The sequence below is a fragment of the Balaenoptera ricei genome, chromosome 17 (assembly GCF_028023285.1).
Source record: "Balaenoptera ricei isolate mBalRic1 chromosome 17, mBalRic1.hap2, whole genome shotgun sequence".
Lineage (NCBI taxonomy): Eukaryota > Metazoa > Chordata > Mammalia > Artiodactyla > Balaenopteridae > Balaenoptera > Balaenoptera ricei.
This window is the reverse complement of record NC_082655.1, coordinates 63377199-63521377: the sequence shown is the minus strand read 5'-3', so window position 1 is coordinate 63521377 and position 144179 is coordinate 63377199. Positions and strand designations below refer to the sequence as shown.

The 144179-nt window shown below is 35.7% G+C and overlaps 1 protein-coding gene across 2 annotated transcripts; it reads left to right on the top strand.

Annotated features, from left to right (window-relative positions):
• The first annotated feature begins 30985 nt into the window (after nucleotides 1-30985).
• On the top strand, nucleotides 30986-76176 carry CRISPLD1 (cysteine rich secretory protein LCCL domain containing 1). Of its 2 annotated transcripts, XM_059901341.1 has the most exons (15): nucleotides 30986-31375; nucleotides 32640-32959; nucleotides 58028-58146; nucleotides 58497-58629; nucleotides 59662-59777; nucleotides 60568-60668; nucleotides 62350-62490; nucleotides 62664-62724; nucleotides 62834-62900; nucleotides 63098-63228; nucleotides 64923-64966; nucleotides 65060-65132; nucleotides 68192-68267; nucleotides 72251-72381; nucleotides 75117-76176. In XM_059901341.1, the coding sequence occupies exons 2-15, from the start codon at nucleotides 32702-32704 to the stop codon at nucleotides 75166-75168; spliced, it is 1503 nt and encodes a 500-aa protein (XP_059757324.1). In that variant the 5' UTR covers nucleotides 30986-31375; nucleotides 32640-32701; the 3' UTR covers nucleotides 75169-76176. The 2 variants fall into 2 exon arrangements, with proteins under 2 accessions (XP_059757324.1, XP_059757325.1); XM_059901342.1 differs by lacking the exons at nucleotides 30986-31375; nucleotides 32640-32959; nucleotides 58028-58146; nucleotides 59662-59777 and having other exon boundaries at nucleotides 58562-58629.
• The last annotated feature ends 68003 nt before the right edge of the window (nucleotides 76177-144179 follow it).

Sequence of the window (144179 nt, the reverse complement as noted above, 5' to 3'; positions counted from 1 at the left end):
TAAAAACCTGAATTCTTCATTTCTCTATCTTATTCAAAGTCTACAAAGCTCTCAGGCTGATGCTGGAATCCCAAAAGCATTGACCTAGGGTTGTGTTATATGATCTTTAAATGGTAGAATTCCTCTGGCCCTCATCCTTTCTCATTTTATAAACACACTGTATTTCCCACACATTAAGGTCTTTATCCTTGAACAATGCCACCTATTTCTGAAACTTCTGTTCTGTCTATATATGCTCATAACTGGGAACAAATCTGGTGAGAATACTTTGAGTTCCAGATTTTTCATCTAACATTCTACTAATTATCTTTAATTAGAAGTTTCATAGGCTTCTTAAACTCAAATGTTCAAAGTTCCTGACCTTCCCTTAACTTCAATAAATGTCTCCTCCAGAGTATCCTATCTCAGGAGATGAACCCTCAAGACATACTTTGTTCCTATCAGAAGTCTAGGAGTCATCTTTTACATTTCCCTCTCTTCCCCATCATGTTATTCATTACTATGCCTAGTGAATTCTTCCTCTAAAATATATAATGAATCCAATACTCTCTCCATCTCTCCAGCTACCACTAGTTACTATTCAAGGTGAGTTCAAACCCTCATCTTTCACCTAGACATCTTCCCTCTTCTCCTTATGTGTCTCTTGAATTCAGTCTATACTCTGCAGCCAAAATAATCTCTTAAAAATCCAAACCTGTTTACCTCAAATCCTTCTCAGGACTTCCCCCAGTTCTTAAGATAAAGGGGAAAAAACTTTAAATATGGAAAATCAGTATTACTTTATTTGTGTCTACCTCAATTATATATTTGTTATATTAATCATCTCCCTTCCATTGTCAGACCAAATTCTACCTATCTTTTGATCCAAGTTTTGATGTCACTTCCTCAGGCAACCACTACTTTACACTCCAAAGTAGGTTTGTTTCCCATGTTATATATTCTCATATCTTCCTATAATTATCCTTTATATTGGTCTTCACACCTGCACTAAATATTTATGTAATGATTTAGCTGGTAAGAACATGGAAAATAATTTATTACTGATCAGTAGTGCTTAACATGTGTTAGGCACTCAGGGAAATTTGTAGAATTTAAAAAAAAAAAGAATCATTAGATGGATTCTACCTTTGGCATTGTCTTTAAAAGTAATTTCCCCAGTATGAAATATTAAGTATTATTTTTACTGCCTTTATGATCCCTTTAACTAATTTGGAATATGTTTTGATATGTCATGTAAAGTTAGGAATTGACCTTATTAATTTACTTTTTGCAAATGAATACCTTTTATTGAAAAACTAGAACTTTCTCCTCTGATTTACCCTGCTGTTTTCATCACAAAACTAAAAGAGGCATCATTCTCAGACTTTACAATTACTTTAGTGTTGGGGTTTAAAATATATTTTTGCTCTGTTCTTTGGTTGTTTAGAATATTGTAGCTCTGTATATATCCTAACATCTGATATAGCAACTTTTAAAAAATTTTCTAACATATTTATTCTTTCAGGTGACATCTAGAATAATATCACAAAATTTAAATTATCACAAGATTTTTCTGAAAATTACATTAAATTTATAGTTTAATTTAGGTGAAGTAGATCTAGTGACTATACTGTTTATGCATGAATAGAAAAACGTTTCTCCATTCATTCAAGCTTTCATGCTTTTTTTTTTCTTGAATGATTTTGATGGTTTATTCCTATAAGCATCATGGATTTTTAATTTTTTCTTTTTATGTGTATTACTAAATGTTTTCCCTTGTATACTTTTACTGATTATTACTGTTGTATAAGAAAAATTTGGATTTTGTGTAATCATTTTACAACTGGTAGTTTTACTGAACTCCTATAATTTCTAATAACTTTTCAATAGATTCTTTTACTCTTTTTATATGAGGTAGTCAGTAAATAGTTATAACTTTTCCTACCTTTTAACAATAATTTTACCATTTCTGAAATGATGGCTCAAAAAAGTGATAGAAAGCAGTCTTGGTTTGTTTTTTCATAAAGGCAGAGACTGCTATGCATTTATCAAACCTCATTTCCTTATCCTCTTCAGTACACAACTAGCTGTATTTTCCATCCTCCTTTGTGGTCAGGTAGTACCATATTATTGAATGGGATGTGTGCAGAAGTAATGTACATCACTCCCAAGCCTGCTTCCTAAAAATTTTCTAAGTGATCTTCCTTACCTTTTCTCTTTTCCCATCTGAGGTTAGAGGCCAAAAGTTCCCATTCCTTAGTGGATGTTGAAGCCAAAAAAAGGAGGAGTCTGATTCTTGAGTCATCACTTAGAAGACAGCTGCCCAGCAGAGCTGCCAGACTGAGAAGTCTCATATTGAAAAGTTACATGAGAAACTTTATTGGGTAAGTCACTAAATTTGGGGCTTGTTTGTTACAGTAATTACCTTATCCTGGTTATGACACTTATTTTTAATAGGAATGACACTAATCCAAACTCCTAAACAATCATGGCGGTTCTAAATCATCCTTTAATTTGTATTATATTAATAACTCTATAAATCTAAAATCATTCTAAACATCTATGAAATAACTTTTGAAATGTATCAAGATTATCATACAATTTTTTTCAACTGTCTTTTTGTAATGAATTATATTCATAGAGTAAACAATGTTCGATCAAAGTGGGTTCTTAAAGTAAAACTTTCCTGGCCATACTGAACAATTATGTTAATTTGTGAATTCGATTTGCTAAATTTCACTTTTGATTTTGAGTCTCAAAAAATCACTTGTTAATCTATTGCTTTAATTTTTCCATTTTTCCTTTCTTTCCTTTCTTTTCCTTTCTTTCCTTTCTTTTCCTTTATATATATTTTTAGGTATTTTTATAATGTTTTCTCAAGGTTATATTAGCTTTGTACACAGCTTCAGAAATTCTTCTTCTATTTTCTGAGGATAATTTTAAATAGAATATTAGTATTTATTGCGTGGACGTTTGAAAGAATTTTACATTAAAGTCATCCTGACCCAGTGTTTCTTGTGAATGTGGAGTGGTAGTATTTGGCAACTATCTCAGTTTTTCTCATGATCACTTTACTATTCAAATATTTTACCTCTGGTCAATTTTAGACACTCATGATTCCTCTGAAAATTATCTGTTTTTGTAACTAAGATATTTATTTATCAATTCTACTGTTTTTTCTTCAATTTGTGGATTTATGACTTGAAATCAAAGCAATTCCTTTGCCAGGTCTCCATGACATGCACAAAATCATTAAAAACAACATATTCAAACTAAACCTGTTTAGACTTCTTTTTCCTAAATGAGGCAATCATTAAGTAGTATTCACTTGGACATTTCTCATAACAAGCTGACTCCTACTCTCTTTTTCTCATCCCTCAAGGTGAGGCAATAATAAACAGAACTTGAAAAATTTCCTCATCACTGTTGCAGCAAAAAAACAACTAGAATTACATTTTGCATCAAGATGAGAGAATTGGTGCCCACAGAACAGAACCAAATCTGAAAATCAAACACTCACCAGCTGAGTAGTTGTTCAATAAATGTTTGCTGAATAAATGAATGAATGGGGTCCTCAATCACTATTGCCCATACCTCCTTGGATATTTCTGTAGGCTGGTTAAAAATTTAAAAAGAAAGTAGTCTCCATTTGGTAAATTTCAAATTATGTTTAAAAATGACAAAACATGGTTGTTAAAGAATATGCAAGTTCTATAACTGAAGGTCAGCTCAGATGGCAAGGGTCCACTCTTTAATTCTGTCCTAAATTTAGGAATTATTAAATAATAATCTATTTACTTAATTTTTTTCCAATTATTAAATGTGGTCTACATATATTTATTGATAATATTTTGTTGTTTTAAAATATAGCTTTTCAAAATATCTCCATCCTAATAAATATACCCTATTCTAAGAAGTTGAGAATAGGCCAGTGGCTTAAGGGAGGAAAATGCTCTAAAATTTTAAACTAGTAATCCCTTTTTACATGTTGGAACTGTGTTATTTAAACATAGTTTGGAAAATTAAGTGATTAGAGATATCAGCTTGAAGAATGAAGCACAAGTCTTCAAAGTTTTTAGGAACACACTTTTCAAGAACACACTTTTCATTCACACAATTCCATCATTTAACACCTGTGAGGTAAGCAGAGGGTGGCAATTTAATGTAAGGAAATGTAATATTTGTAGCACAAAGAAATCTATTGTCTCAACCTTTCTTGCCAAGGGCATGCCTTTGTAATACTTCAAACACGCCTACCGATTCTAATTGGGATCACAGTGGTGAAGAGATTGTGATTCCATGGGTGCCAGTTGACTTACCATGTGTCCCCATTCCAATTCTTCTCATTACTATCACTTAGCCTAGAACATGCAAGTGTGCCTTTTATTGACAAAACAGAGTGCGCCAAGACTAACTTTCTCTCCATGCACTGAAATAAAGTTGGGCTACCTTAGGGTCTGTGTAGAGGGGAGCAGCTCTCAATGTAACAGGGTCAAAATGTTACAGAAAGTACGATCTGGCTGAGTGCCACTCAAAAGCCAATGAAGAGACAAGGTTGGTGGAAAGTTTGCTTTATTTCAGATGCTGGCAACCAGAGGGGAGGGTGGACTCCTGTCCAAAGGCCGACTTCCCCCTACTCACAATCAGTGGGCAAGAGCTTTTATAGATGGAGAGAGGGGGTTACATGCAGAAACAGCACAGTCAGCTCTTACCGTCATCTTGAAATTAGTCCTGCAGTGGTCTGATCAGCGTCATCCTGATTGTTTTAAGTACAGTTAGTCTTTAGTTCCAGGGTCAGTTTGTTCCCATTTCTTTGAGGCCAGTTCTCAGAATTGTGGCAGCTTATGTTATGGCTACAGTCTGGTCATCATTAGTTAACTTTTTCTACCTGGTGAGGGTTTCAGTATCTATAAGACAGCTCACAGGATATGGCTCAGAATATTATGTATAGCCCTTGAGGAGGAACTAAAGGGCCTTGACTTTGCTCAGTGACTCAGCTATTATTATTTGGTCTCATTTGACTGTTTTCCTCTGTTTCTGCATTTTCTCCCTTCTCTGATTAAACTTATTCTTTGGCTAAAGTTTTTCTACAGACAAAAGGCAGGCTGAGGACGTGGGGGGCAAGGACCAGAGGATCCTGCTCTATTTCAAAAGTGTTCTTGCTCTTTTCTTTCCTCACAAAGAGAAAGAAAGAGAGCGAGAGAGAGAATATTCCATACATGTACGTAAATTAATGTCCAATTTTAATATATGGCTTGGCAATGGCGAGATAGAACCCGGTCCCTGTGCTTCTGAAAAAAAAAGTACTCAGCCTATCTCCTACTGTAAATTTCATGCTTCTTAAAGGTAAAGCATTACTCTAGTGACTGCCTGTAAATCTGTGGGTCTAATTCCATAGTTCAAAATGCTTAAGTTTTACTTAAATGAAAACGTTCTCGGGCTTCCCTGGTGGTGCAGTGGTTGAGAATCTGCCTGCCAATGCAGGGCACACGGGTTCGAGGCCTGATCTGGGAAGATCCCACATGCCGCAGAGCAACTGGGCCCATGAGCTACAATTACTGAGCCTGCGCGTCTGGAGCCTGTGCTCCGCAACAAGAGAGGCCGCGACAGTGAGAGGCCCGCGCACCGCGATGAAGAGTGGCCCCCGCTCGCCGCAACTAAAGAAAGCTCTCGAACAGAAACGAAGACCCAACACAGCCAAAAATAAATTAATTAATTAATTAAAAAAAAAAAAAACATGCAGCCAAAAATAAATAAATAAATTTATTTTTTAAAAAAAATGTACATGTTCTCAAAATACATTCCCTAAAAGTGACAATTACTTTAAGAAAGGACAACAAATCAGCTTTGGAAATATGTGTACTTTGAAGAGCAAGGATGAGACAACTATGGATGAGAGCATATGATCTTGGCTTGAAGCTGAGTACAGTGTACGCAATGATTTGAACAGTGAGTAAAAGATATTACCGTCTGTATTTATACTGATCATGAATGAAAGGGAACTCTTCCAGATTCTTTGCTAGTTAAATGATGAATAAGTACATCTAAGTGCAGGATTCATTTGTTTACTTAAAAATTAAAACTATAACAGTTTTTTTGAGGTTAATGATGTATAAACAGTTCTAGAAATTATTTATACTCTATCTCCTTTTATTTGGTCCTTCTAAGGAATTGAAATAAATTTCGACAGAAGTTTTCCTTTAGGGGCTTCATGCCAGATAAAGCTACATTTTAAAAATCTCGTGAAAAAAGTTGAGCTCATAGAAGCAGAGGGTAGAAAGGTGGTTACCAGGAGCTGAGGGAATGGGGGTTGGGGTAAAGGGAAATGAGAAAATGTTGGTCAAAGGGTACAAAGTCGCAATTATGCAGGACAAGTCTACAGGTCTAATGTACAGGCATGATGATACTTAATATACTTAATAATGCTACACTGAACACTGGATATATGCTAAGAGAGTAGATTTCAGATGCACTCATCACACAAAAATGGTAACTAATATGAGGAGATGATATTTTAATTAGCTTGGCCATGGTAATCATTTCACCATGTATAGGTATACCAAATCATCATATTGTACACTTTATATATACAATTTTTATTAAAAATATACAAAGAAATTTTTAAAAACACGCAATTAAAAAAATAATAAAATCCCTTGAGAATTGACTGGCTAAAATATATTTCAAGTCTACACCAGCAGCTAAATTTTTGTCTTGTTCTAAGTAAACATTGGAACTCTTAATTTCACCCATTAACTACAAAACAACCTGTTTGGAAAATCATTGTGTCTAGTACCTCTTTATCTGCTTTTCTAAGATTTTTGATATCATTTCAAAATGCAGGTCTCATTTGGGGCACTTTCTTTTCTGTCATTAGACAGCTTTGAGACAGGAAGCCACTGTACCTCTCTTTTTGTTGATTTCCTCATGTCTGAATTCAAAATGTTAATAGCTTCACTAACTCATTGCTATTTAAAAAAGACAGTTATTATGGAATAGTTTTAGATTTACAGAAAAGTTACAAAGATAGTAGATAGAATACCCATATACCCTTCACTCAGCTTCCCATAATGGTGACAATTTTACATAACCATGGCACATTTCTCAAAAATTAGAAATTATCATTGGTATAATACTACTAAGTAAACTACAGCCCTTATTTTCATTTCACCAGTTTTTTCTCTAATATACTTTTCCTGTTCCAGGATCTTATTGAGGATACTACAGTACATTTACTTAAGATATCTCCTTACTCTCCTCTGATCTGTGACAATTTCAGCCTTTTCTTCTTTTTTTTATGATTTTGAGAGTTTTGAAGAGTACTGGTCAGGTATTTTGTAGGTTATCTCCAGGTTTGTGTTTGTCTGACGTTTTCTCACAATTAAGTGGTATTATAGGTTTGGGGGGAAAATACTACAGGGAGGAAGTGTCCTTCTCCTTATGTCTTATCAGGGGTACATGGTATCAACATGATGTATCTTTGGTGGTGTTACTTTTGATCACTTGGTTAAAGTGATGTCTGCCAGGTTTCTCCACCAAGTTACTATTTTTCCCTTTACATACTGAATTCTTTAGAATAAAGTCACTAATTCCAACTCACACTCAAGATGAGAGGAGTTGAGTTCCACCTCCTGGTGAGAATTCTCTCCTGGAGTTGTGACTATCTAAATATTTTATTTGGAATTCTTCTGTAAGGCAAATTTTCTCTTCCTTCACCATTTATTTATTTATTCAGTGATTTGTTTATAGCATTGCAGGATTGTGGATATTTACTTTATTCTTTGGGCTGTAACTCAATAGTATCATTATTTATGTTTTTGCTCAAATCAACTCATCTTTGATAATTGGGATCTTTTCCACATTGGCTTCTGTGTCCTCCTGACATGCTCCCATATGTATTTTGTTGCTGTTGTTCTGAAGTTCTTTGAGGCGAATGCTTTCTTACTTTCTGGTAAAACAAATGCTCCAAGTTCATCTTACATTTACCATATATCAGTCTTTGATTCACCATTTCTCTAAGAAGCCCTGGTTCTTTTCATTGGACTATGTGATTTAGAAAAAAGATCTATGATTTAAGACATTTCTTAAAAATTTGATTTAAGAACAGGTTTCCATTTTTCTTTAATGTACACCTGTAACTTATATAATACTGTACATCAACTATATCTCAATAAAAAAATTGTGGTTAAAAAAAACAAAAACAAAAAGAAAACAAAAAAACAAACAAAAAAAAATTGTGGTGACAGTACAAAAATTCCCTATATTCCTCATTTAATTTCTCATATTAACATCTTATATTAGTATGGTGCGTTTGTTACAATCAATGAACAAATATTGATACATTATTAATAATTAAAACCTATACTTAAGTCTGATTTTCTGCGTTTTAACCTAATCTTCTTCTTCTATTCCTAAATCCCATTATATTTAGCATCCTGTCTTCTTAGGTTCCTACTTAGGCTGTGACTCTCAAACTGTCCTTAATTTCAATGCCATCGACAGATTTTAGGAGTACTGAGACATTGACAGATTTGAGGAGTACTGGTCAGGTTTTTTGTAGAATATCCTTATTTAAGATTTGCCTGATGTTTTTCTCATGATTAGACAGGGGGTATGTGATTTGGGGGAGGGGGGGAAGACCACAGAGGTAAAGTGTCATTTGCATCACATCTTATCAAGGGTACATACACTCGACATGATTTATCATTGCCGAGGTTGACCTTGATCACGTGACTGAAGTAGTGTTCGTCAGGTTCCTCCACTGCAAAGTTACTCTTTTTATACTTCATTCTGTATGGTACAATTTGAAAGACAGTTACTACGCACAAGTTCATATTCAAGGAATGGGGAGTTATGTTCCACCTTTTTGAGGGTAGATTATCACGGAAAGTATTTGTAATTCTTCTGCAAGAGACATTGTCTATTTTCCCCTATTGATTTATTTATTCAAGTATTTACATCAGTGTGGACTCATGGATACTTATTTATATGTTCAGTTATATCAAGAGCTATGTTATTTTCTTGCTCAAATTGCTCTAAATTTGGGCAAGAAAAAAAAAGATTTCACTATATTCCAGTGAATAATAACAAACACATTCAGAATTTAAAAGTAAGTCCCCTTAAATGAACTATCCTCAATAATAATTAGCTACTATTGGTTGTGTCTTTCTATAAGTCAGGCACTGTAGTAAATACTTGAAGCATTATTTTAATCCTAAAAACACTACTAGGCGTCTTCATGATGAGTTAATAAGGGCCAGCTTACTCATCTCTCATTATGTACATGTTCAGATTCACTAGCTAAGTGAGACATGTTTCAAAGCTTGTTGTGAAAAGAAAAATCATTTAGTTAGGTTTTATAGATTTCTTTGTATGAAACCAAATTGATAGCTGGGGAATTTCACATCAAGGTTTTTGCTAATATTGTCCTTTTTTTAGTTTTGAGGTTAACAACTAAAACTTTATGACAGTTGCTGCGTCATGATCATATCAAATATAGGTATTAAAATTTACACAAAATGGGGATAAAATTACTTTAACAAGTGGAAAAGAAATTTCATATAATCTAGCAGTTCACTAGCCCAATTTTCAGGACAATCTTCCACTTAAAAGATTTTTTTTCAGATTATGTGTATCTTTCAAATGTCTTGCTAGATTTTCACATAGGTGAAAAATCTGTTTATAATTATCTGAACTAGAACCTTTCTTTTTAGTAAAACACAGAATATTCTTGTACCGTTTTAGTATACACTGAATTTTCCAGGGATGTGATTACTATATAAAATGAGGGAAGGTTTTGATCAGAACTTAATGAAGACTTATTTTTTTACCATGTTTTTGTGTGAATTGATAGCTTGTTTCCTTTTATTGCCAGTGAGTATCCCATATCATTCAAGAGTAACTTGAAAATTTAATGATTAAAAAATAAATGTGATATTCTCATTATAACAGCAATGAGAAATAAAAGGAAAATAATTTATAATGAAATTATGCCTTTCTATCCATAAAAGTTCTTGAGTTGAATACACTGGGAGACAAAATGAAGTAATCTAATGATTGTTGAACATATTTATAATAAAACACTTGGAATGAAAAGAATAAAGACAGTCAGAAGAAATAGGAAAGTGTTAGGACAAATAGTAACAAATCAGTGAGTAATTTGTATGTAATAAGAGAAAGATGGAAATAACCTTAATTGAAGTAAGAATATTGTGCCAAGAAAAGTTATTGACTGTTGAATGAGAGACATAAGGAAGCATGATTGATATTCCTGTAAATAAGCTGAACTTTATTTTTAAATGTAGCATCAAACTAACTCTTGATATGATGTTAGAAATGCTTGCCATTTCAAAAGAAGTGTTTGGGGCTTCCCTGGTGGCGCAGTGGTTGAGAATCTGCCTGCCAATGCAGGGGACACGGGTTCGAGCCCTGGTCTGGGAAGATCCCACATGCCGCAGAGCAACTGGGCCCATGAGCCACAACTGCTGAGCCTGCGCGTCTGGAGCCTGTGCTCCACAACGGGAGAGGCCGCGATAGTGAGAGGCCCGCGCACCGCGATGAAGAGTGGCCCCCGCTTGCCACAACTAGAGAAAGCCCTCGCACAGAAATGAAGACCCAACACAGCCAAAAATAAATAAATAAATAAATAAACAAAGTAAACAATGCATTTAAAAAAAAAAAAAAGAAGTGTTTGTCATACAAACAGGCTTTTGATAAGTAAAATAGAAAATGTTTTTTTCCTATCTAAAATTACATCATATGTCAAGGCAACCATTAAGTCTCTAGTTCTCAAAAATAACCTGAAAACATTACCTTCAGTATTTGATAGGAAACAGATATCAGGTTGTAACAAGGACAAAACAATAAAAGATTCTATATCCAAGTGGTATCTCAATCCTCTGCAGACTATATCAGAAGATGATTTAAAAACAATAGATAAGACAAAAATAAATTCAAGTTTTAAATATGAAATTTCAACAAAATAAGTTACTTACCATTGTGCTATAATAAATGTAAAATATTTAGTATAACAATGTTATGATATTTTTAAATATTTATTAACTTCATTAATAAAATTTCATGAAATCTTTGCATTTTCCATGCCTCTGATAATTTAAGATTTCATTCACATAAAGAAAGGAGTCTACGCAATGAAGAGTGGCCCCTGCTCGCCACAGTTGGAGGAAGCCCTTGCACCCAACACAGCCAAAAATAAATTAATTAATTAAAAAAAAAATTAAAAAAAAAAAAAGGAGTCTGAAATCACCTCTATAGTACATACTTAGTTTCATTACTTTTGCTGTAACTGCACTATCCAGTGAAAGACTCTTCAGCTACTGTTCAATTGAAAAAGCCATAATAATTATTCTTCTCTCCAAAAACCGTGTGCACGAACGCCTTCACTAGACTCAAATGTTTGGTAATTCAACTTTGCTCTCAAGGTCATCTTTTAATTTTCAATTAATTCTTTCTTCAAAAGTTGGCTAGTGCATTCCATCTTTATTTCAAATTAATTAATATACCAATCTCCAATATTAAATTCATAAGAATTTTTAAGTCCAAGCAGCATATCTATTTAATAGCCTCCAAATAAGTACAAGTTATTTATATATTTATATATATATATATATATATATATATATATATATATATATATATAATCTATCTCAAAAGACAAACATTATGAAAGCTCTAGGTCAGCAAGGAAACTTTTAAAGTAACTTTAATTTGTTGATAAACCAGATAATTCTATTCACTTTAATGAAATCTAGTGCACATCATTACAGATTTAGAGGAAACTGAACTTTTTAAATGCATAAAAACCTTTGTCATACCATTTAATATTTTAATTCTGATGTTTAATTTTTATGGAATCAAAAATTAACAATAATATCAAATATTTAACAAAACACTATAAAAGAAACATAGAAATTATACCACTGGTGCTTCTCTCCAACATGGTATAATAACTTCGCTTACAATTGTAATATTAAATTTTCTCCAGTAGTGCATGGCTCCTGACAGCGTTATCATCTGTGCTATTCTGTAATTGTCAACCAGAACTTTATTCTTTTAATGAGTTTCTTTTTAATACTCCAGTTACTGTGTTTACAATTTTCAAACTTTTCCTTAAAATCTTAGAAGTGTGATATATTTTTACCAACTTTAAAACTGTTTCTTTGTAGAATGTTTATTTAATTTTGACGGTTTTCTTCGTTTCATTAGGAAAAAAAAAATGTATTGACAGAGTAGGTACACTGTGAACGGTTCATTTGTGAGCTAATTTTACTCTCAAGTATTCAATTGAGTGTTTTCTTTACCACAGTTTTATATTTGACATTTGAAAATAATGGCTAAAGACATACATATGTATATATACGCATACATACACGCAAACACATATATATATTTGAAATTCATATTCCTTTCTTCTTGTCTTTCCTCCCTTCCCCTTTCGCCTCGCTCTTCTGCCCTCTTTCTCCTCCCCCTCCCTCTTCTCCTCCCCCTCACCCTTCTCCTCCTCCTTCTCCGTGGTTGTCTAGTATCACTGGCCACGGGCCACACCAGGCCACAAACATCTTCCCCACTCCCCAAACAAACCTTGAAAACTAAATAATTCCCCAAACGCAAAACTCTTAACAAATTTCAAGAATGGTCCTCTAGAGGGCGCCAGGCTTCTCATTACTTTAGAACAAGATTGGAGAGGACAACGGGGTTTTACAAAATAAGACTTCGCTTTCTCAGAAGTTCTTCATTCTGCTTACTCTGGGATGGGCACTTTGATCACCTTTCCCCAAGGTTCTGGTCTTCTGCCGTGCTGTCTGGGCTTTCTTTTATTATTCTCTCAGTTTCCTTATTTCTCAGCATACAGCACACTTCCAATCTGGTGCTTCCTTGCAAACTAAATCCTCGGGGCTACAGCTTTTCCTCCTTCAAAGGAGTCTCTCAAGGTATGCCCTGAATGACTCTTCCCTCTTTATACTAGGTGGTAAAGTGATAATTTATCTTTTCTCCTACATTACACGTTTTTTAGACTTTTTAATAACTAGGAAAGGGACTAACAACCATTGACAGCCTTGATTCTCTGGAAAAAAAAAAAAAAAAACTTACAAATTCCAAATCAATGATTTACAAATTGACTTTAGACACAATCCATTCATAAATAAATGACTCTCAGTAATGACCAAGTGGAATAAGACAGAGGAAGAAGAAAATAACAAAATTTTATTTTCATCATTTGTACCAAAGTGCCTGGTTTGCTTTCCTTTGATGGTAACATGTTCTGTCACCTGATCCCCACTCCCTAATCTGCCCTGCTGAGCAAGAGGCAAAATTAAATAAACAAAACCTCAGAGGAAAGTGAATCTCCATATAGTACCTTCTTTTGGACCTCTTTATAAATGAGCCGAAAAGCATATTTCTGCTTCAGTGGGTTCCTCCCTCCACCCCAATACAGTGCTTACCAGACATCTCAAATTTCAATCTGAATAGTAATTATACACAAGAGTAGTGGTCAGGGAATACTTGAAGTGTTTTTAGGGTAAAAAAATTTCACTACTTACCAAAGGCAAAAAAATACAAAAAACAAAAAACTTAACTTTAGCCCTCAGAGATCCTATTTTAAATCTATCTAATCATCTAAGGTCTTAGCTTGGGAACTCTTCTAATTAATCGTAATCTATTTTAAATAGTTTATAGTAACATTTATTTCTCTCAAAGATTAAAACTACCCTAAACCAAATGCCACATGTTCAACATTTTATGTTTGAAATATACTGACTTACCAGAAGAGGGAGCAATCTATCTAGTCTCTAAATGCTTCATCTGTCTACCTTTCTAGAATTTGTATAAACATGAAAGCCTTGAAAACTCACTACAGTTTTACGTGAATGTGTTTGGTATTTTAAATTTTATTCCGTATTTAAATAAAAGGTAAGAAAAATTAGAGTTTCTAAATTGTATTAAGAAACTGCAATACATTTTGAGAACAAATCACTTTTCAATTACCTCCCTTTTGTGAAGAAACTAAATAAGTTATTGTTAAAATTAAGATGGAACCATAGAAGAAAGAGAATGCCAAAAGATAGTTTAATGACCTTAAAGTAGTTGTTGCTAGTCATTTCTTTTTTCCACTGCCCAGATGCAATTTTTATTATTTAACCATTAACAGATTAAGCAATGTTGGACCATGTTTTTGCTATTTACTTCTTGTTTTTTACAGTATCTTAAAAGTATAACAAAAATATAATGGATTAATGGCTGATATAAACTTATTTTGGACTAGCCACTCAAAGATTAGAAGAAAGGGATGATATCAGATATAAGTTTTCCCTTATTTTTTCACTTTTCATTGCCAATTATAATAGTCAACATTTTGTCTTAGATGACCTTGTCCAAAAATGTGTCAATAATTATTTTTCAACTTAAATGATGAGGAAAATGTTTATTTCAGATGGTTTGCTTCATACCTAGACTGTTGTCCCTGGTAGATAAGATGCTTTTGAGATTAAATTTCTCTGTTTATGTCCTTAAAATAAGGAATTGCCTGACTATGTTACGTATTAGAATTACAGAAAACATATGAAATATAGAATCATGAATATACAAGAGTAACATAAACTGCACCTGTTATATTTAAATACAGAACTGAGTTTTTCAGAGGCTCTACTCTACTGAGGAAAGGTGAATTTTGGTGACTCGATAACATGGATAAACTATCAACCTAAGGCCTGTGAACCAGGAAGAACTAATCTCCCCTTTATAGCTGTTCACGGGGCTCCTCTGTTCACAGGAATATGCTTTGCCATATTGCTGAATCTGTTCTTCAGTGTCTCTTTTGAGCAAAAAGGCTCTCCTCCACTCATTCAGTCTTGGGAGAGAGCCTTGGGAAGTATGGATGCGATCCAAGGGTGTTACTGGAATTAGAGCTCCACAGGGCCAGGTTAATGTGAGCATGGCTGTGGTTTGGTTTTAAGGGTTTTTTTATTTTATTTTTTTAGTTGCCTTTTGAAGCTGTCCCCATCTGAACCTCCAGTTCCCTCTTCCTTGTGGCCTAGATGGAAAGGCAATAAGTTGAATTTCACATTAAGCCCTGTTTTCTTCTATGCCAAATATGCCCTCTGGTTAAACAGCCTATATGTTATGTCACTCCAGGAGGGTAACCTAGGCAGGCAATGATTCTTTGAACTGCCAGGGTTCCATGTAGCACATGGAAAGAAATATTAATGGTGACCCAACAGTCAATCGAATGTAACACCTGTTACATTCATAGCTCCCCTTCAGCGTGCAGTTTAGTAACACAGAGCTTTCATAGTGCCAGTCAGATCTTTCTAGTCTCAATGTTGAAACATCTTCCCAATACATTATTGTGGAGTAATGAAATTCTCTCCAAAGATAATAAAAGCCGTTTCTGTCAGACTAAGTTACTTTAAACATCAATGAAATGCCATTTGGAGTTTAATTTCTTTAACAGTGGAAGAGCATGAGCTTTGGCGGGAAGGTGGAGTTCTTTTCTACAATTTCCACTGGCGAGGAAACTTGAAATTCTGGCCAGTTTTCAGGGAGGCTTGACAACTAAGATTATTACAATGCCAATAGGAACTCACAGGACAGGGAGGGAAGCTCCTCCTCTCCCCAGCCCTTTATTACCAACTTCCTGACTTTGAACTCCCTTGGCATGTCTTAGTGGGCGGAGGGTAAACTGAGTAGAGGCAGATTAGCTGAAGCGGATGAAGATCAAGCTTCAGGGTCCATCATCTGCACGGGCCTTTGCCGTACCTCAGAAAAGTCACTAGCAATATGTTCACAGGGTATTGTGTTTTTGTAAAATTTACAAAATCTTGTATTTTGGTGAGTTAAGAACTCACCTCGATCACACCTTACCTCCTGCAGGGTGATGTTCACCTGCATCATTTATTTTTAATATTCCACACATAAGCAACATCACGTGATACTTGTCTTTCTCTGCCGGACCCACCCCACTCAGCATGGTAATCTCCACGTCTACCCATGCTGCCGCAAATGGCATCATTCCATTCTTCCTAATGGCTGAGCAATATTCTGTTGTATATATGCACCACATCTCCTCCATCCATTCATCTGTTGATGGACATCTAGGTTGTTCATCATCTAGGGTGATGTTGAAATGGCCCCAGGGAGTGTTGGGTAAGGACAACTTGAGTTGAGCAGTTATCCATCTAGTTTAGTATAGACAGGGTAGATTTATGTAGCTCAGGATCTCTTCTAGATATAGTTGTTATTGCTAGCTGTCTGTATTAGAAATGGCTTCTTTGCTCAACCATGCTGGAGGAAAGACTAAACATTTTTCTATTATATCTTAAGGAAATATTGAAAGATTGCTGTCATATGAAGAGACAATCAAAGACTATGCATCCAGTGGCTAAAAGATTATGTATTGAAGGGTTTCATGTAGTAATTGATAAATACATCATGATGTTTTCCTAGATTTTGCGATATTAGTGTTTGTTAGCTTTTTTTAAGTTGCACTTTGCTGTCTTCTACTTTATTTTCTCATTTTAAAGAAAATATGCAACATTGAATTATTTTCTTTCATAATTTTGTTTTCCTTTTCTTAAAGAGGGTCTTGATATTTGTCTAAGCCGATACCTTTGTCACAAAAGCTGACTCGGGCCCTGACTCAGAGTACAGGTGGACTCCTGACTATAGCTGGTGAACCAGCTGCTTCCTGTCAGAACCTGGACATCTTTTACCAAACGTCTTTTCATAACTAAGTCATTTTTTCCTGCCCACAACTTTATGGACTGCATTTTCTCCAATCAGGAGTAGGCAAGAAGTAAAGCAAATAAGTGCCTGATATGCATATTCTTCTGGTCTTGTTTTTGCTCCTCTCTCTGGGACTCTAAGAGGCTCCCTGCAAGACATCCTAGTGTGCTTCTACTTCCTTTCCATTACAGTGACTATTAATAACAAACCCATATATATGTCAGCCTGGGATCCTCTACTCCTTTGTAGGGTAACACATTCACAGGAACTTCCATAGAGAGCTGTCAGGTCTGGCTGGCTTCTAGGTTCCTGTGTGGACCAGTCAACATCCCCATCAACAAGCATTTATTGAATGCCTAGCAAGTGCGTACACTGTGCTAGGCCATGGGGATGTGGGGATTGCTAATTCCTAATCAGAAATTGTTCCTTATTCTAAAGGACATTGTCCATCTCTTAGTACTGATAAAGTTCATTGTATTTAGCATCACATTTGACTCTCACAACTCTTTGCAATAGGTGGATCTTTTTTTAGAGATGGATAAACTAAGATTCAGAGAGCCTCAGAGAGCTTCTGAGACCCTTCTGAGTTCATGCTGCTCAAAAATGGCAGTGCTTGGACTGGACTTCTTTGCCTGGACTCCACACCACACCTTTCCGCTGTGCCACAGATGTTGCCCACAAGTGTGTCCCCTGGCTCCCTGTTAGTTGGCAGAACACCTTGCCAAAAAAAGTTTGGAACATATCAGATCTGGGTTCTAATTATGGCTCCCCCCAATTGCTAGCTATGAGTCAGTTAACATCTCCTAGTTTCTGTTGTATTGTACGTTAAGTCAAATAATAATTATCTCAACTTGCTGAGAGCACTTATAGAGATACTAAGAACATGAGTTCTGGGCTATGACTGCTAAAGGACAGAGGTGAGGAGGCTGCAGAAAGCACACAATCTACCAGCTACCCTCTTGACTCATATCTCTATCTCTCTCTGTTTCTCTCTCTGTCTTTCCTTCTCTCTGTCTCTCTCTTTCAATTTAAAAGGTAACAGACAGATGCAAACAAACCTTCTTTGGAACTGTATTCCCTGATTACATTCTCCTAACATCATTCCTAAAGGCAACCTCTATTCTAAGCTGGTATATGTCATTCCCATGCATGTTTTATAATTTCTTTATCCATATTTAAATTTGTATCAGTAATGGTATGTGCTCAGCAGAGTTTCTGGCATACAGTAAGTCCCAATAGTGTCAGTATAACAGTCCCTCTTTTTCTGCATCCTGGTCAAATATTAATATTGTCAATATGATGGTTTAAAACTGGTATTTATTATTTTAATTTGCATTTTCCTCATTACTAATGAGGTAATAAAATTCATAAGTTTATTATCCACTCAATTTTTAAATTCTGTTCCTTGGTCATTTTCTCTGGTTGGGTGGTTTGTGTTTTTATTAATAATTTTTGAGTTTCTTTGCTTATTCTGAATACAAATCTGTCAGGTATATAAGTTACAATTACCTTCTTTGAATCTGTGGTTTGTTTATAAATTTTTTAATTGTTCTTTTATCATACCAAAGCTATTAGTTATTATCGTAATTAAATACATCAAGTTTTCTTTTGGGTATTGTGGTTTTTCTATTTCGTTTAAGAAATTCTTTCCTCACCTGGTATTAAAAAGCTATTTCACTTATATTTATTCTACGAGTTTCAAGACCCCCTCATGTCTTTAATAAAACTGATACTGTTTTTTGTTTGTGATATGAAATAAGTATAGAATTTCATTTTTTCACAATGAAAATGATTTTTCACAGTGCAATTTATTGAATGATCCAGTCCCACTTCTTTATAATACCACACTTGCTGTATACCAAGTTTCCAAATAGGTGTGGTTTTATTGTGTTCTAACCCATTGGTCAAACAGTCAATCCCTGAACCAGAAAGCATCTTTAATGACAGGTAGAAAGGACTTTGTTAATAGCATGTAACTAACAAGAGGCTCTGTAGCCAACCACGTGGTGGACAGCATTTGCTACTTTTCCTTTAGGCCACACTTAGAGATCTTTAGCTTCCTCACTTCCATTGTGCATAAATCATCATGGGTTGCTATTTATAAAGATTGGCTCCTTGTCAACTTAGTGAATGACTTCTTGACTTACTGACCACTCTAATGGGTATTTAAATCCTTTAAAAAGACACATGACAAGGATCCAGCTGAGCTTCCACATTATTAATCCTGGTGCGCACTTATGGATGGGATCCCTGAAAAAAAAAACGATGAACTTGGAGAGATAGAATCGTAGAAAATCTACTGGAAGTGTTCCTTTTTAAAACAAATTCCACCAAGCTTTGCCAACCATGTTGCTCCAACATGTGGTAGTAAGCACTGCTTTTTCTAATACCTCATCTTTTTGTGTCTTGACCAGAAGAGAAAAGCTCACTCAAGTTATCTCCTTTGGGTCATGACTAGAATTGTTTGCTACTTTTTCCAAGATCCAAAATTCCAAAATCTTTTGAATTTGCAGCTAGAATCATTTCATTTCTTCAAGGTTTGTTAGAGAGTTAGTTTGGGAGAGGTAGTGTCTGTGTAGATGTACTTTATCATGCTTTGGGCTCAGAAATTAAAAAGAATATGGTTTTGTTATATGGAAAGAATTGAAATCCTCATACATTCATGAAATTGTTACCCTCATAAACTAGGCTCAGTAAAAAAAGTTAAAATATATCTGAAAACCTTCCACCTAGATAGAGTAATAAAGTGGAACCCATTGGCTCCAGTTTTATAGTCAGACAGTTCAACCATCAATCTCATTAAAAACTGTATTTCCCAGTGATGTTTCCCTGCCTTCTCTTTATACTATGAGCACCTGTGACAGGTGAGTTGTCTGGTTTTGATAATCGTCAAAAGGCCATCACTGTCAAGGCATGCCTGAGAACCTCATCTGATGCAGCTTTGAGGACCAATACTTAGATTTCATCCAATTAGTGTAATAATTCCATTAGAAGCTCAATCAAGTGGAAGGTGCACTGGTTAGAGTTCTAACCATTCAACTTTTACACAGAATGAAAACAATGTTGACTGACTGGATTTTATTTGTAAACGTATTCCCCTTTTAGAAAAGGGATACTTCATCTGTAAAAAATGGCAAGGTATAGAAAATGTCCATGTGTGCTGAGTCCTCCATTCTTTTGAACTCATTCTTATACATCAGTTAAACTATGACTCTATCAGACTTGAATCCAGAAGAAAAGATTATTTCTTGTACTAGTAATCTGGAAATAGCTATGAACTAAAAAGAAAATAGTCTTAGTAAAGTTGACAAAATAGGTGGAAATATTATCTCAGAGTACGGAACCAATGCTGTTAGTTGTCCTTAGCAGGCATGATGGCCTTTGAATTTGCCATAGTTAAGTAAATGAGTATAATAATGAAATGAAATCTTGAACCCTTTTGTCTTCTGAGATATTATCTCCAGTGGTTAAACCTCAAGCCTAGACTGACCTTCGGCTTCCAGTCTTTTCTCATAGTCATGAAAGACATGATTCTTACATTTGAGAACAGACCAAATTATGGCATTTTCCTGGCAGAAAACTCTTTTAAGTTAGTGAATTTTAATTTTTAAAAATTGACAAAGATTTGCCAATAATTTGGCTTAGTAAATGTATATGCATAAACAATAGTGAATGGTTATTTTTTTTTACTTTTCAATAAACACAAGTAAAGAAAATTCTTTCAATATGCTTTTTAATATATCATTAGGGCAGTAATAATTTGAATTACTCATTTTTATAATCACCCAAAGGCATTTACCATTGTATAATAAAACACATGGGTAGGTGAAAACTAAACTAATGAATAAAATACATTTCAGAGGTTTGTTGACACTCTCTCTAGGTATTTTCATGATGTTGATTACCAATGGAAAGCAACCAAAGTCATGTAGACTTATGAATCAGTAAGTCATAATTACTGAGTATTCATGAAATGCCAAGACAGAGCTACTTCTGTTTAAGGATATTATATTCTCCCTTAGACAGCCACAGTAGTACAGTGACGCCAGGGTTATGCCACAAACTGAAGATCAATAGCAAGGTATATTTTACCTAGTTAAATAGCTAAAAAAAGTCCCCCCAAAATGATTCTTAACTAAATGCATGTTTAAAATATAAACACATTAATATTAAAAGTAAAATGGAACTTCACAAAAAGAAGTTGTCTTTTAAAAGACATATTAAAAAAGGGAATAGTGGATAGAATCGTAAAAAGGCAAACAGTGAAAGAAAGGGTATATTGTATAAGTTTGAATTATTTTTCTTCGTGATTGCATCCCTTTAATTCTGTTCCTATCCTTTGGTTTAACAAAGCAGGCCAAAGGCAGACTTAAAACAAATTGTGAGAAGCCAAAAGTGGAACAGGAAACCTGGTCTGATAAAGCAAAGGCAATTTGTTCAACATGTGGGAGCAGTGCTTCATCTTATTAATAGATGGTCTGTGAGCTAAATTGTTACTAACAGATAAGCTATTAATTTAAAATAGAAATTGAATCCGTCTTATGGGATTTGCAGAAGTAATGTTTTTTTCTTACATATTCCTTTCCAGGTGTTCTTCTTGTAACTACAGGCAATCTTAATTTTCAAATATTCCAAATGTATAATTAAAGTTACAGTTTCAGCTCACATTTAAAGTATTAAATCTTGAATAAACTTGGAGAGACTGCTACTTTGGCACAACGAGAAACGTGTCTTGAATTCTTCTGATTCTTTCTTCAGCCGCCCTGCCTGCCATCTGGACAACAGCCGTTCTTCACATCTCAAGACATGCACACCTACTTCTTCCTTCCTGGCACAAACATGACCCTGCTTTTCAGGACATAACTTCCTTTATATAATACTGTTGAGGGCAGAAAGCCTTTGTACTTCACTTTCCCTTTTCCAGTATCAAGAAATATGGCTTACCTTGTATTTGAGCCTATACACTTCCTATTGTTCATTTCTTCATTCAAGTGAATATACTTTTTTCCACCATCAATTCCTTCCAAACTCAAGAATCCCACTCAGGATTGAAACAGTCTTTCAAGGCTGTTTTTCTATCATGGACAAAACTATGATATTTAAAATATATATAACATTATTATTTCTTAAAATATAAGATTATCTTGGAGTTGACTGAAACAGAAATTTACCTAGCAAATATTTAAGTCAAGAAATTATTTAGAGAAGTGATATGATTTTTCAAAGGAAGAGCAATCTCTCACTCTAGATAATTATGGAATATCATGATACAACATTTCATCCTTATTTACTCCTATTGGTTAGATCATGTAGACACCACTACTTATGTGTATTTGTTATTTTGTTAAGACACATCAATCAGCATTTTGCCAAGGCTCACAAAAATGTTCTCAAATGTTAAAAGTCACAGATGAGGGTATTTAGCCATGAACAAAATTTAGAAACTTCAAAACAAAATGCTTGGCACACATGTTTTCTATTAGTTTGCTACTCCTTAACTCCTTGTTCCCTACTTCCAATTTTTGCATTTTCTAAAGATTCTTTACTTGCACTGGAAAGAGAAAGAAGCAGTGGGGTGGGGCAGGAGTGGTGGCAGAGAAAGAGATGTCATGGTAAGCACATTAGCTCTGAGGAAAAGATTTACCATCAGATGCTGCGCAGGTCACTTCATCTTTCTGAACATCAGTAATATGTGTTTCACAGGGTCGTTATAATGTTGATATGTTAAATATAAAAGTATGTATCAGTCAGTCTTTTGTTGTGATAGTTTTGTGAAGCACTCAACGTTAAAATCTTGGGGGTTATAGAAATATTTATTGAGTGTTTAGGGATCTGACAGCTTGGCTCTGGGCTCAGCTGGATCCCAGGGTTTAGATTGGCTTAGTCCTACCTAAACTAAAGGATCAATGGCCACCTGGACATGCTCTCCTCATGACAGAAGGCAGAAACTCCAAGAAGATGCCTCCAAAAGTCTTAGCTTTTACTCATAAAAGTATGAGTCTGTTGAGCAAAGCAAGTCACATGGCCAAGGTCAAAGTCAATGGTAAGAGAAAGATTGGTAGGCAAATACAGCTGACCCTTGAACAACCTGGGGCTTAAGGCCCCCCAACCCCACTTCACACAGTCAAAAATCCTTGTGTAACTTTCCAGTCGGCCCTTCCAATCCACAATTCAACCAACCCCGATTGTGTGGTATGTAATACTTATTTATTGAAAAAAGCTGTGTATAAGTAGACTGGCACTTATTGTTTAGGGTCAACTGTAATTCAATACAACACCAGCTGGAATATGTGTGTTTTCAATGAATGTTTAAAACATAATGAAAACCCACTTCCATTTTTATAACTAAAATGTCACACTTTTATACTTAAACTCTTGAAAGTATATATGATATTAAGTTCTCCCTGTTATAAGCTTCGTCTGAATATAGTTTGCTATGTATTTCTTTTATACAAAAGAGTTTATATTTTAAAAGATCCAAATATCTGGATCATCAGTGTAATTAACCCTTCCACTTTAAGAATAGCGTCTTCTCAAGTCTAAAAAACACGTTCTTACTCTCAACCTTGGTTTTCTTTCCATGTTTTAGGGTCTATGGAAATCTAAGAGTAGAGCTAGAACACTTCTATATAAGGACAATTAGGACAATTTCTTGAAAGAGTTAGGATTTGTGATGAAAACTTGAAAGGAAGGGGCAGAGAGGTGCATGCAGCAATTGAAGATGATGTTATAATTTGGGGAAGAATTTGGGCAAAGAGCACAAGGACAGGAATATTCAGGAGGCAGTGAAATGCCAAGAGTTAGTACCCCAGTTAAGGGAACAGCATGAAGCAAGACAGGACCAGAATACCTTCTGCGAACAGTGCAGTTACACAGTATTGAGGTTATGAATGTTTCAGATCTGTTTGTGAACGCTGTTTATTTAAGTATATTTCCTATTTGTCCATGTGCTCTGTTTATTATTTATAAAGTTATTATTTACAAAAACCAGCATTTGGTAGTTATTTCATTTTCTTTTAATTCCAAAGCATTTCGAAAATCTCTGTTAATTCTTGTGCTTATTCTAGCAGAATACCTAAAGGTAACATATAGCAAGTAAACAGTAGCACATTTTCTCCCATACTTGCAGTGTGTTTCCTTACAACTTACCTAACTAAAATTAATTTTTTTTTTAATCCTTGGAATTTTTTTTAAAGGAATTCCTTTATTTTTATTTTATTTTTTAAAATTTATTTATTTATTTATTTTGGCTGTGTTGGGTCTTCGTTTCTGTGCGAGGGCCTTCTCTAACTGCAGCAAGCGGGGGCCACTCTTCATCGTGGTGCGCGGGCCTCTCACTATCGCGGCCTCTCCTGTTGCGGAGCACAGGCTCCAGACGCGCAGGCTCAGTAGTTGTGGCTCACGGGCCCAGTTGCTCCGCGGCATGTGGGATCTTCCCAGACCAGGGCTCGAACCCATGTCCCCTGCATTGGCAGGCAGATTCTCAACCACTGCGCCACCAGGGAAGCCCCCTAAAATTAAATTTTCTTAATCTCTCTCGTTATCTAGTGAAATAATGCTTAACATTCAATTACTATCTACACATTTACATATATATAATTTTTATATTTTATAATTATATAAAAATCATTTAATTGTGGATGGTGTATTTGCAGAAAAACATCAGGGATTTTCATTTTTCCACTTTTGTTAAATATGGTTCTTTAAAATTGCCATTAAAAGTGGGCCGCAGGGTTTTTGCCAACTATTTCTTCATGGGTTAGCTAATGGTAGTTGAGAAAGTTTTTATTCTCCTTTTATTAGGATGAAAAGCCTGTCTCTGACATTAATGCTGTAGATGAAAGGGTAGATACTTTTCCTTTTATCATGCCTGACTTTCAACAGCCCTTCCCAGTAAACCTGAAAGGCAACCTCTAACCCAGGCACATTGTGAAGCACTTCTGCAGATCTAGAAAGAGAAGTGATCATCAAAAGATGAAGCTGCAGCCAGAGTCCTCATGCCACCCTGAATGTACTTCAGAGACACTTCTTCAATTTAAAACGTTCCTAGCATTGCCTACTGTTGTGGATATTCTGATTTAAAGAAATTAAAATATAATATTTCAACCGGGATGGAGTTCTTTATATCAATGAACAGCTCTTTTCAGTTTTGCATCTACAGCTCCTGCTGTAATCTGCAATGCTGCAGATGTTAACAATACACGTGTCAGATCTTCATAAAGAGACATGCAATATAAGCCTTCAATAGATAAAACAGACATAGTAGAACATCAATCAAGTAGAGCAATGTTCTGAAATATACTTTTTTAAAAAATGTTTTTTTATTGTGGTAAAAGTCACATAATATAAAACATACTATTTTAACCATATTTAACTGTACAGTTCAGTGGCACTAAATACATTCACATTGTTGTGCAACTCTCACCATCATCCATCTCCAGAATTTTTCACCTTCCTAAACTCACCCTCTGTCCCCATTAAACACTAGCTCCCCATTCCCCCTCCAGACCTCCCCCACGCCCTGGCCCCTGGCACCTACCAATGTACTTTCTGACTCTATGAATTTGACTATTCTAGGTATCCTGTATAAGTGGAATCAGTTATATTTTTAATAAATATTTGACATCTCTTTACTTTAGGAAACATCATTTTCCTATGAATTTAGAAATGATAAATTGAAAAGAATAAATGGTTTAGAAGTGGATTGCATTCTTTTTTAAAAAAGAAAAGTTTACACACATAAACTTTGTCAATAAATGGCATAGGGCTGTACTCCTCAAACTTTTCCACTGAAGAACCACTAATGGTAGTGGGTCTAGAGATTTTGTAGAGAACAGTTATGCCATGCTTAGTTTTCATTTTAAAATTAATCTGAATTGCCTGTCTGTTTTACAGATCATTTATGACATAAACGTCAAATGTTTGTTTCAATATAAGATAATTTCTCTCAGAAAAATCTCTGGGTGAAAGTCATCTCCAGCATGATGTGGAGCTTTGTTTGCATTGTGGATTCTTGTGCTCCTGACCACAAGCTTGTACATCCAGGGACATGTGTGTACTTTTCTGGTCAATAAGAATATACCAAAAATCCAAATTCAGTTGTTCATTTAACATATATTGTAAGTAATACAGAGGTCACATAAACATGATCTCTTTTCTCAAGGAGGTTTTAGCATTGTTGGAGAGCTAAGAAAATATAAGACTAGCCATAATTTATATAATAGAAATTGATAAGATTTAGAGGAAAATAAAATAGAGAAAATGGTTGACTGGATCAGTGATTTTCTTTGTGGAGGATGGTTAGAGTGTGAATATTCAGAAGAGAATGAATGGAAGAAACTTCAACCAGTGAGAACTTTACCAAGAAAGGCACAGAAGCATGCACAGAAATTACTGAACATGTTTTTTTCAAATGTGTAGAAGCAGTATTGGTGGTAGTAGATAACTTAAAAATGAATCATTGCATTTAGTGATTGCAGATCAGTCAAACTTCAAATGGATGACAAAATAGGTCCTCTGCACATCTAAAAAGAAGCTTAAAATAATTACTTTCCTTTACATCAGGAGACAGATTAAGGATTTTTTAGGTTATGGCATCAACATGGATCTCAGCACTTGCATTTCTAAATAATCTGTTTAAAGCATCGTAACTCTAGATTAAAGAACAAAGACATTTTTCTACCCCTTAATTCTGAAATGTACCTCTTTTCCAGAACAAATTCACAAAGAGTTTTATAGTGATGCTTATAAGATATGCAGGCTTTTAATATAATCTCTGAAATCTTTCTATAAAAACTCAATTACTCCCTTGTCATAATATAAAAACCCATTCCAGATGGATCAAAGACCTTACTGTAAAATGTAAAATAATAAAGCTAGAAGATAACATAGGAGATTTTTCTTCATGACTTTGGGATAGGCAAATATTTATCCAACAGGTCTTACACATCACTAACCATAAAGGAAAAGACTGAAAAATTGAACTTCATTAAAATTAGGACATTCTGTTCATCAAGAGACATGATTAACAGAGTGAAAAGGCAAAAAAATGAAAGGAATAAGAAATTTATAATGTACTTTACATTTAAAAAGGACATGTTCACAACACTTACAAAAGATTCTTACAATTCAATAAGAAAAAGGTATACAACTCAGTTTACCTACTTAAATTGTACATAAGTATATGTTAGTACCCAGAAGTTCTACTCCAAGGTATACAGACAATAAAAAAGGTGTGAATATGTGTACAAAAAGGCATGTACAGGAATGTCCTTAGCAGCATTAAGTCCTAAACAGGACTATTAAAATTCAACAACAGAATAGGTAGAAAAATTGTAGAAGGCTCATAAAAAATAAATAAAAGAACAAAGTATTGCTACGTACAACAACATGGATGAATCTTGCGGACATATTTAATGCAAGAAACAAGACACAAAAGAAGCCAGACAATGAAATTGCCTACTGTATGATTCCATGCACATAAAGATTAAAACTAATTTTCGATAAGAAATTAGAATATTACTTACCTTTGGGGAGAATGCACCAAGAAGGAGGCACAAAGGAAACTTCTAGGAGATGGTTATGTTCTCTATCTGGATCCGAGTGGCTTTCACACAGTGTATTAACTTTGTAAAATTTCATTGAGCTGTACACTTAAGATTTTTGCACTTTAATGCATGTATGTTACATTTCAAAAATAAGGTTTTAATAATTGTTTGCACACTTGTAGTTAGAGTAGAAAGACTTACGTGTGACTATCTTGAGGCAGAGACAAATGGCTGCTTTGGAGAAAAATGGAAACTGTGTTCTACTGTAAACAGAACTGGATACTTTATCAGCTGTGAGAGGAAAATTCACTAAGCACTGCCAGAAACATTATAGATTGTTTTTATCACGTGTATGGCCAGTTATTTCTATCTTCTACTTAAAAATTAAACTCTTATACTGCTCAATACTTTGATTAAAGCCCATTGAGTTTATAAAACAGCAACTATAAATCCTCTACTTTAGTTCTCACAATAATAATATTTAACTCTTATTGGGTACTTTCTGTTTATCTGTTTTAAGTGCTTCCATGTATTAACTAAGCTTAATACACAAAGTGAAAAGTGAGATAGCTACTGTTATTATATTCTTTAAAGGGAAAAGGATCCAGGGCTGGTAGAGACCAAGTAGCATAATCAAGGTCCAAGGACTAGTGACACATCATGAAACTAACTCGGGCATCTTAATTTAAAATTACATTCTTTAAAACATTGTACTACACTGATTCCACCTCACGAAACATAACACAAATTCTATTCTTACATCCTCCAATGGAGGATGGACTTACTAACAATAAGGTGATAGAACAGTCAGTGTGCCTCAGTTTGAGATTGAGGTTTGGGGTCATGAAACTATACAGTGGGTGAAATACCCAGAGATGAATATATACCCAATTTTGCAATCATGGGGATAGAAAAAACACATAAGAATATACTTAAAGATAATTCCTAAGTATGCACATGAGCAGAACATAATAGCAGCAGCAGCATGGAGAAAACAGGACATTGCCAGAGGAAGGTATCTTCTTTGTAGAAATGTATCTATTAGAATGCTTTGAGCTGCAAGTAAGTGAATTCCCAAGTCAGTGTGGCTTAAACAATACATTTACTGCTTGTTATGGCTAGAAAAATGGAGGCTAGGTGTTCAGTGATTGTTCAGTGTCAGGGAAACTCAGGCACTATCTGCCTTTCTGCTCAGCCAAGATGATAAGTCTGTCTTCAGGCTTGTCCCTCTTTACACAACAACAGGTGCATCTTTCAATTTCACAAACTGATACATCAGTGCCTGAAGGGACATTTCCTCTTTTTGCATCTGTTTCTATCACAAAAGAAAACCCTTGCCAACCCTCTCTTCACCCCCAAGCAGATTTCTTCCTTTCTGTCAGTAGCCAAGGTTGCAAGGCAAGCCCATGCTAAGTCAATTACTGGTAGCAGGGATGGAGTGTGATGATTGCCTTTGACCAATCAACATTCACCTCCGAAGGATGCCAGTTTGACAGGATGTGAGAGGGCGAACACCTCCAGTAAACTGGAGGCTATGGGCTTGGAAGAAAGGGGGTCGGAGGCTGGTTTGGGGTTAGGCAACCAACAGTGTCTGCCACAAGAAAGTAGTAATGCTAAAAACGACTGTGGCTTTACAAGTAACAGCCTTAGCCACAAACCAAAGTGCCCCTTTTACATGAATTCTGTGACATTTTCTTCTGTCTACACACAGATCTCTCAACAACACATTAAAAAGTGAACAGTATCATCTTTGAGTATTCCAGAACATTGTGTTTGATTACTCTTGAAAATGACATTTTCAGCATAGATATTAAATCAGACATGACACAATGTATTATTGAAGTGTTAATACTTAATATTGTGAATGTTTAATTATTTTATATAAAAATATGACCTGCAGTACCAAATTGGAAGCCGATAGAAACACTGAGACAAAGGATACAAACTTTTTTTTTTCCTTACCTGGAGAAAGTTTTGGAATTAAAACCTTAAAACCAAATCTAATTTTCTTTAATGTAAGCCTTTAGGTGTCTGATTTGTATATTGTGCGGAAAGGTTTATAATAGAAACATTCAAGAGTCAGTGCATTTAACTTCATTTCTTAGCATCTTAATTCCCTTCTTCCCAACTTAAATTCTCTTTGAAAATGTTTCAAGTAATGTTATTACTTTTAACTGTTTTTTTATTTGATACTCAGTATACTTTTCAATACCACATTAAAATTGCAGTATATAAACGTGTTCTTCATCCGATGTGACAAATGATAGTTCTTTTACCACATACTTTGGGGTCTTCCATCAGCTTCCAGGAAGGAAAACCAATGCATGAGAGTTATAAGTAACTATCTGAAAAGTGCAAATGTCAGTCTTTTTTCGTGCTTAAGCTGCTACAAAATTGCAAAATTACACCTTCTATGAAAGTGGTACGTGCACCAAAACTTTTCACTTTCTGCGCCCTTCTGATAGGTCATGTTTCCCTTTTGTCTCTTTTCTATATTGTGAGAGGAAGGAAGGTCTCATGTTCACCAGGGGCTTAGATTTGAATTTTTTGATCTGATAAAGCGTAATTGGGTGGTGTGGAAAGAGGTAGCAATTTGGGATGATTTGGGAATTACTATCAGAATGTTTTACTTTATTTGACCATAGGCCATAGACACTAGCATTTAGAGAAAAAAAATTGAGTTCATGGCTCACTACAGAAGGGAAGCAAAGGTAAGTAAATTAAATAAATGCTTAATAAAAAACATACCTGTAGAAAAGCACCACATTAATTAGGGTGAGGCTTTGTGAATTTAAAATTAGTAATTTTCTTACTTCCAATTATAGCGTGAACAACAGCGAAACTGACTCAGTTCACTATCAATTCTAGGTTTGGATTTTGAATTCCTGTCAAGGTAGCGCTGATAAATTAACTGAGGCTACCCTTCATATCAACTCCATAAATGATTACATCATTAGGAAAAAAAAAAGTTCTGTGGTCACCTTAGGACCCGAATGCAACGCATTTTATGCATGAAGTGGAGCTCTCAACTGTCAGGTAATCCTGAGTCACAGATCACCCACCATTCTATGAAACCTCTTCCCCATTTGGTCATCCTCATCAAGGTTTTAACGGAGCCAAAAAGAACAACTTCCCAATTCTAGACAATGGGTCTTGACAATGGAAGTGATGCCCTGGAGAAAATAAAAGGAAAAGACTTCTGCTTCCCAGCCTACCTTCTCCCCAGTCCCCTCTTCCCGCCCCAGTTCTCCTTCTAAGTCTCCAAAACCCAACTTGTTAACCCCACCTCCACCCTCTCCGCAGGCCCTCTGGGGCAGCTCCTTTCCTGTAAGGGTTGTTAGAGCCATTTTAAAATCGAGTCAGGAAGGAACTAGGGGAAGGATCTCTGGAAGCAGGGGAGCTGTGAGGGGCGGGAGGGTTTGGGGACCTCCTTGCATACGCCTCCCACAGGGTCCAGGCCTTCCACGCCCGGGTCCCTGAAGCCCAAAGCACACGCACAAAGGCCAAGTGTCCAGGCTTCGCTGTGCCGGGGGGTGAAGGGCGTGGGGAGAAGCAGGGCGGCCTCTCGTCGCTCCCGCCGCGGGCCCCCGTCCAGGGCCGGGCAGAGGTGGGGTGGGCGAGGAGGGGGAGCTCACGTCACGTGCGCGCGCGCTGGGACCGCAATAAATGCCCGGGAGCTCGAGGAAGCGGCGGAAGCGCTCGGCGCCTGGCTCTGCGCGGGGCGGCTGCACCGAGCGGGGGAGCGAGGTCGCCTCCAGCCTTCTCCGCCCAGCCCGGCCCGGGTCCCCGCCCCTCGCGCCGACTGATAAGGCTCCGAGAAGCTCGGGCGCCCACCCTGGCGAGCTAACCGGGCAGCCGCCGTTCCGCCCCAGCCTCAGGCTCTTAACTTTGGAGCACTTTTTGCCTGCTCCTTCTTCCAGGTCCAGGGAGGAGCCGCGGAGGCCGGGGCCCACGTCGCCCTGCAGTCAGCGCCGTCGTCGCCCGAGGACGCGCCGTGCCCGGGTCCTGCCCGAACCGGGCTGTCTATGTGCAGTCGTGCGTGCGGGCTGCGGGAAGCCGGCCGTCTCGCTCGGCTCAGCTCTCGTAGGGAACCTCACGCTGGAGAGGTAAGGGCATTTCTGAAACCGCAGCGCCGAGTCGTCAGGCTCCCGCCTTCTCCTATCTACTTTTGGCTTCTTAAACTCTACTTAAAAAAAAAAAAAAAAAATACGGGGAGGGGGAAGGGTAAGCTGTGACAAAGTGAGAGAGTGGCATGGACATAACATACACTACCAAACGTAAAATAGATAGCTAGTGGGAAGCAGCCGCATAGCACAGGGAGATCAGCTCGGTGTTTTGTGACCACTTAGAGGGGTGGGATAGCGAGGGTGGGAGGGAGGGAGACGCAAGAGGGAGGAGATACGGGAACATATGTATATGTAAAACTGATTCACTTTGTTATAAAGCAGAAACTAGCACACCATTGTAAAGCAATTATACTCCAATAAAGATGTTAAAAAAAAAATCAACGTGCAGAGAATGGTCGGCACGGAGGGTGGGTGGGCTGCTCGGAAAGCAGCCGCGATGCAGATTTGTGGGAGCTCCTTCTTCTGAGTCTGTGAGTTTCACCTCCTCCCGTCGCGCCCTTTCGTTTGGGTTAAGTGAACAGTGGGCGCCTGCGGCGGGTGGGAGGAGAGGCTCTGAAACTGCCCGCGTACTGTTGGCTTTATCGGGTGCGGGCCACAGGTTAGGCACACACTTTCTAGGAAATAATGATTTTCTTCTTGACCTGTGCCTGTAGAAGAAGAGACTTCCCGCAGCGACCGTAACTATTCACTCGCATTAATTCCGGGGTCCCTCTAGAAGGACCCATGGATATATGTGTGAATTACAGTTTGTACTTCTTTACAACATTTCACCCTCAGTTTAATAATTTCGTTGACATTCTGAACCAGAGATGGGACACTGAGATAAAATAATAATCTTAAAACAGAGAGAGAAACGTGAACCTCTGGATTGATTGATAAAACATTCTGGGGACAACATACCCTTTGCAGGCTGTATGTAATATCTAGCCATTTAAAGCTTTGTAGTTCAGAAATTATTTTCAAGCTTTGGCTCCTTTCGGTTACTTTTGCCATTTATTTTTGGCATCATGCACATTATCTTGGAAAATATTGCTGTCTATTTTGTGGAAACAATTGTGAAAAGTCCTCTGGAGGAGAAATGGATGGGAGAAAATTTATTTCAAAAAGTGCATGTCCATTTGCTGGCATTTATATAAACAAATCAAACTGGCTTAATCCCTTTGTAACTGTTGGATTATGTTTGTTATTAGAAAATTCATATCTGCCGGGATTTTCACCCTAATTACACTGTATGTCCTTATAGCCAGACGGAGTGGAAGAACCTTTCTTGGAGCTTTTCCCGGGGACATCCTGAGATCATTCATTATGAAGTGTACTGCGCGGGAGTGGCTCAGAGTAACCACAGTGCTATTCATGGCCAGAGCAATTCCAGCCATGGTGGTTCCTAATGCCACTTTATTGGACAAACTTTTGGAAAAGTACATGGATGAAGATGGTGAGTGGTGGATGGCAAAGCAAAGAGGGAGAAGGGCCATCACTGACAATGACATGCAGAGTATCCTGGACCTTCATAATAAGTTACGAAGTCAGGTGTATCCAGCAGCCTCTAATATGGAGTATATGGTAAGAAAAATTTTCAAATGGTATGTACGTAGAAATGTTTAATAATGCTTTTAGCTTCCATGGTTAAATTCCATCATGCTAGTATTTAATCTTTTACTATTTGTCCTCTATAAAATTTCAAAAAAAAAAAATTTTCTTCAAGAGTATCTTCTTCCGCATACTCTTTTATTAGTGTTCCTTTCATTCTAAGAGCTCTTTGAATTTCAGAGTAGAATTAAATACCTTTAGGTCTAATGTTCCTACTAAGTACTTTAAATTCTTCTCTTAGGAGAAAGATTCCTATCCTGAAAGTGCTGGTGGTTGGTGTATTTGCTTTTAAGTGACTTAGAATAATTGTTTCCTAATTCCTAACCGATGGAATCTTCTTATGAATGGTGGATCTGAAAAAAATCAAGGATCAATAATTTGAAGATGCTTTCCAGATGGCTGATATACATATATGGATAGATAGGTAGATAGATATAGATATATGTCATTTCTTTTTTTTTCTAGAAAAGAGTATTTTTATTAACGTCTAATGCCCCCATATTACCTTTTTTCCCTACATTTTTTTTGAATTTTATTTTATTATTTTTTTATACTGCAGGTTGTTATTAATTATCCATTTTATACATATTAGTGTATATATATCAATCCCAATCTCCCGGTTCATCACACCACCACCACACCACCCCCCGATTTCCCCCCTTTGGTGTCCATACGTTTGTTCTCTACATCTGTGTCTCTATTTCTGCCTTGCAAACTATATCATTTCTAATGGGCCGTTGTTTCTTAGAAGTATGTAAATGACATATTGTAAAGTGTACATTTCTGTGGTTGCTTTATGTTAAGGAATACTTTGGCAATGGCTTTTTTTTTTTCTTCTGGATTTGTTTGTGAAGTTTGACATGTGAAAATAAACCTGGGTGAAGGATTAAATAAAAATATGTGACTTATCCTTAATAACCTTATATTCACTCTGAGAGTAAATTAGCAAGTTGGGGAAACAAAATTACTTTTTAAAGACTATTAGTTATTACTCTTGTAAGACTATAACTCATTAATATTAGCGTACTTCATACCCTGAATACTTAGAAAAATTTTCAAAAATCTATACTACTTGCATGAATTAGGAATGCACTAGCAAAGGCTGATAATAATCATTGGTGATAGCAAACTTAAGGAACAGTGGTGCTAACATTTCTCCTTTGGACACATTGCAGGGTGCAGTTAATTTTAATACATTCTGGTTTTTACTCTTTTTTTTGCACTTACATTAGTTTTGATAGGTATTCTCTATTTAGGTAACTTCCATGAAACGTGGAAATTCTAAGGTAGCATTACACATTACAAAATATTTCATTATATTATTTTAACTTTTTCTAGAAAAATATTTTACCCTAAAGAAAGTAGATAGCACTCAAGAGAACTCATCAGAGATTAAGAAGCAGGGCCCAAACATCAGGCCATCAGGGTTTAAATTCTGGCACTGATACTAGCTAGGTGACTGTGGGCAGCTTATAAATTTCCCTCCACTTCAGTTTCTTCATGTCTAACACATGCGCTCACCTCAGAGGGTTGTTGTGAGGATTATGTGAGGAATGAGATGACCTGTGTAAAGTTTAGCTCATTATCAGGCGTATTGCAATTACAAGGTCCCAGTAAATGTTACTAAGACATATAACCAATTTTATGTCTCCTTATACTGTTTAAATAGAATATCTGAGGAAATTGTTCGCTCTTTTCAAAATTCTGTGCACAATGTGACATCTGTAATGTCTCACATTTCTGATTTTTGTGTATTTTAAAGTGTTTGTTCAAAGTACAAAATTCTATGACTTCTTCATCTGTGAGCTTTCAAACAGAAAGAGCCAATTATGGAGCTTTTCCAAGTAGGCCACTGTATGCTTATTCCATGTGGATAGGTATTCAGTTGCTTTTTATTTAAAATAAGGAAGAACTTGAGAGTTTAAACCCACAAAAAGAAATCTGAGAATATTTGTGTGTGTTTTAAGTAATATGGGAATAATGAAAGAACATTCTGTGATTTGTTTTCATGTCTGACTTCCAAAGAAAATAACTGCCTATTGTATGATGTCTGGTCTAGGATGTTTATATGAGTTTCTTTTTGGTTTCACTGGCTTCATTCTGTCCTTGAAATGTAGATTCAGAAACCAGCCAGGGTTTATGTTGTGTTGCCCTTAGATACTGTTAGAACTGGAACTATGTCCTAGCCAATAACTGGGCTGCCGAGGAGTTTATTTCCCAGTGTTAGTACTGGAACACATTTTCTAGAAAACATATTTACGGGAAAGTCTAAATGAACAATACTATTTTATTTAAAATACTGTTGGTTTATATCTTACATATTAATAATGGAAGTACAGATGTCGATCAACCCGTGAAAACAAAATTTGTTCAAATAGTTGTTTAAAGTGTATTTATTTTGATAAAACAAAATTAAAAACTAACTAAAGAGCCACTTCCTATGAAATCTGCAATGGCCTATGATAAGTGCCACCACTTTTGGCCACTTACACTCTATGTGTCATATTACGTTAAAAATTTGCATAGCCAGTTACCTTATTTACATTTGGTGCTTATTTTAGTCTACTCTTTGTGCTTGAACTCCGGCAGCCAAGTCACATCCACGTTTATTAACATCACAACGCTACCCATACTCTAATGCTCATTTAATTAATAGGGTTAAAAATGGCTTCTGCAAGGCCACCTCTTCCCTTGAAGAGCTTATAGGCTGATTGAGAAGAAAGAATAGACATATTTGAAAATTTTCAAGTGAGCAAGGACACAGAGTTCTTTGTTCACGTGTATGAATAATGCCAAGGGAGCACAGAATAATGGAGAATAATTTAGGAATATTCCTAAGCGAGAGAGTTAATCAATGGGGAAGCTGAGGTTTATGTTGTTCCTGGAAGGTGATCAGGACCGCAAATTGTGGCCAAGAGTGGAGGCCATTTCTCAGTTAGAAGAAGAGGAACCAACACACATGGAGTAAGTGGCAGGCTGGTTGTAGGAAACTAGAAGCAGAGTCGGTTGATGAAAGCAAAGCCCTGTGGCAGAATCAGGAAGGGGAGAAACGAGTTGTTAATTATAGAAACCAGTGAACTTAAGGAGAGAGATTGCCAGCATTTAACTTAGGATACATGGAAAAACTGGGGCTTTTAGGTCATCAAATGAAGCTATTACTGAAGAGGCAATGGATTTTTGAGGAAAAAAACACTGGCGCTGGATCTAGGTTCTCGTGTTGTCTCTGCTGCTTACTGGTATGTGAAGTCTGGCGGTCAGCAATCATTCTGGGCATTGCTTTTCTCATCGGTAAAGTCGAGGTTAGGAATATGAAACCCACAGGCTGCAATGAGGTAAGAGATTTAATCCTGTTGAGCATACTCTTAGTTTTCTTCAAGCCTTTCCTTTCCATGGGTTTTGACCCCATCACTTGGTTCTTTTATTTTTCTGGTTATTTCTTCAGCATATTCTTGTTTCCTGTTCATCTCTTAAAACTTTACGTTTGGCCCCAACGGTTTTACTTTCGGCCTTCTCCCTTCCTACAGGACTTTATCTACTCCTTTGACTTTAAATACCGTCCGTGTATTGATGGCCTGTAGTCGACACTCCATCCAGAAGTCGTCTTTGAGCATTGTTTTCCTATTTCCTACTGCCCACTGGGTCCTCTCCATGTCATTTGACTCCCCAGTTACTTCAAGTTTAAGATTTCTAAAAAGCAACGGAGCTGCTTTTGTTCCGTCCTTGCCCACGGTCCTACTTTTCTCCCTGGACGCCATGGACATCGGCTTAGTTCTCTCTAAACAGAAGACAGACAAACAAAAAGCAGAAAATTGGGCACATCCTCAGCTCCTGCCTTGCTCTCATTCCCCCTACCCACTTCCACGTAAAATTCACGCACAAACATAAATAAACAGTTACTTGCCAGATTCTCTAGATTCTGTCTCAAATGTCTTTTTTTTTTTTTTTTAAATTCTCCACTCTTTGATTCTTTTATTTTTTTATTTATTTTTATTTTTGGCTGTGTTGGGTCCTCGTTTCTGCACGAGGGCTTTCTCTAGTTGCAGCGAGCTGGGGCCACTCTTCATCGCGGTGCGCGGGCCTCTCACTATCGTGGCCTCTCTTGTTGCGGAGCACAGGCTCCAGACGCACAGGCTCAGTAGTTGTGGCTCACGGGCCCATTTGCTCCGCGGCATGTGGGATCTTCCCAGACCAGGGCTCGAACCCGTGTCCCCTGCATTGGCAGGCAGATTCTCAACCACTGCGCCACCAGGGAAGCCCAGAAATGGCTTGTGAATCCATGTCTTCTGTTTCATCCTAACGGATGCTCGTGGTCTCCCGCTCCTCCCCCGTCCCTGCGATGAGTACCGCAGCTTCCCCTGCAACGGACTGTACCGTCTAGTTCTACTTTTTTTCTACTTTAGTCCGCCTTCCTCCCTGTTACTCAGTCTGTCTTTTCCCTCAGACAAATCTCTGGTGGTCACTCAGCTGCCCAAAGCTTCTGTGAACTTCTGGCTGCTCGCAAGCTAAAGCCCACCTTGAATAACTTACAAAAGGTCTAGCCCAATAGGCCCCATAGCCTCAACTCCCTTGCGTATCTTTGAATCTGTGTTCACACTTAAAATATACACTGTTCTTAGAGATGATTGCGTTCCTCATGCCTCTGTGCCTCTTTGCTAGTTCAGTTTCCTCTGTGCCCGGAATGCCTGTGCGTCCTGTCTCCTCCGGACAAACTCAAGACTGTGCTCAGACTCTGTCCTTCTGTAAAGCTTCCTCTGATGCGCTCATTCCCCTGCCCCACTCCTTCTGTGCTCCTAAAGGATTTTATTCCAGCCTATTTATAGTATTGAAATTTTGTTGCAATTCGATATATGCATGTCCATTTTCCTTTCCAAGACTGAATTCCTAGAAGGGTAAGGATGTACCCTACTTATATTTATAACCCTGTGTCTGATGCAAAGAAGTACTCAGTAAATATTTGTTGACTGAACATTGCTGAGTGATAGTAAATATGTGTTGAATGAAGGGAGGGATGGAAGAATAGGTAAGATTATGTATGAGATAAATATGAAAGACAGGTAAGAAAGGGGAATTAAAATAATAAAAGTTCTGGAAGGTAGGATATCACCAACACCAGAGATAGTGACATGGAAACTGGAAATACCAGAGATGAAGGAATAAATAATTCAGGATTTTTTTTTCTATTTTTAAAAATATTCATGCTATACTAAAAATCGTCCTGTAATATAGAGCTGCTGAGATAATACTCAAATGCTCTGGAATTTAAATAATAAATTAATTTAAATTAATTTACATAATAAATTAATTTAAATTAATTTAAATAATAAACAATAATTTAATTAAATAATTAAATTAATGAGTATTTACCTCTTCTAACAAATTTTTAATAGAGCCTCTAAAACTTATTGATTGGCTAAAATCCAAAATAGCTCACTGTGATAGAAAGCGTACCTAAGTCTAGAATGTATTTTAGCAACATAAGGACACGTTACCTAAAAATGGCATGTGTCATTATATCATGCTAATTATATAAACCATTTTCCACTTTTATAACTATTTCCATGTCTTTTAGAGAACTGTTTTTTTTTTAATTTAATTTTATTTATTTTTTATACAGCAGGCTCTTATTAGTTATCTATTTTATACATATTAGTGTATATATGTCAATCCCAATCTCCCAGTTCATCCCACCACCACCATCCCCCCGTTGACAGATACTCTGCTGGGAGGGTTGATGGCTGTGCCTGCTTGCTCTCACTTCACATATGGTGAGACTAGGGGCAGAAACTTTGCACAGCATTTTTCCAAATGTAGAACAAAATATATCTGGATATTTATCCTTTTGCTGGGCAACCAGAGGCTCCAAGCCAAATAGCCAGTGGTACTTGCAGTCTATGGTATATATTGATGCAAACAATGGCTTAGTTCCAGCTGTCACATATATTCTTTATATGGTCATGCTTAACACTGGAAATCAAGATATTTTTCTTCTGTGCTTCTGTGCAGCAGATAATTCCAGAAACTGGACAGGGGATAACCTAGTTTGCTGAACAGGGTGATGCTAGTCTGAGTTCTGCCCTATTTCTGACTATCTGTAGCATGAATCAAAGCCTGAAAAAGTGATTTTTAGCTTGTGAGTTGCTCTCACCAAACAACTCTCATAACTTCACATTTTCTGACATTATTTGCCACCAATGACATATATCCAGAATAAATGCAAAGAATGAAATGATGGCATCGTAACTTATTTACCCAAAGCTCAGTGTCTACACATTTCTTATCTTGCTAAAAGTGGCAGGAATTCACTATCAGTAAGGTTTTATTGCAACTCTTGATTCCTAAAACAATGATTTTTCTCTCTGTATACTGGCACTTGCCTGGTAGTTTTCAAAAGTTAAATATTTGCATCTCTTAATGATGTACAGTATAATCCATATGCACTTAAAGGTACATGAAATATCTTTCTTGCTTCAAAGAATGTTACTCTTATTTAAAGCTTTTAAAGTTTATTCTATATTTAAAATAACATTTAATTTTCTTAAAGTGTCTTTATTTTACTTCACTAATGTTGTTTACTTCACTAATGTTGTTTAGATCCAATAAAGCTATGTTTTGTTTTAGTTTATTCGTCTACTGAATTTAAAAGTTTTCAAAACCTTAATTTGATACATAGTTGTGTGTTTTTCTGTTTGTTTGTTTTTTTAAAGACATTGACACTTTAAATTAATGTAGTTTCCTTTTTGGAAGTTCCACTGTAGATGGCAGTACCTATAGGAAGAGAGTGACATTGTAGCTCAGTTCTACTGAATTTAGTAGTGACATTGTAGCTCAGTTCTACTGAATTTAGTAGTGACATTGTAGCTCAGTTCTACTACCCTGGAGTTCTGGGAGATTAAGATTCCTCATTAAATGTAAGCAGCAAATCTAGGATCTTAGAAAGGCAAGAGACAACAAGCAGTTTCATTAGGAGAGTGGAACACCCAGAGCCAGAAAAGTGTCACAAAATTTTGAAATTGTTGTTGTTGTTTATTCCTTCATTCAACAGGTATTAGGAATTTATCAAATGCCAGGCACTGTTTAGGACCCAGCAGTAAACATAACAAACATTCTTCCTTTCCTGGAATAGGTGTAAAGATCCTCATATCCCAACTCAGCAAAGGGGCCCATGTGGTTGACACAGAGTGAGTGTGGAAGTAATGCAGAAAATGAGGTCAGAGCTTTATTTGAGGAGAACAGATACACGTCATTGTAGTCATTTTAAAGACTCACTCTGAGTCTGAGTGACAAGCCATTTGAGCCATTTGAACAGAGGAATATCATGATCTTACTTACACTTAGAATCGATTTGGTTTGTTGAGAACAGACTTTAAAGTGGTGGGAGGTGGGGCAATGGTGTGAGCAGGGATTCAAGGCTATTGCAGTAATCATTCCAGCAATTGATGGTGGCTAGGAGTGGGATGGTAGCCTTGAAAGTGAAGAGAACTGGCATGGTGTGAATCCACAGTGAAACTCCTTTGTAGTCATGACATCAATATTGATAAATTCAAGGAAGCCTTGTTGCAAGACTAGTGCAATTGACTTGGCCAGCCAGGTAGCCAATAGGCTGGGAGTTACTGCATCTGGTGCAAGGTCTAAATCCACCCAAGCCCTGGCTGTGGTTTTTGAAAACCGGTGGCAGTTTCCATTCTGGTTTAAATATCGATGGGGAACTTTCAACTTGTATTGACTTCAGAGTGGTTACAGAGATTCTAGAAATCAGCAGGTTACTGATACCCATTTTGCCAACCGGATTCCAAGAGATCAGAGGAGGTGGAAGCAAACTCTGCCTCCTTGCTTCCCAGGATAAAGGCACTTGCTGTTTCTCCACGTGGTCTGCCCTCACCTCCAGTCTATTCTCCCACTCCCCCTAAAAACAAGAGAAGGTGAGAACTTTAGCAGAACAGGACAGTGGCCCAGTTTCTGTTCAGTAAGTATTAGTTGCACCATCATGGAGTATGTCGTTGGGATTTTATTCCATCTTGGAGGTAACACAGACAGATTTTGGATGTGGGGTGTGGCTGTACAGATTTTGCCTGAGGAACTGGAAGTATTGGAGTTACCATTTTTTAAGATAGGGAAGAATGTGGATAGACCAGCTTTTGGTAGAGAAAGCTGGAGCTCAATTTTGGATAGACTAAATTTAAGATTTCCCTTAAATATCCAAGTGAATTTGTCTTGTATGCAATTAGATACATGTAGTCTAATCTGGACCATACAGTTAGGATTCATCAGAATTTAGATGGTATTTAAAGCCAGTAGAAGAGAGGAGATCATCAAGGGAATGAGTACAGAAGAAAGAAATGTTCAAAAAGTGAGCCCTCGACATACTTTACAGTGTAGAGGTAGGGAAGGGGGGGAGGACCAGCAAAGGGAATTGAGGACTAGGAAGAAAACCAGGGAAGCAAGATGTCCTGAAAGCCAAATGAAGAAAGGCAGAAAGGATTATCAACTCTGTTAAATGTTGCTTATAAAGATCAAGTAAAATGAGGACCCTTGAATTTTGAGATATGGAGGCCACACTGGAGGTCTGATAAAACAGTTTGGGTGGCATCATAGTGGTCCTAGGATGGTTCAAGGAAGAATGGATGGGAGAAATGAGCAAGCTTGTTCACCCACTCATTCATCAAACATGAACCATCTCCTATGGGCCAGGTGGGATCTGCAGCCTTAGCTCTCTTCTAACCAAAAGTTTTAACTTAGTTTTAGAAGAGGTAGTTTAGTTAGGGAATGTATCCCAAACTTATAATTATGGTCAGTAGGAAAATGCAGTTTCTTTGCTTAATTGTTTTTGTAGTTACCTTTACCGAATGCCTTCATTAAAAGCAAACGTGGTCATTTATAATCATTTATAATCACTATTAAGAGTGACATTTAGTTCAAGAACATTCTTTGCTATTGTTCAGCTTTGTTCTTTCACATACTTCTTTTAGGAATTTATACAACCACGTAATTGTACATGATTTAGAATTTAAATTCTCGTATTTTTGATGATTTTTACTAATTGAATTAAAGTTTATGAAACTAGCATAATCTATGCTAGTTTTATATGTTATTATGTATTTTATATATACATATATATATATATAACATAAAACATTTAGTTCATTGGCAGAAAATGTGAAAATTCAAGTGGTAATGACTTGTCTGGTGAAGGTATTACAGTAAGTATCCTTAATAACCCTTTCCTTATTTTTCTAAGTATTTGTTGTCTTCATCATTTCAAGAAGTTACAGAAAGGCATTTATAATTGATTAAAACAATTTGTTATTCTCATTGATAAATTTGTGATTAAAAAAACATTTAATTCAACAACTACTGATTGAGCATTTTTGTGCCAGGCACTGTTTTTTGATGCTGAAGCATACATTAGTGTATAAAAGGTTCAACAAGCTAATGAAAATAAAGTGAGATGATAGATCATGATAAAGGTGGAGCTAACATGTTAAACAGTTGCAGAAGACCTCTCTGAGTTAGTGGCTTTTGAGCTGAGAGCTGAATTACAAGAAGGAGTCAGCTAAACAAAGCTACAGAGATCTAGGCAGAAGGAGTACTGGGCAAAAGGTCTTTAAGTCAGGAATGAGGTAGGAGTCTTCAGGGACCACAAAGAAGGCTAGGGTGGCTGAATTTTATTTAGTAGAGAGGAAAGTGTTAGAAAATGAAGTAGACCTATAAGCAGGGGCCAGAATTCCTTTTGGGTCATTGGTGAAGAGAAATTTGGATTTTATTTCGAGTGAAACGGAAAGTCATTGGAAAATTCTTGGCAAGGGATTGACCCGGTCATATTTCCAGTTTCATAAAATTACTCTATGTTATGGAGAGTGAGCTGCAGGAGGGTCACCGCTGAAAGCAGAGAGATAGTTAGGAAGCCACTGGTATCTTCTGAGTGAGAGATGATAGTGACAGACCAGGGTGATAGTGTTAAAGATGGAGAGAAGTGGGTAGTTTCAGGGTATGTTTAGATGGTATTGCTGATGGTGTTTTGATAGCTTTAATGTGAAGGGTGAAGGATAAGGAGGAATGGTCTTAGATTTTTACTCAAGCATGTTGGTGGATAGTTGAAGCATTCGTTGAGACAGGAGGAGAAACAGAAAGGAGAAGGTGGCGATGAAATCAGGCGTTTCTTTTTGGCCAAGCTTATTTTGCGATGCCGTGTCATCCTCAGTTGAGTTTAATGGTCAATAGAGAGGTGGGACTTGAGATAAAAATGTGGAAATCATGTAGATGCTATTAGGGACCATCTTAACTGACTGAACAAAACCATCCGAGGAGAAGATGTTTATGGACAGAAGTTGAATGCCTTGAATTGAGCCCTGGCCCAGCAACATATGGAGGTTGAGCAGGAAGGAGAAGCTAACAAAGGAAGCTGAGAACAAGCGGTCAGTGAGGTTGGGGGAAAAGACAGGCTACATTGCTGTCCCAGAAGCCAGGAGAAGAGAGTTCAACAGCTTCCATGCTGCTGAGGAGTGGAGTAAGAGGAAGAAAAGCCAGCAATGGTTTTGTGGACACGGAGGCTGTCAGTGACTTTGATAAGAGTCATTTCAGGGGTGGAGTATGACCCAAAGTCTTACTGAAGTGGGAAGAAGAGAACGAAAGGTGGGGAAGTTGAGAAGGAACTAAATAACTCCTCAAGATACCATTGCTGTGAAGATCTGAGAAATGGAACTAACTAGCGCTACACGGTTATATGGCAACGCTCTTGGTTTTGTTCTTTAAAGAGCATGCTTGTAAGTTGATGGAAATGCACAAGTTGAGAAAGCACTTGACATGGAAGGGAGAAAATATAACTCCAAAGTCAGTTCATTTATTTTGACAGGAAAGGCTGAGGTTGTAGGTACACAAGCAGGTCGTTTGGTGTATTTAATGGAAAAAGAATTTTCAGATTGAGAAGGCAGGAATGGAGGGGTGTGAGGATAGGATATTATGAAATGGTAATTTTGGAGTTACTATCTAAAGATCTCTGTGGAGTCAAATGTATGAGATGTTTTGAAGTACTTTAAGTTCATTTGGTTCACCATGCTTCAAGTTACAAAATCTAATAGATAGGGAAGAGGTTTACTAGAGTATGTGTTACTAGAGTATGTAGTAGTAAAGTATTTCCAAAAAGCAGGAAGATTTAAAGTAATGATTTCTCTGGTTTGCCATAGGTCACCCCACTCTTTCTAGCCACATCATGTAGTGTCACTTGCTTGACCTCTGAAGACATTTCACTAGGCAGCTCCTGGAGATGTGAAAGAGATTAAAGGCATGTTAGCCCGGGTGGGGGGAGAGCGGTTGATTTTTTTAAGTATTCAGATATTATGTAATACAGATCAAGTACAGATACAGATATAGACCAAATAATGTGTTTGAGGTTCAAATTGCAGAGTGAGGTTAAATACACATAGTTGTATGGGAACTCTAAAAATTAAACTATGGGAATGACCCAAATATGTGACTTGGATTAGTGGGTTATTAAACTCACCAAATGTAAGAACCTGGAACTATGATCCAGTGAAGCTTACTTTTTTTTTTTCTTTTAACTAGTTAACAGAATCAATGAGGTGCAATTAAGTCAACTGCTTAGATATAACTTATTGGGAAAAAGGCAACAGATTTTCTCTATTAGAAGCTCATTAACCTAAAGGCAATATGTGAATATGGATACAATCTATTTAATAGTCTATACATGCTTTATATTTTGTTTTTAATCAAAAATTTGAAGTCAAACATCAGGAAATTGAGTAGTGTGTGTTTTTCATGGGAAAGCAGCTAGGTATGATTTGGGGAATAGAAATAAGAGGTGCTTTAGTCTAGTGCCACTCAAACTTTACTGTGCATATGAATTCCGTGGAACCTTGTTAACATACAGATTTTGATTCAGTAGGTCTGGGTGGGCCCCAATATTCTGCATTCCTAACAAGCTCCCAGGTGATGAGGCAGCCGCTGTCTGGGAATGGAACTTTGAGTAGAAAGCTTTAGGCTCTCTGGAGAAAGCGAGGTCTAAATTAAGACATTAAAAGTTGACTCTAGGATCCAGATTCTTTCTTTTTCATCTCAACTCTCACATTCACCTTCTCCTTTTTATAAGGTAGCAACTCTAACTATTAGTGCAGGAAAATAGAAACTCCTTTTCACTCCCTTTCATGAAGTGCTTAGAAACCAAAAAGATAAAGAAGCTTGAACAGTAAGAGTCCCCAAGACTCAATGTTTAAATCTGCTTGGAGGAGGGGTAGAAAATGAAATGTCAAATTTAGTTGATGGCACAGTTCTGCAGGATGGCGGAAAGTGAAGTGCAGTCAGTGACAGGATAGACTCTAAAGGCCGTATGAGTGAGAAGGAAGTAGAATTCCAAAGTGAGCAAGAACGAGGGTGGCAGTGTGGGGCTGGGAAGGGTCAGCTAGATCAGATAATGAGCTATTAGATAAGACCCAAGAATGAGCATGGCAGTTACTCTTTATAAGTCTCCCCTTTGTGTTATTGTTGCAACTCAAACAGTACAAGTAACCATCTAAACAGGGGAATAAAATATAAAACTATATCTTATGTTTGCTCAAGACATGGCAAATCCAAATCTAAAATACTGAAAGATTGACTGATATGCTCAAAAGAAGCTACAGTGAGATCAGATATTGTCCAGAGGCAGGAAACCAAAGAGATAAAAAAAGCGGGGGGGGGGGGGGCGGTGAGGGGAGGCTTTTGAATGAAGATGGAATAAGAGCATCAGAACTCCTGTCTAGAAAGAAAGGGCCGAGAGAAGAGCGTTGTTAACTGCATTCCGTGAACATAGTGAATACATCTAAACAAATAAAAAGCAGTGCTATTTCACAGGAACATCTATACCGTTATTCCATATACCTTGGATTTTTTTATGCTGTAGGGATCTTGCCAAGCCCTGTTGCTTTTGCAGATGTTAGAATGACTTATGTGCATCTCGTTTTCTCTCTAGTGAATTTCTCCTCTTCCTTCAAGACTCACCTCTAAAGACTAATCTGCTTTTGTCTAAACCCTCCTGTACGGAGTTAGGTGCACTTCACCCCAGTTCCCTGGCTTCCACAGCGTTTCCTACCTGCCTTTGCCTCTGTTATTTACATCCTTGTCTCTTTCTCTAGCCTTACTTTTCTTTGTGGGAAGGAACTGTGCTTTCGTAATTTTTGCATTTCCCCAGCTGAGAGGCTGACACATGCTCTAAGCTCAGTTTATGCTAGTCGAAAGGGAAAAATGGAATGAATGAATGAAAAAGTAAAAAGATGATTGGATTTTCAACAGTGATTCTAAAATGGGCAGAATGAAAGAGGATTTGATTTGTTTTGACAAGAAAATACTATTAGAAAGTTGCAAAGCGTTCATTTCAAAGTGTTTATGTTTTATTTTTAAGTACATTAGCATCTTGGTTAGGGTAAAATCATTCTAATAAGTTTGACAAGTGGCTAAATTAGCATTGGATTTTAGTGACTTTTCAGAGTTATATTGGGTTATGGACACCTCTGTCTCATGAAGTGGGGATGGCCAGACCCTTCAGCAAGTAGGGATAGAGTCTTCCAGGAGATACAATGATCAGAATGCCATGGCTTTTGCTGGAGAACTGTTTTCAAAATGTAAATCAGAGTGTGATAAGAAGTACAAATGAATATATTTTAAACTGTACATAAATCTGAAGGTATTTCAGAGTAAAGCAGTAACCAGGAAAGTCTTCTTAGAAGAGGTACATTTTGAAATAGTGTTTGGAAGACGTTATAGTCAACGTGTGGTAGGGACCGTGGTTGAGGGCATTGGATGATGAGAACCTTAACTGATAAGATGCTGATATGAGAATATGTGTACAGTTGATTCAAAGGAGAGGGATGGCAGTCATGATCTGTGAGAACAGATGAAAAGATGAAAAGAATCTTGCTCTATCCAGTGCGACTCATGGCAGACTTGAGCAATGTAGCCCTATACGTTTTCCTTCTCTGCATACCTATGAAGAAGCATTTTATTTGACATAATTTGGTATTATTTTGACTTTTGTAAGTTATACAGTCATTACAAAGGATTTCCAAACTTTGATTTTATTAACACTTTTTAAACTATTCCTCTGTGTGTGTGTGTGTGTGTGTGTGTGTGTGTGTATATGTACACTAAACTAAACCTAAACTACACAGGTGCTTACTTGGAGGCTTCAGTGGAAATATCATCCTGGAAATTTAGTGTGAACAAAGGTCCTGACTTATAGAGTTGATTGTGAGTAGATTCAAGGCAAAGCTAGGCATAACTTACTCTAAACTTCGTTTTATAACTAACAATGTGTTAAATTTGAATTCTAAGAAATTTACTTTTTCACTGGAAATTTAGGTGGCAGTGATTATCTATTTTTAATCATTCAAAATTCGGGATTTAAATTTCTTCCTTAGTCTTGTGAATATTAACAATGCGCCATAAAAAGGCTATGTGAGTCACAGCAAATGAAGCAGATTCTTAGAGGAACAGAGGAATAAGAGAACATTTATTAAGATATATTAGGTATCAGGTAATATGTTAGGCAGCTTACTAATACACGTTCTATGAGATGTTTTTATTCTCAGATATTATTTCTCATTAGGAAAACAAATGCCACAATAACAAGGATTTAACAGGAAAAAATTAATGAAGGCTCTGTATGCAGAGTTGTGGGCAGGGCTTAGGCGAGCCACAAGGATGGGGGGCACCCAGGCATGAATGGTGGTACCACAGCCTGCTGAGGACCAGAGCCTGGTGGTAGGACTGTATGAAAGGACACAGGCGCCATCACTGTGAGGCAGAGTACTCAGGGGATGAGTGGGGTTGAAGAGGGGGTAATACATACTTAAATTCACCTCTCACCCTCTGACTTCCTGTCCGTGTCTTCTACTGGCCAAATTCAACTAGAACCCAGGAACCAGGAGAGCCTGAAGTAACTCAGGATGTAGAGTTGAGCCTTTTGGAACATAGAGTATGGCAGCACGTGGCTGAGAGTGACTATGTGGGAAAAAATGAAGAGTATTTAACACAATATTCTTTCTCAGATTTTCAAATAAAGACTTTGGTAAACCGTATTTTTTTACATCATCTTCTTAGTCATTGTTTAGTTGTTGAAGACAAATGTATAGGCAAGTTCCTAAGGGACACCTAAACATCTGATTGAGCATGCTATGGTTACTAAACCAGCTTTGAGTTTCCTAGCAGCCAAGGAAAACAGGAGACCATATGGTTTACATAGCTCTCAATGACTGGAAGCATAATAATTTATCGTTCTTGAAGCAGGAATTATTAGTGAAAACTTAACACAGAATTCCCAATATAGGAACAATGAGCAACTTACTATAGCAGTTTCATTAAAAGTATGTAAACATATGCATTTAAATGTTTCTTATATTAGCCTTTGGTTTAAGTTGAAGTAATGATGTTAAATTTTAGGTTTCGGTTTCTATTTGTCCATAAACTTTATCTTTTACTAATTTTTCCAAAAAGAAGTTTTCATTCGTTAACCCATCTCTTTTTTCTTTTTGAAAGTTAAAAAGACATCCCCAAGTACAATAAATAAAAGCAATTAATATTTTATTTACTTGCAAAACTTGTTACTTTCATTTTGCTATTTAAATATATGAGCTAATGCATGCAGAGTGATTTATTATGAAAGTTTATCTTTCCTAGCATGCATATTTTAGGCTTGACTTTTAGATTAATCATATATCTACCTAAATTTATGAGCTATAAATAAACTAAAACATAGGTCCTCATTTTTATAAATTGGCTCAATATTTGTAGATGAAGACTTAAATAACTGATAGTTGGTACTGTACTTTCTCAAGTCTCCTTTGAGGTCTCCTTAAACATTCAGAATATAGTCTTGAAGATTAACTACTTCTCTCCTAAATGACAACAAAAATAATGAAAACATTATAGTGTTGAATTTATCATAAAGTCAATACAAAGATAGATATATATGACCTTTACAAAAATAATCCGAGTTCAACTTTTCAAGAATTACCTTTTGTTTAGCCTAGGTACATCATGAACACCCTTTCACCCGAGTTTATATCACACATGTATGTTTGATGCAGGGAATTTAGGTTCCTGTATCTGATCCAAGTTATTGCCCAGGCCAGGCCAGCTGAGGCTAGAGATAATTGATGAGTACATATTGGCAACATATTATATGCCAAGTATATTAGGTGACATTAGGAAAACACAGAAAAAGTATGAGACAGTTTTTGATTTAAAATTCTAGTTTGAGAATTAAGACCGAAAGTAGTAGAAACAGATCTAGGAGAACATACAGTAATTGGTAAATTATATGTTTAAGAAGGTTCAGAGAAGGGTGAGATAAATGTAGTATGTATTGTGGTTGGAATGACTTCCAAGAGGAGAGTGATTGTGAACAAGACTTTGGTGAAAGGATAAAGTGTAAGTAACTAAGGAGGGGAGGAAAGAAAGAACAGTCCTGTAGGGGAACATTTCTGATGGATTCAATGGCCGAGAAGTGTGAACAGACAGGTACTAGAACCTTGCTTCTTGAAGTATTCAGTGTATGGTTCTGGCACCAAGTGTTAGAAATGTCATAACTTAGATTTCTCTCCTGACCTACCAAGTCAGAATCAGATCTCCTGATGATTTACCGGCACTTTAACGTTCTAGAGAGCCAGCAGTAGAGAGGACCCGTGTTGAGGAGTGGGTTATAAGTGAGGTAGGTAAGTTATAGCCAGACTTGAGAGGGCCTTGGCAGGGAGATGAGAGATGAATCAGCAGATATTCTGTAGAAATGTAAGGATTTTGTTGAATTAATGTCTAGGCTGCCTCACAAAGACAATCTGCCCTACACCGTGCATTCGGTCTAGCTGTATAATATTGAAACAATGGGTTTAATTAAAATGATCTTGTCAGTTTATCCACACATTAAATTTCCGTTCCAAAAATTATTTTAATTTTAGTAAAAGGAAGTGGCAATTCCCTAAATTATCTTTTTTAAGACTTTTAAGGCTTTGTTTTGAAGTAGATATTAAGTAAAACTCTGCCGCATCTGCCTCGCATCTCTGTAATTTCCAGGAGACCCTAATATGTGCATTGCCCTGAGGTAATGCTGCTACTTTCTCAGTACCTGGCAAAGCCTCTGTGTCCTGAAGCACAGGTGTTCCCTTTGAAATCTGAGCCTCGTGCATTTTCCCTGTAACTACAGTCTTTTCAAAGCAGGTGAAGCACAGAAGTTAAACACCTGAGGTAATTTCTGAGTTGTAAAGAATGTACTATTACTGTTTTCCATAGTGCTTTTTATACCAGATGACTTTGTCACAGAAACCTCATACACTCTTTCAGCGTAGATTGAATGATTGATTAATTGATTTCATTGATGTCTATTTCTTTGTTATAGTTCTGATAATTCCACCATCGGGGAGAAAAGAAGGTGGCTAAGATTTTATAATGAGGCATTATTTTTGGAATTTGAATCTGAAGTTTTGTGAACCGTCAAATGTATTACTTCCATAGACAAACAAATTCTTTCCTGGAGATCAAGTTATTACTATTGAGAGGATAACACTGACAGCTTATTCCATAAGATTTTGGGATTGCACTTTCTGGTTTAAGTAGGAAAACAACAGTGATTTGGGAGGGATTTATGTTGTGACATATGATGGATATTTACAAACCTGTTTTTCCAGAAGGTATGACAGGTCAAGAATTATCTTTTAAAGGTGGTGTTTAGAAAGAGATAGCTCTATATGTCTTTGATTTTCTTCAACTGCTTCTATATTCATGAGCTGGTTGAAAAATCCTGGTGTTCCTTTTACCTGTGTAGAAAAATTACATGTGGAAGTCTGTGCCTTATTTCAAAGATTTTACCATTGGGTTTTCAGGACTAAGCTGAAGAGAGACCCATTTTGAACTTTTTACTGAGAATATCTTCTTGTTGTATTCAATTATGTTGAAGTTGTATTGGGAAGTTTTATGGAAGGTTTTCAGTTGTATTTGTCTGTTTTGGATAATATTAAAACTTTCTCCAATAGAGGTGATTTGGAAACAGTTCTCCTTTAGACTCATAATTAGAAGATTGGAAACCTTCTTGGCTTTGCAGTCTTGAAAATCACAAATCAACTTTTTCTTCTTAGCTAAGAAATAGCCTCTATTGTCAACAGAAGTATTATTTTATGTTTGAAAGTTTTTATGGGATTCTACAAGCAATACGGGGTACTCTAGAGGAGACTATAAGTACAAAATAATAGAATTTTAAAGCTAAAAGGAATTGAAGAGACTTACTCCAGCTTATTATGTCAAGTTTGGCTTCTGTCAGAGACGAGGAGACAGAAGCCAAACTTGACATAATCAAAGAGATAAATTTGAAAGTACACAATTTAAATGGGAAAGAAGACTCTTCCAGGGTGTATCATGTATTTTAATTAACCTTAGTTTGAATAATTGGAACAAGTGCAAGCTTAGTTTTATCTCTGTCTATATAAAAAAAGGAAAGAAACACTTATCATTAATGACCTTGCTTGCATATGTCTAGAAGACATAGCCCCAAGGAAAGAGTATTTTCAATACTCAAAGGTATTTTCAATATATGGAAAGCTGGAATGGTATCATTACTTCTGACAGCCAGTGACTGCTCAGAACTGAGGTAGGCTTAGAGACATGAGGGTGGTTTTCTGTACGCAGATGTATATGTCTAAAAAGACAAATCTTTGTGGAATTCATTTTCAAATTTTATTGCAAATGCTTATATAGTTTTTAAAAATAATTTCATTGTTATTTATCATTTTTAGTAGGAAGGTAAGACCAGAGCTTTCAGCCTAGATCTGGATTTCCAGTGCAACTGCATTTTCAACACCACGGTGCTTTGATGTTATTACTTTGCCAGAGAGCAATGCATATTTTAAAAGTCCATATTAAATTGCAAATTGTGTCATGGACTGGTGTTAACTGCCATTTAATTAAGATACCTAATAGTAAGGTAGTCAAAGACCTTTTTTTTTTTTTTGCATTTATCTTGGAAATCCAGTAAAGCTGTATCAATTCTGCAAAAAATTATAATGAATTAAAACATTATTTCTGGAGAATGGTAGAAAATCTTGCAATCCTATTTCTCCCTGCTTAGAATGACACTGAACAGTTATTAAATTATGTGAGAGTTTCCAGTCAGGAGATTATTTCTCTGTGCATTTAAAGGTATCAGATCATGCTGGTCAATTTCCTGTTAAAATTTCTTTGTTTACTCATATATTTTTTCATTGCTGAACCTAACTATATAAAATAAACTGCTTCACAGCTTCAGTGTCACCTAGCGTATTTCCTTTGGTAGACCAATTATCATGATACCTTCACCAAGAAGTGCTTATCAATACCTTTGTGGATAAAGGGATTTCAATTATCTCCATCCCTACCTCTGATCTTTGAGGATTTATGTATGAAGAGTCTAATTACACAAATTTGCATCAGGCAGATAATATCACAAAACTTTACTTCATGTGCTTTAATGCAATCTAAAATAATAATAATTAATTAAAAAGTTCAGATTAATGTTTGACTTTTATTTGAAAAATAGTCTACTGTTCACTTTAGTTTTTTATACTAATATTTTTGAAGCCTCAGTTTTAAGAAAATGGTCTTCAGACAAATTCATAGTGACTAATTAACACTGGCTTTCAACTCTTGTTTAATGTACTACAATAATAATTTTGACGCTATAAAGGGTCAGTGATTTCCAGGACATGAATTTTAAAATTATGTAAATCTGGAAAGAGCTATAAATTTACAATAGTCAAAAAATATATTTGAAAATACTTAATCCTTTTTAAGAGAGAAGCTATTCTCAATATCAAAGAGAAAGAGTCATGTTACTAATGACTGTTTTTGCCTAATGTATAGGGATACAACTTCTGGTAAGCTAGCAATGTTAACTCTATTAAAAACTACAATCCTGAGTGATTTGCAACTGTCACTGACTGTTATTATAATAGGATAACAAGTATTCTGATAGGAATATGAATTGTGTATGCCCACCATATTTCACAAACGATAGCAGTCAATGGAATTTTCTGTACATGTCTAGCTGCATAATTTTTGATTTTTCCAAACAGTATTTTAGTGCTAAAACTACTATATGTTTCTAGGTTTACTTTTGAAAGTCCTTTGTCAAGGTTTAAGTTTTCTTATGTACACACACACAGGAAACGATAGAGCCATTATGGTGAACTGGTTGAAAAATGTCACTGGAGACAAAGTATGTTAATAGTATTCTAAATGTTTCTTTTAGTAATGAAACTTCAGTTAAAGACTTTGCTGTGTTCTCAGAAGGAACAGCTTACTTATGTAGATGGAAAATAGAGTGGTTTTTATTTCTGCACACCTCAAGTACCCATTCTATAAAGAAATGGTAATTTTAAGTGTGGCTTGGCTTTAAATTAGTCCTGGGTGAATAGTTCAGAGAGAAAAAATGAAGCTGGTTAGGCCATCTTGACTTAATTTGCAATCTAGAATTTAAGTAGAAATGTATAGAGAGTAACCTGCATTTAAATAGGATGAGTATGAATTATTGCCAGTCTTAAAACCTGAAATATTATGTTGTAGCATAAAAATATACATTCCATGCTGTTGTCATGTTAAATGATAGTATTTCTTACAGGACAGCTATATTTTCAGTGATTTGTTTAAAAAGAATGTCCTTGATTTGTATTATTATTATTATTATTTTTTAAATCCAAGGGGAATCAGAGCTTTGTAAATTTTTTGTTTTTTTTAATAAGTATTTTAATTAATTAATTAATTAATTTTATTTTTGGCTGTGTTGGGTCTTCGTTTCTGTGCAAGGGCTTTCTCTAGTTGTGGCAAGTGGGGCCCACTCTTCATCGCGGTGCGCGGGCCTTTCACTATCGCGGCCTCTCCCATTGCGGAGCACAGGCTCCAGACGCGCACGCTCAGTAGTTGTGGCTCACGGGCCCAGTTGCTCTGCGGCATGTGGGATCTTCCCAGACCAGGGCTCGAACCCGTGTCCCCTGCATTGGCAGGCAGATTCTCAACCACTGCGCCACCAGGGAAACCCCGATTTGTATTATTGAACTTGCCCTAAACACCAATGCTTGATTAGATTTTTCAAATAATTACTTTTAAAATTGTCATTAACTAATATTTATTAAATATTAACAGCAAATTTTAGTTGCATGCCCTCTGCCTCAGTTCTTATATTAAAATAATGTATGTCCCTATTTTAATATTATCGTAGTTAATTTGATATGCTCCACCCCCCATTTTTAATGGGTTAAATAGAAGACAAGTTATGCTATAAAACAACTTAGCCATAATATATACTCAACAATTGATAACTCAGAGGGACCTGAGTTATATTCTATCTCAACTGACACATTTTACAAATAAGAAAACATAGCTTAAAGCATTTGAATGATATGTCTTAGATTTTTTTTCCAGTTTCTACACAACAGATATATAAACAAACTTTGGAAATACAGCATATTTGTGAATTTGGAAATAGTTGTATATCTTCTCTAAAAAGGATCCATCTTCAATTTCGTAAGAAAAACTGACATCTAAGGTTGTAGAATTGTGTGTAAAATAAGACTAAATTGACCTTGAATAAGGGACTTAAGGACTCCCTTGGTGGGGTTTCTTGCTCTGGGTCTCTCACTTGTTTGCAGTGACCTGGACATGCAAACTCACAGATCTCTTGTCTGGGCTAGGAAAACTCAAACAGTGGGAACTCCTCTTGCATCTCTGTCTGTCTCTGTGTGGTCTCTCCATCTTATTTTTTTCAGCTACCTATTTAGGATAGCTGAACTCCTAATTTGTTGACTCAGGTCTTTTAAGATGTGTGTCTTTAAAAGAGAAAGAATCAGATAGAGTCTGTATTTCCTAACCTAGCTTGGGAAGTCTCACAGCGCCATTCTGTTTGTTGGAAGGGAATCACTATCTAGCTTAAATTGAAGTGAAGGGGAGGGAATTCAACTCCACCCTTTGTGGGAAGAGTGTTTTAAAACCATCCCAGTGGTTTCAAGGCTTTTTTTTTTTTTTTTTTTCCATCTAGGAATGTTTACATTTTTCTTCTGGTTCCCGGCTGCTCTTTGACTATGAGATTGCTATGTTGCTAGATTAGAAACCTACGGATAAGTATAGTTTCACTATGCTTATGACTAAAGTATTATATGAGAACCTGATTTCCAAGATTGAAAACAAAAATTTGATTGTCTCTTAAGGACAGCTTACTTTCCAGGGAACTCTATTTGGGAACATGTTTGCTTTTGAGAGATGACCATCTCTCCAACCTTCTGAAAACAAAAGGAAATCAGCATCTTACTCATTTTCTGGGACTTCAGCCAAATTCTTTGTTTCTTACCTAATTTGTCTGGGGATATAATGACAGCAAGTTGAATTATGCCTTTGCATATTACATAATATGTAATTATAAAAATTAGGTCTAACTTAAGTAATGAATTTAATTAATAGTATGCTTGTATTTGGCGAATAAAGTGCTTACCTGATAAATACTTATTGATGTCTGTATCACAGAATCAGTCATCTTGAACATTTGATATTAATTCAAAGTGAAATTCAAGTTTTTATGAAAACCAGATACTTTTGCTGCTGTTAATTTTTTAGTGACACGTAAATATACTTTTTTGTGTGTGTTTTTGCTAGATAATAAAGATGCACTATAACAAAAATATACTTACCCTAATTTTGTATACATTTTACTTTTTGGCTTTGAAAGCATGATTTTATGTATTTCAGATCCACAAGTGAATGAGGAGGAATGTTTAATATAAAAAGATTATATGAAGAATGAAGAAACTTCCCTTCCCCACACATACTTTTTTTTTGGTGCTTCTTTCTAGTGTCTTGTCCATTTGGCCGATAGTCATCATTAGGTTTCTTCCATCCTTTAAAAATCAAAGAAAGTAAAATTCTCTCTAGAGCCTGGCATCAAATCTTTTTTGGCTTCTGCCCATCCTTCTTCTTCCTCTCTAAAGTATTGACAAAGTAACTCCCACTTGCCTTCTCCACTTTCTCTTTCCAGTCACTTATTAACCTTCTGTGCTGTGATTTTCTGCCTAGGACAGATCTGAAATTGCTCTTAACAATGAATTAGTACCTAGCAGACCTCATCTTCCTTGACTTCTCTGTAACATTTGACCTTAATTGCCCACTCTCTTCTCCTGGAATCTCTTGTCCTGTCACTTTTATAATTTAATCCTCTTTCAGTTTTCCCTTAAACTTTCTGTTTCCATTTTCCCTAGTTCATCTTACTAACTCATTGTTTTTTTCTCCCCTTCAATTTTGATAACCCCAGAGTTTTCTTTTCATTTCTTTTCTCATTCTGTATCATCTTTCTGAAGAAATTCATCTCTGAGTGAATGACTTCAAAATCCATGTCTTCAGAGTGTATTTCTTTCCCCAGAACCCCAGTCATCTATTTCCACTTTCTACTTGACATATATACTGCATGGATCACAGACACCTCACGCATCACCCTTGAAATATGCATTGAAGTGAATAGACATACACTTCTTCTTCTTTTTTTTTTTTTCTTATAAATTTATTTATTTTTATTTTTGGCTGCGTTGGGTCTTTGTTGCTGCACGCAAGCTTTCTCTAGTTGTGGTGAGTGGGGGCTACTCTTTGTTGTGGTGCACGGGCTTCTCATAGCGGTGGCTTCTCTTGTTGCAGAGCACGGGCTCTAGGTGCGCGGACTTCAGTAGTTGTGGCATGCAGGCTCGGTAGTTGTAGTGCACAGGCTTAGTTGCTCCGCGGCATGTGGGATCTTCCCAGACCAGGGCTTGAACCCCTGTCTCCTGCATTGGCAGGCAGATTCTTAACCCCTGCGCCACCAGGGAAGCCCTAGACATACACTTATATTACAACAACCTATTTCTCTTTCTGTTTTTCTTTCTCACAGTTTGGTAACCTCATCAGTCTTCACCCTTTTTTTTTTTTTTTTCCCCTCACCACCTACCTTCAGTCATCCATCAACTTCTACGAATTTAAATTCCTAAACATTATTTCAGACTGTCTGCTTTTCTCCAGTCTCACTGCTATCACCTTAGGTTGTGTCCTCATTTTCTAGTTCCAGGACTATTTTTCTACCCTCTTAACGTGCCCAGAATCCTGTAATTGTGCCAATATTGAGTCCAGTTCTATCCAACTCTTTGTTTTTACCACCACACTCACTATACTGCCTGATTTTCAAATTAGCAAATTGAATATTAAACCCAGGACATACGAAATTATTTCAGTAATAATTTTATAATTTTAAATATCGCTTTATAAATTATTTTTAAAATATGAATTAATATTATTGAATTTTGTACACAAAAATGCATTTATATTTTATAGGATACAGATTCATTAACCATTCATGTATTGAGCAAATGTTTATTAACCACCTTGCCATATGGCAGACACAGATAATAGGCCGAAGATACCAGCGTGAGTTAAATGACTGCCCCCAAGCAACTCACAGTCCCATGAAAGAGACATATAGACGAATACTAACACTGCTGTGTAATAGCTGCTAAACAAAGGAGCATAACAAAGCTTTAAGAGCCCAAAGTAGGGAATAGCTTACTTCTAAGAGAATTGAAAATGTGTCAAGAATGTATTACATAAAGCTGGATTGTGAAGTAAGAGTTAGAGCCTGTCTGACAAATAATTGGGAGAAGGATGTCTTAGGCAGAGGAAACGATGCCAGCAAAAGCAAGGAATAACATGTTTTATGACAGGGAACAGTGTACAGAGATTTGTTGGATGCGGTTAGAGGAATCACTTAAGCGTATTTGTGTCCACTTAGGCAATTCTAAACACTTGTAGAGCAGATTGGAGGGATGAGAGGTGGATGAAAGGAGATTAATTAGGAGGCTAGTGCAAAAATCTATATGAGAGATGGCGAGAACCCAGACTAAGATGCTGACTTTGCAAAGAAGAAGGGAGAAAACATAAGAACTGAGTAACACTATATTATAAAGAAATATCCAAACTCTATATATACATTATCTGTTCATGTCTGTATTTTGTTTTTGTTTTGAATTGTAGACATGGGATGTAGAACTGGAAAGATCTGCAGAATCCTGGGCTGAAAATTGTTTGTGGGAACATGGACCTGCAAGCATGCTTCCATCAATTGGACAGAATTTGGGAGCACATTGGGGAAGGTAGCTTAAAATACAACTTCTTGTTTCTGAAAACATAAGAGCTTGAAATGAAATACTTACTAATTCATCATTGTAAGTTTTCAAAGGCTTAGTGCCTAAAAGGAAAACAAGCGGTCACACCAAGACAAATAAGAAAAAATAAATATCATACCAGAATGATCAGTAGTATTGTAAACTTATTTTTGTTTCAAGTAATTGATATATTAGTGATGTAAAGTGCAAAAGTATTTAATATTAATAAGTTACACAAAACTGCCTCTCTACCAAACTTCATCAGTCTTTTTGGCAATATTTGGTTTTATATTTTCTCCAGCCTTACTTGTTCTTTGTGGTTATTTTCTTTCAAATAGATATAGGCCCCCAACATTTCATGTACAAGCATGGTATGATGAAGTCAGAGACTTTAGCTACCCATATGAACATGAATGCAACCCGTATTGTCCATTCAGATGTTCTGGTCCTGTATGTACTCATTATACACAGGTATGTTTTGGGTATATTACACTTCATTCGTTTAATTTGAGTTCATGTAAACTAACAAAGTTGTTTGTTTTTTTTTGTGGGAGAACTTAGGATACTGGACATTTGCCTTCCTTATGTCATTTAGTATGGTTATTAAAAATATATTAATATTGATTTATGTAGAACAAGCTTATAAATTTTTATAAACAATAGGAATAATTATCAGAAAAAAGTACAGACATTTCCTTAAAAATATTATTTCAATGATTTTGCATATAAAATACTTTAATATGACCCCAATAAATGCAAATGGGAAGAAATTTACCATCTTCAAATTCAGATGTCAATTTTTTTATTTTCAAAAAATAAAAATACGGTTTTATTTACCATGACATTCAATATTCACATGTGTGCAGCATTTATCTTTTTTTTAAAATTTTCAGTGTTTGGATTAGGTATTGGACATGTTCTAAAACTTCTAAATCAAACAACAAGTGGCAGATTTGACTAGATAAAGCTCACTACAGATCTGAGTTTCTAGAATTTCTATGACTGATTATTAGTGACTATAAAGCAAATGGTTCTGTATGCCTTTGCATGGGACAAGATTAAGATCAGTATTGGACTCCCTGATAGCCAGTGGCACAGTGAAAATGTCACATTGTATAAGAAATGTGAACACCTAAACTTTTGCTCCAGTACTTTCTGCTCTAAGATGAGAAATTCTGTTCATTTGGTAGGTAAGTTTCTTCACAGAAAAATTAATATGGCATTTAGGTTTGTGAGGATGTAACATTTGAATTATTTAGTAATAAATAAGATGTTTATGCCTTATATCTGGATAGAGTTATATACCTATCTCTTTTTTTTTTAAAGTTAAATTAAGTACTTCCCCAAGTCTCAGGAAAAATATTGTTTCTGACATTGCCTCATTTCATTTTGAATAGTAACTGTTGGTTCCTCAGTTCACTTTTATGCATTTTCTCTCAGATATGTTGTTGTCTTACTTCATCTCAGCCTACTTTTTCTGAGCCTTTCTTTTCTCTAATGTAGGTGGTGTGGGCAACAAGTAGCAGAATAGGCTGTGCCATTAATTTGTGCCATAACATGAACATCTGGGGGCAGATATGGCCCAAAGCTGTCTACTTGGTGTGCAATTATTCCCCAAAGTAAGTAAACAAAACACTACTTTCATATGTAAGTATTTCTTAACAACATAAAAATAACTTTATATTCTTGATCTTTTTCCTTATTTTCAGCGTGTATTATTGAGTAAAGTGCATTGTTTTAACTGAGTTTATGTCATATGGCAACAATTATGGTTGCCTGATGCATAAAATTGGTGCTTAAAAGGAATATGAAAATTGAAAATATAATCTTTGTAAAGATAGGAACTGAAGCCCTAAGAGATTTTTAGGGCTTCAGTTTTATTTATTGCACTACTATATTCTGTAAATGTTTAATAATTTTGGTTTATTAGAGATGAGAAACTATAGACTGAGAAATGTATTTTCACCTATGTAAAGACCCTTCAAATAATTACAGTGAAAATATTGTACAACTGAACTTAGGGTCAAATCTACGTCTAAAATCTGTTTTTATTAAAACAGATGGGATATGGATGAATATTCTATAGCAGAGGTTAGTGTTTTGCAGAAGTTTGGTTTTTCAGTTTTTAGCAATATACGTAACACATTATTTAGAATATTTTCAAAAGAATGAGGTAGCAGTGTATGTTTAAACTTAGTAACAATGAGATATCACTTCCCATCTGTCAGAATGGCTATCATTAAAAAGAACACAAATAACAAATGTTGGTGACGATGTAGAGAAAAGGGAACCCTTGTCCACTGTTGGTGGGAATGTAAATTAGTGCAGCCACTGTGGAAAAACAGTATGGAGGTTTCTCAAAAAACTAAACATAGACCACCTCTTAATGGAGTGGATTATCTTTTTAAGGGGAAACTGGTGGGGCCACGCCCCCTACAAACATGGCCGGCCCTGTTCTGCTTGCCCACCTAGTTTTGGAGGAGGCTGTAGAGAAAATCTGTGCTACAAAGGTATGTGATATTGTGTTGTAATATTCAGTTTGATTTATATTTTCATCCAACTTCTGCATTAATTTGTGTTTGAAAGCCAAAAGCACATTTAATTATTACATGAAAAGTTTCTAGAACTCTATTTCAAATATTTAGAAGTCATTTAAAATATTTTTTAAAAATTTATAATATTAATAGGTCTATTATACCAACATGTATTTAAAGGAAAGTTTCATGATTATCCCAGATAACCACCTAATTCTACTTTGAAATTATCCCAGAGTGACAAGTATATTTTCATTCTTAAAAGCCATCTTGATATAGTGTTGACTAGAATTATTTCCATAAATGTCATCATTTCTGAAGAATTTAGCAGTTTAACATAATTTATTTTAAGCACTTTAAGAGTTTTTGCCTGAATACCTATCCATGAATCTTATTGAACCATGCCCAATGAATTATACTAATTCTCTGCTTCTTACTGCAGAGTATACAATTTGTCATGCCAAAATAACAACAATAAAAAGTATATATATATAATAGTATTATAAAACTGTTGCAAAAAAGTACTGTCTCAAATGTACTGGATGTCCTCAAAAATAAATATAAATATGACGTCCTTTTTGTAACACATGAAGATAAAACTTACCTGACAAAGCTTTGTGAAAGTCATGCTTTTTATTGGGCATCCAAGTGAACATTTTTACCCTCTTGTACTGCTTTGTTCTTAAGGATGACTAAATGAAGATTAATGCAGACCAAGTGTATTTGAAAATATATGTAAATGCAGCCACTTTTCAGTACTTAGAAAGAGATATCTTTTTTTCCTTAATGATTGAGTGCTCACTAGCTATAATATATGGACAAGAAGTAAGCATATAGTTCACTGTGTAATATGAGCCATTTTTAATTCCTGAAAGCTTTTTTCATTGTGTCTGAGTCTGTTTTCCATCCCCCAAACCTCCAACCTGCTTGCTCCATTGTCAATGACCACAGTGTCTTACTAAAGCTGACTTTCCTCTGAATTCATACTTCCTTTTTCTAGATTCTGAATTCTTGGATGTACATGCAAATAACCACATTTCCAAAATGTGCCCCTGTCAAGCCCTTAATACAAGCCAACCTGGAAAAAAATATTAAATTCAAAGTTTGCATATTTTCCATTGTTAAGTTTAAATTTCTGCACATTGAATTTCCTTCTGCAATAGAAACCTTTCCATGGAAACTGATATTGTGGTAAATAGCAAGGGCATGTCAATCCTTCTTAGGCTGAATTTCCTTTCAGGAGAATTTTAAATGTGATCCTTTTGAAAATTTTAAGTGTTATCCTCCTGAAAATATGATTTCATTTGAGAAAACAAATTCAAATTCACTAAGCCCGACTTCATTAGATCACTGTGTAGACCTCGTGATGTCATTATGAAAGGTAATCATTGATACCACTTTAAAATACAAGCAAAGTTTAGAAATGATTCCATTTAATGTTAGCATAAATGAGTCAAGGGCTCAAAGGTTTATGCAACTGTTTTATTTATTCCAATGCAGTATGTAAGATCACCACCTTAAGCCAAAACTTGTGCCAATATACAGTACTGATTTTCTAGTAGCTTTCAGTGTTAAACAGGCATATAAAGGTGTATCATTGGTAATTTGTGCACATTTAAGATGGATTCATATTTCTTAAATCCATTCTCTCTAACAGAAGGATCAGATAGCTATTACCCTCCTCAAGAAGAAGAAACAAATGAAATTGAACGGCAACAATCACAAGTCCATGACACCCACATCCGGACAATAGCAGATGATAGTAACAGAAACGAAGTCATAAGCACACAGCAAATGTGTAAGATCTCTGCATTATTTACAAACATTTTAAAGTTTACATTACTGGCATACTCAACTATATTTTATTAATCTGAACATTTTTAGAATGGCAAAAACTTGGTGTTAGACTGTATGGGATGAATTAGAGCAGCTGTTGCATCATCTAAATTATTATTATTTTCTAAATTTTAGCTCAAATTGTTTCTTGCGAAATAAGATTAAGAGACCAGTGCAAAGGCACAACCTGCAATAGGTAATATTTATAATTACTCTCAAAATTAACTGGCAAGATATAAAAAATATTTTCATTTTATATGGACATTCAGAGAAGCTAAATTTTGTTCCCCATTTCTTTTATTTAGATATGAATGCCCTGCTGGCTGTTTGGATAGTAAAGCTAAAGTTATTGGCAGTGTACATTATGAAATGGTAAGTATTATAAATGTCATTATTTGAGGAGAGGATCCTTTCATATAATATTTTGATTTTTTAATGGGAAAAATAAAAATTTATATACGTATAGCTATTTTGCTCAAAATTGTTTAAAGTCATACATAGTAATGAGTTGTATCCTATGCAGAATTCTTATCATTTTAACATCCTTTTATCCCTTCCTTTTCTCCCAGCAATCCAGCATCTGTAGAGCTGCAATTCATTATGGTATAATAGACAATGATGGTGGTTGGGTGGATATCACTAGACAAGGAAGAAAACATTATTTCATCAAATCCAATAGAAATGGTGTTCAAACAATTGGGTAAGTACCTAAATAATCTTTTGGACCAGAGATTTTAAGTTGTAACAATAAGTTACATTCATTTAGAGCAAAGCATAGAAGAATTTAGTTTATAAAGAGAGAAGGTAATTTTCAAGGTTCATTTCAACTACATAATTTCCATGGGCAAAAAGAAGGAAAAGTATCTGAATTCAAAGTTGAACCCTTTTGCTTATAAAGATCATGCTAAAACTCTAAATTTTCTAGTTTCATTAAGAATGTACAAATTTATAGTGTTTCCCGTTGTGAAGCAATACATTTTTCAGCTATGATAAAAAGTGCCTGAGAAGGCTAATTGATTTGCATATTCTTCCTGCCCTGTTTGGGAGAATTATTTATTTCATGCAACAGTAACTTTGTTAATAAGATAGATTACTAGGTAAAAGAGCATTTTGCAAAGTCTCTAAATATGTAATACACTATGTCACCTTTCTTTTGTCTGTTAAAATGTAATTTGACCCAACATAAAAGCATTGATTAACTTTTGAAATGTTTGTCATATTAAATATACTAAGTGTATTATTATAAAACAACATATTTTATATATACTCTATAGAAAGTAGAAAAATGTAGGCTTTTGAAATATCTTTGTAGTTTCTCTTTCTCCTATGTAAAATAATAGACATTATTGAACCTCATAATGGAATGCCTTTTCTTAGGAAATATGATAGTCTCCCTTCCTTTGTAACTGAACAATGGCATGAAACTCCCCAGTATGGAATTCATAATGATAAGAAAGAATTTGTTAAGAATCCTTGTAAATTGGTGGAATGATGCCCTCTGTATACAATTTTATTCAAAGGCCTGATGTGTGGTTTTCAGCCATTAGTGATTAATCTCTTAAGTAAAAGCTTTACAGAAACACTTATTGATTAATTTATTCACTCAGCAAATACTTATCTTAAATAAATAATTAATATTAGTTTTTAGCTTTGGTAAGCCAAACATTGGGTGTTGCATTAAAGAACATTTATTTCCTATTATTTACCTTTTTCTTTTAACTTGTTTTTTCAATTGTTTATTATATAAACTCTCTTGAAACGTGTGTGTGTCATATTAAAGTACCATCACAAATAAGCATTACCTTTTGCAATAGATGTTTTTTATGAAAGCCTGGGTGTAGATAAACCAACTAAAATACCTATTCTTATATTCTTGCTTTTTAATAAAACATGTAAGGAGGAATTCATTCATTTATTGTAGACATTTTACTGGATACTAGGGGGAACAAAAAAATGAATGATGCGTATTCCTTTAAGGTACTTATTATTTAGTAGTCTTTTTACACCGCCTTGTATTGACTATTTTGAAAGATTAAATTGGTTCTGTGGTAACAGGGAATGAGTATATTGAGAGTTTTAATCTTAATAGGAAACAAATATATAGATACAAATGTGTATTATTTTATGCTATTATGTATAAATTTTTGAGATTGATAATGAAAAGAGATCTTTCTCTGATATCAAGAATGGTATTTATTTGGCTCATACTTGAAGGTAATATGAATTTAGCATAAAACAGATGATTAATTCTTATACTGCTACATGTCTAGATATTTAAATAAGAACGTTTAAGAAAAAATCAAATATTCATAGACTTAAAAAATATAAGAATTTATGTTGATGGTGATGCATGTAAGATGTTGATGATTGAAATGTTTATGTTTTTATCTTCAGCAAGTATCAGTCTGCTAATTCCTTCACAGTCTCTAAAGTAACAGGTTAGCACTTTTTTTGTCTTATTTTCTTACCACTCTGTTGCACATTATTCTTTCTAAAGGATTTGCTTATTGTTTTGTGTTTGAATTCTTCAGTTCAGGCGGTCACTTGTGAAACAACTGTGGAACAGCTCTGTCCTTTTCATAAGCCTGCTTCACATTGCCCAAGGTACTGTTTTCTAGATTTTCTCCTTCGTTTTTAACCTGCGAACAGGGAGCCTTTTACCCTGGATAACTGCTTTTGCCTGAGATTCCGGTGTCTCTAGGACTCAAAAGATGTATGATCTTGAACTGCTAGCAGCAGGGGGCAATGGACACCACAAACTGCATCCACTCTAGGCACTCCTAGTGTACTTTCTCCAAAAAATGTGGGTTTATTTATTTATTTTTTGTCTCTACGAAAATCTTTATTTTAGCATTTAAAAGAAAGAATCACATGTTCATTCCCCTACAGCTTTATGAGGCTTGGCCACCCAGTAAGTTACAAGTTACACACGTCAGGCACTTGTCTGGTCATTGCATGACTCTTTAATGGATCACATCAGGGCCAAGCAGCCCCTTTCCCTATGATTAGATGTAAAGGCAGGTACTGTTAAAATGTGTCAGCATTTTTATTCAAAGCATAACGGAATTTGTAGATGAAGGTATGTTTACTAGATCACTATCTACATTCTCACAAATATATAATAAAGTGTTAAAACCAGAGACTAGAACTCAGACAAGCAAAAAGCTCCTGCAGTCTTTCTTTGACCTGAACTCACCTACGTAGAAATGAACTCAGCTGGAATCTACTGATCTTGGCCTTCCACAGACCAGGTGCTAAATATGGTTAAGGTAGAGCATGCACAGCATGATCCTAAGGGCAGAGCAGCTGGTTTTATCGCCATAGGGTGGGCAATGAATGCGCATGAATGTGCAGCAGTTCTCAAATGCAAAAATAAAATTTTATAGTCAATGGGGACACCCTTCCTCCTACAGAAGACATCTTTTATAAAAATCAACCCTTTAATTCAAAGTTATAAAAACTCATTCATTTATTACTAATACTTAAGTGGTTCTGGTTTAGATGCTAAAGTGTACTGTGTTATACAAATTTTAGGAACATGAAATTTAAATAAGAAATGTAGCCATTTCTTAAAAACTGTGTTGAGGAAGATCTGCTTCAATTGGTAAAGGTAGTTGCAATGAAGTTTTGTATTTTTTTTTTTAAGAATACTCTTAGGAAAATAATTTATACTTTTACCAAACAATGATTTTCATATAGTCATTTTGTTGAGACTCTGATTTACTATGTAGAATGAATTATGTTTTTTCCAGTCTTAGCTTTGATTTCCTTTTAGTGTATGAGTGTGTGTACTTGTGTGTGTGTGTATGTGAATTCAGAAGAGCCAATCAATTTAAATAAGTGCCACTTGGCAGTTTCTTAAACTCTGGGAGTGAATTTTTTTAAATATCATGTGACTGACTGAACACTGATAATTGGACCCTATGTTTAAATAAAAGAACTTTTGGAAACTTTGAAAAAAGGAGCTAAAGTATCAGGAAGGGAGTAGGATATCTGGAGAAAGGACATTCCATGCAGAGGGAAAGATAAACTCAAAGGCCCCGAGGATGAGATTATTCTGTATGTTTGAAGAATAACCATTAGGCCAGTGTGACAGGAGCTGGGTGAGAAAGTGAAAGAGGGGTAGGATATAATGTCAGAGAGGTAATGGGAAGACAGAATACTCAGGGCTTATTGGCTATTATAAGGATCCTGTCACTTGTTCTGAATTAGATGGAAAACCACTAGAATATTTGGAGCAGAGGAATGATACGATTAGAGTTGTATTCTTCAGTGTAAGTGTGCGGCAAAATAGATTGGAGGGGGCAAAATCGGAAGCAGGGAGATCATAGGGGAACCTCTTGCAGTGAGCTAGATATTGGAAGGTAGAGCCCAGAGGTACAGTGATTGAGGTGCTTAAGGATGCTCTGATTTTATTTCAGTGTACAACGAATAGAAATTGGGTTGAATATAAGGTTGAGGTAAGGAAGGGAGTTAAGGATAGAATAAAGGTTTTTTTTTTGGCCTGAGCACCTGAATAATGGAGTTGACATTTATTGTAGGAAGCCTACAGAAAGAAGATATTTGCGGACTGGATGAGAAGATTAGGAATTTGGTTTCAAACATGCTAAATTTGAGATATTTATTGGGTCTACGTGGAGATATTCAATAAGCAGTAGGACATACAAATTTAGAATTAAGAGAAGAGGTTCCAACTAGAGATTTAAATTTGGAAATCAATAGTTTATAGATGATAATCAAAGCCATGAAATTGGATGAGATACCAAAGATGTGAACATAGAGAAAAGAAACTATGAGATGTCTGTGGCAGACAATGCTTCAGTTTTTCCAAGTTATATGTTTACTAAATTCTGCAGTCATATTGGGTACCAAATTCCCAGATACTGAGAGAGAGATACTTCCTGATGTTTCTTTCTGCTTTGAATCCCCAAATTAGAAAGCTTCCTGGCTAAGCTTTTTTTTTTTTTTAAAGAAAAAGAAAGAGAAAAGAAACACATCTGTGCCAAAAGCTGGAAGTAGGTAAAGCAAGCAGAAGCAATTGTGCTTACTGCCGGGATTGTACAATTGACCTATTTCAGAAGGAAAAAATGTGTATATATACACTGGAATGCTACTCAATCATAAAAAAGAATGAAATTTTGCCATTTGCAACAACATGGATGGACTTGGAGGGCATTATGCTAAGTGAAATAAGATAGAGTAACACAAATACTTTATGATATCACTTATATATGGACTCTAAAAAAAAAATACAACAAACTAGTGAATATAACAAGAAAGAAACAGGCTCACAGGTACAGAGAACAAACTGGTGGTTACCAGTGGGGAGGGAGAAGTGGGGAGGTACAATATAGGGGTAGAGGATTAAGAGGTACAAACTATTAGGTATAAAATAAGCTGCAAGGATATATTGTAAAACACAGAATATAGCCAATATTTTATACTAACTATAAATGGAGTATAACCTTTAAAAACTGTGAATCACCATATTGTACACCTGTAACTTATATAATATTGTACATCAGCTATACTTCAATAAAAAATAATGAGTAGGATTTAGAATGCCGAGTTTACTTTTGTGTATGCATGTCTATGATCTTACTAATAAGAAAGACTGAAATAACCAGCTACTTAATATTTCTAAGTATATATTTATTTTTTAGAGTATACTGTCCTCGGAACTGTATGCAGGCAAATCCACATTATGCTCGTGTAATTGGAACTCGAATTTATTCTGATGTAAGTATCCTAATTTATGCAGCTCTCAGTATCTATCTATATGCATGCACACGTGTTTAAATGTATATATGTACATTTATATACAGAAAAAGGAACAGATTCTGTGTTGATATACATATTCTCAGAAAGGTCAATCATCAGTAACACTAAAAAATAAATATCTATATGCATATATGCATGCATAATCATTTATTTTGACTAAATTTTTCTTCCTATCCTATCTATATCTCTTATATCAGATACTAAATGAAATAGCTTGGATGCGTCCTTGGGAAGGAAAAAGCATTTTACTTTTCTTTAACCTTCCTTTTGGTTCTTCAGTACTTGAAGTATAAACTGGATAATTAAGAGTTTGTCAAATGTATGAACAATATCTCCACTGCCAAATGGGCATTTAGCAAGTAGCATAGAATCAAAAACAGGTAATCCTTAAAATACATACAAAAGGAACCCAGTTGAGGGTGTATTGTAATGGATGCCAGGACTGGGGTTGGACCAGGAAGATTAGCTGTGATGGCTTCAGGGCCCATAAGTGCTTTCTGATCCAGGTTTCAAGTGTGGGTTGGTAAAGAGAATTAGCACACATTTTAGGTGGGGTGAATGGCACCTACAAAGACATGGAGATGAGGTGAGAGCAAGTGAGCTGAAAGTGGGCATGACTTGTAGGTTTGCTTGTATCTGAGCTGGTGAGATTTGAAGCTAAAAGGGGCTGCAGCCAACTTAGTGTGAGGGATGGAGGGAGGGATCCGGCTCTTGAAACATGTAATTGGAGAGTCTAAATACATGCTGATAAGTTTAGATTTTATGTGGCAGACATTTGGAAACCACTACCAATATCTAATCCAAAGAGTTCCAAAAGAAATTTAAGAACTATATTCTTGATGTACTTATTCAGTAGAATACTATGGAAATACAATTGTGAAGAGTCCTGAAACGTGAGTATTACCACCACTTGGTGAATTCATTTCAGGTTCAGGTTTTTTGGGGTTTTTTTCAGTTCAGCTTTACCTTTAAAATTATTCTTCAAATCTAAGTCTCTCTCCCAGCTCCAGGTTTGCAGTATTCTTATCTGCAATTTCAATGTCCTGTTGGTATCTTAATTTGATAGTCCTCACAATTTGTGCTTATCTTCTTGTCTCTGAAAACATGCTTTTTCTAATTTTTCTGTGAACATCATGGTCATTCTTTACCTTCTGAATTATTGCCACTTTCTCTGTGAAGTGTATTGCTGGTTCTCCTAACCCAAGTATGGTGTTGCTTTTCTTTTTTTTTTTAATAAATTTATTTATTTTTAAAAATTTTTTGGCTGTGTTGGGTCTTTGTTGCTGTGCGTGGGCTTTCTCTTGTGGCGAGCGGGGTCTACTCTTTGTTGCGGTGCACGGACTTCTCATTGTTGTGGCTCCTCTTGTGGAGCGTGGGCTCTAGGCACGCAGGCTTCAGTGGTGTGGCACGTGGGGTCAGTAGTTGTGGCTCGCAGGCTCTAGAGCTCAGGCTCAGTAGTTGTGGCGCACGGGCTTAGTTGCTCCGCAGCATGTGGGATCTTCCCGGACCAAGGCTTGAACCTGTGTCCCCTGCATTGGCAGGCGGATTCTTAACCACTGGACCACCAGGGAAGCCCGGTGTTTCTTTTCTTTAACCCTATTACTTTGTTTTTTCCTTTTATTTAGCACTGAACTGATTCTGTTAGGCATTATGATTGTTTCCCCACCTCTTTTATTAATTTTTAAGTTTCTTGAAGGCAGCAGCTGGGCAAATTATGCATTATTTTTTCATCAACAATTTTACATTTGCCAAGCTGTGAACAAGACAGGCCTAGTTCCTGCTTTAACAGAACTTAGAGCACGCCATGATATCAGACATTTGGCAAACACCTTGAAACATAAATGTTTGTTTAAAAAAAATTAATAAATATATATGAATGAGGAAATCAAGAATCATCAGAGATTTCCAAAGAAATCATTCTTCCCGGGTTGTCCCTTTAAGTAAAAAAAACTTTTAATTTTACTCATGTCTGGTGAAGATCTTTCAAAATATCCTATACACTTCTGTACCTATAAGCCATCTCTTTGCTAGAGTTCAGGTTTTTATTAGAACTTATATCCTGAGATCATTTTATCATTCTATCTCAGTGAAATGGGGTAAGAAATTTTGTATTACTACGTAGAACAAGTTGGAAATATATATTTTTTATGTGCTAAGTACAGAATCAGAGATTCAGCCATTAATTAAGCAATCTTCCCATCCCTTACAAAATACATTATCTATTTAAGTACAAGATACGGAAAAATAAGAAACAATCTATCAATCTCCCTCTCTCCCCCATCTTTCTGTCTTTCTCTCTTTCCATTTATAGAGTTACAGCGTGTACCTTCTGTTGCTTTGAGCTTTTATTTCTCACTTATGACAGATGAAATTAATTTCTGCATTCATTAAAAATGTTCCACTGTTTTCACAGATATATTTTTTTCTTTTCGTGGTATATTAGTTCTTATAAAGTGCGGGTAGGAAAAGAAAATCTCTTCTGACCTTTGAACTCAAATCGTAATGCCTGCTGACTGCACAGTTATGGCCAAAACAATAGTTTCAAACCATATTAAGTGCTTGGATTTAGTGAATGTTATATCTAAGCACTTTTATTGCCTTGGGAAAAATGCTGATGATAACCTTTTAACAGAACAGGATAAATACTGAAAAGTGTACAGTTATTTTTAATTCCATCTGTTATGAACCATATCAGACACAAATATTAATTCAGTGAGGGACTTTAAATGGTGAATAAAATGTGTCCTCAGAGTAAGGATATGGGGTTTTGGATGTATGGTATTTTGTGATATAGCAAAAACATGAAAAGTATTAGACAGCTTGGCATTCGGTCTCTGATCTAATAAATACTGACTGATGCCACAGAGTTCAGAGCACAGTAATAAAGCAAGGTCACGTAAGATGCACATGCTTATGTGAATTTAAAAAAGCACATTAAGTCACTCACATGTGCATAGAGATAAGAAAAGAATACACCAGTGGGTTCAGAAAAGACCCATCGGGATATGGGGTAGATTGCTTTATACTGAAACAGTTCAAGCGTTTCATTTTGTAGGATTTTGTCAGGCTATACTCAGCTATTGACAAATTTTGGTAGAACATTTGGATGAAAGCAATTGTCAAAATCTACAGAAGACTTTAATTGGCCAAAAGAAAAGCGTTGACTTCTAGAACTCAGTCGTGTTAAAAAAATGGAAAGTGTTTGTTGGACCTGAAACAATTTTCTCCTTTACAGAAATTCCATTCAATTCAGATTATATAACTGGTACAATGCAAAAATAGAACTTTCTTAGTACCTCATCTCAGACCATTCAAACCAGAGTGATGTACATTGCAAATCTAGGTAGAAGCGATGATTATTCTTCATATTTTTTTCTTCTTGGGCTTATTCTTTTGGGCAAGTTTTCTCTACATAGGTTATATTATCTAATAGGAAAAACCTCCTCATTTAATGTATGCCTGTATTTTGGAAAAGGGACTGTAGAGATATACAGAACTACGTTTGAGTTGCTCAAAGTCAAAACTGAACATAAATGAGGTCCAGATAATCCCCCCTGTGAACGTTTGGTCAGAGTGACCCGAGTAGGAACTAGCAAAGGCTGAAATTTAAGAGTGATAAGTAGGCCCTTGAAGAGATAAAAGGAGCTAATTTGCATTTTATTGCTTGGACAGTAGTAAAAGCTTGCTGTTTGGACAGATTAGCTGGTGAAGGGATCTTATCCTTGCAGCTACCCTTAAGATCTACCTTCAGATGAGACTTGCTTGGCTTTAACTTTGTGACTTTTAAAACATTCCTTTATGCACAAAACATCACCCTGTAACTGCTCACTGGGTATCCACATAGAGACAGATGTCAACGACCTTGTGTCCAATAGAAGAGTAGGCTGGACAAGTTCAGCAGACGTTTTCTAATGATGGTGGTTTTTTCCTTGCTCCCTTAGCTGTCCAGTATCTGCAGAGCAGCTGTACATGCTGGCGTGGTTCAAAATCACGGGGGTTATGTTGACGTGATGCCTGTGGACAAAAGAAAGACTTACATTGCTTCTTTTCAGAATGGAATCTTCTCAGAAAGGTAAATAAATTGATATATATATTTATAAACATATATGTATTTAGATATATCATCTTTCCCATTATGCTGGCTTTACAACCAACTCTCCTTAGCATGGCTTTGAGGTTTCGTGACTGAGCCAGTGTGCTTCCTTTGCACGCTGTGTAATAGTAGGTCTTCCAGGGATGGGAGAAGCTGCAGCACCAGAGATGCCTGTCTCCTGCAGGCTTATAAAAATCAACATGAAAATTGGATTATGAGTCAGAACCACTCTTTTGTTAATTGATCTTATAATAAGGAAATTTCTTTCATCCTCTTTTGGATTTTCTAGATTAGTTTTTACATGTAACTCTTTCTAGGTGAGCGAGGTACTGAATATTTCTCTAATCCAGTTATCTGACAAAGTATTTGACCAAAACAATGAGTCTGATTTTCCCCCGGAACCAAATTCTCTTTTTGATTGGAAGTTCAATGCCTAATATGATGTAAATGAACTCTTTCAGGTCATCTGGTATTTGGCTCATTAGTATTATATATTTCAGTGGTTTGAGAAAATTCATGTGACTTACTTTATCAAGTAATAATAAAAGTTAAGAGAAAAAAAACCTGTAGTGATTTTTTAAATCATTGGTACTTGGGGAAGTAATATTAAGTCCCATGTATTTTGTATAGATACAGATAAATCCCTAACTTTTAAACATTTACTAGGTTCTTCAAAATTGCCAATGGAGGGTTTGCACATATGGTAAAGTTTCTGTAAAGGACACCAAAGGATGTGCCATGCAGGATACCTAGATTGCCTTCCACATAAGCATCTGAGTGCCATCTTCATAAAATGACAGCTTTGTATTTAGCATATATTTTCAGATGAGACTGTATCAGGATGCCATTGTTAAGGAGGTGACTTCACAACCTGGCTTAGCTGGCTCATAGCAATGCCCTAGAGTACTAACTTACCGTTTCTTAAGTCTGAAAAAATTTAAATTGTATTGCCATCATACTTAGTAATATTTTTAACATCTAAAAAAAATTTAATGAGGAAATTTAATGGTCCAACCTGTAAGATCCTAAGAATTTCTTCACTGAAATGTAAACAAACACACAGAGCTCACACCCCACACCCTTCCTCCATCTCTCTCCTATCTCTCTCTGTCTCTCTGTCTATATATATATATATATGTGTGTATATATATATATATATATATATATATATATACACACACATATATATATATATATATATAAAAGACACAGTATATAAAGTAGATTGAGTTATAGAGTATGATACGCAGTTTTATAAGCTAAACTGAGTAATGTGGCTTCATTTACCTGTCATATTTCTTAAATTTATTTTAAACCTATAAGGTAGATGATATCCTAAGAAAACTGAGAATAATAATTATTTATGAACATCTACTATGAATTTTCCAGATGCTGGAGGGCCCTTTAAGTATATTAACTCAGCTCTACCAATAACCTTACAAAGTCGGTTCTATAAACCCTAATTTACAGACATGTTAACTGAGGCTCAGAAAGGTTAAATGATAAGCCCAAGGTCATATAACTAGTCAGTCTCAGAGCTCAGATTCAGAACTAGTTCTGTAAGTTGAAAAATGTGTATTTTTCCGGTGTATCACTGTGTACAAAGACACTTTCCAGGGCACTTTGTCAGTTTGTTTCCTACAAATAAAAATGGCTTTCAATTAGCCGTCTGCTTGTATGAAAAACCTGGCTTGTGTTGTGTGTGTTTATTGTGTAATGTGTGTGCACACTTGTGACATTCTCATCTCTTCTTCATTCTAAAATTCTCCCCTTTCTTTTCTTACACATGAATAAATATGTAAAAGAAATTGCACTTTGTCTCTCTCTTAGCATTTGTGTTTATCTCTAAAAGCTTTTTTGTATTATTAAGAAAATAATACTTTATGTAAAAATATGGACTTCAAAAGTCTACATTTGATTAGAATAAATAATGATTAATGCCATTATCAACCAGTTTTAACTTGAGGCATTTAAGCAAAACATACCTTGATTAATATTGTCAAATAAAATATAAATAATTTAATAAAGAGTAAAAGGAACAATTTTGCATTGCTTTAAAGTTCTGTTTTAAAATACTTCTGAAGTGAGATTGAGTGCTGTGTGTGTGTGTGTGTGTGTGTGTGTGTGTGTGTTTCCATTTCAGTGAAGAAATACTTAGGACCTTCCAGATTTGACCATTAAATTTCCTCACTAAGATTTTTTTGAAACCACAGATGTTAAAATATTAATAAGTATGCTAGCTATATAATTTAAATTTTGTCAGACTTAGGGAATAATAAGTTAGTATTCCAGAGTATCTCTTAAGTATCTCCATCTCTTTAACTTGCAGTTAGCTTTTAACCATGCCAGTCAATTGTAAACCTGTATCTTAGTATTTCCCCAGTAAAATGGCATAAGAGCCGCTTAACTCTACTTTATTGGAACTAAAGGTGGTAATGTATGAAAACATGACCTGGAATCTATAAAGTTCTATATAAAGTACTATTATTACCACTATGCACCTTAAATTTCTTTAGTAAACTTGTGTACAACCAAGATTTTAAGAATTATGTCATTCTCACTCAAGCTTTCCAATAACTATAAATTATAGTAGTCTAAGAAAGTTGACCATCTGGATTCATAGAGCTGCTTTCTTGACTGTCATAAGAAAGCATGATTTGTTTGAAGGATTATACATGGAGATGACATCAATACACTTTGTGTATTTTTTGCAGTTTACAGAATCCTCCAGGAGGAAAGGCATTCAGAGTATTTGCTGTTGTGTGAAATGGAACACTTGGAGGAGGAACACTATTCCAAATGCCATATTTCTGAAGTTTGTATAAAACTGTAACATTACTGTACAGAAGATATCAACTATTTTCAACCCCCCATGAGTGTCAAATGCATATAAATTGTGATAGACTACGTCTATAAAATAAAACATGGGACATTATTAGTGTAGGGAAAAGTAATGAATATGTAATGGTTTTAGAAATCCTGTGTTAAATATTGCTATATTTTCTTAGCAGTTATTTCTACAGTATTACATAGTCATAATTGTTCTACATTTCATATGTTATATTATATGGTGCTTTGTATATGCCACTAGTAAAATGAAACTAAACAGTGAATGTGAATGTTCCTCAGAAAATCATCTGGTGCATTTAAAAACAATAATAAAAATAGTAACTCTAAAAATGAAAAAAACACATACTGCATTTTCCCAAGTTCAGTGCTATGATTACCTACTCCGTATAATATCAAATTATTTCCCACATAATACCTGTATAGTTTTTTATTAAGTTTAGGCATATAGAATATTAAGTCCTGATATTGCACTTATGTTGTATAAAATAATTCCTTAATATCCAAGTGAATCTGTTAAAATGTTTGATTTCTTGGGAACGGTCTTAATAGTAAGTGGAATTACGTCAGAGTAGTGGTACGAAAACAGTTCTAGTGGTCATATAATAAATATAGGATTAAGCATGGGCAACCAGAGCTTTCTATGTATTGTTCAAACTGAGGTCACACATTTATATTGTATCCTGGCAAATACTCCTGCGGGCCAGGAAGTATAATAGCAAAAAGTTTAACAAACATAAACTGATGTATTGCATCACCATTGCCACTGATTTTCTTAATGGTAAATGGCCTTGTGTATAAATGTTGCCATATTATGGTATCTATAATGGTGATATATTTGTTTGTATGAAAAATGTATTGTGCTTTAAGACTAAAAAACTGTAAAATGTTAATTTTGGTAATTTTTTTTCTGCTGGTGAATTTACTCTTTCCTTGTAAACATATTAAAATTAATCATGTTTCAAAGTATTTTTTTAGTCCCCTTTGTATCCTTATTTTGATTTAGAAATCATTTTCAGTTAACAAAATTATTGTAAGTCTTTTGAATTTGGGTTTTGACATTAATCTAAACAACACCCCTTATATCAGATGTTGCAGAGTCACCCTGATTATTTAGTTATTTGTTTGTGAAAGAGGAGACAGACAATCATATATTTAGAAACATGATATTAAGGGAAATTTCGAAAAAGAGAGATTTATTTATAAACTAGAAGAAAGGGATCTGAAAGATACAAAGTGATTATGAAAAACTGGCAACAAATACTTCAAATATTTTTAGAAAGGAAATGAGTACGCGTTTAGGAACAGATAAAAGAGAGAGAAATTACAGGAGGGATCAGAGAAAGCAAGAGATCTGGATCATACCAAAAAAAGGAAAGAAAAGAGGGGCTCACACAAACAGCTGCTGGAGAGGCAAATGGTGAAGAAACTAACATCATGATCAGTTATCAAGTATTGGCTGGGAATTGGTTCAAAATGTAGGTAATCAAAAAGTAACCATTTATATATTAAAAATGTCAAAACTTAAAGCAAATTTAGTGGGATCTTATTTTTTTCCAAAAGACACATACACCTTCTTAAATACTGTGATTGAAATGTAAACACATATAGTGAGATTCATCTTCTGTTCCTCACAACCCCCCCACCCTGAGTAGGGACGCCCCATTAATTCTGCCAGTATAAGGATTGTTATATTTGTCTCTCGTTTAGCTATTCATCGTCAGTTTTCTGTACTATTGCAATGTCTCCAAGTGGAGACTTTTCATTTTGTTCCTCTCCATTCTTTTTCAGTGCATCATTAATTTTTACTGGAATTACTCTCTTCCATAAGTCCGTTATTTAAGAAAACCAAATCATCTTATAAAAGCATTTAAGGCCCTCCATAGTCTTGCTCCATATTGCTCATCTCTGCTGTTCTACAGGGTGTGGCCTGGAGTAAGTTACATAACTTTCTATGCTTCAATTACCTCACCTGAAAAATGGGACAAATAATACCTCATAGGGATTGCTCTAAGAATTGAGATATTATGTATAACCTACTTAAAAGAGCATTAAACACACAATATATGGTCAATATACGTTAGTTTTTATTACTAATATCTTTATAATCATTTTTGTTGTTATTTACCATGGGGAAACTATGCATCTGTCATAATACACTACTGACCCTTCAGCATTTAACTAAATGTGAAATCCTCCAGGAATTTTTCTGCAACTCTCCTGGTAAGAATAAAATAATGCTCTCTAATATGCCTTTTTAACTTAACCATATTAATTTTTAAATTTTGCCTTATATTATATTTAGTTCTTTAAATTTAAGGATAAGCTCCTGGATAATGGTAATACTCTTATCTATCTCTGTACCCCGGAGACACAGTAATTTTTATCCTCTATAAATAGTGGGTCAGTATTGTTGAATGAATAGTCCAACAATTCCTAATTTTATTCTTGATGACATAAGTAAACATTGTGCATGTTGTCACAGCAGAAATAAAATATTATAGCTAATTAAAAGTTTACTGATAAACATTCTAAATGTGGACTTAAAACAGAGGTCAATGCTTATATAATAGTATCAATATTAACATTATTTTAGCTTTCAAAGTTTAACAGACCACATGTTAACTATTACTTTAATGTTATGCATCTAATAAAAATAATGTGTGCATTTCAAGCAAAGCAGAGTAATCAAAATTTTTTTCTTTCCTAAATCTGTTGATAATTTACATGCTATAATGTATATTTTTCTATTCAATTTTGTAACTTGAAGTCTTGACTTTTCTCTAGCATTTCTACAATGTTCTTAAATATAAACTCATTTGAAGAACATGGTGAGCTAAGCAAAGAAACAAAGCTATGATTTTTGCAAACATACCAAACTCCAAGATTTAGGGTTTAAGCTAATTTATTGCACAAAGAATTACATTGTTTAGGTGGATTTAAAACACTTACCTGAGGTGGTATTTCAACCCTGGCACCATAATATTTAGGAGCTGAAGAAATAGTTTAGTCAAATTACCTGAACTTCTTTCACTAATTTGTTGGAATTAAAGGCTAAATTATACTTTTGAGATTTGTAAAAGACAAATTATTTAGAACTCTACCATTATGCCTACCAGTTAGATGTTCTCTTTTTTTCTTATTCTCCAATCCCTGTCATGTTATGCAAAATAATGAGTGTAAAACTATGCTGATAAGCAAATATCTTTGTACTAGATCATTAAATTGTGAAAACTAATTTTTCAGCGACTACTAAAAAATATCTTCTAATTAAAACTCTAATCGTCAACTATATTTATGACTATGCTGATGAAGATGAAAACAGGGCTTACACAGGGCTGTATCTGATAAGCTCACTTTTAAAAAGGGACATGTATGTAAGATGAAATAGAAATCAGGAATAAATATTTAAAAGTGTATGGATTGATTTAAAATAACATTAGGAGTGTTAAAATCCCAGCCTGACTGAGCTCTTAACTTATGCTAAAACCAAGATTTTTTTTTTTTTTAAAGCCGTATGGGAACAACTTGGTTAGGAACAATACAATGAAAAACACAAATAAATGAACAAATAGTAGCCCCTCCTGAAGCTTTCTGCTTTCATTTATTCTAGGAGAAGGGATGACATGTATTGAGCACCAACAATGTGTTAGAAACACTGCTCTAGATTTCATGTATATTATTTGATTTCTCACAACTTGTGAGGCAAGATTATTTTCCCAAATTTATGTATTAGAATGTAGATTCTAAAAGGTTAAGTAACTTATCTCCATGTGAACTCTCAGAAGTTATTTAAATAAAGTTATGGACTTTATTTCAGACATTAATGAACTAGATTCAATCACTTTAAATCAAATTTATTGAGGTATAATTTACATTCAAGAAAGTGTATGCATTTATTATACACTTTGATGCATTGTATTAGTTTCCTAGTCCTGCTCTAACGAAGTACCACAAAACGAGGGGTTTAAACAGCAGAAATGTATTGTCTCACAGTTCTGGAGGCTAGAAGTCCCAGATCAAGGTGTTGGCATGGCCAGGCTCCCTCTGAATGCTCTAGGGAATGATGTGTTCCATGTCTCACTTCTATCTTCTGTTGGTTTGCTGACATTTTTATGTATTCCCTTGGCATGTGGCATAAACCCAATATACACACGTTATCCTCTTTATGTGTGTGCCTGAGTCCAAATTTCCCTTTTTATAAGTACACAAGTCATCCAATATGACCTCATCTTAACTGATTACATCAGCAATGACTCTATTTCCAAATAAGGTCACATTCTGAGGTACTGGGGATTAGGATTTAAACATATGAATTTTGGAGAACACAATTCAAGTACATGAGTGTTGACAAATTTATACATTTGTATTTACTACCATTGTAAGGAGATATAAAACATTTCCATAAGTCCCCCAATTTTGTGTTGCTTATTTCCAGTCAATCCTCCAAATGCCCTCAGATTTGGCTATCACTGTTGTGCTTTTTATCAGTATTAGACTGAACACCTCTAGGGTTTCATATAAATATAATTATCTATGTAGTATGTACTGCTTTGTGTCTTGCTTCTTTTGCTCTGCATAATGTTTTTAAGATTTACTCATGTTGTTACATTTATCAGTAATTTTTCTTTTTTAAACATTGAATAGTACTCTGTTGTATGAATATCCATCAATTTACTCATCCATTCATCTATTGCAGATGAATGTTCCATGTTTTAGGTAATATTGAATAAAGCTGCTATGAATATTCATGTACAAGGCCTTGCCTATCACATATTTTCATTTCTTTTAGATACATAGGTAGAAGAATTGCTGGGTTATATAGCAAATATGTGTTTAAAAGATTTTTGCTCACCTTTTTTTCAAAGTGGTTGTACCACCTTACAGTCCCACAAGTAACGTAGGAGAGCTCTTGGTTGCTCCACATGTTTGGCAAACTTGATTACATTTAATCTTTCGAATTTTAGCTGTTCAATACATGTGTAATCCTCTCTCATTTATTGTGGTTTTACTTTGCATTTACCTCATGAATAATAATGTTGAGCATTTTTTCATGTGCTATTTATATATCTACTCTGTGAAGTATCTATTCAAACCTTTTGCCCATTTTTAAAAGATTGGTTGTCTTTTTATTATTGAATTATAATAGTAAGTTTTTTATATATCCTGGATATAAGGCTTTTGTCATATATATCCATATATATATAAGGATATGTATTTTCAGCAGTATATATGTAAATATGTGTTTGCTTTTTTAATGATGTTTTTGGAGAGCAGAAAATTTAAATTTGATGGAGTGCAACTTAATTCTTTTTTGTTTTGTGTTTTATTACAAGTGTTCTTCAAAAGTCCTAATTTTGCTTTAATTTTTAAAAACTATTTTCACTGGATATAAAATTCTGTGTTGACAGTTGTTTGCTTTTAGCATTTTAAAGATCTCATGTCATTGACTTCTGGCTTATGTATTTTCTGAAGAGACCTTTGCAATCATTCTATTTGTATCCGTCCCTACATAATGGTTCTTTTTCCTCTGGCAGCTTTCAAGATTTTCTCTTTATCACTATGTAGAGATTGTTTAGTCTCATACTAAGGTCTAATCTCTTTGGGGTCTCTATGAAGTGCTCCCACTGATACGCAAGGAATAGCCGCTCCCGTTGCTCAGAGCTTGTTTCCTGGGTCCTGGTGAGCTCTGGAAAAGGTTCCATTTATTCTTCTCTCATTGCTCTTTTTTGAGTCAGGCTGGTATTAAGCAAACACTCCAGGGGATCCTATGAAAATTTGTGAACCTGGGCCGACCCTGCCCAGCCGGCCATCTTCCTAGGGCCAGCGGTTCCCCCGGCTGCACTCTAGAAGAGGAGCGAGGAACTTCCTTGCAGCCAGACTCAGGGCTCTGCGCTGTGAAAGTACACAGAGCCTGAGTCAGGCCTCCCACGTGGCTCTCACCAGCCGACTTCCCGGTACTGCCTGGGATGGCAAGACTGAGGAGCTTCCCTGAGATCTGGCCAGGAGTCCCCGGCCAGATGGGCCTGGCCCATCCCTACAAGGCGTCGACCTGGGACCGATCCCAAAGAGCCAGGATGCGGAGTCGCAGGATGCGCATGCGCAGTTTGGCAGTTCGCACGCCCACCCCCCCACCCTCGTCCTCTCGGAGCACCTGCCCTCAGGCGTCCAGGAGCCGTAGGGCTGTGTGAACAGGTCCGGTCCAGCCTCGCAGCCCATCTTCCTGGGGTCAGCTGTTTCCCCCACTGCACTCCTGACGCGGAGCAGGGAAGGTCCGTGGAGCTAGACGCTCCGTGGCCCTGTGCCGGGAAGGTACACAGGGCGGCCTCTGTGGGAGTCAGGCCTCCGAGGCATCTCTCAGCAGCAGAGGACTTTCCCACGGGGCCCGGGACGGCAAGACTGAGGAGTTCCTGAGATCGGCTTCAGGGGAACAGGCGTCTCTGTTTGGGGGCGGGCTGGACCTTGGCAGCGCCTTGCTGCCCCGGAACTCCCAGCCTGCGGCCTGGCCTCTCCCGCCACTGCCCAGACCCGGCTGGGCAGCGGGCTGGACCTTGGCCCGACCTTGCAGTCATAAAAATAAGCCAAATCCTGTATTTGCACTTAGCCGGCAGGTGAGTGTTCATCTGTAGCTGTTAAATGCAAATAACCTTTATTTTAACTTAAAGAATTCCACCGGAAGTCTTTAATTGACTTCAGTTATCAAACATCAGAGAAGAAAAGAATTGGGAACTGTTGTCACTGCTTAATAATAAGATTTTTGCTCCTACTTGGCTCATTGCTCTGGCCCTGCTGAGATGTTCAATGTAAGGAAATAATTATGATAATGTATCCAGAACAGATGTGCTGGAAATTGTTCCATAACTTTGATACAGTTTTAATCGACAAAACAAAACAAAAAAATCTTAGCTTCCTTTGAGAACTATAGTTGGACAACCTCTATGTTGTATATGAATTTATGTGTGTGTAAATTTACATTTTTCATAGAATGATGGTGTGTTAGATAAATGTCTTAGTGTTCATCTAACTACCATTCATCATCTCGGTTTGCAGGTGGAAAAACTGAATATGCACTGACTTGGCCTAAGTCTTGTAGAGCTGTGAATAATTTTAAGTAAGTTCTTCAGATTTCCAATCATATTTTCTATATTTCCCTGAGATAAAGCCAGGAATAAGCACACAAACCCAATGTTAGAGTCCCGATGCCTAAATGCTTTGAATATGTCCTTGCACACTTCAGAAAGTATCAACAGTCAGTGATTATGCCACAAACGCTACCAGTAAGGGTGAGTACCACACTAATAAAGAATAAACCTAATTAGGTAATTTAATGTGTCAATTTAGAAGCATATTTGTTTGTTGCATCAGAATCTCTTTTTTAAAAAGTAAAAAAAAAAAAAAAAAAAAAATTCACAACATATACACTAAGTCTGTAAGACATTAAAAAGCTACCAGACAACTGGTATTGCTGTGTGAAATACTAAGAGGCCTATCAAATGCTTTTATAAATAGTACTAGTAATAACCATTTTCATAGAGTGCTTATTACGTGTCAGGCATTGTCCTAAACAGTTTATATGGGAACTCACACAGTCCACACTACAGCCCAGTGAGGAGAAGGCCATTATTATCATGTTCATTTATAGATGATAAGAGTTCAGTAACTTCCTCAAAAATCACCCATAAAGTAAATATTGGAGCCAGGATTTGAACTCCTAAAATATGGCTCTAGACTCTGGCCTCTTATTAGTTATTTCTCTCCTACAGCCAGCATCTTTTACTAGCTGTATAGACAGCCTAATCTCTTTATGCAAATATACTTTTCAGAATGGGTACAAGGTGTGACGATACTTTTGTCATAAGCAAATGCCCTGTAAAGGCATCTACTGCAGAGGAGGCTTCAATAACCAGGCCAACAAGCTCCCCACCGGGGTAAGGGACATCACCTAGACAAGTAAGTGTCCTGTTTTTCTGCCCCACGTTTTAGCCTCTAATTGGCCTCGTGTTGTGAGGGACTCCCCAACCCCGTGAAAACCTGTCAAAGCTTTGCCCAGTAAAGGTTGTGTGTGCTCCTGCCACCTTGTGGTTGTATATTGTTCCTTGATCAGCTCTGAAATCCCCTACACTTGATATATATTTTCCATTTGGTCATCTGTTTTTTGTTTTTTTGTTTTTTTTAAATTATTTATTTATTTATTTATTTATTTATTTATTTATTTATTTATTTATGGCTGTGTTGGGTCTTCGTTTCTGTGCGAGGGCTTTCTCTAGTTGTGGCAAGCGGGGGCCACTCTTCATCGTGGTGCGCGGGCCTCTCACTATCGCGGCCTCCCTTGTTGCGGAGCACAGGCTCCAGACGCGCAGGCTCAGTAGTTGTGGCTCACGGGCCCAGCTGCTCCGCGGCATGTGGGATCCTCCCAGACCAGGGCTCGAACCCGTGTCCCCTGCATTGGCAGGCAGATTCTCAACCACTGCGCCACCAGGGAAGCCCCTGGTCATCTGTTTTTTATTCCTTTGTTTCTCCTTTCCTGTCTTCTTTTGGATGAGTCAGGTATATTTAATTATTCCATTTTTTTTTTTTTACTTTTCCATTAACTTTTTAGCTCTATATTCATTTATTTTTCTCGTAGTAGTAATTTATAGGGACTGTAATATGCATTTTTTATTATATTACTGTCTATCTTAAATTAGCACATTTGTCACTTCTAAATGCAAGTGCTTTCAAACAGTTAGTTTAATTCATTTACCACCACTACTGCCTTTTGTGCTCGTGTTATCATAATTTTTACTTCTACATTTGTGATCTGCCTTATAAGACATTATTGTTGTTCATTGAAGTAGTCAGTATTTATTTATATTTACTTTTTCCAGGGTTTGTTTACTTCAGAAGTTCTGTGTTTCCATATATTGTCATATTTTATTTAATATGAGAAAACATAATATACCGTAGTGTAGGCCAACTGCTCATGTATTTGCTCAGCTTTTATTTACCTGATACATCTTTACTTCATCTTCAGTTTTGGAGGACATTTTTGCTATAGAGAAGTTTCTAAGTAACTTGTCTTTTTCCTTTTGATCACTTTAAAGATATTCCATGGTCTTCTGCCTTCTATAGTAATGATGACCATTAAGCTTTAAGTTTAACTTTTGTCCTTTTGAATGCAAAGTGTGATTTTCTTTGGCCGCTCTTAAAAATTTTATCTTTATTTTTTGGCAATCAGACTGATAACCAATTGATAACTAAAATGCCTAAATCACCTGTAGATTTCTGTTTTCCTTTTTTATTTTTCTTTGATTTGGGGTCATTTGTTTCTTTTCTTTTTGCGTGCTTCATATGTTTGCATTGGAGGAAAATTGTAGAAATTCTAAATGATGTTATCTTCCTCCAGGTGGGCTAAATTTTCTTTTGCAAAACAACCGCAGCACTATTGGATCACCTTGGTCCTATTGAGGCTTGGTTTTCGTCTTTGTTAGGGCTAGTTATTTTATTTTTGTCTTTATTCCCAAGGCCCTCACTATTAGAGCAAAGCCTTTCTGGGGTCTCAAATTAAAGCACTGGGTCGTAACGAAAGCCACCCCTAACCTTGACTGGGTTTGAACTCCAGCTTTTCTCCCTAAATCATGTGGCTACTGCCACATCTGCTTTAGCATTTTAACCTCCCAGATGCTATTTCTAGTAAGTTTTAAAAACATTTTTGAGTGTTACCCTGTGAGTGCACAGCAGGGCAGACAATGATTTAGGGGAGATGTGTATACTAATTTTTAAGCCCTCTCTCTGAGGTTTCCTTCTCCACTGGTGTTTGCCTATTAAATCCCAGCCAGTATGGCAGCACCAACATCTGGCCTCGGTCTTCTCAACACAGTAAGACTTACACTTACACTTTCTGCTTCTGCTTTATCTCCCTTGTCTGATATTTCATTATACAATTCCCTTCTCACAAGGGTTTTACCCCTTCAAGCCCGCCTATATTTGTTGCTTTCCAAAACTTTCAAATCCATGTTTTATAGATTTTTTCAGCTTTTATAGTTCTGTGCTGAAAGGCTAGTCCAAAACAGGCTATTCTACTCTGGCTGGAACCAAAAAGCTACAAATGTTTGTTTTTAGAAGCTGTATTTTATTTGGAAGAGGTAATGAAACCCATGACAACAATAAAAAAATTCAGATGTTCTAAAGATATATCATGAAAAGTATATTACTTTGAATTTATAAAGTTTCCCTTTATAAATTCAACCAAGCCTCATATGGATTTACAGTCACAGATCTGCATGTCTTTGTATTTATGGATTTGTGCATACATGCATGTGAACTCTTAACCATTACGCTATTCTATCTAATTAAGAAATTAACACTTCCTTATTAATTTGAAATATTTTGGCCAGTCTTTTTTCTTTTCATTTTTAAACTTGTATGTGTATGTTGTTAAATTTTTTAGATCTTTTCCTTAATGATTTCGGATGTCATTCTGCTTAGAGGAGCCATTCTTACTTCAAGCATACATTAAAAAAAAACTTCAATGTTTTCTTCAAGCACTTTAAGGTTTTATTTATTATGTTTAAATATTGGATAAATCTAACATTTATTTTGGTATAAGGACTGAGGAAGGAGAAATCCAACTATGTTTTTCCAAATGGTTATCCATTTTTCCTAGCACTGTTGTTTGAATAATTCATCTTTCCCACATAAATTTGAAAATGCTGTCTTATTTGAACTAAACTTCCATAAATATTTGATATAATTATTGGCTGTATCTTCTGATCTATTGATCTAGCTATCTATCAGCCAATACTAACATGTCTTGTTAATTTGCTTTGTAATATATTTTAATGTTTGGTATGGCTTATGGCTTACTACTTGTGCTTTTTAAAAATTGCCAGCTAGTCTCACATGTTTATATTTTCATAGGAAGTATAAAAGTCATTTTTTGTCAGTTAATAGTCCAGTTTGAGACACAGGTATAATATTGGATGCCTTATGCTTTTGGTTATAATTACAGTTCCTGCTACCATAATTTTTCTTCTTTTTATTAAACTGGATCAATGCTATCCCCAGAGCCTGTAATGTGAGGTCATATGTCATATGCACTTCATGATGTGGTGACATTCCTGCTCCCACTGTACACATCCTCACTGCCCAGCAGAATGCTTCTGGGAGAGATCATCCTTTTCACTTTCTGTCTTGTTACAAAATAACTCTAATCCTTCTAAGTAGGATTTAGTAGACATAAATGTATAAAACACATCACAAAGAAGTATTTGATATAAATAGGCAGCAAGTTGTAGTCTCCACCAAAAAAGAATAACATAACCAATATCTTTCAACATTGAGCTGTGCACTGAATTTAGAGAATGTTTTCACTTAGTTCCTGGTTCTCCTTCTATCTGCTATAAATATGCATTGCATTGGAATATACACAAACTCTAAAACTTTGCAGCTTGTACCTTTTAAGTTATGATTCCAACCTACATTTTATGAAAGCAATAAACACCATAAAGCTCATTTAATATTAACATTTTTCTTTTACATCCTTTAGTAGAGGAAAATGATCTTAATTTGATTTTTGTTCATCTGATAAACATGTCAAATAATTCCTCAAATTCCAGTAGTGTCTTAAAATTTACAAGCTTTTTTCACATATAGTATTTAATTTGAGTTTGACAAAAAGTCCATGAAATAGAAGTTTATATTTCCATTTTACAAATGGGGAAAGCAAAAGCAGAGATTTTAAATGATTTTAGATTCAAACTCTATTTACTGAACTCCAAAATGATTTGAAAATAAAATAAGACACTTCTGCTTTAAATATGATTGCTATTAATTTTGTTTATTAAAAAAATTATTAAGAACCTATGGAGGTGATTCTGAAATTTTCCATGCATTTACTGAAATAGTGAAATTATTGAAACAGTAAAATGACATACACATTTTAACTATTACTTATATCAGAATATTATATTGTCACAGGAGGTTCAAAAATATCACTTTTTTCTCAATCTAAAGCCTGTGAAATATTTTACATCAAAAAAACAAACCATCGATAATCACAAAGACATAGAAAAGTGTTACAATCATACATTCCAAAAGGGGAAACTAAATATTTCTGTCATTTACTACTTTATTTGAAATATTTATCAACTTAATAAGGAGACATTTCTACCACATAATTTTTGAAACTGATGTTGAGTCTTTGAGAAGATTTCTGGTCTTGACTCATGTACCAAAAAAAGTATTATGTGGTTTAAGGATTTATATTGGATCTTAGTTCAGATTTTATTTTATGCTTATCGTATAGTCTAAAATCATTAGAAATATTTCACCCAGAAATGGTTAAATGAAATAGCGTAGATAAAAATTGAGCAGAAGATAAGTTTGGAGAAAAGAATTAGAAGGGCAGAGAATTAAAAGAGGCTACTTTTATAAATGATTGGAAGACAAATGACCCTTGGTATATTTGGTTTTTTTCACAGAGTTAACAGATACAGATTAGGGACTATTTTAAATATCCTCAGTGCTTGGAGATAATCCTTCATTCATTTGGTTGATGCCATATTGAAATACAGGGCTACTGCAGTCACATAAGTAGGGCAGACACTTAGGATCAAAAGTCAGTGAGTCATTTTGCTGACAAGAAGTTAAGAGTTGAAAGCTTTGATAGTGTCAGGTCATTGGGAGAACCCAAGATTTGGAAGATCAAAAAATGGTGGGAAATTAGGTGGTTGATAAATTAGGCCGGAGTCTGGAATACCTAAAGTTGATAAAGTAGAATAAACATAATAGACAAATAAAAGCAGTGAGAATACAGAAGAGAATAATAGTCTGGACAGGTTTATTTGTCTGTGATGTCAAAGAGAAATGTATGGTTCAGCTGCCCTGAAGGCTTGGGTAGGATAGATGCAACAAAGATAAGTGTGTCATGTGTGTCTTGTGTACATTACTCTAGGAGAATTTATCGCTATACCTTTCCTTGTTGAAATAGTGTTATTAACCAAAATGCTTAACCTTCTAACTGCTTTGTGTAAAAAAGAAGTAGTGATGCATGTGATCTGGTGTGGACCCAACTAAGATTATTTAAGAGGATATTAGTCCATTGCAATGTAAGTTCTACTTTGGTGTATTGATTTTACTGCCTTTAAGAGACTTGTTACATTATAAATCAGGATTTCATTGAATACTGCCATATTTTAATCATTAATTTTTTTAGTCATAGGATAGAGTTTATAAATACTTGTACATTTTTGATTTATGTACAAGAATACACACAGGTAGTATATGCATATTAAGAACAATTTATGTATGATCACAAGACCAATAATTTATTTCTTATATATGCATTTTTTCTTTTTATCTGCACACACTATTTCCTTACAATACCACAGATGACAAAGTGCTGAAATTATAGCATCTCACATGTAATACAGTAAATGTGAAACTTTGCAAACATTTGAAAATCAGAATATAAATTAGGAAATCATTCATGTGCTCTTTATTAACAGGTATTACTAAATATAAACTTTATTGCATGTGTTAAATTGTCTTTTCTGCTTTATACGAGTCATCTTGTTTAAACCATTTAAACATTTTCCTTTTGGCAATTGAAGAAATATAACAATTCCGAAAGGAAAGAAGGAATGTTCCTCCACAGTGAAAGAAAAAAATTAGACCAACCCACAGATAATTTCTGCTGGTTCTAATGGCTCGTACCCAGCTCTTTTGGTTAATACGACATTCTGTTTGACAGTAGCCTTCAGTGTAGCACTGCCAGAGAAAGCTAGCCTGGGCATGCAGCAGCCAAATATTCTTCCACGTCCTCACACGCTGAGTAAATCTTTGCTTACTGGCAGCCTTGCCCGCTGGTTGGAGCACTTGACTGGAAAGGAGAAACAGATATAGATGTGAAAACTTGGGCAGGGTGAAAGAGGAGAAATGGAAAAGTTCAGGAAAAAACAAGGGGAAAGGATTTGAGGATTCTTTTCCATAAAAATAAAAAAGTCAAAAAATTTTAGAATGATGAATCAAAGCGAGAAATGTTCCTATGTAATTCATAGCCACACAACGATTGCTTCCATGGATTTTAAAAGCAAAGCCATACAATGAAAAAAGTCTTTAGATAGAAGTATCGACAGTATTGACTTTTTTACAGGTTATTTACACTTAGAGGAAACACAGTTCTAGCCAGAGTAAGATGAAGGTTTACTTCGAGGGAAACATGCCTCCATAATAAACAAGGAAGTACTGTCTTTGTTCTAATTATTTATGAGCCAAAATTTAGCATATATATTATTATTTAGATAATTTAAATATTAAGAATATTTAATTGTAGGGTAATAACCTAAGTAAAGCATAATTGAATTCCTAAGAATAATATAACCATAACTAACATAAACATTGTAATAATATTTATTGAGTGTCTGTTATGTTCTAGATGCATATAATTTATTCTACACCTTATATAGTGAAGTAGATAAAACCTAAAAGCTTTCATTTTTGGAAAGATGACAGTGAGGATCAAGAACAAATAAGTCTTTGAAAGACAAATATGTTTTCAAGAGCATTATTGAAAATAACTACAAGTATAGATTAAAATATTTAGAACTCTTAATGCCACATGCTTCCTATCCTGCCGCCATTTTTTTTTCTACAGCCATTTTTAAGCAAACCATTTCCATAAGTAAAATGTATACAGGTAATTGAATTTGTGTGAGGATAGAACAACAAACCACTGTCTTACAGTATCAGTAGGTGACTAAACATCCATGAATGGAAAATGTATGAAAAACTGGCTAATAGCAGCCCTTCCATCAGATTTATCTATAAAGATACTAGACAGGAGAAGATAGATACGTAAATTTACATAAGCATCAATTGTTCAAGGAGAGGTTTAGATATCTTGGAAGAGCTGGATGTGTCATGTAAAGGATTAAAACAACAAAATATTACATAAAGAAATTAGGATTAATAGAATAATAAGGCATAAAATAAAAGGATGCACATGATGTGGATGAGTTACGTTGAAGGCAGGACAGACATAGAAAGCAAATGAGAATAATGGAGCAGGTATCAGGGGGTTAAAGATCATCAGGGTAGCTGGAAAATAAAGGTATCCCTGAGCACTAATAGTAAGATAGATGTAGCTGGTGAATGAATGAGTTGAGAGATCAAATTAAGAAACTCTCCTAAAAAGCAGCAAGATCGTATAAAGTTATAGAAAACATACAATTGCTAAGAGAGAGTGAGGCCAGAAATAGAAATACATAAATCCACACAGAAGCTTCAGAAAAAGAGAAAAATAAAAGTAAAAAAAAAATTTTGAAGAAACAATTTACAAAAAATTTCCCAGGATTGAAAAATACATGTGAAAGACTTGAGATTGCAAGTATTCAGAGAGTACAAAACAGGAGAAAGGAAAATTCACACCTAGTATAGTGAATTTTAAGAATATCAAAGTCAAAGGGAAAATTCTAACTATTTTCAGAGAGAATGAAAAGACCTACAAAAGAATAAGTTTCAGATGAACATCAGGCGTTTCAATAGCACCACTGGGTACAGAATTTCAAAGGGGTAATATTTTTTAAGTTTTGAAAATAAAGAACTTAGAATTTTCTATTCAAACAGGTTGCTTAGGAAACTCAGGACTTGAGAGACTCCTTGGGGGTGAATTCCCTGGGTTTCTTTATTGCTTCATCCTGACATCCTGGTTAGGGTGTTGCAGAAACCTCCAACCTGGAACCATCTAAGGATACAGATATTTTTAAAAAAATTCCAAGAAAAGGGTAGCCTAAAAAAGAAAACGTTTTTGGCAGTATCTCCTCTACTCTACTCAAACATCAACAGAACAACTGACCCCGCCCCCGTGGTTTCAGAGAAGTGGAAGGTGAGGTTGATCTTTCAACCCACACCTGCCTCACAGAATCCAGTGATGCTCTGAATGCCCCCCCCCCCCGAGTGCTGACAGGATCAAGTAGGCAGCTGACCTTCCCTCCTCAACCAGCTGAAGCAGGAGGTGTTTCCATTCCTTCGCTGGGGTGATGGCAGTGGGGCTGAGCAGAGCACTGATGTCTATTCCACAGCCGGTAGAAGCAGGCAGCAGTCCCTCCAGCACTGCAGCCAGCTAGTGTCAGTGTGATCCAGGGGTGAGGTAAGCCTCCACTGCAACCTGGCCTCAAAGAAACCGAACAAGGTGGCGCAAAGCCGGCTACTCACTCCTCTCCTCCAGATCAGTAGGTCTCAGTGGGGAGGCTGAGTATCTACCTTCACCCGGGATCAATGAGGCAAAAAGAAGTGGTAAGAAGTAAGGCTAGTCTGTATTCTGCTTCTCCCTCTCTCTTCCCCTAGTGGCAGGGGGCCCAGCGGGGAGTTGAGTTTGTACCCCTGCTTGGAGATGGTAATGCTGCACTAGTAGACACCCCACTTGTGTGGGGTAAGGTGGTGAGGCCAAGCAAGAAGCTGATCCCAAATGCCTACTTGGCCCTTGTGTATGCTTCAACATGGAAAAGGTCTGCTCTAAATATAAGTACAATACACACACATATATTTATTTATTCCAGTGTCTCATAATGTCTGAAAGTCTAGAATGCAATAAAAACCATATCAAGAACCAGGGGAATATCATACTATGGATGAGAAAAGACAGTCAACAGATGTCAAAAAAGAAATCAAACATTGGAATTACCTGACAAAGATCTTAAAGTAGCCGTGATAAAAGCACTTAAACAAGCAATTAAAAGTTCTCTTGAAATGAATGTAAAAAAACAGAAAATCTCAGCAAAGAAAATATCAAAAAGGAACTAAATGGAAATTATTGGACTGAATAATACAATAACTAAATACATAATTCTCTGGATGGGTTCAGTAGTGGAGTGGAGATGTCAGAGGATAAAATAAGTGAACTTACGGACATATTCAATAAGATTTACCTGATTTAAGTAACAGAGAGAAAATGGAATAAAGAAAGTTAGTGGAGTCTGGGACTGTGGGAAAAAAATCACACACTGTTTACCTTTGTGTTCTGACAAATATATCTTTCATGAATACTCTGGAAAATGATACTGTTGGGCCTACCTAATACTCTTTCCTCATTTGTTTATAGAACCCCAATATTCTCAGGAGCTAAAATGTCCAAGGAAAGTGCATCCTGCCCTACTCCCCAAGGGATGAAGCATGAATATCTAAATGAAGCTTGGTTACCACATTTACTCTGTCACAGATTTTTATAGAGATGATGAGGTGATCGAGTTACAGAAGAAGATATTTAAGGAGACATCTGCTTGGGGTCAAGGTGGCTCTGGGAAGGATTTTGCTCCACGGATATAAAGAGAGCAAGATAAACACACTCCTACCTTGAACAAAGTTCTGTGGAGATAGGACAGCTTGGAGTTGTGCTTTTCATTATGTAGCTAAGAAGTGACAAGCATTTATTTTAATAAAAGCTAATATGCTGAGGATGGCAAAATGGAAAAACAGTGAGAACCTAGGACGTTAATAATTTTGTTGAGTTATGACATCAGGCCTAAAACTTCCTGTCTCCAAAGTTGTTAAACATCTTTATTTCATAAATCACCTTATTTGAGCATTGTATTTCTTGCAGTCAAAACTATTTTCAGGGACTTCCCTGGTGGTGCAGTGGTTAAGAATCCGCCTGCCAGTGCAGGGGACACTGGTTCGATCCCTGGTCTAGGAAGATCTCACATGCTGCAGAGCAACTAAGCCCGTGCGCCACAACTACTGAAGCCTGCGCACCTAGAGCCCGTGCTCCGCAACAAGAGGAGCCACTGCAATGAGAAGCCCGCGCACCACAACGGGGAGTAGACCCTGCTCGCTGCAATTAGAGAAAGCCAACGCGCCGCAACAAAGACCCAACGCAGCCAAAAAAATAAATAAAATTTAAAAAGAAAGAAAATTTCTCTCATTATAAAAAAAAAATACATTTGCAGCTGGCACAGTTACATGAACGTTACTCATGATTGTTTCATGGTCACCTCTAAATATTCTTTTATTTCCTTAAAATCAAATTTTCTGGGCCCACTTGAACTAATTTAAAACTATTAGGTCTTCTATTAGAATATTTTTTTCTATGCTTGAGCTTCAGTTTTCTTTTTTTTCCCGGCTTTATTGAGGTGATATTGACAAATAGAAGTTGTATATATTTTCAGTGTACAATGTGATATGTGTGTATATATATGTATGTATAGATGTATATACATATGAGTATACATACATTGTGAAATGATTAGCACGATTAAGCTAATTAACATAATCGGCTCCTCATGCAGTTATCAGTTTTTTGTGTGTGGTGAGAACATGTAAGAACTACGCTCTTAGCAAATTTCAAGTATACTATATAGTTTTATTAACTATAGTCAATATGCTGTACGTTAGATCTCCAGAAATTATTCGTCCTGTACTACTGAAACTTTGTACCCTTTGATTAAAATCTCATTTTAAATGGGGACTAAAACCCCACCATACCCCCAGTCCTTGACAACTACCATTCTAATCTCTGTTTCTCTGAGTTCAAGTTTTTAAGATTCCACATACAAGTGGGATCATGCAGTATTTGTCTTTCTGTGCCTGGCTTATTTCATTTAGCATTATGTCACCCAGGTTCATCCATGTTGTCACAAATATAGAATTTCCTTCTTTTTTAAGACCGAAAAATATTGTGTGTATGATAGATAGATAGATAGATAGATAGATAGATAGATAGATAGTCACATTTTCTTTATTCATTCATCCCTCAGTGGACACTTAGGTTTCTTTCCATATCTTGGCTATTGTGAATCATGATACAGTGAACATGGGAGTGCAAATATTTCTTCCTGATACTGATTTCATTTCCTTTGGACATATACCGACAAATGGGATTGCTGGATCATATGGTAGTTCTATTTTTAGTTTGTTGAGGAATCTCCATACTGTTTTCCATAATGGCTGAACGAATTTACATTCCTACCAACAGTGCACAAGGATTCCTTTTTTTCCATATCCTCACCAACACTTATATCTTGTCTTTTTGATAATAGACATTCTCACTGGTGTGAGGTAATGTCTCATTGTGGTTTTGATTTGCATTTCCCTGAAGATTATTAATATTGAGCATCTTTCGATACACCTGTTGGCCATTTGTGCATCTTCTTTTGAACAATGCTTATTCAGTCTTGGCACATTTTTTAATCAGGTTATTATTATTATTATTCTTGCTATTGAGTTGAGTTCCTTATATGTTTTGGATATTGACCCCTTATTACATATATGATTTGCAAATATTTTCTCCTATTCCGTAGGTTGTTCCTTTACTCTCTTGATTATTTCCTTTGATATGCAAGAGCTTTTTAGTTTGGTGTAAACAATTTGTCTAATTTTACTTTTGTTGCCTGTGCTTTTGGGGTAATATCTAAAAATTATTGCCAAGGCCAGTACCAAGAAGCTTTTTTCCTATGTTTTTTTCCTAGTAGTTTTACAGTTTTAGGTCTTATATTTAAGTCTTTTATCCACTTTGAGTTGATTTTTGTAGATGGTGTGAGATAAGGATCCAATTTCATTTTTCTGAATATGGATATTCAGTTTTCTCATCACCATTTATTATTGAAGATACTGTCCTTTCCCCATTGTGTTCTTGTCACCATTGTCAAAGATCAATTGACTGTAAATGTGTGGATTTATTTCTGGGATCTTTATTCACTTCCATTGATCCATATGTCTGTTCTTATGCCAGTACCATGCTGTGTTGATTACCATAGCCTTGTAGTGCATTTTGAAATCAGATAGTGCAATGACTCCAGCATTGTTCTTTTTGCTCAGGATTGCTTTGGCTATAATGAAGGATAAAAATCATATGATCATCTCAAGAGATACAGAAGAAGCATTTGACAAAATTCAGTACCCTTTCATGATAAATATTGTCAACACTCTTTCATGATAAAAACTCAACAAATTGAAAACTATCAGGTATAGAAGGAATGTACCTCAATGTAATAAAGTCCATATATAACAAAACCGTAGCTAACATCATACTCAATGGTGAAAAGCTGAAAGCTTTTTCTCTAAGATTAGGAACAAGACAAGGATGCCCCCTGTCACCACTTCTGTTCAATATAGTACTAGAAGTCCTGGCTGGAGCAGTCAGGCAAGAAACAAAATTATAGTCATTCAAATCAAAAAGGAAGAAGTGAAATCGTCTCTATTTACAGTTGACATAACCTTATATGTAGAGCACCCTAAAGACTCCACCGAAAAACTGTGAGAACCAATACGCAAATTCAATAAAGTTACAGGATACAAGATCACACAGAAATTACTCATGTTTCTATACACTACCTATGAACTATCTGAAAAAGCAATTAAGAAAACAATCCCCTTTACAGTAGCATAAAAAAATACTTAGGAGTAGATTTAGCTATTGAAGTAAAAGATCTGTACACTGAAAACTATAAAACATTGTTGAAAGAAATTGAAGAAGACACAAATAAATGGAAAGATAGCATGTGTTCATGGATTAGAATAAGCAGTTTCCTCTTAATAATTTTTTCTAGCTACCCTGATCGAGAAATTGAAAAAAAATAGTGTTTAAACAGATCTGCCTTCTTTTTGATTTTCAACCATTGGACATTTCCTCTTCTTGTTTGCTTTATTTCTTAAAACATGATGTAAAAGCTCTCTTTTGGGTAGGGAATTTTAAAAAGTAATCTTAGGAGATTCTGTGTTTAAGTTTATTCACAATATTCTTATGTGTTTATGACTTTCCCCCCAGTTTATCATAGTTGAGAGATTTTTCCTTTCTGTCTTTTGAATACACTGAACTACTTTTTTATTTATCTTAATTTTTTGGCTCTCTCAATTGTCAACTTACAGTAATATTATTTTTACAAAGAAAATTCAATTTCTGTACAAAATTTATAAAACTAAAACAAATAATTATTCAAATACTGAATTTATAACATACAGGGTGCCCCAAAGACTCTCTTTTAAAAAGTAAGGGAGAAGAAAACTGGCAGGAAAGCCCCAGTTCTTTCTTCCTGGAAAACTGGGGGTATTAGCAATTTCTGATGTTTTCATTAGTTAAAAGAAAATACCAAAGTCATCCTTCTGTAGTTCTGTCTTTTCTAACTTGAATCTGGGTTTCCATTTTTCCAGGCAGCAGTTTCTTGCTCCTTGTTACTTTACACTGGAAAGGATGCTAGGCCTCTAAAGAAAATTTTGAATGAAACTGCTCAGGTATTAGGTAACCAGAGGGCTGCTAATCCTGTTACTAAACTGATTCATGAGTGGTCTTTTAAAATTATATTATATACCTGTCCCCTTTGTAGCAATGTTATCCGCAGTGCCAAATGGTTTTGCTAAGTAATAAATCTGATATATCACTTCCCTGCTTACAACTCTAAAGCTCTCTATTGCTATGGGGTGATCCATGCTCCTTCTCAATCCATATAAAGTTTTCCATTTCCATGAAATGGAGTCTCCTCTCCAATTACCCTCATCATTTACTACTCTGGGGTTGGAATTTATGGTCTAACTACACCAAGGTATCTGTAGATCTCCACAATTTGCATCATGCTTTTTACCTCTGCACTTCTGCTTATTGCTTTAGGAAGTCTTTCCCATTGGAATAAAAAACCCATATTAATTGAAGTCGTCCATTTAAATCTACATGATATTTGAATAAACTTGGCTCAAGCCCCCATATCTATATTCTGTTTCTGTATGTGTAAAGTGGGGGAGGGGTGCAGTATTTTAGTGTTTTCCTTAGATTGCTGTGCATTCCTAGGGCCTTTTTTTTAAAATGGTTTCTCTGGATCCCGATTTCTGGTTCTATTGAATGCTCAGTTTCACTCATGTCTTACTTCCTGGGACTACTGTCTTCTCTTTGCTCCACACCAGTAAAGATGTAGGAAAAAAAAAGTCACTTTATTTGAGTTTCCTAAAACACAAGCATTTGTGTGTATACCAGACCTTATCTTAGTCTAGGGTAATGGAAAATATTTAAATTAAGACAATAAAAATGATTCAAAATTGATTATAAGTTACTGTTATTTAATAATCCTTTAGGCAAAAAAAAAAAAAAAATAATAATAATCCTTTAGGCATCATATCACTTGATCTTCTCAATAGGTGTCTTTTCCCCTAAGAACTTCAGTACCAGCCCTGTTGCTCTTTTTTTTTTTTTTTTGCATCTTCAAAAGCAGCTTTATTGAAGTATAGTTTACATATCATAAAATTCATCTAGTTTAAGTATACAATTCAATGCTTTTTAGTAAATTTACAAAGTGGTGCAAGCATCACTACAGTTCAGTTTTTTTTTTAAGATTTTTAGAAATTTCATGTAATGCCTGAAACATTTATATTAACATATTTCCATACAAATAACCCAAAGAAAGTTTAGTATTAGTTGTTTTTTTGTTTGTTTTTTTTATACTGCAGGTTCTTATTAGTCATCAGTTTTATACACATCAGTGTATACATGTCAATCCCAATCTCCCAATTCATCACACCACCATCCCCACCCCACTGCGGTTTTCCCCCCTTGGTGTCCATACGTTTGTTCTCTACATCTGTGTCTCAACTTCTGCCCTGCAAACCGGTTCATGTACCATTTTTCTAGGTTCCACATACATGCGTTAATATACGATATTTGTTTTTCTCTTTCTGACTTACTTCACTCTGCCTGATAGTCTCTAGATCTATCCACGTCTCAACAAATGAATCAATTTCGTTCCTTTTTATGGCTGAGTAATATTCCATTGTATATATGTACCACAACTTCTTTATCCATTCGTCTGTCGATGGGCATTTAGGTTGCTTCCATGACCTGGCTATTGTAAATAGTGCTGCAATGAACATTGGGGTGCATGTGTCTTTTTGAATTATGGTTTTCCCAGGGTATATGCCCAGTAATGGGATTGCTGGATCATATGGTAATTCTATTTTTAGTTTTTGAAGGAACCTCAATACTGTTCTCCATAGTGGCTGTATCAATTTACGTTCCCACCAACAGTGCAAGAGGTTTCCCTTTTCTCCACACCCTCTCCAGCATTTGTTGTTTGTAGATTTTCTGATGATGCCCATTCTAACTGGTGTGAGGTGATACCTCATTGTCGTTTTGATTTGCATTTCTCTAATAATTAGTGATGTTGAGCAGCTTTTCATGTGCTTCTTGGCCATCTGTATGTCTTCTTTGGAGAAATGTCTATTTATGTCTCCTGCCCATTTTTGGATTGGGGAGTTTGTTTCTTTAATATTGAGCTGCATGAGCTGTTTATATATTTTGGAGATTAATCCTTTGTCCGTTGATTTGTTTGCGAATATTTTCTCCCATTCTGAGGGTTGTCTTTTCATCTTGTTTATGGTTTCCTTTGCTGTGCAAAAGCTTTGAAGTTTCATTAGGTCCCATTTGTTTATTTTTGTTTTTATTTCCATTACTCTAGGAGGTGGATCAAAAAAGATCTTGCTGTGATTTATGTCAAAGAGTGTTCTTCCTATGTTTTCCTCTAAGAGTTTTATAGTGTCCGGTCTTACATTTAGCTCTCGAATCCATTTTGAGTTTATTTTTGTGTATGGTGTTAGGGAGTGTTCTAATTTCATTCTTTTACATGTAGCTGTCCAGTTTTCCCAGCACCACTTATTGAAGAGACTCTTTTCTCCATTGTATATCTTTGCCTCCTTTGTCAGAGATTAGTTGACCATAGGTGCGTGGGTTTATCTCTGGGCTTTCTATCCTGTTCCATTGCTCTATATTTCTGTTTTTGTGCCAGTACCATATTGTCTTGATTACTGTGGCTTTGTAGTATAGTCTGAAGTCAGGGAGCCTGATTTCTCCAGCTCCGTTTTTTTCCCTCAAGACTGCTTTGGCTATTTGGAGTCTTTTGTGTTTCCATACAAATTTTAAGATGATTTGTTCTAGTTCTGTAAAAAATGCCATTGGTAATTTGATAGGGATTGCATTGAATCTGTAGATTGCTTTGGGTAGTATAGTCATTTTCACAATGTTGATTCTTCCAATCCAAGAACATGGTATATCTCTCCATCTGTTGGTATCATATTTAATTTCTTTCATCAATGTCTTATAGTTTTCTGCATACAGATCTTTTGTTTCCCTAGGTAGGTTTATTCCTAGGTATTCTATTCTTTTTGTTGCAATGGTAAATGGGAGTGTTTCCATAATTTGTTTTTCAGATTTTTCATCATTAGTGAATAGGATTGCAAGAGATTTCTGTGCATTAATTTTGTATCCTGCAAGTTTACCAAATTCATTGATTAGCTCTAGTAGTTTTCTGGTGGCATTTTAAGGATTCTTTATGTATAGTATCATGTCATCTGCAAACAGTGACAGTTTTACTTCTTCTTTTCCAATTTGTATTCCTCTTATTTCTTTTTCTTCTCTGATTGCCATGTCTAGGACTTCCAAAACTATGTTGAATAATAATGGAGAGAGTGGACATCCTTGTCTCGTTCCTGATCTTAGAGGAAATGCTTTCAGTTTTTCACCATTGAGAATGATGTTTGTTGTGGGTTTGTCATATATGGCCTTTATTATGTTGAGGTAGGTTCCCTCTATGCCCACTTTCTGGAGAGTTTTTATCATAAATGGGTGTTGAATTTTGTCAAAAGCTTTTTCTGCATCTACTGAGATGATCATATGGTTTTTCTTCTTCAATTTGTTAATATGGTGTATCACATTGATTGATTTGCGTATATTGAAGAATCCTTGTATCCCTGGGATAAATCCCACTTGATCATGGTGTATGATCCTTTTAATGTGTTGTTGGATTCTGTTTGCTAGTATTTTGTTGAGGATTTTTGCATCTATATTCATCAGTGATACTGGTCTGTAATTTTCTTTTTTTGTAGTGTCTTTGTCTGGTTTTGGTATCAGGGTGATGGTGGCCTCATAGAATGAGTTTGGGAGTGTTCCTTCCTCTGCAATTTTTTGGAAGAGTTTGAGAAGGATGGGTGTTAGCTCTTCTCTAAATGTTTGATAGAATTCACCTGTGAAGCCATCTGGTCCTGGACTTCTGTTTATTGGAAGATTTTTAATCAGAGTTTCAATTTCATTACTTGTGATTGGTCTGTTCATATTTTCTGTTTCTTCCTGGTTCAGTCTTGGAAGGTTTTACCTTTCTAAGAATTTGTCCATTTCTTCCAGGTTGTCCATTTTATTGGCATAGAGTTGCTTGTAGTAGTCTCTTAGGATGCTTTGTATTTCTGCGGTGTCTGTTGTAACTTCTCCTTTTTCATTTCTAATTTTATTGATTTGAGTCCTCTCCCTCTTTTTCTTGATGAATCTGGCTAATGGTTTATCAATTTTGTTTTTCTTCTCAAAGAACCAGCTTTTAGTTTTATTGATCGTTGCTATTGTTTTCTTTGTTTCTATTTCATTTATTTCTGCTCTGATCTTTATGATTTCTTTCCTTCTGCTAACTTTGGGGTTTTTTTGTTCCTCTTTCTCTAGTTCCTTTAGGTGTAAGGTTAGATTGTTTACTTGAGATTTTTCTTGTTTCTTTAGGTAGGCTTGTATAGCTATGAACTTCCCTCTTAGAACTGCTTTTGCTGCATCTCATAGGTTTTGGATCATCTTGTTTTCATTGTCGTTTGTCTCTAGGTATTTTTTGATTTCCTCTTTGATTTCTTCAGTGATCTCTTGGTTATTTAGTAACGTATTGTTTAGCCTCCATGTGTTTGTGTTTTTTACGGTTTTTTCCCTGTAATTGATTTCTAATCCCATAGTGTTGTGGTCAGAAAAGATGCTTGATATGATTTCAATTTTCTTAAATTTACTGAGGCTTGATTTGTGACCCAAGATGTGATCTATCCTGGAGAATGTTCCATGCACACTTGAGAAGAAAGTGTAATCTGTTTTTGGAGGGAATGTCCTATAAATATCAATTAAATCTATCTGGTCTATTGTGTCATTTAAAGCTTCTGTTTCCTTATTTATTTTCATTTTGGATGATCTGTCCATTGGTGTAAGTGAGGTGTTAAAGTCCCCCACTATGATTGTGTTACTGTCGATTTCCTCTTTTATGGCTGTTAACAGTTGCCTTTTGTATTCAGGTGCTCCTGTGTTGGGTGCATATATATTTATAATTGTTATATCTTCTTCTTGGATTGATCCCTTGATCATTATGTAGTGTCCTTCCTTGTGTCTTGTACCATTCTTTATTTTAAAGTCTATTTTATCTGATATGAGTATAGCTACTCCAGCTTTCTTTTGATTTCCATTTGCATGGAATATCTTTTTCCATCCCCTCACTTTCTGTCTGTATGTGTCCCTAGGTCTGAAGTGGGTCTCTTGTAGACAGCATATAGATGGGTCTTGTTTTTGTATCTATTCAGCAAGCCTGTTTCTTTTGGTTGGAGCATTTAATCCATTCACGTTTAAGGTAATTATCGATATGTATGTTCCTATGACCATTTTCTTAATTGTTTTGGGTTTGTTTTTGTAGATCCATTTCTTCTCTTATGTTTCCCACTTAGAGTAGTTCCTTTAGCATTTGTTGTAGAAGTGGTTTGGTGGTGCTGAATTCTCTTAGCTTTTGCTTGTCTGTAAAGCTTTTAATTTCTCCATCGAATCTGAATGAGATCCTTGCTGGGTAGAGTAATCTTGGTTGTAGGTTCTTCCCTTTCATCACTTTAAGTATATCATGCCACTCCCTCTAGCTTGTAGAGTTTCTGCTGAGAAATCAGCTGTTAACCTTATGGGAGTTCCCTTATGTGTTATTTTTCATTTTTCCCTTGCTGCTTTCAATAATTTTTCTTTGTCTTTAATTTTTGCCAATTTGATTACTGTGTGTCTCGGCGTGTTTCTCCTTGGGTTTATCCTGTATGGGGCTCTCTGTACTTCCTGGACTTGGGTGGCTATTTCCTTTCCCATGTTAGAGAAATTTTCGACTATAATCTCTTCAAATATTTTCTCTGGTCCTATCTCTCTCTCTTCTCCTTCTGGGACACCTATAATGCGAATGTTGTTGTGTTTAATGTTATCCCAGAGGTCTCTTAGGCTGTCTTCATTTCTTTTCATTCTTTTTTCTTTAGTCTGTTCCTTAGCAGTGAATTCCACCATTCTGTCTTCCAGGTCACTTATCCATTCTTCTACCTCAGTTATTCTGCTATTGATTCCTTCTAGTGTAGTTTTCATTTCAGTTATTGTATTGTTCATCTCTGTTTGTTTGTTCTTTAATTCTTCTAGGTCTTTGTTAAACATTTCTTGCATCTTCTCGATCTTTGCCTCCATTGTTTTTCTGAGGTCCTGGATCATCTTCACTCTCATTATTCTGAATTCTTTTTCTGGAAGGTTGCCTATCTCCAGTTCATTTAGTTGTTTTTCTGGGGTTTTATCTTGTTCCTTCATCTGGTACATAGCCCTCTGCCTTTTCATCTTGTCTATCTTTCTGTGAATGTGGTTTTTGGTCCACAGGCTGCAGGATTGTAGTTCTTCTTGCTTCTGCTCTCTGCCCTCTGGTGGATGAGGCTATCTAAGAGGCTTGATGGGAGGGACTGGTGGTGGGTAGAGCTGACTGTTGCTCTGGTGGGCAGAGCTCAGTAAAAGTTTAATCCACTTGACTGTTGATGGGTGGGTCTGGGTTCCCTCCCTGTATGTTGTTTGGCCTGAGGCAACCCAACACTGGAGCCTACCTGGGCTCTTTGGTGGGGCTAATGACAGACTCTGGGAGGGCTCACGCCAAGGAGTACTTCCCAGAACTTCTGCTGTCAGTGTCCTTGTCCCCATGATGAGCCACAGCAACCCCCCCCCCCGGCCCCTCTGCTGGAGACCCTCCAACACTAGCAGATAGGTCTGGTTCAGTCTCCCCTGGTATCACCGCTCCTTCCCCTGGGTCCCGATGCACACAGTACTTTTTGTGTGCCCTCCAAGAGTGGAGTCTCTGTTTCCCCCAGTCCTGTCAAAGTCCTGCAATCAATTCCCACTAGGCTTCAAGTGTGATTCTCTAGGAATTCCTCCTCCCATTGCCAGACCCCCAGGTTGGGAAGCCTAACATGGGGCTCAGAACCTTCACTCCAGTGGGTGGACTTCTGTGGTATAAGTGTTCTCCAGTCTGTGAGTCACCCACCCAGCAGTTATGTGATTTGATTTTACTGTGATTGCGTCCCTCCTACCATCTCATTGTGGCTTCTCCTTTGTCTTTGGATGTGGGTTATCTTTTTTGGTGAGTTCCAGTGTCTTCCTGTCAATGATTGTCCAGCAGCTAATTGTGATTCTGGTGTTCTCGCTAGAGGGAGTGAGAGCACATCCTTCTACTCCGCCATCTTGGTTCCTCCTCCAGCCCTGTTGCTTTTAATCCCATTTCCAGGCCCTCTTCTCTATCAGGAGACTCATATCCTCTCACCTTACAATGTAAAGCAATTTCCACATAGTTCTTGACTCAGAATGGCTTCTCATAGTTAATTTAGGTAAACAAATGGACTTAGAGGTTCTGAAGTTAAGACTCATTTTTTTCCCATCCTTCAACAAATCTCTATATATTGAAATATAGACCTTATGTTTTATTTGCTGTGAGTTAGGCTAGTTTTCATAGAAACATGGAGGAGAAACAGTACATTTAAGGTTTAAGATAACTGTCTTTCTCCTCTCTACCCACCATTAAACACATGCCCTCCCTCTCTAAGCATACACCCTCTTACACATCTGTCAGCAAGATGGAAGGCTCCCCGATGGCAGGCTGCTCTGACTTTTTGTTCCTCATATTTCAAGTGCCTGAATATTGTCTTATATGTAGTAGCAGTCAATATATATTTTAATTAAATCAAATTTTGGCTATTTGCTGCATTTTTCCAAAACATTTTTGCTTCTTAAAGTTATCCAAAAGCTTGAATTTAGTATTTAATTGTATTACTGTATAATATTATTTTTTAGTTATATAACACTTTAGAGATCTAAATGTAAATTTGTTTTGCTTAATTCTTGCTTGGATTTTGTGGGGCAAATATAAAAGGTTACTATTATTCCTGTTTTGCAGATAAGGACGCTAAGATACAAAAATATTGTTTTTCTAAACTAGTAAGTTGAACTCCAAACTTAAATCCATGTCTTTGTCCAGGATTTTTTCCTACTAATAAAGGATGCAATTTTTGTTAAATTGGAATGTCTGGTTTTTTCTTCTAAATTGCTCTAGTAGATTTGGAAATTATCAACAGAGCTATTTTATAATAGCACACGTCAAGGCCGAAATGCTCTTTTCAATTAAAATTTTTAAATGGAATTTTTGAGGTTACCAATTTTTAAAAATGTATTGAGGTAAAAATCATATAACATAAAATTAACCATTTGAAAGTGAATAATTCAGTGACATTTAATACATTCATAATGTTGTGCAGCCACCACCTCTACCTAGTTCCACACATTTTTGTCATCCCAAAATAAAACCCCATACACATTAAACTGTTTCTCCCCATTCTCCCTTACCCCCAGTTCTTGGCAACTACCAATCTTCTTTCTCTATCTATGAATTTGCCTATTCTGGATAGTTCACATAAATGGAATCATACAATATGTGACCTTTTATGTCTGGTTTATTTTACTTAGCATATTTTCAAGGTTCATCCACATTGTAGCATGTTTCAGCATTTCGTTCTTTTTTAATGCCTAAATAATTTTCCATTATGTGTATTTGCCACAATTTGTTTATCTATTCAGCCATTGAAGGGCAATTGGGCTGTTCCTGTCTTTCAGCTGTTTTGATAGTGCTGCTATGAACATAAGTGTATATGTATTTGAGTGCCTCTTTTTAAATCTTTTGGGTGCATATGAGGATTGGGATTTATGGGTTATGAGAATTCTGTGTCTGACTTTTTGAGGAGCTACCACAGTGTTTTCCACAGTAGCTGGACCATTATACATTCTCACCAGCAACGTATAATAGTTCCAATTTCTCATTTCCTTACCAGTCCTGGTTATTTTTTGTTTTTCTGATTATAGCCATACTAGTGGGTGTAAAGTGGTATCTCATTGTGGTTTTTATTTCATTTCCCTAGTGACCAATGATGCTGAGCATCTTTTCATGTGCTTATTGGTAGTTTATATATCTTCTTTGGAAAAATGTCTATTCAAGTCCTTTGCCCATATTTTGATTGTGTTGTGTGACTTGTGCTTGTTGAGTTGTGAGAGTTCTTTATATATCCTGGATCCTAGACTGTTATCAGATATATGATTTGAAAATACTATCTCCCATTCTGGAGATTGACTTTTCACTTTCTTGGTAATGTCTTTTGATGCACAAAAGGTTTTAGTTTCAATTTAGTCCAATTTGTCTATTCTTTCTTCTGTTTTTCATGCTTCTGGTGATATATAGATAAAGATATAATATTACATGCACACATATTACATATACATGTGTTTAATACATATGTAATAACAGTATATACGGCATATTCTTTGTATTAAATATACTACATTGTGAATTTATGAATTGTGTCTTAGAAGAAGTTATTTGAATTTAAACGGACAGCTGGGCCCACAACATGAAAACATTACTAAAAGCATAATTTCTTCACAAATCTCAATTTGGGTGAGAAGGAAGACTTGTGAATCTCTATTTTAAAGAATCATTTCATCTTCTCACTAAATTGTAGTCTTTCTGAGATTACAATAAAAAAGTCTCTTAAAACTTGCTTTTTAACTTTTATGTTGCCACATAAGTAAAAGGAAATGATAGTGAAATATCAGCATCATTCTGTTTCAACATTACATTAAACAGAAACATTTAACTATGAAATCCAGGCATCATTAGTTGTCTTCTGATTAAGATTTATTTCTAGTTATGTAAGCCAGATATTTAAGGCGGCTTTCAAATGATCTAGAAGCTTTTTAAAAAATTTTATAGCACTTCATGAAATCATATATAAATTAGCTGCTTTGAGAAGAAAAAAAATCCACACTTGATTGCCTCCTGCTGCTTCACAGATATCAGGTTGTATCATTGTATTAATAGTTCATTCGTTTCATGGAAGGCGTAAGAGAACACAGAGCAAATATGTTGCTAAAAATTCATCATTCTAAAGTCAAGCACACCAGCTTTCTCAGGGGGGTGTGTGTGTGTGTGTGTGACTTTTCTCTTTTATGAAAGCGTTCGTTGTGTAGTTACTACATAATAGGCACCATCCTAGTCCCTATAAATACAGAAAAGTTCCTTGCTTTCTTTGAGCTCTCATTCTGAAGATAGAAGACATACAATAAATATATTGATAAAATATCTAAATTAGATAGGAAGAAGATAATTTATATGGAAAGTGTTCAATAAGTTTAAAAAATAAATTTCAAAATGAAATTCAACTGGTCTCATTTTGATGGGGAAGCTGGAGGCCCCCCAGTTCAAGTCACAGTTTAGCAAACTTGTTGGTCAGTGATTGTCAATACATACCTTGTTTTTCTCATAAACTTCTTAAAACTGAATTGAAACTACATAGCTGGCAGAGCTAAGACATTATCACAAACACAATGGCAACAGCAATACTTTGTGTTTCATCCCAGTGACTGGTTACTTCTGGCCAAGGGAGTGATAATGTGCCTACTTAGACCTGAATCATCTTTTGTCAGGCTAGGAAAGAAAGCACTGATGCAGCCAGGTGTTCCTCTGGGCAGACGTCATTTGGGTTCTCTAATTTAATAGGGTGCAAATAGATCCTAAAATTAAAAACCCAGTTTTCTGTTTATTTCTTCTGATTGGGAAGCAGTCAATAAACTCCAGAAAACATGAGCTCTGTGCTATGTTTCCAATGTCAGCTGCCCCTGTAGCCAGCCAACTTTCACTTGCTATGAAAGGATTCCATTGACTTTCACCAACCAAAAACACAGGAGACTGACTATCCAGGAACCCCACTTTATTTTCAGTTATGGCTTCTTCTGTTTCCATATTTAAAAACAAAAAGTCTTTCTTAACTCTGGTTTTCCAGTTTAACCAGGTTTTCAATTTTACTAACAATAATGTGTTTATATGGTGTTTCAACCCAAAGGAAGCCCCAATTCCTTATACGAATGTGGACACAGTCCCTCCTTCTTCTCCTTACCTCCCCGTCCCCCAAGCCTATACACACGAATCTGGTCACGTGAAATATGACCTCTCAAGGGTGGGGTATGCTTGATGCTGAAACAGCATATAACATTGGGTAATATGACTGACTTCAGATGGGGTGTTGTAAGATCAGCTAGCAAAAAAAAAAAAAAAAAAAAAAAAATTCATTAGAAATAGAACAAGGCGAAGAACTAAAAAGAAATACATATACTTCTAGTTTAGGATTCAAAGAGAAAATTATTAGATAAGGATTAAAGATAAGAATGAAAAAAGGAAATCACCTCATAAATTGGCATAAATAGCATAAAAACTATACTTTTATATAACTGTGGCAAACAATATAAAATTTGAAGAAAATACATTTTAATTAAGAAGTATTTCCTGGAACCTTAGGTTAAGTAGATAGTGTCCTATGGCTACCAACATAGTTGAATTAGATTCTGTTTGGAATTCTAACAGTATGAAGGAGAATAATAAATAAGAGAGGTAAGGAAAATTCCACAAAGGAAATTTTAATGGTAAGAGGGGATTATACTGGATCCCTAATTATAACACTGATCTTGGATTTGTGTAGTGAAAGCATTAAAACAGACCCAGGCTCTTCTGGCAATTTTAGGAATAAAGATTCTCAAACAGGGCCTGATACGTGTGCACGTGTGCGAGGGTATCAAGCAAACGCTCTCCTTAAAAAGTGACAAAGCCACAAGGAGAGAGCATTCCTGTATACCTCCGTACTCAACAACAAAAACAACAATAATATGCATCTGCTACAAAAGGAACAAAGGTGAAAAAATAAATTTAGATTTATATTCCTTAAGTACAATTCCAGTTACATCCATATGCTTACGAAAAACATCAGTGACTGCATAGTGTATAGCAAAATGAATAAAACATTTTCATCCTAGGAATTAAGCTTCTTCATATTATGGCATAATTTATTTGTCTTGTATTATTTCTTACTCTTCTTGATGCCCTTAGTGCCATTCCAAAGGAAAAAAAAATACTACCCTGCATGCTAAGAAAACAAAGGGCAATTCTACTCACCATTCTACTCACTTTACAGACTTTGTTTTTAGTAAGTTGCTCTGTCTCATAATACAGTTTTGCGTGTGGTATCTATTTTGTTATGCCTTAGCTAAAACTTTTATTTAGCATTTTAACATTAACACTTCAGAAAATCTCAGACCCATAGCGTCTTAGTACTTAAAAAAAAGTTTTTTTAATTGAAGTACAGTTGATTTACAATGTTATATTAGTTTCAGGTGTACAACATAGTAATTAGATATTACTAATTACTATGTACAACATAGTAATTAGATATTTGAATGGATTATACTCTATTTACAGTTATTAATATTTGTTACATTCCTTGTGCTTTACATTATATCCTTGTATCTTACTTATTTCATACCTAGTAGTCTGTACCTCTTAATCCTCTTCCCTCATCTTGTCCTTCCCCCTACCCCTCTCCTCACTGGTAACCACTGGTTTGTTCTCTGTATCTCTGAGTCTGTTTCTATTTTGTTATATTCATTCATTTTTTTATTTTTTAGGTTCCACATATAAGTGAAGACGTACAGTATTTGTCTTTCTCTGTCTGACTTACCTCACTAAGCATAATACCCTCCAGGTCCACCCATGTTGTTGTAAATGACAAAAGTTCATTCTTTTTTATGACTGAGTAATATTCTTAGGTTGTGTCTATATCTTGGCTATTGTAAATAATGGTACTATGAACATCAAGATGCATATGTCTTTTTAAATTAGTGTTTTCGTTTTCTTCAGATATGTACTCAGGAGTGGAGTTGCTGGATCGTATGGTAGTTCTATTTTTAATTTTTGGAGCAACTTCCACTCTGTTTTTCCATAGTGGCTGTACCAATTGACATTCACACCAATAGTGAACTAGGGTTCCCTTTCCTCAGCATCCTGGCCAACAATGATTATTTGTTGTCTTTTTGACGATAGCTGTTCTGATGGCTGTGAGGTGGTATCTCACTGTGGTTTCAATTTGTGGAATCTTAAGTTCTTTAGATGTTCACAAGAACATGAACTTCAGCTCTTCTGTATTACAGGTGAGTCAAGTCCAGAGAGGGCAAAGAACTTTTCCAAGTTCACACAGTAAATAAGGACAACAAAATAGGAACTAAACCCAGATTTTCTGTCTTCCTGCTATGAACTCTTTGCCAAACACACTTGATAGGCCCATCAACTTTTTCTTTTCTTAGCTATTCACTGAAAACCAACAATTTGAGGACCAAACAAATCCATGAGGAGATGGGTTGTGATTTATTAAGTATCCAGTGTAATGTACACATTTGTGTGTGTTTACATGAAAATTTATGTTCTCTGAACTGGATATAATGAATAATTTGTGTATCTGATGGATGTAATGAGTCTTTTTTCTTCTTTAGACTCTTCTGTATTTTTTTTTACATTTTCTATCACGGAACCATTATTACTTTTTGATTTGAAAACTTATTATCCTTGAAATGATTTTTCTTTTTTCTATAATATGGGAGAAACAGCTAACAGGAACATTAAAGCTTGTTTACTGATGAAAGAAATACATTATTTTTAGACATTCTATTTAGTGTGGGTATTTTCAAAATCTGTGTGTTCTTGGCTTTGGGTCTTGCAGGGATTTTGCAGGAGGCCAACACAAATAGGGGAAGTAATGTGTTTCCCCAGCACAGGAGGAGACAGACATAGTGTAGGGTTGACTCCCAAAGAAGTGGCAAAAAGTCCAAATCATAATATGCATAAGACTGTGGCAAACTCCTGTTTGCACAGGGCTGAGATTGATAGCCACTGGTTCCTAATTTTGTTTAGGGTAGCAGGAATTATGAGATGCAATGACACTAATAATCACACAGTTAACACTCCTGTTACTGACTCCAGGCAAGTCTCTCTGGGTTAAAACAGGACACAAACCAGAGACAGGCGATAGAATACATCTTAGTAAAGGGAAGAGGGTAGTCAAAGTGAAATACTGAAATGATAGACAATATGGACGTGATTAGCCCTGCTCTCCCTACCCCTTTCTTCTTTCTTAACCCAATCCCTTTATTAGTGCAAACCATGGCTTTAGGGCAGGCCTCTAATCCCAGCAGGCAGAGCTGTCCAAAGGTTTGGACAAACATTGAGAGGTAAGGGGATAGAAAAGGATTTGGAAGACTGCAACCCTGGAAGGAAAATCCAGGTTGGGGAGCCACACTGGCTTTGCCAGGTGGTAGAATTCAGTGCCAGACCTCACCTGTTGGAGAGCATGCAAGTCCTTTTGTACAGGCAGGCTGGGTTAGTTTGGTTTATGTCCTGAGCAGAGCTTTGCCTGCAAGTTGAAGAACTTCAGTTCTCGTATTCTGACAAACAAATGAGAAGGTAGAGGCCTACAAATATGATGGGATTATTTCCTAAATGCAAAACTACAGTTAGTCAGTTACTAAGTATCTACTAAGTAGATAGTTTTCATTATTATGTAAATAAAAGTAGACCATTTGAAATGACAGATCTTTCTTAGAGCATTTATTCAATTCATGTTGTGTATATCTCTGTAGTATATAAAATAGATACATGTGTTGAAATATAAACTTACCAAAGAGAACTTATCTCCAGGCAGTTTTTCTGTTTGAAGAACTCAAATAAATAGTTCCTAAAATTATTTTTTTAACCTGGAAAAAAAATCTTTCAATCTGAGGAGTGTTATAAGCAAAATCATGTTGAATGTGATATCACAAGTAAGATTATATAGCTAATATTTGTATTATCCTAACATTAATTATGCACATTTATACATATTAACCTGTTAAATCTTTGCAAATACCCTGAGGGTAATTATTAGTATGGTAATTACACGAGCAAGAAGACTGAAATTCAGAGAGGCTGATCAAAATCATATAGCCAGTTTATCTTGCATTTTGAAGTTCAGCCAGGTTATCCTACCTCTAAACGACACTTTAACATAAAAATTCAATTTTTCTAGATGCACAACTCTTCCTAGCTAATATCTTCTTCTCTATTCCAAATAAAAGCATCCATTAAAAGAAACAGTAGATGGGAACGTTTCTGAGTAAATATATTTCCATCTTTGTTTAGTTCCTAAAACTCAAACAGATTATTCGAGGAAGACAAATTTAAACTGAATTGCTCAAGCTTTACCAAATTGTGGGTACAAATGAGCCTCTATACACAAAATTTCCTTGTTCATTACACAGTTTACACAGCTTCTAAGTCATCAACCCCCATCAAAACATTTCTGAGATGTCCCAGAAATATACTCATGAACAAAGCCCTGCATACTTGGTGCTGCTAAAATACTCTTCTCTGAGCAAAAGCCATTCTGTACTCTGCCCAGAAATGAGGACAGTTATTGTTCTCCTGGCCTCATTTTCAGGGTAGGCTCAGCCTAGGTCACCCTGCTATACATTGGCACAATAGCATGTTTTGTGCTTTTGTAAATTTGAGCTAGAGTCTTAACTCCATCCTAAAGCAGCAATGTATTCTGAAAAGAGTTATCACACTTGAAATCAGAATTTTCAGGTAAATTGGCCACATTTTCCCTGTGAGATCTTAAACAAGATATTTTATTGCTTTGAGCCTCAATTTATTCATCTTTAAAATTGGAGTAACAAAAATGCCAATCATAGGAGATAATTTGGGGATTTAAGAGAGATCACAAATGTGAGAACTTGGTTTTACTACACGCTTTAATGTAGGTATATTGCATTAGATGGGACTCTTTTGGTTCCAAGTGGCAAAACACCTCTTATTGTAACAGAAAACAGAGTATGCATTGCAAATCTAAATGCAGCGCGGCTGGATCTGAAGCTTACTTTGACTCTGTTTCTTGGTGTGTCTTCCTTCTCTTCTTGGCTGTTCCTCTGCTTCACGTAGGTTCTCCCCACATGGGGGATAAGGTAGTAGCTGATAGGCTTACAACTTGAGCTTTAAAAAAAGAAAGACCCTCTCTCACCCTATGTCTAGGTGGTACATTTCAAGAAAAGGTTGTGGTCGGCTGTGGTTGAATTATATGTCCAATTTTTTGACTGATTCTGTACCCAGCTTGGGTCACGTGGCCATAGTTAAGGGAAGGCATTCCAGAATCACACAGGGTGAGGGAAGGGCAGTTCTAGAGAGAGGGATGCTGGTGCTGGGCAGAAAAGAGACCATTGCCCACTGTAACTCTGCTACTGTTGTATCGTAAGAATCTACATCCATCACATAGCTTTTCCTTATTTATTTAGTGTCCATTATTCTTCATCCCCACTGATGGCATTCAACACTAATCTACGAAACACTTCTTAAAATCCTACTCACTGCCAGTGGTGCCAAGTACTAAGAAAACAAAGACAAAAAGACATGGCTCTCGGTAGCTCACTGTCTAGTTGGGGAGACCGTGATGATACAGCGTGACCTCCGTCCTACTAGAGAGAAGCATAGAGTGCAGTGAAATACCACCCAGCGGAGTGTGGGGCTGGGTGGAGGAAGGTGTGGCAGAATGGGTCATGCTTCCCAGAGGACCTGAGTGTGAAATCAACCTTGAAAGATGAATAAGAATTAGCCAGGCAAAAATGGTGAGAAAGAAAATCTCTGTACAGTTTAACCAGCTGGTATTCTTTGCTACATAGTTTTACCTCTCCTATTTTGATTGTAAGTTTCTTGATAGTGATCATGTCTAATAATTTTTCTGTACTATTGACAGTGCCTACACAATGCCAACTACCTTATTGACTGTTGCTGTCTGATATAGTTGGTGATTATTTTCATCACTGGCTGTCTGGAACATTTTTATTTTTCTTCTTAGGAAAATGAGCTAATCATTAATAGTAATGACATGACATACAAAACAGTGTCTGTTTCCTGGAAAGCTTTTCAGATTTTGCCACGTTTCATTTTTTTCACTCAAGGATTCTTAATGCTACTCTTATAGCACCATTTTTAGCCAATTTAAGAAGCTACAACCATTCATACATGACAACTCCGAAGTGATGCCTCCTCTGAACCATCCACTGAAGAAACAAAATCTGACTTTTGCCAACTGCTTTAGTCAAACTTTTGTTCAAAAAATATATTAAATTAGGAAAATAACATCATGTAGTAATGCCATGCCAGTAAAAATACCACCATGTCCAGAAAATACACTCATGGGTGGCTTGATTTGCCTAGAACAACTAATTAAATTTTTTTTTCCCTTCCCCCAGTGACATACTCACATTCACAGATTGGTTGCTGGTAATATATGTGCTTCCAAAACCACTGATCTCAGACTTAATTCACGTGCAAGACTTAGAAGCAAGAAAAACAATACTGATTTTGAGCACCCAGAGACAATTCTTTCTCTTTGTGCATGTTTATCTATCTACATTTGGTGTGAGTGGCTTTAGATATATGCATACATAGATTGACCAGAATATTTATTCTTAATATATTGAATATTAGAGAGATTTTTACATTTAACTATATCAGTTGACTCAGCCCCCTCATGTGGTTGGGGTAATACAGATATTTTCTCTGTGAGTGTGAGGTAATTCTCACTTTTTGTGGATTTTGGATGTAAGAAGGGAATGGGCAATAGAGACATGCCATCTCTGGAAACTGTCTGGCAGCATTTGCATTTTCCACGCCTGCTTTACCAATTCCACATCTAATCCTGTGAAGTTTGGGTTTTTTTGCACTTATTTTTCATTTTGATTGTGTCAAAGAGATATGGACACAATCATATTCATTGACTCCAAGACGTCATTGGTAGAAAAATCTTTCTTTGAAATCCTCCTTCAGTTCAATTACATTCAAGATATTTTTGAAAATGTTAAAGGGGATTTTTTAAAAACATGTATTTCTCTTTTCTGGGGCAAATAGGTGGCCCAGTGGTCTTTCCTTGCCTCCAGTGTGGAACTAGAGTGACATTGACCTGTGTGGTATGAGCACAAGAGAACCCAAAAAGATAAAATGAAAAGTATCCTTGATAAGAAAAGGTGGAGTGTACATGACCCTGGAGCTCAAAACAAGACAAGCAGAAGGATAAATTCTGAGACAAGTGGACAGCCTCAGGTTCAGGTTTTTAGGTTGCCTGGGGTGTGTCCCTGAATCGAGAGAAAGGTGTCAAGAATACTCTGGCAATACAGAAATTTTTCATGCATTATGTGAAGTCAGGTTTCTTCACACTGATGAATGCTTCTAATACACATGGCATCATTCTCAGGATAGGAGTCCTGTTACCACAATTACTTTTCCGGGCCGGGCCTTTCCCAGTGGGATAGGAAGTAGGCCAGCCATGGAGTCATACGATGTTTTACAGAACTTCCCTCAATTTGACCTCCAGGAAAGGGAACTGGCATTCAAAGTAAAGAGTAAGGTCTCTGTGGGCTGAGAGTAAAAGGCAGTGTTGAAATATCTAGTGAATTCCCTTGCATGGAAGTTGAAGAAGTCAGAAAATAATGGGAGAATGACCTCCATCACAATGAAAAAGACCTGGGAGGCATTTTACTGCTTCTCACTGGTCAGATCATACATGTAATGTAAAGAGGGTCAGATGCTACCTTCTACCTAGATATCTTCCTATGGGCCTCATGCCAGTCAGTATGCGTATTAAATGGCATTTACCCCCATCCTTACCCATTTTACAAAAATAATTCTGAGTAACCTATATTATGCTTGAGTTTTGATTAGCTGTCTATATTTTAGGGCTTATGGGGAAATTGCATAGGGGTAGAAATGCTAAGTGCAATTAAACAAGGATATTTTTGATAGCTAAGGGCAGTAAGATAAAGCTAGAAAGGGGAAAGTGTTGTGCTGTTGATAGGAAAGACGTCCCTTCTGCTCAGTGGTGGTGTTCTCTCTTTAGACATCTGTCTGTGGATTGTGGGCAGTGGAAAGTAAATATGGACTTGCAGAATATGAACTTCCTCCAAATCCAGGAGCCTATTGAGACCCTTGGTTGGGGAACTGATGATTGTAGGAATGGTTGGTACCCTAGGTAGGGTCTGTGTGAGTTTATAGTGGCCTTCTCAGAAAGAGTGGCTCATGAACCTCCACTTAAGTTTGTGCTTGGCTGGAAGCTTGGAAAGGAAATGTGCCTGCTTTGGGAGCATACAGGCACCAGGCTCTTGGAACCAATTAAATTGCAGTCTTCTTCACACAAACATGTAATAGTTCTTGGCACATAGATATTTGTTGAATTCTATTAAAATTAAATTGAAACCCAGACATTTTGGTCTACATTTTATATTGTAACAGTGCTGATTCTAGAGGCACAGATACTTTTAATAACTTTTTCATCCATGTCTCATATTTACTTGTTTTGAAGCTCTTTATAGATTGACCTAATTCCCTCTTATTATCTTATGGCTGGGTGAGATGTCAGCAAGTATCTCCAGGCTTATTCCTTTCAGCATATTGGCCCCATGAGAAAGAAAGCCTTCCCTGCTATCTCTAACAGAAATTTTCTGAGGAATCACTGTTTTGATAGACGCTGTTTGGCTTCAGTGGCCATTCTTGAATTAGGAATATCCTGACTGGCTAACCTTAGGTAACCTGCCCATTGTCATAGCTGCTGGGGGATGAAGGGCATGATACTGTGATTGACAACTCTGCTTAAACCTCATGGAGATCAGGAGAAGTTCTCCAAAAGAAAGACGTTATTGTTTCTAGTAGTAGAGGAATGATAGAGCATCCTGGGTAAATAAAACAAAAGCTACCATAGTCTACAACATATGTGTTATCTCTTAATACTGGAAAATTTCTATTTAGAATAAATAGAAGGATGTTCAGAAGTTCTCTTTATGTAAAACTCCAGTATAAGCTAATTTACTATCGTTTATTTCATCCCAGCCATTATAGGCAATCGGCAATCAATACTTTTCAAGACAATATAAATTGGACTAGAAAAAAGGTAAAGCCAAAAATTACAGGGACATGGAAAATGTTAATGAAATGATAGAATTCAGGCTTTGCAATTGTACCGTATTAGGACCATCTGGTACCTCAAAAGATAAGCAAAACAGATGGAAATCAGATGTAGCCTTGTGAGCAGCAGGATTATGATGGTAGAAGAGTCAACAACTTTGAGTCCAAAATTGTCCTAGTTCCAGCCCTATCTTTCAAATTGATAATGGAAATAGAGTTCTATATAGTCTTCTTGCCTCCAGTTTGTCCCACGTGCAATTTGTCATTGTTACCAATGTTATCAATCAGATACACATGTGTGATCATTACAGTGTCCTGAAAGGCTATGGGGATGGAAATATTAACCACAGTGAGAAATATCAAGCTGGCTTGTCCTAGAAACTGACTGTGAGGGGCAGAGGAGTGATGTAAGCATCAGGTAGAACATGATATTAAGATGATTGGAGTGAGACAACAAGTCTTTCTTAAGGCAAGTGAGTGACATTAGGCAGGACCGTTAAGAGACAGCAGAGTGCCCCAATAATGAAATAGATAAAAACATCAATATTGAAATAAGAATATTGAAAAAGTGTGGCAGCAGGTATCAGGTATCATAATCAATGGCAAGGTGAATGTTATAGTTAGTGTCTGAAGCAGGGTTTGTAATCCTTAGAAGTTTATGGAAAGACCTGAGGAGACCCAGGAAAATGGTATGTAGAACTTGATGCATATGTGACCCGTAACTTTTCACCAGTTTTTTAATGCTCCATATAACCCCTCAAATATTCATGCTGAAAACAAATTTCTATTCAATTTGCTTTTAATGTATAGAACTTATTTGATTTATTTATAGAATATTTAGAAAAAAGTGCCATTTAAATTACAGACATAATATTTGTTTAATATTTATATGTGATTTTTAACCCAGAATAAGTTTTTGAAACTTTATATTCCAGTTTGAGTGACAATAATAACTTAATACCATGACTGTTTTTTCCACTCTGTTTTTCATTTTTATTCTCTACTTTTGGTTTATTTGGACAAAATAAACATTTTATAAAATGCATGATTAATCATTCTATTTGGAAGATTTATTTAAAAATTTTTTCCTCTCGTACATTTTAAAACAAAAAAAATATTCTAGGAGACCTATTTTTCTTATGATAATAAGACATCATAGAGAAATCTAAGCTGTTTCTAACCTTAAATTTGTTCCCACTGCTAGTCATTTTTTAATGGCTGGGATAATAGATTCATCTTTGTGCTTTCACACTCCTAGCACAATGGTTGGCATGTAGTGGTTGTTCAATAAATATTTGTTGAACTGAATTGAAATGAATCAAATTGTAAATATTTTCTGGTCACATGAGTGAAATTAAGAAATATACAACTTTTCTTGGTTGCGTTTAGGAGCTATTCCGATACTAATAATTAAACATTTGCCTTTGCACCAAATTTTGAAATTTGAGTTGAGGTCACTAACCACATATAATCTGTTTCTTTCTGGAATAGATGATGAAAAAATTTCAACCCTTGCCAACTCGTTTTTGGAAAGGAAATATGTGGATAAAATAAAATTAGAGACAGCAGTATTTTATCCATTTCGAAACTATTGATTCATAATTAAAATACTGCATGTTAAAAATTGTCAGCATTTACTCACCACCATATGTTGACATGAGGCCCTACCTGGAAGACACAAGAATTCTTAAAATCAAATTGTTGTACTACTCTACTGTGGATCAAATGTCATTCTATAGCTTTTACCCTAAAGGGATAAAACACTCCTCAAGTGCTTTCAATCTCATTTGTTCGAATTCTGTATTTGACAAGCAGCCTTAAGTGTACTCATTTTGTTTCTTAGGCATTTAATTTATTCCAGGAAGGGCTAAATTTCATTATAGAAATAAATATTCTGATCCCTAGTATGGCATTATAATTAAGGATATTAAAATTCTGTCATTTCATTAGTTGACTGTTAAAATGACGTGTGTGTATATATATGTATGTATATATATGAAATTATATATATATATATATATATATATATATATATATATACATATATACATAAAATTTGGGAGAAGAGATGACATCTGTAAAGCTGAGGATCAGTTCCTAGATCAGTAGTTAGCCTCCTGAGACAAAATTACTAGGAGAAACAGAATTTGAAGAAGCTAATATCCTCTCTTGATATTTCTGAGTTACAATGTTTTTCTTATGGAATGATTTCTATCAAAATTTGAAAGTTAATAAAGGCCAGTTATGAGGGGTGAATTCTTTTCTTTATATGTGTCTATAACTAAGTTAGTGAATTTGGAATGAGGATTTCTCTCGTGGACTTTTGAAAAGGTAATGCCAAAATCTTAGGCTATATTGTTGTCAGTGACACATTTTTTCGATGAAAAACTTAATCACAACCTTTCAAAAGAGCACTCAAGGCTTTAACTTGTCTATACTCAGAATATAAACAGTTGTACAATCTAAGCTGAGTGCTTATCCAATTCAGTCTCTGAATTTAATATACCTCATATGAGAAAAAATTCATTTGTTTACATGGGGAAAAGAGTAGAGCAACCTAATACAAAATTATAGAATGGAAACCTTGTATTAGCCTCAGCTTTATACTCCAACATCTTGGCATGAGGTCAGTTTTGCTTATTATGATTGGCGCAGGCAATAGACTGCCAAGTTAGCCTAGTAGACTGGAGTAAATCTAGCTGTTTACATCATTAAATTTTGAATGATGGCATATTTTTACTTTTTTCTGCCAACTTTACCTTTGATAAATAATTCTTAGGATCAATAGTTTGTTAGCTGTGACAATCAGGAATGAATCCAGAGAAACTAATTCCATATTATTTATTTTACACCAAATTCTCAAGCTCTCCTAGGGGGCTCTGAGTTATTAGTGTGTATTAAAAGCAAAAACTGAATACAGTAGATTTTCAGTGAGCACTGAGTTCACTCCAGAAGCTTATATAAATGTTCTCATTAAGTTGCAGCTCTACAGCTGTATTAGAGAACTGTTTTATTTAATTCCAAAGCAACCTTTCCAATGGTTGGCATATCTATCCCTAGACAGAGGCCTTAAGGTCAATTTTACACCTTTATAAACATAATTTAAAAAATAAAGTGAACAACCCCCTCCAATTCTCCAAAAATCATTAATTAAGACAATCAATCCTGTAGCAACTTTGGATTGGATTCATACCCCAAGGTGAGTTTTACAAAGGAAAGAACTGAAAAATGTCCTAAATTTCACAAATCTGACTGGTAAAAAATTGCTGGCTTTAGAATTAGAAAACTGGAGGTTTGAATGCTAGCCCTGCTACTTCTTGGCTGTGGATTTGGGACAAATTACTTATCCTCTCTAAGCCTCAGTTTCTGCTTCCCAATGTTGTTCTGAGTGTAAGTAAAATAGAGTATGAAATTGCCTAATAAAAAGCATGGTGCAGTGTAGATATTTTATTTTGTTTACTGTCAGCCTTTCCCCATGATAAGGTGATTTACTTGAGGACAGAGATTTTCATCTTTCTGTTTAAATGCTGTAACAGAATACCATGAACATTCTGCCAGATAGGAATGCTCAGTAAGTATTTATTGAGTAGAATAAGTCTCAGTTTCTTCATTGCTAAAATGAAAGAGGAAATAATTTGCTACATATATTCTAATTTAAGGCCATATCATGATTATTTTTTTCCTATTATGGGGCATTTAATTTATTTCCAAAGTTTTAGAGTATATGTCTGTACATCAGCGTATTTTGTGACATAAACTTTTAAATTCTGTTTCAGATGATTACCTAACTATAAATTAGTTGGTGTAGAATTATCAAATCAAAATAAATCCATATTTTAAGGCTCATAATACATGCAACAAAATATAATTCCAAAGATATTACTGATATATCAATTTATGCTCTCAAAATAATGCGTGAGAATATCTGTTTAACCACACTATCATCAGAATTTTTTTAAATTTTGCTAATGTTAGACAATTTAATTTCATTATTTCTAGCTATATTTGATTATATAAGATAAACATATAATCTTATGAAGAAGTTTGCTGAGCTAACTCATGAGTTTTGACCACTGGTAATTTTAAAAGTCTTAACTATCCAATCATTGCTCAGTAAGGAGTGACTGAATGGGTGAGTGAATTAAGTAGTACACCCCAGCATGAAGGGTTATGTCAGCAATTTAAAAATACTGGATTCTTCAGACATCATCTTCTCCAAGTAGATTGAGTTATTGCTTTCTATGCATTGTGAGTATTGTGTACTGTGAGCATTAAACTCATAATACTTTATGATTATTTCTTGTAAGATGGGGTATGATAAGTACTGTAATAGGAATTAAACAACATGCTGTGGGAGAGAGGAAGGATTGAGGAGGATGGAAATATGGGCTTTGATTTGGATCTTGAAATAAGATTTTACTAAAGATTTTACTAAAGTGTTCACTGGTAGAGAGAGGGACTTCCTTGAAAGATAAAACAAGGGTGTCAGATTAGGAGCAAGTTATAAAAGATTCAGTTATTAGACTAAATGTATAGGGTTTTTTTTCAAACCATGAATAACTATCAAAGTTATTTCATCACCAAGTGGATTTTATCATTTACGATTTTCCAAAGCTAACTCTGGCAACGGTGTAGGGAAAGACACAAGGCTAAAGAGAGAGCCTGAATGTGCAGGTGCACTAGAGGAGATAGATTCAAATTTCTAACTCAAGTTAAGACAGTGTTTTCTGTCTTAAAAAACCCACGCTTTATTCATGTGACAATATTTAAAAAAAAGACTGCCTGAGATGACTAGCTTCCTTTAATCTGGCAAGATATTTATAAGCAATATGCAAATATTTAATACTTATATCACTTTGCTATAAAGTTAAAAGGTATCCTGAACTTGTACCTGAATTAGAGTATAGAAAATGCACAATTTAGGCTTTCTGTCACAACCTTTATATTTTTTCTAACAAATTATGGCTTGCCCTGAGAACTCTATTTTCTTCTTTGGTAGCAACAACAACAAAAAACCCTTCAAAGTCTCACAAATATGTGGTTTGTAACATTTATATAAGAAGTTATATGGAATACTTCCCTAGATTTTACAACTTATGTCATAAAAATAACTTTTAAGAAAACTTCCTAAATTTTCATATTTGAAATCCTTATCATTTTGGTCTTGCTCTTTCTCTATATCTTGTCAAAGTAGATTTTATGTATTCAACTGTCTGTGTAGTTAAAAGTATATAATTAAAGAGGAGTAAATTTTAACAACTTCTCATTTGGGGGGAAAATCACTTTTAAGCAAATTTACTGTACATGACTGTGTAAACATAAAAGTAGGATACATGCCGCTGTACAAAAACATATTTTGTTAGCTTGTAGGATGGCCACACAGGTTGACCGACCTTAAATCACTGGAAAATAAAGGCTTCTTGTTTTAAACTGATCTACATTGGTTTGAGGCAGGAAACTCATTAGCCATATTAAAACACAGAATAGGCTTTTTAATTCATCACCTAACTTGATTTCAAGTTTTCTCTGCTTCTTGATTTTAATCTCTTGGGAGGGTTCCTTACTTTTCACTGTTATCCAAGTCCCTTACTCTCAAAGAGATGTGAATAAGGACACTTCTGTACTGCCTTTCAAATGAGGATCCCCATGAGTCTTGCGTGAAGTACTCATAGGCACCTTTTATAGTACAGGAAATGCAGGCAAATGGAGAGGTTAAGGAAACTGCTCAAGGACATTCAGCAAGTTGCCGTCAAAGCCAGAAGTAGTATACAGGCCTTCAGTCAAAGCCAGAAGTAGTACACAGGCCTTCAGTCAAAGCCAGAAGTAGTACACAGGCCTTCGGTCAAAGCCGGAAGTAGTACACAGGCCTTCTGACTCCAAGTCCTTGGCACAACTGCCACATTTCAGTCCCTTTCTGATGTTGAGAGAACAGCCATCCTGGCATCATTAATTTCAGTTAATCTTGCTGCTTAAGAAAGCAAGCTTGTAACAATGGACTTTGAGAGGAAAATAAAGCCCAGAGCAGAAGGTATTATTAAATTTAAATTTAATTCTTACCCTTCTTTAATCTTTCCTCCTGTTCTCAATCTTTGAGATTGAGAATCTTTGGTTCTCAAGAACCAAAGGTGAAAAGTTAGATCGAGAGACAGTTTGTAATGGCGCAGGTGGGATGGCAGAAGTAATACTGCGTTGGTGTTATTCACTTTATTCAACTCAGTTCAACATGTATGTTTTTTTTTTAATTTAATTTAATTTTTTATTGAGTATAATTTACTTACAACATTACATTAATTTCGGGTGTAGAACAATGAGTTGACACCTGAATATATTGTGAAATGATCACAATAAGTGCAGCAAGTGTCCAACATGTATGCTTGAAAGATTTATCTTGTCCCAGGAACTGCCTGAAAACTACAAACATGATTTAGACATTGCCCCTACCTTTGAGTAGCTGACAGTTTATCAGGAGAGACAGACATAAAAACATACATGTGGCAATAAAGTCTATGAAGTGTTAATATTCAGGACTGTATAGAGCATTATAGAAGCTAAGCGAATGGGTTCAGAATTTAAAATAAAATAAGCTATGAGCCTAGGGAATGCTCTCTTAGGGAAAGGATGCTTGGATTGAGCTTTGAAGGATTCTCATTGTAGCCAAAGAAAAAGTCTGAAGAGACCACAAACAAAAAGAATAAAACTGATGAATGCAAAGAGATGTGAATTACAAATTCATGCAAAGGGTTATTGTTTAATAATGAAACTGTAGAGGCAGGGAGTTGTGAAAGCTGAAATGAGAGAGGTAGGAAGAGACTTTGCTAAAGATCCTTCTAAAATCCTTGCCAGCAAATCCTTTTAGGAATGAGAGCCAGAGGTCAAAGGGTATGATTTGCTTGTTAGATAGATTATCCTGGTTTCAGGGTGGAAGATGAGTTTAAAGAGGACAAAATTAAGTGGATCATGCAATAATCAAGAAAAGGTTGATAAGGCAATGACTAAGAAAATAGTAATCAGGATGATGACTGATGGCGATAAGACATGAAAAGATACAAATGAATCTAGATAAGATATGAAAAGATGCAAATGAATCTAGACACAGACCTTACACCCTTCACAAGAATTAACTCAAAATGTATCATAGACCTAAATGTAAAATGGAAAACTATTAAACTTCTAGAAGATAACATAGGAGAAAATCTAGGTGACATTGGGTATAGTGATAACTTTTGAGATACAACACCAAAGGCACAACCCATGAGAGAAAGAATTGATAAGCTGGACTTCATTAAAATTAAAAACTTCTGCTCGGTGAAAGACAATGTCAAGAGAATGAGAAGACACGCCACAGATTGGAAGAAAATATTTGTAAAACACACATCTAATAAAGTCCTGTTATCCAAAATATACAAAGGACACCTAAAATCCAAGAATAAGGAAATGAATAAACTATTAAAAAATGAGCCAAAGGTCTGAACAGACACCTCTTCAAAGAAGATATACAACTAAGCATATGAAAAGATATTTAACATAATTTTTCATCAGGGAATTGCAAATTAAAACAACAATGAAATGCCACTACATAGCTATGATAATGACCCAAACCCAGAACACTTACAATACCAAATGCTGGCAAGGATGTGGAGCAACAAGAACTCTCATTCACTGCGGGTGGGAATACAAAATGGTACAGACACTTTGGAAGACAATTTGGTTGTTTCTTACAACACTAACATAATCTTACAAACAATCCAGAAATTGTGCTCTCTGGTATTTACCCAAGGGAGATGAGAACTTATGTCCACACAAGATCATACAGATGTTTAAAAAATTTTTATTGGAGTATAGCTGATTTACATTGTTGTGTTAGTTTCAGGTGTACAGCAAAGTGAATCAGTTATACATATACATATATCCACTTTTTTTTTTAGATTCTTTTCCCATATAGGCCATTACAGAGTATTGAGTAGAGTTCCCTGTGCTATACAGCAGGTTCTTACTAGTTATCTATTTCATATAGTGTAATGTGTATATGTCAGTCCCAATCTCCCAATTTATCCCTCCTCCCCTCCCTTATTCCCTGGTAACCATAAGTTTGTTTTCTATATCCGTGACTCTACTTCTGCTTTGTAAATAAGTTCATTTGTACCCTTTTTTTTTTTAAGATTCCACATATAAGTGATATTGTATGATATTTGTCTTTCTGTGTCTGACTTACTTCACTCAGTATGACAATCTCTAGGTCCATCCATGTTGCTGCAAATGGCATTATTTTGTTCTTTTTTTAAGGCTGAGTGATATTCCACTGTATTTATGTACCATATCTTCTTTATCCTTTCCTCTGTTGATGGACATTTAAATTGCTTCCATGTCCTGGCTATTGTAAATAGTGCTGCAATGAACATTGGGGTACATATATCTTTTTGAATTATGGTTTTCTCCAGGTATATGCCCAGGAGTGGGATTGCTGGGTCATATGGTAGTTCTGTTTTTAGTTTTTTAAGGAATCTCCATACTGTTCTCCATAATGGCTGTACCAATTTACCTTCCCACCAACAGTGTAGGAGAGTTCCCACACAGATTTTTATAACAACTTTATTCATAATTGCCAAAACTTGGAAGCAGTCAATATGTCCTTCAGTAGATGAATGGATAAATAAACTATGGTACATCCAGACAATGAAATATTATTCAGCTCTAAAAAGAAATGAGCTGTCAAGCCATGAAAAGACATGGAGGAATGTTAACTCTATATTGCTAAGTGAAAGAAGCCAATTTGAATTGGTTACATACTGTATGATTCCAATTATATGACATTCTGGAAAAAACTATGGAGAGAGTAAAAAGATCAGTGGTTTCCAGAGGTTACTGGGGAGGGAGGGATGAATAGGTATAGCTCAGGAGATTTTTAGGGCAGTGAAACTATTCTGTAAAACACTACAGTGGTGGACATATGACATTATTTGTCAAAACCCATAGAATTTACAACACCAAAGGTGAACCTTAGTGTAAACTATAGACTGGGTTATAAGGATGTGTCAAGGGAGTTTCATGAATTTTAACAAATGTTCTACTGTGGTGCAGGATATGAATAATGGGGGTGATGGTGTGCGTGGACTGGGGGTAATCAAATAATGGGAAATCCCTGTACTTTCCACTCAATTTTTCTGTGAACCTGAAACTGCTCTAAAAATAAAGTTTATCAATTAAAAAAAAAGAGGTACAATTACTATAAGAGTTTGGTGATTGGCTGACTGTAGTGTGAGGAAAAGGGAGGAGTCTCTATGTTCTCTGGTTTCTGGCTTGGATAATTGCATAGACTATGGTGCTCCTAACTTTACTGAGAATATAGAAATAAAGGTTTGGGGGAAAATGACAAATTAAATTAGGATTTGGGGGGACATACCATTGACTATATTCTTTAGTTAGCTCAAGATGTGACTCTGAGCCTCAGAAACTATGTCACAGCTGGAAACATTTCAAACTTCTAAGTGTACAAATGGCAGTTAAATTTTTGAGAGTAGATGAAATAAACCAAGAAATGGGACTGAGGAAAAAAGAATAGTGAACCACATGATCAAGTGGGATTTATCCCAGGGATGCAAGGATTCTTCAATATATGCAAATCAAACAATGTGATACACCATATTAACAAATTGAAGAATAAAAACCATATGATCATCTCAATAGATGCAGGAAAAGCTTTTGACAAAATTCAACACCCATTTATTATAAAAGCTCTCCAGAAAGTGGGCATAGAGGGATCCTACCTCAATATAATAAAGGCCATATACCACAAACCCACAGCAAACATCATTCTCAATGATGAAAAACTGAAAGCATTTCCTCTAAGATCAGGAAGAAGACAAGGATGTCTACTCTCGCCACTATTATTCAAAATAGTTTTGAAAGTCGTAGCCACGGCAATCTGAGAAGAAAAAGAAATAAAAGGAATACAAATTGGAAAAGAAGTAAAACTGTCACTGTTTGCAGATGACATGATACTATGCATAGAAAATCCTAAAGACTCCACCACAAAACTACTAGAGCTAATGAATTAATTTGGTAAAGTTGCAGGATACAAAATCAATGCACAGAAATCTCTTACATTCCTATACACTAACAATGAAAGATCAGAAAGAGAAATTAAGGAAACAATCCCATTCAGCATTGCAACAAAGAGAATAAAATACCTATGAATAAACCTACCTAAGGAGGTAAAAGACCTGTACTCAGAAAACTGTAAGACACTGATGAAAGAAACCAAAGATGACACAAACAGATGGAGAGATGTACCATGTTCTTGGATTGGAAGAATCAATATTGTGAAAATGACTATACTACCCAAAGCAATCTAAAGATTCAGTGCAATCCCTATCAAACTACCAATGGCATTTTTCACAGAAGTAGAACAAATCATCTTAAAATTTGTATGGAGACACAAAACACCCTGAATAGCCAAAGCAATCTTGAGGAAAAAAAATGGAGCTGGAGGAATCAGGCTCCCTGGCTTCAAACTATACTACAAAGCTACAGTAATCAAGACAATGTGGTACTGGCACAAAAACAGAAATATAGAGCAATGGAACAGGATAGAAAGCCCAGAGATAAACCCATGCACCTATGGTCAACTAATCTATGACAAAGGAGCCAAGGATATACAATGGAAAAAAGACAGTCTCTTCAATAAGTGGTGCTGGGAAAACTGGACAGCTACATGTAAAAGAATGAAATTAGAACACTTCCTAACACCATACACAAAAATAAACTCAAAATGGATTAAAGACCTAAATGTAAGGCCAGACACTATAAAACTCTGAGGAGAAAACATAGGCAGAACACTCTTTGACATAAATCACAGCAAGATCCTTTTTGACCCACCTCCTAAAGTAATGGAAATAAAAACAAAAATAAGCAAATGGGACCTAACGAAACATAAAGCTTTTGCACAGCAAAGGAAACCATAAACAAGATGAAAAGGCGACCCTCAGAATGGGAGAAAATATTTGCAAATGAATCAACTGACAAAGGACTAATCTCCAAAATATATAAACAGCTCATGCAGCTCAATATCAAAAAAACAAACAATCCAATCAAAAAAATGGGCAGGAGACCTAAATAGACATTTCTCCATAGAAGACCTACAGATGGGCAAGAGGCACATGAAAAGATGCTCAACATCACTAACTATTAGAGAAATGCAAATCAAAACGACAATGAGGTATCACCTTACACCCTTTAGAATGGGCATCATCAAAAATTCTACAAACAATAAATGCTTGAGAGGATGTGGAGAAAAGGGAACCCTCCTGCACTGTTGGTGGGAATGGAGAACAGTATGGAGGTTCCTCCCAAAACTAAAAATAGAATTACCATATGACCCAGCAATCCCACTACTGGGCATATACTCAGAGAAAACCATAATTCAAAAAGACACATGCACCCCAGTGTTCATTGCAGCACTATTTACAATAGTCAGGTCATGGAAGCAGCGTAAATGCCCATTGACAGATGAATGGATAAAGAAGATGTGGTACATGAATATTACTCAGCCATCAAAAGGAACGAAATTAGGTCATTTGTAGAGACATGGATGAACCTAGAGACTGTCATACAGAGTGAAGTAAGTCAGAAAGAGAAAAACAAATTTCGTATATTAACTCATATCTGTGGAATCTAGAAAAAGAGTACTGATGAACTGGTTTGCAAGGCAGAAATAGAAACACAGATATACAGAACAAACATATGGTCACCAAGGGGGGAAAAGGGGTGGAGGGATGAATTGGGAGATTGGGATTGACATATATACACTAATATGTATAAGATAGATAATTAATGAGAACTTGCTGTATAGCACATAAGACTGTACAGTAGAAACTAACAGAACATTGTAAAACAACTATACCCCAATAAAAACAAAACAAAACAAACAAAAAAAGAATAGTGAACCAGGAATGAATCTTGAGATACACCTGAGATTAAGTTTCTGGCAGAAAAAGAAAAAAATATGGAAAAGACAAAAAAGGAATGATGAGAGCAGTAGGTATTTAAATTAGTCACTTAGATAACATGATTACGTTTGTATCGTAATTTTTTCAAAGAATCCTCTTATCAGAAATTTTACTTACATCTCATATTGAACATAGGAGAGAGAGGTAAGGTGTCAGTTCTGCAAATCCTTTTTACAAATTAAGAAATGAATAATTTCTTCATAATCTCCTTCACAGTTTTTATAATTTAGTGCAACCTTAAATGATAATTCCATCTTTTTTTGTTTTCTATATTGTTCCTAAATTATTTTCATATGTTCTAATTGCTTCTGTTTTTTTCTATAAATTACTTACCCAAATCATTCTCCATAGTAAAAGATTCACATATCCAACTCTTTATTGAACATCTTCCCTAACTTTTTCCTTCTGGGTGCTCATCTCTGTCAATGGCAACATCATTAATCCAATTATCAAAGTCAGAAACTAAGAAATCACCTTGGCCTTCCTTCTCCTTCAGTCCCCACATCCAGTCCGTCACCAAAGCCTATCACTTTTCCTTCCTACCTTTCAGGTAATTCCACTGTTTCCATTCTCTCTATGAATGCCTTTAGTTTAGGACATCATATTTTCTTCGGTAAGCTATTATAATCATTTCCTCATTCTGCCTTTAGTCTTTCCCCTTATGTATTGTGTTGTCAACACCATACACAAATTGAGCATGTCATCAACACCTGCTTAAAACCTCCCATTTTCCTACCTGTTTCTTGAGGATAAATTCTAAATTTCTTTCCATGGCATATATGGCTCTTCAAGACCTGGCCATTCTTACCCCGAAATTCATAACTAGTTTCTTACCATATTCTGTGTTCCCACCATACTGAGGTACTTGCAGATCCTTGAACAAACGTTTATTCTTTCTCTGTGTCTCTCCCTCTCTTTCTCTCTCCCCTGGGCTTTCTATTCTATTTGCTTGTCATGCTCTTAGTTTGTTCTCTTTTATGTCTTTGAACACACACACATACATATGCACACACACACACACACACACACACACACACTCTAGTAGTGAATGGATGCACTGGTGCTCCTTTCCAGATTTTCTTTTTGGCAGTACTCACTGATAGATCTTCTCATGAAACTCTCCATCTCAAAGTCTGTTTCCAGGCAGCTCAATCTAAGATGCATGGTTTGTCTTTTCATGTCCAGTTAGGAAGCCTTCCATGATTAACCTTTGAGATACTTAGAGAACCTATAATTAGCTTATCTGGTATTTACAAACTATGATTATTTTGCTTACCAGTCAGTAAGCAACTTGAGGACAGAATTTATCTTTAATTATAGTATTCCCAATGTCTAGCACTGATGCACTTGATAATTCTTTTTTTGAATGAATGAAGAGTATGCCCAAGACCATTTAAATATTTGCTGGCTTAAAGGTGCCTGAAATACAGGTTTCTTGAGAACAAGTACCAGTGAACCACATGGCGGTGGTTACTCAATAAAATATGGGAGGAAAAGCACTGGGAAGTATCCGTTGTAATTTTGCTATACTGTTTTCAGATGTTGCTGTATTCCAGAGATCTGAATTCTTGAAAAGAGAATAGAAATATATCCACAATATTAAACGTGAGAGAGATTACACTAGAGATCCTCCCTCTTTCAGAAAACTCGTATAGTATTATGATATTAATTAATTATAGAGGCAAATCATAGGTGGTATAAAGACTATGTTATAATCCTGGAATGTTATAGCTGTAGTTCTATATAGAAAGAAATAGGAATAGATTTACTTTCAAGAAATATGTATTTTCAGGCATACAGGCCATTGTCCAAAATTGGATCTGAGCATGCCTTTAGAGTTTCCTTTTACTTCATGTCTACATATATGTAAACAGATATTTTTAACTCAAGTTGTTTATATAAGATCAGTCAGGGGTCATTGATAATGAAAAGTTAAATTCAAAGTCCTACATTCAAAGTCTGTAGGCCACGAAATTATCACTATACTAAAAAAAAAGTTATGTAAGTTTGCTGCATGAAAAATTAAAACATTAAGATACAAGAAAATTGCATGTGAGAATAAAAAAATATTTGAGTAGAAATAAGGAATGTTGGGAGGAATGTGCTGAAAATAACGTAGTAATTCAAACCAGGGAAAGGTGGGGTAAAATGACTGCTGTTAAAAATAACATCATTATTTTCAGTTATTGTTCTATATAAAGTACTTTCTTTTCAAAATTTATGTCTTTCACAAGCTCTTATACATATGTGAAATTGCCTGACAATTTCAATCACTGAGATGATTTTTATAATATGTAAACAGGCACAAAAAAGCCATGCTTTTGTTTCTGTATAACTCTGTTATAGTTGCTGTTTTTTATAGCCAGTTGCCATTTATAGTTCTATTTATTTTCTCAGTCTTTTATTTCAGCATGTAGTGTTTCTCAGAACTCGAGGCTCATTACCATGGCTCTATGACTGAATCATGCTTTAACATAAGAGTCATGTGCATATTTTCAGTGCTCTGACATACCAGACTTGCATATACTAATCTCATTCATTGTGCTTCACCCTCAAACCCATTTTAAATGATTTTCAAGAAGTTCTAGAGGTAGACTGAGAAACATGTGATGATAACAATGACATAATTTAATGACTCATGTAGTTAAGCTATTAACAAAAAAGCTGGATATACCATCTGTGATAGTTCAGTTACAGCCACTTTTTTTTTTTTTTTTAATTTTCATTCTTGGCTGCGTTGGGTCTTCGTTGCTGTGCGCAAGCTTTCTCTAGTTGTGGCAAGCGGGGGCTACTGCTCATTGCAGTGTGCGGGCTTCTCGTGGTGGCTTCTCTTGTTGCCAAGCACGGGCTCTAGGCATGCGGGCTTCAGTAGTTGTGGCTCGTGGGCTCTAGAGCGCAGGTTCAGTAGTTGTGACGCACGGGCTTAGTTGCCCCGCGGCATGTGGGATCTTCCCGGACCAGGGCTCGGACCCGTGTCCCCTGCATTAGCAGGTGGATTCTTAACCACTGCGCCACCAGGGAAGCTCCTACAGACATTTTTTGGAACAAATACAGAACAATAGAACTTCATTTAATCTGAAGCTTGATTATATTTTGCCAGCTGTCTTATTGTCCACTGTCTAAGGACATGTTGATCTTCTCATTTCCATTTTGGACATTTATTTTCTAGTTGTCCTTTTAACTATCAGTTTTGTTGTAATATTATTGTTTCAAGTATATAGGGTTATAGTATAATTGAACTTTTAAAAAAGTTATTCTTTTTGTATTTGCCTCTTTGGATTAATTTATTGATATATGGATATGCCAGTAGTTGCTTAAAATATACTTGTTGGAATAAGTGAAATAATGGATTGTTAGGCAGCATTGTATTAAAAAATTAGTTGACATAATTGAGATATAGGAAACTTTCTAGTACCCAGTGATGAATTAAAATAAAAATTTAATTGTCAAATGATCTCCTGGTGATGTGGCAAGGCAGTAGGTTTCAGTGCAGTTCCCAGACCAACAGCATCAGCATCAATTGGGAAGTTGTTCAAGATGCAAATTCTCAAGACCCATCCCAGACCTACTGAATCAGAAACTCTGGGGGTGGGACCCAGATATCTGTGTTTGTAAAAAGCCCTCAGCTGATTCAGATGCATGGTAAAGTTTGAGAACCTCTGTCATAAGTTACCCATCAGTATAAATCTGTGGAGGCTTTGAAAGATTTACATCAGAATGAGAGATAATTTATTTACACTTACTATAATGCCACACTGTCATGTTACACTTACTATAATGCCACACTGTCATGTTACACTTACTATAATGCCACACTGTCATGTTACACTTACTATAATGCCACACTGTCATGTTCACACTGAAACTTACTAATGTTCCTTTCTGCATTGCTATTTTTCGCATCTAGTTAATAGTTGAGCCATTCTGATGAGTTTGAACTATTTTTCGTGAAAGACATCTTTGTCTTGCTAGTAGATTGATCCTTTTATCATTATACAATACACCTCTTTGTCTTTAATAATTTTCTTTGTTCTGAAGTCTACTCTACCTGAAATCAATACAGACAACTCCTCGTTTTCTCTTTTTCATTAATGTTTGCTTGGTACATTTTCTCCATCCTTTTACTTTCAGTCTACCTATGTTGTGTTTGAAGTGAGTTTCTTATAGTCAGCATGCTTTTGGATTGTTTGTTGTTTTTTAATCCACTCTGCTAATGTCTATTTTTATTTTTATTTTTTTTTATTTTTTTTTTAAAGATTTATTTATTGATTGATTGATTGATTGCTATGTTGGGTCTTCGTTTCTGTGCTAAGGCTTTCTGTAGTTGCGGCAAGCGGGGGCCACTCTTCATCGCAGTGCGCGGGCCTCTCACTATTGTGGCCTCTCTTGCTGCGGAGCACAGGCTCCAGACGCGCAGGCTCAGTAGTTGTGGCTCACGGGCCTAGTTGCTCCGCGGCATGTGGGATCTTCCCAGACCAGGGCGCGAACCCGTGTCCCCTGCATTAGCAGGCAGATTTTCAACCACTGCGCCACCAGGGAAGCCCGCTAATGTCTATTTTTAAACCAGCATAGATGATTTGGATTTAAGAAATTGTTGGTATGTTAAGGCTTAAGTTTGCCCTTTTATTTGTTTTCTGTTTTCTCTGTTTATCATTCCGCTGTTTCTCTCTCTCTCTTTTAACTTCTTATGGATTATTTGAATGGTTTTTAAGGATTCTGTACTGATTTATTTATGCATTTTTTTAGTATATCCCCTTGTTAGTTTTCGTAGTTGTTGCTGTAAACGTTATAGCATGCACTTTACCGATGCTGATGTTCTGCCGCTTTGAGTAAAGGGTAGAAAACATTCTTCCATTACATCTTTTTACCCTTCTGAAACAGTTTCTCTACATACCTTGAGACCCACATCAGGTCGTATTATCATTTTGCTTCAACAATGAAGTATTATTTAAGAAACTCATGAGAAATAGGATAATCTACTATATTTACCCTGATTTTTAACATTCCTTTCTGAAGTTCCAAGTCTTCTATTAACATTTCCTTTCTGTTCAGAGAATTCCTTTAAGGCAGGTTTGCTAGCAACACATTCTTTTAGGGTTTTTGGGGGTTTTTTGTTTGTTTGTTTTCTTCTTTTCTTTGGAAATGAATTCATGAAGAAATCAGAAGCATGGCTTAATTTGATTCAGCAGCATTCAAAAACATTGTATTGATCTGAGACAAAAGATTTCAAAGCCAAATTTGAAAGACATCTGGAGCCAGACTGCCTGATTTCTAAATCCCAGCACCACCATTTACTAGCTATGTGAATTTAGGCAAGTGACTTAATCTCCCTGTGACTCAGCTTCCTGTTTGTAAAAGATACAAATGGCATCTGCCTTAAAAGGATTAAGTAAGCTAATACATGTAAAGTACATAGAACAGTGGCAGGCATGTGTGAGAAGTAAATGTCAGTAATTGTTTTCATTAGTGATTATGGAGCTAGATGCTTGTCACAGCATCTGAATTATTCAATTTCCTCTCTTCTGATTCCAGGCTGACGTAAAATTTTGCTTTAGATGTAGAACTAACAAATTATGGGTAGTGTGCTAATCATGCGGAAACATGAGTTTTGATTTAATTCCCAGTTCACGCCTCAACAGAACTTTGGCAGATTTCTTAAATTCTAAAGCCTCCTTTTTATTGTAACAAGAACAAGGCTGCTCTTCCTCCTAAGGCCAATCCCTCCTTTGCATTTGGTTTCACTTATAATATTGTGTTGTATAGAACCTTTTGTTTTCAGTTATCTATTCTTACTCTCATATTCATCAAATGTTCTTTCTCAATGGATTCTTCATATTACCTTTTATTTTTAAAGTATAATTTACATTCAATAAAATTTACCCACTTTAAGTCTAATATGTTTTGAGAAATGCATAGAATTGTGGAAACCACTACTACAATCAAGATATAGAATATTTCCATTATCTCAAAGAATTACTCTGTGTCCTACTGTGGATGATTCCTTCCCCTATGTCAACTTCTGGGAACCACTGATCTTTCCTTCTGTCACTATAGTTTACCTTCCCTAGAATGTGTTATCCTTGGAGTCAAATAGTATGTAATCTTTTTGTGTCTCACTTGTTTCACTTAGCATAATACTCTCAAGAGTCTTTCATGTTGCTGTGTGTATTAGTATTTTCTCTCTTTTAATTATTGAGTAGTATTCCATTGTGTGAATATACTATATACTGTTTAACCGTTCACTGGTCTATAGACATTTGGTTTGTTTCATGTGTTGGCTATTAAGGAAAAAGTTGCTATGAATATTTGGATATATGTCTCTGTGTGAATATGTGTTTTAATAGTTCGTGGTTGAATAACTAGAAATGTAATGGCTTGCTTGTATATTAGGTATATATTTAACATTTTAAGAGAATGCCAAACTTTTCCAAAATCCACTATAGTATTTTGCATTTTCACCAGCAATGTATGATAGTTCCAGCTGCTCCACATCCTTTACCAACACTTGTTAATTTTAGCCATTTTAATGGAAACAAGTGAAAACAAGCTACCTTTTGATATTCTATATCTTTTCATGTGCTTATTAGCCGTTTTGAATTTTGTTTCAGTGAAGTGTCTGAATCCATGGCCCATTTTTTTTTTTTTTTTGCAGAGGGGAGGGGCTATTTGTCTTTTTATTGCTGTGGTCTGTTTTTCTGTATTCTGGAAACAAGTTCTTTATCAGATATGTGTTTAGTAAATATTTTCTCTCAGTGGGTAGTTTATCTTTTCATTTTCTTAGGAGTGTTTTTCGAAGAGAAGATTTTAATCTTGATGTCAGTCCAGTCCGTAGCTGAGCTGGATCTGACTTTTTTGTTGATTTAGTTCTCATGGGTAACCCACAAGCCTCAAATTCCTCGGGTGGTGGACTGAAGCCACCTTGCTCTGAGTGCGAGGGCTGCAGTGCTGGAGGGTGTTTCTCAATGTTCCTACTGCACCCTCATCTTTAAGTAGGCTCTGCTACCTGTGCCACACAGGGGTCTCTGCCCTCTTGCCCCTCCCCCAGCAGAAGCCAGCTGTTACTTGTTACTTGGTATACGGCTCAAGATCCTTGCACATGTGTATTTCTTGCGCCTGCAGGTGGCTTTACCCAGTGTCAGGGCAGGTTGGTGGATGGGGCAAGGTTTTCTACCAGTTTCTTCGCCAGAAGCAGTGGACTTTTGCCTGTGATTGGGGGTCCTTCTCCCACTAGTCAAGCCCATTTCTTTTTTTTTATTGAAGTATACTTGATTTACAATATTGTGTTAGCTTCAGGTGTATAGCAAAGTGATTCAGTTGTGTGTATATATATATATATACATTTCAGATTATTTTCCATTATAGGTTATTATAAGATATCAAATATAGTTCCCTGTGCTATATATTAAATCCTTGATGCTTATTTATTTTATATATTGTAGTGTGTATCTGTTAATCCCATACTCCTAATTTATTCCATGTCCCCCTTTCCCCTTTGGTAACCATAAGTTTGTCTTCTATGTCTGTGAGTCTGTTTCTGTTTTGTAAATAAATTCATTTGTCTTATTTTTTAGATTCCACATATAAGTGGTATCATGTATTTGTTTTTGTCTGACTTACTTCACTTAGTATGATATTCTCTAGATCCATCCATGTTGTTGCAAATGACAATATTTCATTCTTTTTTATGGCTGAGTAATATTTATATATATATATATATATTATATATATACATATATATATATATATATATATATATATATTACTTCTTCTTTGTTCATTCATCTGTTGACAGACACAGGTTGCTTTCATATCTTGCCAATTGTAAAGAGTGCTGCTGTAACATTGGGATGCATGTATCTTTTCGAATTAGAGTTTTTGTCTTTTTCAAATATATGCCCAGGAGTAGGATTGCTGGATCATATGGTAGCTCTATTTTTAGTTTTTTAAGGAATCACCATACTGTTTTCCATAGTAGTTGCACCAGTTTACATTCCCACCAACAGTGTAGGAGGGTTCCCTTTTCTCCACACCCTCTCTAGCATTTGTTATTTGTTGTCTGTTTGATGATAGCCATTCTGACAGGTGTGAAATGATACCTCATTGTGGTTTAGATTTGCATTTCTCTAATAATTAGTGATCTTGAGAATCTTTTTATGTGCCTGTTGGCCATCAGGCATGTCTTCATTGGAGAAATGTCTATTTAGGTCTTCTGGCCATTTTTTGATTGGGTTGATTGTTATTTTGTTACTGAGTTGTATGAGCCATTTGTATATATTGGAAATTAAGCCGTTGTTGATTGCATCGTTCACAAATATTTTCTCCTATTCCACAGGTTGTTTTCTCATTTTGTTTATGGTTTCCTCTGCTGTGCAAAAGCTTGTAAGTTTGATTAGGTCCCATTTGTCTATTTTTGCTTTTATTTCTTTTGCCTTGGTAGACTGATCTAAGAAAATACTGCTACAATTTATGTCAGAGAATGTTTTGCCTATGTTCTCTTCTAGGAGTTTTATGGTATTGTAGCTTATATTTAGGTCTTTAAACCATTTTGAGTTTATTTTTGTATATGGTGTGAGAGAATTCTAATTTTATTGATTTACATGAGGTGTCCAGATTTCCCAACACCACTCGCCGAAGAGACTGTCTTTTCTCTATTGTGTATTCTTCCCTCCTTTGCTGAAGATTAATTGACCATAGGTGTGTGAGTTTATTTCTGGCCTCTCTATTTTGTCCCATTGATCTATATGTCTTTTATGCCAATTCCATGCTGTTTTGATTATTGTAGCTTTGTAGTATTGTCTCAAGTCTGGGTGGGTTATGTCTCCAGCTTTGCTCTTTTTCCTTAAGTTTGCTTTGGCAATTCTGGGTCTCTTGTGGTTACATATACATTTTAGGATTATTTGTTCTAGTTCTGTGAAAAATGTCATGGGTAATTTGATAGGGATTGCATTAAATCTGTAGATTGCTTTGGGTAATAAGGCCATTTCTCATAAAGCATTATCAGGTCTGGCAGTGGACAGGTTTCTTACTCTTCCTCCGAGAGCAAGTGGCTTTCCATTTGTACTGGAGAAGTGTCCACAGTGCCAGTGGCTTTCAAGCCTGTGAACTAGTGGCTGCTGATCTCTACTTGGAACTCTCAGGGCCCAGGGCTCAGATAGGCTTCTTCTGGTTCACCTGCTTCCCCCTCTAATCTTGGCAGGTCTTGCTCACCTGCATAGCTGATACTCCCAAAGTTTTGCTTTGCTCTTGTCCCCAGTCTTCCCCCAAGGCACTGGTGGAGGCCTGTAGGGAATGGTTGGCAATGGTTGTGGAATCCCCTTGCATCTGGGGCCCTAGAGATTTTAAGCTATCCTGGGCTGACATAGCCTTTAAGAGACTGGTAAAAATTTCAGTTTTTTTCTTCTTACTTTTGTGGTTGCCTCCTCTTCCTCTCATGTTCTGTTAAGATGAAATAGTTTATATGTCCCATCTCCTATTGGAGGGGCTTGTCACACTTTGGAATCTGAAAAAGTTGGTTGATTTGTGACCTCAGGTCTCTGATAGGCTCCAAAAATTATGGCACATTTTTCCCTAGGATGGCAGTGACTTCCACTATGCCTGATTATACATCCTAAGTCCCATGAACTTTTAAACAAGTGTCTCCGAAAGAAAAAGCAATCTCCATGTCCCACATCTTCTTGCCACTGACTTTTGACTCTAATTCCCTCATAGTAGCCATATTTTTTTATTTTGTGAAGATTAAATGAAAAAAAAGTTTGTAAAAATCTAGCAAACAACTAATGGTAGCTTTTAATGTCACTGTTAAATAAATACTGGACTAGGTTTAAACAAAAGTAACCCTGCTTACATGGTCTTTCCATTTCAAAATATGGAATCATTCTTATTAAAAGCAATTTTTTTTTTTTTTACTACTTATACATATCATTAGATTGAAATGTAGTGGTATAGGAAGCATTAAGATAAAAAAGTATATGATTACACTTGATCTTTACAATGTGCATCATTAAGTGTTATTGGGTAAATATTAACATTGAGAAAATATATCAGCTCCAGTATTCATATTGATGAAAGATGTACATTTTTAAAAAGAAATTTATTCATGTGTCTCAGGACATAAGGAACGTATCTCAAAGAGAAGCTGCAAAATTTGTACAACTAAAGATTTGCTGAAGTAAAAATGTTTTCTTTGGAATTAAAAGTTAGCCAGAATATTTATCTGTAGGAACAATGCTCAATATGAAATAACAAATGAAAATTTCATTTTATAATCCATTCAGGATTTAGAGGTTTGGTTTGGGGCGTATTCAGATGTTTAATTAGGAAAGGAAATTTTCAAGCATCAGCTTTTTGTTTTTTAATAACCATTTCTATTTCATTTGGCAACATAGAGCATTTTTTCCCTTTTCCTAGCAGCTAAATCTGGTTTCCAAGCTCTATTCCAGAGAATTATTTTAGGCATAAATTCCTGTAACTTTTAAAAATTTTAGTGAGAAAGTCTCAATTCAAAATTTTAGAAAGCTAGCACAAGCCTTTTAGATTTAGTTTTCACATATAAACCCTCATAGATATGTCTAAGCTTTTGAATAATCCACCAAAATCCCATAGCTCTCAGTTTAGAGATGATTGTTTTCATTTCTAGAAATGATTATGTCTCTCAAGTTTGCATTAAATTATGGTTTGCTAATTTACTGAGGAATAAAAATATTTCAACAAACATTTTTTACCTACAGGGTATAGGAAGCATTTGGGTCCGTTACATTTCCATAACGTCAAATTAGAAATTATAGTTCAAACTAGATACATTTCTTAAATGAATTTCTAAAAAGTCCATCAATGTATGACTTTTTCATAAACTTCTCTTTTCACAAACTTCTCTTTTCACATAGTCATTTTAAATAATTAGAGGTTAAATATTATGCCCCAAATGATGTCTTATACAATGAATTAAACAGTTTCTTCCTTCACTTAGAGCTTTCATAATATTTATGAAATATATTTTAAAGGAATTTTTTTAATATGTCTTGTTTTCCTTGTCACTTTCTTTAAAACACTAAATTCAGATTGCTCTTAACAAGTTTTGACCAAATTTTAAATTCTCAACCAATTATAACTGTCAATGAGAATTGGTATCAGGACACATTATTGTCTCTAATATTCATTAGATTTCATTATTCATTCATGATATGAAAATTCTACCTCAGAGTTCCTTAGGTAGAATTCCTGTTTTTATTCTCTTCATCCAATTAGAATTCCAGATATGTTAGCTTCCTTATTATGTTTCCTCTTATTTTTCAGTACAGATTTTGACAATAAGTTAATGGTGTACATAGGATGCCAGTATCAGATGATTCTGTAGAAAAGAAGCGAAGGGAGGGAGGGAGGAAGGAAGGAAGGAAGGAAAGGAGGGAGGGACGGAGGAATGGAGGAAAGGGGGACCTGGAAGACATTATGCTAAGTAGATTAAGTCAGTCACAGAAGGACAGCTACTGAATGATTGCTGTTATATGAGGCATCTAAAATAGTCAAAGGTAGACAAAGGTAGAAGTAGACAATAGAATGGTGATTACCAAGGGATGAGAGTAGAAGGATATGAAGAGTTGTTCAATGGATATAAAGTTACAGGTATACAAAGTCAGTAAGTTCCAGAGACCTGTTGTATAACATTGTGCCTATAGTTAACAATAAGGTGTTATACACTTAAAATTTTATTAAGAGGGTAGATTTCATGTTATGTATTAATACCAAAAAGACACACAGACAAGCAATAAACAACAAAGAGACAAAGGAAACTTTTGGAGGTGATAGATATGTTTATTACCTGCATTGTGGTGATGGTAACATGAGTGTATACATATGTCCAAACTCACCAATTGTTTACATTAATTATGTGCAGTTTTTGTATACCAGTTATATCTCAATAAAGCTGGAAATAATAAATTACTTTTTCTTAGACTCTGAAACATCCAGTGCATGTTTATCATGATGTAGGTATTGGACCAGAGGATTTCAGATTTGTTACTTCACTCAGTTTCTCAGAAATATGTTAATGCAACTCTGATTATGGTTTTTATAAGCAAAACAAGTCAATGGCAATCCCTTGTTTAACCAGCATTTACTAGTTACTTCTCATGTGTTGGAGTGTGCAGGCATGGATCAGATGCCCTGAAATATTAAGCATTAAGAAAAAAAGGCAGTTACCAGAGTACCTGGATTACTTCTCTTATCCTTCTTGAATTGACTTTTGGTGAAATAAAGGCTCTTACCTGGTCATGGGCTAGCTGAATTAATTAAGGCAAATTAATCTGGCCTAGGGGACTGAAGTTTCTATGATGCATGAGTCTTCCTTGTACAGAGTCCCTGAACCATTTCTGCACCCTGATTCTTATACCTTGACTTATGAATGTACTATAGCAAAGCCTAGGATTCCTTTGATCAGATCTGGTCTGGATAGTAATTCCTGTTATGACCTATTCCCCATGACCTCCTCATCCCACCAGGACAGTGGGGGTATTCTGGACTAAGATTCTGCTCCCTTATATAATGACCATTTTATATTCCTTTTCATAATGAGAAATAACAAGATCTTAAGGTCAACAATAAGGGAACACAATAATATTGACCAAAATAAGTACCACCAGCTAGTTCAGGGAGAGGTTTGGGGATAAGAAATGGGAGTACAATTTATTTGATCTGAGTAAGCATTCTTGGGAAGCAAGTCTGTTTTAGAGCCTAGGGAATCACTAGAGGTGTTTTTTCATTGAGATTGGAAGAGAATAAGTATGACAGAACTGTTAAATTAATACAAAACCTTCATTTTTTTCTATTCCTTTTCCTTATTTAGTAAGCTTCTCAGGTTTCACTCTCCATGACAATTTTTTTTTTGTCATTTTCATAACTATCAAATGACTTTTTTTTAAAAGCAAGAGTAGTTGGATAATAGTCTGAGAAGGAAAATCTGGACACTCTAATTCTACCACTGCCACCCACATGAGTGGAAAACATTTGGTTATTTTCTCTATTTTCGTTTCCTTTCAGAGCTTCTTATGTGGTTACTTCATCTTTGACCTAAATCTTAAGTAATTTTTTAAAGCAAAGTTATATCTTGCAGTTCTTATTTGGGAAAAAGGAAAAGAAAAACAAAAACCAAAACCTGTTCTTTCAGTGGTCATTGGTTTCCAGATAAATTCAGATAATATATAAAATCCTGAAATAGAGTGTCCTTGATACATAATACAGAATATTAACAATTAATTTATTCTTAAAAATATTCAGCCACTATTTATTGATTGTTTTTATATACTAAACAAGGGCAAACCTAGGCTTTGTGGAGTATGAAGCTCATCTATTTGGGTTGTCTTTATAAGATAAAGGATGCAAAAATATGCCTGCTATGTTAAAATACAAACACGAATATGTTATTTAAAATAAAAAATCATATTAAAATAAATCCAAAAGCTTACAGATGCCACAAACATTACAAAATCCAGAAAAATAACATATTTTTATTAATAATTGCATAATCACCTTTATAAAATTTTTTCTTGTACTTTTGATGGCATATACTTTGTTAGCCTCTTTATATAACAATTATTTTACAATATCATTCTCAGTAGAAGAAAAAGGACATAATTCTGTTTCTCCTTTAGCCTGGTTGATCAGTTTTTAAAATATTATTATTGACAGTTTAGAAAAGTTTATTTGGGCCTCAAAAACCATTCTGAATAATTTCATAAAAATGTTATAATTACTTTCAACTTTGGGAAACCTCAGTTAAGTTTCTTTCACACACGTCCCACTAAACCCAATCTAAATGTCTTTTCAACTCATACTTTCCTTAGGAGCATTTCAAAAAATACAGCCACTCTATCACAACCTGGCAGAAGGAGAAGTCTGATAGAGGAGAGATCAGACAGGGAAGAGAAAATGTTCTTAACCAAATGTAGTTTAAAAATCATAGTTTTGCAAATTTTATAAAAAAAATACTATTGTGTGGATGCATTATTAGGGTCTCCCCCATAGCCTGCGGAAGGACACATGCAAGTGAGTGCCCTGAAGCTTATAAGCATCATTAGCTTCAAAATAAACTACCTCTGATGATGTTGCAGTGATGAACCAGATGAATTCCCGCATTCTGTATATTTTTCATTCTGCTGTGAGAGAGAAAATAAGCATAGTATAAAAAAAATAGATTATGGTAAAATGAAAATAAAAGGCAGGTACAACAGAGAATAATTTGGGAGAAATTCAAGATGGCGGAAGAATAAGACGTGGAGATCACCTTCTCTCCACAAAGACATCAAGAATACATCTACATGTGGAAAAACTCCTACAGAACATCTACTGAATGCTGGCAGAAGACAGACTTCCCAAAAGGCAAGAAACTCCCCACATACGTGGTTAAAGCAAAAGAAAAAAGAAAAAACAGAGACAAAGGAATAGGGACGGGACCTGCACCTCTGGGAGGGAGCTGCGAAGGAGGAAAGGTTTCCACACACTAGGAAGACCCTTCACTGGTGGAGACGGGGGTTGAGCGGGGGAAAGCTTCGGAGCCACGGAGGAGAGCGCAGCAACAGGGGTGCAGATGGCAAAGCAGAGAGATTCCTGCACAGAGAATCAGTGCCGACTGATCACTCACCAGCCTGAGAGGCTTGTCTACTCACCTGCCAGGGCAGGTGAGGGCTGGGAGTTGAGGCTCGGGCTTTGGAGGTCAGATCCCAGGGAGAGGACTGGGGTTGACTGCGTGAACAGAGCCTAAAGGGGGCTAGTGCACCACAGCTAGCCAGGAGGGAGTCCAGGAAAAAGTCTGGATCTGCCTCAGTCAAGAGCACTTGGTTGCTCTCTTCTCTCTTTTTTTTTTTTTTATTACTTTTAAATTTTAATAATATATCTTTTTAATTTTTTATTTTAATAATTTATTTTATTTTACTTTTTTTCTTTCTTTTCTTTTTTTTCTCCCTTTTCTTCTGAGCCATGTAGCTGACAGGGTCTTGGTTCTCCAGCCGGGTGTCAAGCCTGAGCCTCTGAGGTGGGAGAGCTGAGTTCAGGACATTGGTCCACCAGAGACCTCCTGGCCCCATGTAATATCAATTGGTGAGAGCTCTCACAGAGATCTCCATATCAAAGCTAAGATCCAGCTCCACTCAACTACCAGCATGTTCCAGTGCTGGACACCTCATGCCAAACAACTAGGAAGACAGGAACACAACCCCACCCATTAGCAGAGAGGCTGCCTAAAATCATAATAAATTAACAGACACCCCCAAACATACCACCGGAAAGAGTCCTGCCCACCAGAGAGACAATATCCAGCCTCATCCACCAGAACACAGGTACCAGTTCCCTCCACCAGGAAGCCTACACAACCCACTGAACCAACCTTACGCACTGGGGACAGACACCAAAAATAACAGGAACTATGAACCGGCAGCCTGCAAAAAGGAGACCCCAAACACAGTAAGTTAAGCAAAATGAGAAGACAGAGAAATACACAGCAGATGAAGGAGCAAGGTAAAAACCCACCAGACCAAACAAATGAGAGGAAATAGGCAGTCTACCTGAAAAAGAATTCAAAGTAATGAGAGTAAAGATGATCCAAAATCTTGGGAATAGAATGGAGAAAATACAAGAAAGTTTTAACAAGGACTTAGAAGAACTAAAGAGCAATCAAACAGTGATGAACAACACAATAAATGAAATTAACAATTCCCTAGAAGGAATCAATAGCAGAAAAACTGAGGCAGAAGAACGGAGAAGTGACCTGGAAGATAAAATAGTGGAAATAACTATCGCAGAGCAGAATAAAGAAAAAAGAATGAAAAAAATTGAGGACACTCTCAGAGACCTCTGGGACAACATTAAATGCACCAACATTCGAATTATAGGGGTCCCAGAAGAAGAAGAGAAAAACAAAGGGACTGAGAAAATATTTGAAGAGATTATAGTTGAAAACTTCCCTCATATGGGAAAGGAAATAGTCAATCAAGTCCAGGAAACACAGAGAGTCCCATACAGGATA

Bases quoted from the DNA above. Each gene is read 5' to 3' on its own strand.
- CRISPLD1 (XM_059901341.1), top strand. From the start codon at position 32,702: ATGAAGTGTACTGCGCGGGAGTGGCTCAGAGTAACCACAGTGCTATTC. The intron at 58,147-58,496 runs GTAGCTTAAAAT...TCTTTCAAATAG, and splicing joins TTGGGAGCACATTGGGGAAG to ATATAGGCCCCCAACATTTC. The intron at 64,967-65,059 runs GTTAGCACTTTT...TGAATTCTTCAG, and splicing joins CACAGTCTCTAAAGTAACAG to TTCAGGCGGTCACTTGTGAA.